Source organism: Phocoena sinus, chromosome 12 (genome assembly GCF_008692025.1).
Source record: "Phocoena sinus isolate mPhoSin1 chromosome 12, mPhoSin1.pri, whole genome shotgun sequence".
Classification (NCBI taxonomy): domain Eukaryota; kingdom Metazoa; phylum Chordata; class Mammalia; order Artiodactyla; family Phocoenidae; genus Phocoena; species Phocoena sinus.
In genome coordinates this window covers 38672527-38816705 of record NC_045774.1, presented here as the reverse complement: position 1 = coordinate 38816705, position 144179 = coordinate 38672527, and the positions used below count along the sequence as shown (strand labels likewise).

Here is a 144179-nt window from a genome sequence, read left to right as displayed (position 1 = left end):
AGATAAAGCAAAGGAATTATCATGAAATGAAACAAGGAGGTATCTTATTAATTGGTGGAAAGAAACAAAGGCACGAATTGACAGAACCAAAAGAAAAGAAGGGAATGAGACTCAGAGCAAGAATAAAGGCAGGCAGAAGTTACCCTAATGCACTGGAACCAAAGAATACGTGACTGTAAGAGGAATGTAAAATATTAGTCAGTAGTAGGAAATGTGATGGAAGAAGCAAGAGATCCCAGTGGTGTGGACAGGAAAAAAGGATGCAGGCAGCCTCTAGAAGTTAGAAGAGGCAAGGAACAGATGCTCCCCTGGAGCTTCTAGAAGAAAATCACCCTTCCAACACCTTGACTTTAACCCTGTTAAGACTTGTTTTAGATTTCTGACCTCCAGAATTCTAATAGAATACTTGTTTTCTTTTAAGTCACTGAATTTATGATAATTTGTTACAGCAGTGATAGGAAACTAACAATATTTTGTATGTTTTCTATTAATTTAACTTCTTTCTATAACTCTAGTATAAGAACATTTGTTTCTCTATCAGATATTCCCAGGGAGCTGAAAGAGGAAGGCTGATTGAGGGAGTATACATTCAACCATGCAATAGTACATGAAACTGAGTTGTATCAGTCAAGGTCTGTGAGTTGTAAGGTTCAGAAAACAACTCTGACAGATTTAAGCAGAAAATGAATTTACTTAGAGGATATTTGGAACATTACTGAGTGTAGGATTTGGAAAATAGGAACGAGGGAGCAAGGCATCAGCTAGGACCAGGCTGAGCATATGCCCCGGATGAGTGCTGTGGAGACGCTGCTGCCAGTGCCACTGACTCTGACCATCAAAGCTCACGGCAGTTCATCAAGGCACCACCTGCCTGGCTATCCCCGAGGTCTCTGGAGACCTAATGGTTTTGCTGCCAGTTGCCAATATCTGCCAAGAAAATGGAGTTTGCATGGCCCCTGCATCTTTGAATCACTGACCCTTGTTCATAGTCTAAGTTGGGTACATCTGATTGATCAATTCTGGATCACATTGGGAACACCCAAGCTGCAAAGGAAGCTGGGAAATTAGCATCTGGTGGGTTTAGCTCCATCAGGGAGAGTTTGCTCTTTTTCTCATGAGTGGTAAGATGTGAATTCCCAAAATGCAGGGAAGAGTTTCAAATGATAGGTGGCTTAAATAAGTACAGATGCTCATGACCTTAGTGTTAAGGGAGGCTGGTATAAAATACACTGATACGTGAGCAGGAAAATGAACATAACAATGTAGTAAAATACACATAATAAACATGGCATTTTGAAACTTGGAAAGACTGAGCTTAAAATTTTAAAAAACCCTCACAAATGGAAAAGTATCACTTTTCAAAGAAATAATAGTAATAGTTAATATTTATTAAGTGCTTGCTATATACTAAGCGCTCTTTTAATATTTAACCTATGTTAACTCTATTAAGTCTTGTAGGAAAGCATTTGCCTCATTTGTAGGTAAATAAATGAAGGCATCAGATGTTTAAATAACTCACCCAAGGCCACACATCTAGAAGAAGCAGATCCAGGCTATAAACCCAGCAATCTGATCCAGAGATGTAATCATTAGACTTTATTGACTCCTGAGAAAAAGACCTGCTTCTTTAAAAGAAACAAATAAGCAACAAACCTTTACTGGCTTTTTAATTTAAAAAGTCAGGCACACTTACTGTTGGAAGAGCAATCACTACAGAAGTTTATTTGGAATGGAAAGTGGTAACGTTCTTCCCCTTTTCTCCATAGATCGCACACCGCTCAGATGGACATTTATTCATGTAGTGCAAGTTCCCATGGTCTCCAAGTTTAGTGTTAGGCTGGCGCTTTTATTATATAAAATCCTGTGAAACTGAGCGTTGCTAACTTCAGGAGACGATATGAATGAGAATAAAAGGGTGGAGACACTTTAGTATTTCTAATGTGGGAAGGTTCTGTTGGGCTTTTATCCATTTTTTTCCTGAGCCCCATCTTACACACCTGCGTTTTGGATAGTCTTTACATAATATTTGAGCTCATGTAATGAGCCAGTGACAATGATACAGTGAAATTAACTTACACTCGCACAGTTTTTGTTTATAGGGGTGGGGGGCTTCAAGGTGGTCTACTGAGTTTGGTAACTCTAGCCTACGAATTAAATTACAATTGAAGACTCTCAGATAAGACTACAAATCTTACCCCCAAATCTTAGGGTAAAGGAATGGGGTTGATGAGCTCTCGGTCCACACTACCATGTTGGAACCATTAATCCTCCTCCTTCATGTAAGTCTCCTACTTCTTTGAAGATTTTGTAATAAGCTGTGCTTTTTTTTTTTTTTTTACGCCTTTATTGGAGTATAATTGCTTTACAATGGTGTGTTAGTTTCTGCTTTATAACAAAGTGAATCAGCTATACATATACATATGTTCCCATATGCTTTTTGTATTATCTGTAGCTGTTGTCAACTATCTTTCTCTTTCAACCTCTGCTTTCATCCCCTTCCAGGATCCAGGGTGAGGTCAACACCTCTTCATCTCTGGATGAAGAGCCAACATCTGGGTTGCCCCATCTTTCAGGTGCCTCACCTGTACTGACATCTACAGCTTCTCAGTAACCCATTTCCATTGCCATATTGTAGACCAGATCAGCACTCAGAACTGGTCCAATCTATCACCCCAACTTTTAATCCCTCTGCCTACCTCACTCAGTGTATCAGTCAGCATTCTTTATTGCAAACAAAATAAACTAATCTGGATTTTTTATGAAAAATAAAAGTTAGCTCAAGGAAGCCAGAGAACCATGTCTAAATAAATGTCAGAAACTAGGAAAGGGGTTTGACCCTATTAGGGACTGTTGTACTGAAAATATCCCTGCTGCCAATATTCAGTACCATTGGTGTTGCTGGTACCAGTGATGATACTGGTGTCACTGGATGCTCAAAACTCTCTACCAGTTGTCCTGAAGAGCCAGGCATCTTGGTTTTTTTTTTTTTTTTTTACGGTACGCGGGCCTCTCACTGTTGCGGCCTCTCCCGTTGCGGAGCACAGGCTCCAGACGCGCGGGCTCAGTGGCCATGGCTCACGGGCCCAGCTGCTCCGCGGCCTGTGGGATCTTTCCAGACCGGGGCACGAACCCGTGTCCCCTGCATCAGCAGGCGGACTCTCAACCACTGCACCACCAGGGAAGCCCCAAGCTAGGCATCTTTACGGATATAGTTGTTAGGAATGAAATCCCTCTTGCCCACCTCCTCACAATGCTCACTCCTTAAAATTGATGTTCTAGGACCATGAACCTGGTGGTTGTTCACATGCTATACTCTAGCAGAAAATTTGTTTAGGGAAGATTCTTGGTTTATACTTTGGCTAAACAGGACTCAGAAGGCAGAAAGTACTCAAATATTATACAGGTGTTTGAAAGGTTCCTTGAAGCCAGAAAATATTACAACTAGCCACTATATTAATTACTTCATTTTCCATTGGTTCTGCCTTATCAGGAATTCTAGTCTACATCTACATCTACTACATCTACTTTATTTATACATTTTCCATTTTCATGTCATCTCCAACCTAGGTTAGATTTCACGGTGCATAGTTTCAATCCATCCCTTACAGGTATACTGAGTTCCTTTGACCCACTATTTTGTCACACACACTAACCCCGTGTTGCACAAATCCAGCTATTTACATTTTTTGATGTCTGCAGTATTGTTGGAAGTAATTACACAATCAAGCAAATAATTGCCACTATATATTAATGGACCTGGGGACATACTGTCCATGACCATAAGGTTGTCCAAGAATTCTACTATGTTCCCCTTGTCAGTTCTCTTTCTCCACAGGTGACATTTCAAATGTTCTATTCTATTCTTAAACCTCTCATTCTACCTTTCTATTAGGCCCCCTCATATTTTGGGCAAATAGACTTGTCTGTTACTTCTCAAAGAAAATAAATCCATCAAACAGAACATTTTCAAAATGTTGCTCATGAACCTATAAGCCCAATTATGTATATTGACACCAAAATTTTCTTTTTTTCTACCTAATAAAATGAGACAATTTGGGGGGGGGTTATCTCCTTCCATCAGGGTTTAAACACACTCAAACTCCTTATTAAACTAATTTAAAACATAAAAAATCAAGTAAACAATTGTATGAACAACCAGACCCACTCTGTACCAGCAACTGTTCTACTGCTTTTACCCTTCAAAGGAAACCTTGATTTCTGGCTTAACTTTCCACCAAAACAGCTCTTTAAAAGGTTTCTATTACCTACTATCTCTTCCTCCCTCCCTTCCTTCCTTCCTTCCCTCCTTTCTCAATGCAGCATTTTCTGACCTTATCTTATTTAAGGATCCTCTAGTCCTTAAGGACTTCTTCCTACTTGAACCTCATTACCTGGGACCATGGGTAATAGTACTGTTATACTGGATTTGTTCTTGGGAAAATGATATCTGGTAGATCCAAAATTAAAACTCAAGCATGTTTGAATCCAAAAGTGTTATAGATTCTGATAAGGTTGCACTCTATTAACCTTTCTGTCATAATCTAAAGAGTCTGGTTGCAAAGAACAGGAACTCATTGAAATTAGCTTTACTAGAATTGGGAAAATATTGGAAGTATTCAGAGTTGCTTTGTGGGATTGACCCAGCTGGAAGTGCAGGTGGTCCTCAGGAGGGTCTGGAGCCAGTAGCTGAACAGCGATGACCTGGTGCTCCTCGCTCCATCTTTCAGGGCCATGAGGTCTCTCTCAGTGGTTTTTTCAAGCAGGTCAGCTTCGTCCTTGCCCCCAGTGGATTGCCTTTTTCTGCTTCTCAGTGCACGTGGACAGCTGACGTTGGATTTACATTCTACATAGATAGTGTTCTCAATACAACACTAGAAATATTTCTCAGAGATCTCATGGTTTCCAAGGAAGTACTGCCCAAGTCCTAGTATCATCCATTCATCCTAGTTAAGAACTGTTTTCAGGTCTGAAATCAGTGTTTTACTTGTATTTTACTCTGGATTTAGAAATCTTTTTCACTTGGCCCCTCTTTTTCTTCCTGCTCTAAAGTTATCATACCGTATCCTGGCTGATGAATGCATTCAGGTGTTTTTGTGACCTTGAACAAGCTATCTTATTTCCTTTCCAATTTCTTCCAGTGTTCTGCTCTTCATTTCTCTAAAACATCCTCTTCTTTACCCATCACATATTTTTCAATATAATTTTTAAACAACTCTCAAATTGTCTTTTTTTTAAAAAAAAATATCCTCCTATAATCTTCTTAATAAAATGTATAAACTCTTAACCCAGGAACCATAGTTTTAAAAACGAAACCATCATTTATATAGTCAATAAACATCTTTAAATGCATACCACGTATTGTATGATATGTATGGCTCTGAGTATGTAGAATGCATAAAATTTACTTCTAGTCCTCCATCTTCTGACATCATGACTTTTGGCTCAAATGTTAGTAATATTATCACTCTTATTTCATAAATGAAACATTGAGACTTGGAGAGCTTAAGTAATGTTTACCCAAGGTCTCATGGGTATAAATGTAGAGGCAGTATTCAAACTCATGTCTGACTCCTCAGAATCTGTGTCAAATTCTTGTGGAAATCTTCAGTGGTGGCAGATCTCCACCCCTTTTGTTTGGTGGAGAATTACGTTCAATGGAGGCTTCCAAAAGTAATAAAAAAAGGTATTTTACTAGATTGTTATGTATGATAATCACAATATGAGTGTAAAGTTATATATATATATATATATATATATATATATATATATATATATATATATATTGGTCTCAGAACTTGAATAAAGTTAATTGTAAAACAAGTTCACAAAATACTTAGACTACTGACAGCCTCTCTGGAATGAGCGAGTATATGTTAGACTCTGAAGGATAACTTTCAATTATATGTACATGTTCTTAGGTTTCAAAAAAGATATCCTATGGGCTTCCCTGGTGGCGCAGTGGTTGAGAGTCTGCCTGCCGATAAGGGGAAATGGGTTCGTGCCCCGGTCTGGGAAGATCCCACATGCCGTGGAGCGGTTGGGCCCATAAGCCATGGCCGCTGAGCCTGTGCGTCCGGAGCCTGTGCACCACAACGGTGAGAGGCCCACGTACCGCAAAAAAAAAAAAAAAAAAAAAAAAGATATCCTATTAATTTACCACTAGTCCTAGAAGGCTTTTATTTACTTTTTTTTTTTTTTGGCCGCCAGCCTGTCAGGTTCCCTGAGCAGGAATTGAACTTGCAACCCCTGCAGTGGAAGCGCCAAGTCTTAACCACTGGACTGCCAGGGAAGTACCCTGGAAGGCTTTTAAAGGAGAAATAACTTACTTCAACATCCACCATTTACCACCATAGGCCAATTACTTCGTCATATTAATTTCTGTTACTTAGGCAACCCACAGGGAATAAGAGAACAAAGACTATTCAAATACTAAGCAAAAGGTATTCTGAAACATAACAGGCTCTACCATAAAGTTGACTTAAATGTATTTATGTAGCTGGGCTAGTAAAAAGATGAAGATCTGTAGCATCTCAAAATATGTATTTCTTATATTTTGATTTAGGCTATGAGTCAACCTTCTTTGGATTATAGTGTTTTTAATTGAAAGAAAATGTGCTCTTTCCTTTCGTAGCACATGAAATCTACTTATCCTCATTGTTTGCTCATCATGTTATTCTTAAGGCAGTTTTCTGTTCTTTCATATCTTTCTGGATATCACTTCAAATAAAATAAATAAGCATCTCTTCATTCTTGTTCAAAAACACAGACAAATACCATCTGTTCCTTGAACTGTTCCAGGTACAGTGAACACCTAGTGCTCTCCATCTGTCAGATGTTCATTTATCCACCTCAGCTGTGCTGCCAATAGATTCTACGCCTTAACACAGTGAAAATAGTTTTTTACATCTCATTTTATGTTTGGTACAATGTGGAATTTTGATTTACAATAAAATATGAAACTATAAAACAGTGAATACTGTTTTCTAAGTTGACTTGGAAGGACATTTCAAAGGAGGATTTTCAAAAATGGTTGCAGCAGCATTGGAGTATGTGTTTAGCCTTTCAAGTGAATAGTTTGGATGTTAGCACTCATTTGGATGTATACCGTTCAGTAAGTTAAATTTTTAAAAGTAAATCTTTCTATTTTATCATTATAACTCATACAAGTAAATACTATAAGAGCAACTATATTAAATAAACTTAAATAAAGTAGGCATCTAAGTAGCAAAATATTAGCATTATCCACCCCCACTTTTAAGTAGCTTTTTTTTATTGTAACAAAAAATTTTAATTACATTCATATTAAAACTTTTTGCCTCAAAATTTAAATTAAATGAAGATAAAGGGGGAGAACCCCCCACATCATAGGGCATTTGACCACAATTACTAGGCTTTTAAATATATATTGAAGTAATTCTATCTATTTGTCTTTAGAGTTGAAGAAGTTAGCTAGGAATGTTAAAAAAAAAATTACAAAATACACATTCATAGAAGGAGTTCCACAAAAATGGCAGAATAAGAACTCCTGGCCCTCGTTACCCAACAGAAGCACCAATTTAAAAATAATATATGGATCAAAATAACTTTATGAGAAGTCTAGAATCTAGTTTAAAAATTGTTATACTTCAGGGCTTCCCTGGTGACACAGTGGTTGAGAGTATGCCTGCCGATGCAGGGGACACGGGTTCGTGCCCCGGTCCGGGAAGATCCCACATGCCGCGGAGCGGCTGGGCCCGTGAGCCATGGCCTCTGAGCCTGCGTGTCACAGGAGAGGCCACAACAGTGAGAGGCCCGCGTACCACAAAAAAAAAAAAAAAAAAAAAAAAAGTTATACTTCAGATGAACATAAAACCAAGAACAGCCACATTGAAATGAGTAAGAACAGCAATCTCACTTTACCTCCATCAGCCCCTCCCCAAGACAGTACCTGGGAGGAAAGAGAGAATGGAATAAGTCTTTTGGTGCACTGCCCTATGGGCCAGTTTCCTGTCTCACTTCACATGAAGGACTGATGGAATTGACATAGTTCAGAGGCCTAGATTCAGTTAAGAACAAAGCAAAAAGAGCAGGTGACTTATTGTGGCTGACATGGCTCTATGAGACGGAGGTGAGGCACAGAACCTGAGGCTTCTTCCCCAGGAGAGAGGGAGAGTCATGGAGCATGTCTCCACCATCCCAATATTTCACTTCATTGTCTGAGGGGCTCGCTTCTGTCTTGCCTCACCAAGAGCACTGACAGACCCTGCATAGTTTGGTGGAGACAGCTAAGAACAAAGGGAAAGGGACAGGAGACTGGTGACTGGGAGGATTGTGCCACTGGGTCCCTTAGGACATCTTCTACATAAGGCTACTCTTTCAAGACAGGAGACATAGCTGATATGCCTAATACATAGAAATAAATACAGAGAGTTAGGCATAATATGGACACAAAGGAATACTTTCCAAATGAAAGAACAAGGCAAAACCTCAGAAAAAGAAATAAACAGACCAACCATTAGTAATGAAATTAAATTAGTATTAAAAAACCTCCCAATAAACAAAAGTCCAGGACCAGACAGCTTTACAAGTGAATTCCACCAAAAATTTAAAGAAGAGTTAATACTTATCCTTCTCAAACTATTCCAAAAAAATCAAAAAGAAAGGAATGCTTCCAACTCATTCTACAAGGCCAACATAACCCTGATAACAATACCAAAAAAAGAACTACAAAAAAAGAAAATTACAGGCCAATATCCCTGATAAACAAGAGTTTAAAAAATCTTCAACAAAATATTAGCCAACTAAATTCAGCAATAACATTAAAAGGATCATACACTATGATCAAATGGGATTTATTCCAGGAATGCAAGTGTGGTTTAATATGTGCAAATAAAAGTGATACACCACATTAACAAAACAAAAGATGAAAATCATATAATTATTTCAACAGATGCAGAAAAAAATTTGACAAAATTCAACATCTATTTATGATAAAAACTGTCAACAAAGTGGATACAGATGAAGCATAGCTCAACTTAATGTAGGCCATATATGACAAACCCACAGCTAACGTCACACTCAACTGTGAAAACTTGTTCCCAAGATCAGGAACAACAAAGAGTACCCACTATCACCACTTCGACTCAACATAATATTGGAAGTCCTAGCCACAGTAACCAGACAAGAAAAAGAGATAAAACCATCCAAATAGGAAAGGAAGAAGCAAAACTTTCACTGTTTTCAGATGACATGACTATATATGTAAAACCCTAAAGACCCCACCAAAAAACTATTAGAACTGATAAATGAATTCAGTAACATTGCAGGATACACCATCAATGTACAAACATCTGTTCTATTTTTGTACACTAATAACAAACTATCAGAAAGAGAAACTAAAACAAAAAATATCCCATTTACAATTGCATCAAAAAGAATAAAATACTTAGGAATAAATTTAACCAAGGTGGTGAAAGACCTGTACTCTGAAAACTATAAGACACTGATGAAAGAAACTGAAGATGACACAAATATATGGAAAATTATACCATGTTCATGGATTGGAAGAATTAATATTGTTAAAATGTCCATACAACCCCAAGCCATCTACCAATTTGATGCGGTTCCTATCAAAATACCAATGGTATTTTTCACAGAACTAGAGCAAATAATCATAAATTTTGTATGGAAACACGAAAGACCCCAAATAGTCAAAATAATCTTGAGAAAGAAGCTGGAAGTATTACACTCTCTGATTACAAACTATGCTACAAATCTATACTAATCAAAATAGTATGGTTCTGGCACAAAAACAGGTACATATATCAATGGCAAAGGATAGAGAGCCCAGAAATGAACCTTCATAAACATGGTCAAGTAATTTATGACCTAAAAGCCAAGAATATACAGTGGGAGAAAAGACAGTCTTTTCAATAACCGTTGGGAAAAGTGGACAGCTACACGCAAAAGAATCAAACTGGACCACTTTCTTATACCGTATACAAAAATAAACTCAAAAAGGATAAAGACTCAAATGTAAGGCCTGAAACCATAAAACTCCTGGAAGAAAACCTAAAGAGTATTATCTTTGACATCTGTCTTAACAATAATGTTTTTGATTTGTCTCCTCAGGCACTGGCAGCAAAAGCAAAAATAAACAAATGGTACTACACCAAACTAAAAAGCTTTTGCAGAGTGAGGGAAACAAGCAACAAAATGAAAAGACAATCCATTGAATGGGAGAAGATATTTGCAAATGATGTATCTGATAAGGGGTTAATATCCAAAATATATAAAGAACTGACACAGCTCAATCTAAAAAATAAACAATCTGATTAAAATATGAGCAGAGGACCTGTAAATTGGTGAAGCCACTATGGAAAACAGTATGGAGGTTCCTCAAAAAATTGAAAATTGAACTACCATATGATCTAGCAATTCTACTTCTGGGTATTTACCTGACAAAAATGAAAACACTAATCTAAAAAGGTACATATACCCTTATGTTCATTGTAGTATTATTTACAATAGTCAAGATATAGAAGCAACATAAGTGTCCATTGATAGATGAATGGATAAAAATATATAGACTGGGGCTTCCCTGGTGGCGCAGTGGTTGAGAGTCTGCCTGCCAATGCAGGGGACACAGGTTCGTGCCCCGGTCCGGGAAGATCCCACATGCCGCGGAGCAGCTGGGCCCGTGAGCCATGGCCGCTCAGCCTGCGCGTCCAGAGCCTGTGCTCCGCAACAGGAGAGGCCACAACAGTGAGAGGCCCGCATACCGCAAAAAAAAAAAAAAAAAAAAAAAAAAAAAAAATATATATATATAGACTGGAAAGAAAAAACAAAGAAACAAACAAATGAAACAGAAACAGATTCATAGATACAGAGAACAACCTGGTGGTCACCAGAGGGGAGGGTGGCAGAGGGTTAGGCAAAATAGATGAAGAGGTTAAGAGGTACAAAATTCAAGTTCTAAATAAATGATTCACAAGGATGTAATGTACATCATAGGGAGTATAGTCAGTAATATTTTAATAATTTTGTATGGTGACAGATGATTGATAGACTTATCACGGTGATCAATTCATAATGAATTTAAATCACTAGGTTTACTCCTGAAACTAATATAATATTGTATGTAAAGTATACTTCAATAAAAAAATAAAAAGGAAATAAAAAACAGGGAAAATGACTGATAACAGAGAAGTAAGTCAGAGAAAGACAAATATCATATGATATTGCTTATATGTGGAATCTAAAACAATGGTATAAATGAGCTTACTTACAAAACAGAGTCACAGATGTAGAAAACAATCCTATGCTTACCAAGGGGGAAGGGGCAGAGGGATAAATTAGGAAACTGGTACTGACATATACACACTACTATATATAAAATAGATAACTAATAAAGACCTACTGTATAGCACAGGGAGCTCCACTCAATTCTCTGTAATGATCTATATGGGAAAAGAATCTTAAAAAGAGTGGAGATATATCTATATCTATATCTATATATCTGATTCACTCTGCTGTACACCTGAAACTAACACAACATTGTAAATCAACTATACTCCAATAAAAATTATAAAAAAGACTCAAAACTGTAAAAAGGGCAAAGGTTATTATATAATAATAAAGGGGTCAATTTACCAGGAAGATATAACAATTATAAGCACATATGCATCCAACATCAATGTACCCAAATACATGAAGCACATTGTCAGAACTGAAGGGAAAAATAGACAGCAACACAACAATAGAAGATTTCAATACCAAACTTTCGATAATGGATAGAACATCTAGACAGAAAATCAGTAAGGAAACAGAACTTGGACAACTTTCAATTAACTATTCTGTATAGATTTTGCTGGAAATTTTAAAGCTTGAAATTACTTCATTTATGTTTCTCCTTTGTTTATTGTCATATTCCACACTTCTCTCCGTGAAATCTACTTTAGTCTTATACAATAAAAGTTGTTTCTCACTATTGTTGGTGAAAGTAAATAGTATTATTAAGAACGGCAAGTCAGAGCACACATAGTTCATCAAGGAATTTTGTTCCACTAATCATGTACTCTATTCAAAGTCAAATCAAAGAATTCATATCAAACACTTCAGTGTTAGGCCACAGGTTATCCAATTTGATAGGAGACTCTATTGACCTCATAACAGCAGGAGTTGCAATATAAAAGACATTAGGAGTAAACAGACAGTAATGTTATACTGAAATATGTCAAGTCTGCCTATAATACAGAATTAAAAAGAAATTCCATTATATTTCTTTTAGGCCTAGGACGAAATTAAAACCCCAGGGAATTTCAATTTGGTTTCAATATCCTTCAAGAATTACTTTTTTTATTAAAAAAATATATATTTCCTTCAGATCTTATCTTTAAACACTGAGTGAATCCTTGTTACTTCTCCCAGAAATATTAAATTCAAATGAAACCATTATCTTTTTATTATGAAATCTACAAAACAAATTCTCTGTGGATAGGTAAGGGACAGTGATATACCTATAAACAAATGTCTTTTTCTTTAAATTTCTTGTTTTCTGTAAAGTTTAAAGTCAAGATCAACAGTAGGTCAACGTTTCAGTAGATGAGTCTGTTTCAGACTTCTGTTCTTAAGCCCTTGGAAAATGTTTTAAAGGCATAAAACATTTTATAAGGGCATTGCCTGCAGGATGATGATTTATCCAAGTATTATATTCGTTTGTCTAAGAAATGAAGTTGCTGCACCATCTTCCTCAATTTATGGTCTTCAATCTCAGCATGGGAGGACTAGGAAGACAAGTGTAAGAGGTTAAAAAAAGGGATTGAGGGGCTTCCCTGGTGGCGCAGTGGTTGAGAGTCCGCCTGCCGATGCAGGGAACATGGGTTCATGCCCCGGTCCGGAAAGATCCCACATGCCGCGGAGCGGCTGGGCCCGTGAGCCATGGCCGCTGAGCCTGCGCGTCCGGAGCCTGTTCTCTGCAATGGGAGAGGCCACAACGGTGAGAGGCCCGCGTACCGCAAAAAAAAAAAAAAAAAAAAAAATGCATTGAGGATATTAAATGTCATCACAAAGAAAACATAAGATATTATAAATATAGTCTGAAACAGTATATTTAGAAAGTTCCTATTGGACAATTAATAATGCTTTCCAAGAGGCAACTTAACCACTTTTAAATATTTTAACTATTTCTTCTCTGGTTGTCTTTATATCTCTAAATAATATCCTCACATTGACATGTTTTATGTTATCAATTTTATGCCTTATAATTTGATTTCATTTTATGCTGGCTTATTTACACTATCTCATCCCCTTCTTCGTTTATTCATTTAAGAAATAGTCACTGTGTGGATACTGTGAGCCAGGTTGTGGGGATACAACAATTAATGAGACAGATAAGGTCCCTGCTCTCAAAGAGCATATGGTCTTGTGAGGAGAGAGATCAGCATGTAAATGAATTAATGAGAACATTCAAATGTTAATGGAGTGAAATGACAATAAAGCATCGTAATGTTAGGAAAAAATGTGCTTGGAACCACGGTATCGCTTTACATGGACTGTCAGGGAATGCTCTCTGGGGAACAGATCTTGAGTTGGGACCTGGGTAGAGGGATACCCCTTATGGAAATGGGCAGTACATTCCAGATAGTAAGAAAAGCAAAAACAAAGGCCCTAAGGTGGGAATTTTCTATTGTGATTATAGTTACCTACTACATAAATTTTAACACATTTATATACTTAAGCAATTGTTTTTTTTCCATTTATATTAGACTGCATATCTTCATTTTTCAATACATAAGATAAGGATTTCATTGTTTTCAAATCTCCTTTTCATCTTTTCCATTTTAGGGTTTTTTCATCTAAATTTTTGAATTGGTAATGTTAATAATATCTAAATTATGCTCTATAATCAAAACTAGTTGTTCAATTTTTCCATAAGTTCATTTTAAAAATTCATAAGGAAAACAATGTTTACATTATTGTGAGTAGTAAAATCTTGCTCTTTAAAGAACCAGTGGTTTGCCGTGAGCTTTTTTCCTTTTGTGTACAGTTTTTTACTTTTCCTTGTTTCCCTTGCTTTTTTCTTTTCCTTGTATTATTTAGTTTATCATATTTTCATTTTTTAATGTACCAGTCAAGCATTATATTAACTTCCCTTTTTCTCTTGAGGCTCTTTTCTGAATTTTTTCTGGCCTTGTTTGCCATCTAGACCTTTTATATCAATGTAACTATTATCTTGAGACTTTCTCTATTTTTCATATTTTATCCCAAAATTTCCTGAATCCAATGCCTTTTTCTTTGTATCACTAGAATAGTTTGGACTACAAGTAACAAATCCATACCCAGATGACCTAAGTAATTACAAAAATAATCACCTCACACAAAAGAAGGCCTCAGATGGAGTGATTCTAGGGTTGTTTAATTCAGTAACTAAGTGGAAACAAGGATGTAATTACTTTCCATCTTTTTGCTCTGCCAGCCTCAGTGCATCGTTTTTGTCTAACTGTCTTGCTGCTGTCAGGATGGCAACATGGAAGCCACAATTCTAAGTGTCATACATAGGCATAGAAATATGCAGTCTCTTTTTTATTTCTCTATTTCAGGCTTAGGAAAACTTCCTTAGAAGCCATTACGTAGACTTCTGCTCTTGTCTCACTCCTAAACAAATTATTGGCAAGGATAATGGAATTAGTATGATTAGTTTAAATAATCAAAATTTACTTAGGTAGGAGCTAGGATCACCATTCCAAGATCATCTGGGAGAAAGGTAGGCACCTACCCACTCCTTTCCCCAACCTCAAAGTAAGAAGAATGGAAAGATTGGCTATTGAAATGTGTCTGTTGCACGTTGGTTTACTTTTTTTTTTTTTTTTGCGGTACGTGGGCCTCTCACTGTTGTGGCCTCTCCCATTGCGGAGCACAGGCTCCGGACGCGCAGGCTCAGCGGCCATGGCTCACGGGCCCAGCCGCTCCGCGGCATGTGGGATCTTCCCGGACCGGGGCACGAACCCGTGTTCCCTGCATTGGCAGGCGTACTCTCAACCACTGCGCCACCAGGGAAGTCCTGCCGCACGTTTTTTTGACTGAGACCTTTTATGATGGGGCCCACATTGCCTTAAAGAGTGCCCTAAGGAAAAGTGTGTGGAGGTAAATTTTTGGGATCCCTGCATGTGTGAAAAATCTTAATTTTACCTTCAAAAAGATTGGTAATTGCTTACTTTTGGACTCCTAGAATGAAAAAGTGCTTCTTCAGGACTTTGAAGGGATTGGTCTATGTCAAGCAGGTTCCAGTGATGAGACTTTTCATACAGAACTTTGTAAGTGATCAGCTTAATCCTCTGTAGGTTTTTAAGATATGCTCTTTATTCTTGGTGTGCTACAGTTTCATAATGTAGTGTTGTGTTTTTTCATTCAGTGCTGTTCATCTTTGAATCTAGGGTCTTATGACCTACTTCCACTCTGGGATATTTGGTTTTATTGTTTAAATGACAAGTTCCTCCCACTTCTTTTCTTCATTTTCTCTTTCTGGAATTTCTATTAATTACGTGTTTGATGACATGAATTGGTCTTCTAAGATTTTTTATTTTTTATCTTTGCTCTTTCATTTTTGCCTCTTTTTAATTGTTATGATTTCTGGGAGGCTATCTTCATTTTATCATCTAATTCTCAGCTGAATTTTTATTTCAGTAATCATATTCTTAATTTTCATGATCTTTTTAATTCACTCATATTATTACTTTCTTATTGCAGAGTATTCTGTTTCAGGTATAGACACAATATCTCCTCCAGGCTAAACTGCATATATACTAAAACCTACTTGTCTCATTATTTACTATTAACAGACAGATAATGTATTTTTTGCATTTCTGAATTGACAAAAGGATCAAGGGGAAACTTTAATGGCTCTGTTTCTATACAGAGATATTGACTTTATAAAGCCATTACTCCTTAGCTGACAAGACTAATTCAGGCAGAGTGGAGGATGATATACACAAGGACCAACAACATAGGACAGCTGGGATGTTGATTTCAGCAGTGTGATCTTGGGGACACCATCAAGATTTGCCACTGTCAAAATTGCAAAGATGCTGGATTTGTGTTGAGTGTTCACCTAGTTCTCTTTCTCTTTCCTATTCTGTACTGACATTTTCCCAATTTTATCCAAACACAAACTGGTCACTGCTCTCACATTGCCTACACTGAGACTCTATTCTGGCCTTTCTTTCTTCAGAGTATGTCTAGTTTACTTATACTCTTCATCTATTAAATCTGCAAATCCGTAACATTTCAAAATTAGCTGATTAATTCATGTTTAGATGTGAATGATTAATGGTCCAAAGAGAGATCTTGAAAACTCAATAACCTTTAACTGGCATAACTGAGAAGGAAGAATATTTTTGAGAGTGTTTCCAGGGCCTCTTGTTTCCTCTAGGCAGAGTCTCAGAAGCTCCATCCCAGGCACATTAAAACAGTAATCAGCAAGTTAATGTCTTAATTCTGAAGGAGCTTTATTATACCTAAAATGATTTGCAAATGTATTCACTTGATATAAATCTACATATACATATATAGATAATCATAACCATCCTCTGTTTTTAGGCAGAAGAGTATTTCTGTCTTTCCATATTTTTCAAGATCCAGGTACAAATTTTAGCCAATCTCTACACAATAAAGTCTTCAGAGACAAAAAGTTAACAGAATTGTTATACCTCATATGTTCCTTCCTTCTCAGAAACATCTAATGTCATTTTGACTGCAACTTGAAGTCCTTTCTCATACTGACTAAAGAAATTAGCTACACACAGATGAGGGTGTTGTACTTGTTATATATTGATTACTGATTTAAGAATGCACTTAGAAGCATATACCTGGTTTTTCAGTCTGATTATTGTAAACAAATTTGCAATATATGAGCCACAGCTGCAATCTGTGTCTATCAGTTCAAGGCCTCTGCTATGTTTATGCTGGACATGCTGCTTAACTTGTCATATCTTTTGCTAATTATCAGTAAAGCCTAGTATTGGATAAGACTTGTGTTTTGGGATATCTATTTAATGTTCTCAGCCTCTGTGATCATGCTGTTTAGGTACAAACATCTACTATTCATGATGTCTTTTGAAGAAAAATATGTTCAGGCAAACACACACATCCCATACTCTATTTGAATACAAGCACAGAAAAGGCGCTATTGTATAATTTAAAGAATAAGGACTTTGGAGTTGGACGTAGGCTTGAATGTTTCATTTTTGTAATTAACCAGTGTGTACATTTTAGCGAGTTTCTTACCTCTCTGAACTTCAGTTTCCTCATTAGCAAGAAGAGGGTATATTAGTAATCTTAATAGACTATGGCAATTAAATGAGATAATTTATTGATGATACTTTAGTCTTGTCAGATAGTGAGTCTTAAAATACCTAATTTTCTCCTTCTCTTCATTTCTCACAGGTCTCGCTTGGAAGTCTTTTCTGGCATAGCGGTTACACTGCTGCACAGGCATGTATACATAAATGTATGCAATTATGCACATACCCAATTATGCACTTACATTTATTGAGGGGGGTTGGTGAGTATAAATAATGATGCCTGAATAGGTAAGAAGACAGAAAAAAATTTTTTTCTTTAAAATGTTAGAATCAGTGACAAGCAGTAAAATCAAGGCTGAATATTAAATAAAAAACCAAGCTTTTCTATTACAATACAGATGTCACAGGTTTGTGCTTTGCAAAAATATCTAGGTTTTTGTCTTGGAATAATTTTTAACCTTGCACTCTATTTCCATACATAACCCATTTGTAGTTAGATGTTAATTTCATGCTTTAGTCCCTCTCTGTATAACCTGGGACAGCCCATTGCCTGTAATGGCTTTTAAATGCCTGTCATACAACTATAGCTTGGGAGGTTTTGATGAAGAAATCTGTTGGTTTTTAGTTACAAGAACCAGGAAATATCAACAAAAGGTGGAAAGAGTATTTGTTGTTAGTGTTATTGAAATAATATCAGTGTTATTGATTTTTTTTGAAAAGGTTGTCTTAATATCACTACCAGAAAGATATAAATCTAAAAATTATAATTATATATGGTATATAGTCTAGTGGTATGATATTTATAATTTTACATGTATGTGTGTATTTAAATACTTAATTATTTCCAGTTATAATTTTATCCATAATGTGTGTGTGGAACTATTTTCTGGTAACTCTTTTATTAAAAAAAAAAAACAGATTAAGTAACTTAATGAGGTATTGATTTTGACTGACATAGTGGGAATTCCAGCTTAAGTTCAAACAATACTCATATCTGGGAATCAGACATATATGGACATCTCTGGAGAACTGGTGGGACAATCATATGAAAATCTATTTTTATGGATAGTAATTCATCCTAAGAAGATGGAATAGTGCATAAAATATTTGACTTACTAAGAAAACTTAAAGTGAGAGTGAATTCTTCTTTGTGTAACAGCAGATTACTATGGAAAGTTGGCATTTTGAAGACTGCAGTGCAGCTCCTTTGGTGGAGACAAAGTGGAGATTAGATACCTTAAGACTGGAAAGGAAAGACCTTTAAAGCTCATGTCCACTTAGAAGCACTGGTGAAACAAAAACCTGCGTGGAGCACAGTGAGCGTGACATGGAGTGGACTGATAATTAGGAATGAATTTTAATTGATTCATTACGTAGATTGAATTCAGTAGGTTATAACCAGGAAACAGGGATTTTCTCCTAACACCACCACGCAAACATAGTCTCCAGGATCAATCTTTCCTACTCCTTCTTGATATTTTGTAAAGATTTCATAGTTTTCAGTCATTTTCATTTCAAAATGAAATCTAATGTAAATCAAAATTCTAATTTTACCTACGATTTAAGGTTTATCTCCTTTTCTTAACTCAAGCCTAACCCAAGGCTTAAGAACAGGGATGGAAAGGAGAACCAGAGAGAAAGAGAGAGCAAGAGAGGGAAAGAGAAAGAGAGAGAGAGAGAGAGAAAACGCCTAGGCAAGCACCTGAGGTGAGGTGACTATTTAAGAAAGAATCACAGATTAATGCAGAAAATCTTCATTTAGAATGACAATAGACTGGCATTTACAGCATACTTAAAAAAAAATGTCCAGACATTTTCTGGTTAAATCATAAAATGTAACAACCAAAGTGCATTTTATTTATTCTCAAACCATTTCTCCTGTGGCATTGTGCAAAATGATTTAAATGAGTGATAATGAGAGCAGGGGGTTTTCATCCCAGATATTTAGAATGTATGTGTGAAAACATAAATAATATACCCTCATCCCTGCAAAATTGAAGTGTGGAAACTGAGAGGTTGGAGTGTTGATATAGATTCATGTTACCCTGGAGGGAAATAAGATATGCTAATGAATATTTATGTTCTCAATAAATACGCGAAGGATTTCTACTATGGATATATAGCTAAAATTGCAGTACTGAGCTCAAGTTAGAGGCAAAAAGGAATTGAAACATCTGAATATGTTCAACATTCAGTTGGAAATAGCTGTTTTACAAGCACTCTATGAGCAGTTCCTTTAGAAAAATCTTAATGTTAAAAAAAAAGGTTAATGTTGATGTCATGATGCAAATATATTTAAACTTTTGCTGTTTATTGGTAAAACTTTGAATTAAAACTATTTATTTTTCTGCTTTTAAAAATTATACATAATGATGTACATTATATTAAATTAGAAAACATTTTTAAGAAAAAAATTTAAAAACCCTGAAATTCTACCATTTAGAAATAATAATTATTGATAAATGTTTGATGTGTTTTTAGTTTCTTTTTCTATGCAAATATAAATATATATATATATTTTATAAACATGGCATATAAAATATATTTTTAATTTGAATTTTTTTAATCAAATGATTTTTTTTTTTTTTTTTTTTTTTTTGCGGTATGCGGGCCTCTCACTCTTGTGGCCTCTCCCGTTGCAGAGCACAGGCTCCGGACATGCAGGCTCAGCGGCCATGGCTCACGGGCCCAGCCACTCCGCGGCATGTGGGATCTTCCCGGACCGGGGCACGAACCCGTGTCCCCTGCATTGGCAGGCAGACTCCCAACCACTGCGCCACCAGGGAAGCCCTGAAATGATTTTTTAATAAGAGAATGTCATAATTTTTTTGTTACTATAAAAGTGTCACAATAAAAATCCTTGCACATTTATCTTAGGTACTGCTATGATCTGAATGTTTATGTCAAATTCCCCACACCAACAGATTCATATTTTGAAATCCTAACACCCGATGTGATGGTATTAGGAGGTGGCACCTTTGGGAGGTGCTTTAGTCATGAGAGTGGAGCCCTCATGAATGGAATTTGTGCCCTTATGAAAGAGGTTCTACTAAGCTCCCTAGCTCCATCTGCCATGTGAAGATACAAGAAATCTGCAACCTGGAAGAGGGCTCTCATCCAATCACACTGGCACTCTGATCTCAGACTTCTAGCTTCCAGAACTGTGATAAATAAATGTTTGGTGTTCATAAACCACCCAGGCTATGATATTCTCTTATAACAACCTGAACAGATTAAGATAGGTACATACAAGTTCATCATTTGTATATATCTCTCTGATACAGGTGTATTTTTATTTTTATGTGTCTCTTTATCTTATAATGAATTTTTCCATAACATATTTTGTCTAAAATTAACATGCTACCTTGGCTTTCTTTTGATTAGTTTTTGCAAAATATATCTTCTCCCATCATTTTAAGTTCAATATGTGTACATATGTTTGTGTATGCGTGTGAGTGTTTTGGATGTTTTCCTTGTCAGCAGTGTAGAACTGGATTTCGTTAAAAAAATCTAACCCAACAATCTGTTTTTTGAATAGCTGGATTTAATCCATTTACCTATATTGGAGCTAATGATTATAGTTAATGATTAATACAATGGCTTTATTTTTGCAACTTATCTTGTGTTTTCTGCTTTTTTTCTTTTCTTATTTTTCTCCTTCCCTGCCTTCTGCTGGATAGTATCTTTTTATTCCTCTGTTATTTTAGAAATTTCATTCAGCTCAGTATTAATTTGGCATTTTATGTATATTAAATGAATTATATATTAACTAATTCAAACAGCTCCATGAATTATATACTGTTAGTATGTTAATTTTATGGGTAAAGGAAAATGAGCCCTAGAGAGATAAAATAATTAGACTAAAGTTACACAGTCAGTAAGTAAAAGAACCAGAATTCAACTCAAACATTTTTGCTCCAGAGTCTATGCTTTTCCCAACCACTGGGCTAAATCAGAGCCATGGAGCAAAATACAGAGTTTTGGACAAGGCTACAGGATATTTTGTGACAATACTACATACCATGGTAGTAAATAACATACTAAGAAAGGCTTTATTGTAAGGTGATATTTGAGCAAAGGCTTGAAGGGGGAGGAGAAACAATTTATACAGGTATCTGAAGAAAGAGAATTCCAGGTAGAAACGGATACTAAGCCCTGTGGTGGCAGCCACAAAGCAGGTGTCCTTGTGTCTGTGAGCAAACAAGTGTTGAATGATGACAGCAAGCAAACAAGAGGCTAGGTCATGTACAGCCTTGTAGGTTATATGAGAAGCTTTTGTTTTATTGGAACACAGGCACACCCATTCATTTGTGCACCATAGAACTGCAGAATAGAATGGTTCCAACCGAGGCTATATGGATTGCAAGGCCTAAAATATGTACTATCTGGCTTCTTACAGAAAAGTTTGCCAACCTCTATTCTACTCCAAAAATGATTGAATGAATGAAAAAAAAAAGCTCAATTTTGATACTTTATCATAAAATTATATTGTTATAGACCATGTAATGTATATTATATAATATATACTGTATGTATATTAAACACATAAATGTAATGTATATATACACACATAAAAATGTATATTGTAAATATAATATTCATTTCATGTATATTAGATGCATATTAAAATCATGTATAATATATAAATAATATATAATAGCATAACTATCTACACTATATAATTATATATAACTGTTTAACAATATATAATTATAGCTCTGTCTAGCTTTTATATAATACATGCATATACATGTGTATATTAAAAATATATATGTCTGTACAACTTTTATTCTCCTTTCTCATCTAAATTCTAAAATAGGAACTGTGCCTTATAATTGCTTTATTACTTTGTTCCCAGTTTAGCCTGGTGCTAAAGTGTTTAATAAATACTTGAGTTGGCATAAAATTGTTTTAGTTATAGTAATTCTTAACCTACTGACCTATTATAACCATTTGCTCTTAAATTGGAGGCTTATGTCAGAGATCTAGAAGAAAGATATGAAATGGAGTAACAGTGATTCAAATATAAATCAGTAAATTATTGCTGGAATTATATGTTTGCAGGATAAATAAACTATCCTTTATGAGGTGTGATTAAGCAGTCTCACAGAGTTAATGAACTTCTTAAAGTGCCTTGTTAGCAACAAAGTTACACATAGGAAGTATCTAGCTTGATGTACTATTGAGTCAGAACTTTCTGTGTTTGATCTGTATGCTTCTTTTCCACAGGGGTTTTGGTCCATTTTAAAAACTATGGACATTGATGGATTAAAAAGTACCATGGCCAATATTGCGTGAAACCATGTAGTCCCAAACTATATGCTTCACTGAAGCTGCTTAAGGAAGTGTAACTCTTGTTTAAAAAGAAAATGTAAGTGAGAGAAGTGAAAACAACTTGGAGGAAGCTAAATCCACAAGTGAAGGACAGTGATGTGTGTTGTTTGGAAAAATGTCTTTGATAATGTGTTCTGAGAGCAAAAATCTACAGTAGAGTTATTTTAGAGCTAGCTGTCTCTTCAATTATAATTTGTCACTAGCTGTGTGGACATTTTAAGGTATCATAAACATTGCCTGACAACACACAAAATTTAAAATCTCTACGTTACACAATGGACACTATTTGTATCAGTGTCACTTATCCAATGACTCCACAAACCATATAAATGATATAGTTCATAAATGCACAAATATTTCACAAGGGAACATGAAATACTAAATTTTTATTGTATCAGTTTAAATCTGTTCTAGCTTATTATGTAGCATGGTGTCCACCTGATTGATACTCCAAGGTCGCTACGAAAAAAGATGGAAGTTTAAATCACAACTTATAGGTTAGAAGTTACTGATCCAATTGTTTCCTTGAACTACAAATGGTTATATGCAGGACCTTAGGTCTCCCACTCCTTTGGCATATGCATTTATGTGTTTTGGGTTGAGTAAAACCCAGTGGTCTCCTCCAGTGCCTACAGTACTGGTACATTTTCTCCTTTGCTTTTATGTAAAAAATACTGCCTGAACATAGTCTGTACAGTTTGGTGAGAGAACACTCTTTCTGGTCTTAGACTTCAAACATGAGCTGTCAGCTCTGGATACTATGTTCCTATATTCCAATTTTTATTAACAGTGCTGTCAGGCATGTAAATTTAAAATTTTGTAGAAAAATTGGGGCTGGGAGGGTGGGAATTGACAGGGGATTTGTAATAATCTTGTTACTGGGAACAAAAGACAAAAACCATTTTTCTTGTTGAGGAATTGTACCCTTTTCTTCTGGAAACAGATGTGAGATTTATTTTTTTTTACCTTATGAAACAAAAAATAGAAAGCACTTTCCTTAATAAGTCTAGGGGTATGTGGGGAAAGAAAAGCTGAGCCTCAGTATACAAGAAAGAAGAGGGGACTAATACGTATTGAGAACTGAATGTGCATGACACTGATAGAAGCTTTAAACACATTGTCATACCTTAAAATTTTTTTTTATTGATTACAGTTGCTTTACAATGCGGTGTTAGTTTCTGCTGTACAACAAAGTGAATCAATTATATGTATATATATATCCACTCTTTTTTAGATTTCCTTCCCATTTAGGCCACCACAGATCATTGAGTAGAGTTCCCTGTGCTATATAGTAGGTTCTCACTAGTTACCTATTTTATACATAGCAGTATATATAAAACATTATCATATTTAATCATTACAAGGACTTTACAGATCCAAGACCTGAGCTTTAGCTATATTAATGACATTCTCCAATTCATCCCATTATGCTTTGGTCTGCAACTATTAGAATTTATGATTCAAACTTACACAATAAAAATTCACATTGCATGAAATTCAAAGCTAAGGGTGGGCTTCAGTGTTGACAGATTCACTGAACCAAATATGTTATCAAGGACTCAGGCTTCTTTGGTCTCTCTGTGCAGCCACACACAGTTTGGGTTTCAACCTAAGGCCAGTTCTCGCATGGTCATAAGATGCCTGCCAATAGCAATTGAACATACTTCCTTGTTCACATACAAGGGGAGTGACAGAGAACATTGTTTTTGGAGGCTCTCCCAGAAGAGGAAGGCAGACTTTCCCAGAACCTTCCAACGGGACAACAGTCCTTTCCTTGAATTACATTAACTCCAGTAAAATCTCATCATCATGGAACCCAATAAATCTCATCACTAGCCAAAGAGATGAGATGATCTTTAGTGGGGTCAGGTCCACCTCCAGGAGCTGGTGGTAGAGTCAGTTCTCTTGAAAGTCAGGGACTGAATGGGATGGAGTGCATAAAGTTAAGTTCTGTTAGAGCCAGATGGCAGAATAGGAAGCCCCAAAACTTCCTTCCCCCACAGAGACACAACATTAACAGAACAAAGGATAAAGTCACATGGTCAATAGAGGAAGAAAAAGCATTTGATGAAATTCAACACACTTTCTTAAAGACACTCAACAAGCTGTGAATAGAAAAATTTATGTCAGTATAGTAAAGGCCATAATATGAAGAACCCACAGCTAGCATAATCTCAATGGTGAAAACGTGAAAGCTTTTCCTCTAAGATCAGGAATAAGGCAATGATGCCCACTGTTACCACTTCTATTCAACATAGTACTGAAAGTCCTAGTTAGAGCAATTAGGGAAGAAAAAGAAATAAAATCATCAAAATTGGAAAGTAAGAATTCAGATTATTTCTGTTCACAGATGACATGATTTTATATGTAGAAAACCCTAAAGACTAGCAACAACAACAAAAACCTGTTAGATCCAATAAGTTAATTCAGTAAAACTGCAAGATATAAAATCAACACATAAAAATCAATTGCATTTCTATATAATAAAAATGAATAATCCCCAAAGGAAATTAAGAAAACAGTCCTATTTGTAATAGCATCTAAAAGCACAAAATAGTTAGGTATAGACTTAACCAGGAGGTGAAAGATTTGTACACTGAAAACTTCAAAAATTATAAAAGAAATTAAAGTCAAATAAATGGAAAGACATTCCATGTTCACAGATTGGAAGAATTAATATTGCTAAAATTTCCATGCTACCCAAAGTGATCTACATATTCAATGCAATCCCTATCAAAATTCTAATGGCATATTTCATAGAAAGAGAAAAAACAAGCCTAAAATTCATATGGAATGAAAAAGGATCCTGAATAACCAAAAGAATCTTGATAAAGAATAAAGCTGGAGACCTCACACTTTCTGACTTCAAAACATATGACAATACCGTAGTATTCAAAACAGTGTAGTACTGGCATAAAGACGGACAAATAAACTAATGGAATAGAATAGAGAGACTAGAAATAAATTTAGGTATATACAATCAAATAATAGTCAACAAGTGCCAAGGCTACACAATGGGGAAAAGATAATCTCTTCAACAAATTGTGCTGGGAAAGCTGGATATCCACATGCAAAAGAATAAAACTGAACTCTTATCTTATACCACACACAAAATCAACTCAGCATAGATTAAAGACTTAAAAGTAAGGCCTGAAACTATAAAAATCCTAAAAGAAAACACTGTGGCAAAGCTTCACAACATTGGTCTTGGCAATGATTTATTAGATATGACACCAAAAGTACAGGCAACAAAAGCAAAAATATATAAGTAGGACTACTTCAAACTAAAATGTTTTGCACAGCAAAGGAAACAATCAACAAAGTGAAAAGGTAACATACTGAATATCATATATATATGATAAGAGGTTAACATCCAAAATATATAAGAAACTCCTACAACTTAATAGTGTAAAAACAAATAACCCAATTAAAAATTAGGTAAAGGACTTGGATAGACATTTCTCCAAAGAGGACATACAAATGGCCAAAAGGTATATAAAAAGATGCTCAATAACACTAATTATCAGGTAAATGAAAATCAAAACCATACGGAGATACCACCTCCTAGCTGTTAGGCTGGCCATTATAAATAAAAGCAAAATAAAAAGCCATGATGTGGGGAAACTGGAACTCTTATGCACTCCTAGTGGCAACATAAAATGGTATAGCCACTATGGCAAACTGTGTGAAGTTTCTTCAAAAAATTAAAAATAAAATTACTTTTATTTTATTTAAAAATGAAATATTTAAAAATAAAATTACTTTTATTGCTTTTGAGATGCTATAGTGATTTTGTCAATCATGTAAGGCAGGCTAACTCTAACATAGATTTTTCTCATAGTGGAGCCCTCTTTGGATTTTTCTCTCATGTGTTTTTAGAGAGCGGACTCTGCAATTATGCTGCTGTGTTTGAATTCAGCCCCATATCTCATTTCTGGGTATATTCCCAAAGAAACTGAAAGAGATATTTGCCTTCTCATGTTCATTGCAGCATTATTCACAATAGCCAAGATGTGGAAACAAATTAAATATTCATTGATAGATGAGTGGATAAAGAAAATGTGGTATGCACATGCAACAGAATATTACTGATCCTCAAAAATAAGAGAATCGTGTCATATGCTACAATATAGATGAAACTTGAGGACATTATGCTAAGCGAAATAAGCCAGTCAAAGGATAAACACTGTGTTATTCCAGTTGTATGAGGTATCTAAAGTAGTCAAACTCATAGAAGCAGGAAGTAGATTGATGGTTGCTTGGGGCTAAGGGGAAGGGGAGATGGGGAATTGTGGGTTCGATGGGTATAGTTTCATTCATGCAAGATGAAAAAGTTCTAGGGATTTGCTGTACAACAATGTGTATGTAGCTAATACTGTACTGTACACTTAAAAATTTGTTAAGAGGGTAGATTTCATGTTATATGCTTTTTACCACAATAAACACAAATAAAGAAACAATTGAGTTCTGTTAAAAGGGAGAACAGAGTTAGATTCTGGGTAAGTTAAACAATCTACTCTGTTAAAACAGGATCTTTGACTCCTGAGGAAACAAGACTATTTCAGCGTCAGAGGCTGGGATGTGTTGGCCTATGAAAACTAGTTTTCATTTAAAATAGAAAACTTACTTTAGGAAAAAGGAATGTATGTTATATAGAGCATAATATTATTAACTACCATTTCTTAAGTACATGTCAAATACTTATCTAAGCTCTTTATGTGTTACCTAAAATGACCCTCACAACAATCTTATTAAAGCTGGTACAATTATGTTCATTTACTGATACGAAAATTAAGAGCAGAAAATTTAAGCAACTTGCTCCAGCTAGGGTGTGGAAGAATTCAAACACAGCAGCATAATTGCAGAGTCTGCTCTCTAAAAACACGTGAGAGAAAAATCCAAAGAGGGCTCCACTATGAGAAAAATCTATGTTAGAGTTAGCCTGCCTTACATGATTGACAAAATCACTATAGCATCTCAAAAGCAATAAAAAGGGCTTCCCTGGTGGCGCAGTGGTTGAGCGTCCGCCTGCCGATGCAGGGGACACGGGTTCGTGCCCCGGTCCGGGAAGATACCACATGCCGCGGAGCGGCTGGGCCCGTGAGCCATGGCCGCTGAGCCTGCGCGTCCGGGGCCTGTGCTCCGCAACGGGAGAGGCCACAACAGTGAGAGGCCCGTGTACCGCAAAAAACAAAACAAAACAAAACAAAACAAAAAAAAAACCCAAAAGCAATAAAAATATTAACATTGATTCACAGCATCTTGTGCTATTGCTTGAAGATAAAGGGAGCAGCTAGAATCGTTAATAATCGTTTTTTTTTTTTTCTGTACGCGTGCCTCTCACCGCCGTTCACCGCCGTGGCCTCTCCCGTTTCAGAGCACAGGCTCTGGACGCATAGGCTCAGCAGCCATGGTTCAAGGGCCCAGCCGCTCCGCGGCACGTGGGATCTTCCCGGACCGGGGCACGAACCCGTGTGCCCTGCATCGGCAGGCGGACTCTCAACCACTGCGCCACCAGGGAAGCCCAATAATGTTCATATTTTGTCTCTCCTGATGTGACTCAAACATACGCTCTTCTTCTTAACTGTTTGTGTGGTATACTCTTGACTTCCTGACAGAAAAATGTGAATTCTATTGTCCTTAGTTAATGCAGAAACAATTAGACACCTAATGTTTGCACTCTTTTCTTTTAACGTCTGCCTACTTTGACAGACACAAAGTATTATTAAATACTTGAAGAGGTGGCCATAAATCATTTAAGGTAATTAGCTACTCTCCACAGAAAGTTCAGCTCTGTATCTTTTTAGAAGAAACTGGGAAAATTGTCTTGATTGACTAGTACTAGCAGATTCTCCAGGGGACATTTAATCTCTTGGGTTAAATATTTCTTTTGTGCACTATGAGTAGCAGCAAGCCTGATGTTTTTCATCTCCATTTTTACTTGTATATTTTTACTTTATATTCCTTTCCTTCACATGTGACATGCTAAGGGCTGTCACACCTACACTGTGGTGCAATCATAAAGAATCTGTAGTCATTTTCTTGTGTCACCCTTCACCTGTATTATCAGGTAAGGGTCTCAGAGCAAAGTAGTTGTACAACATGATTTTCAAGGTCAAACTCTTCATTTTTCTCCTCAACACTATATTAAATTTTTACATATTCTTGGTTTTATTCTTGAATTATTTAAAACAATATATTCTAAGTTCCATTAAAGTCTTAAATTTCGAGTGTGCCAAGTCGTGGTGTCAAAGAATTTGAAAATAATATATTCAAATTGTATTTTCTTATCATTTCCCTTTTCCACATAGTTCTTCTTACCCATTGTCCTGAGAAGAAATTTTAATGTTTGCTTTTTTATGCATAATTTTCCCTTAGGCTCTTTTTTTTGTTAGTCCTTGGAATAATTTGAATAATCAGTGAACATTCTGAAAAGTGAAAGTTTTGTCTATGGAAAGGGGATGAATTTAAATGGACTATCCAGGTCTAAAACTCTAAGAACTGTAATCTTGGACTTTCTCCACAATTATCCTCTTGTCAGCATCGCAAGGAACCATTTACTTGACTAATTTCCAATCTATGCTCCCAAGTGTGAGTTTCAAAATCCTCTTTATTTTCTTTAACTTTTCATTATGGGGATTTTCAAACATATACAAAATTAAAGAGAATAGCAAAACAAAGTCCCTTATATCTATTACCCAGTTTCAACAATTATCAACATTATCCCAAATGTTTTTAAACTTTCCACTAATCTCCATTTTTTTCCTAGCACATGCTTTAAAGTAGATCCCAGACATTCTGTCATTTCGCCTGTAAATAATTTCATTTACATAAAGTTCTTGCTAAAAAGTAAGAATTGTGCAAGAAAAACATTCAAATGAATATGAAAATCACAGCTGGGATTTCCCTGGTGGCTCAGTGGTTAAGAATCCTCCAACGCAGGGAACAAAGGTTCGATCCCTGGTCCGGGAAGATCCCACATGCCGCGGAGCAACTAAGCCCGGGCGCCACAACTACTGAGCCCACGTGCCACAACTACTGAAACCCGCACGCCTAGAGCCCGTGCTACGCAACAAGAGAAGCCACCACAATGAGAAGTCCGTGCACTGCAACGAAGAGTAGCCCCCGTTTGCAGCAACTAGAGAAAGCCCGAGCGCAGCAACAAAGACCCAACACAACCAAAAATAAATAAAAATTAAAATAAAATCACAATTATCCCTCTAGATATGCTCGAGTAGTAGAGAGTGAAAAGGAGCCTTGGCAAACTTCTAGTTCCCTTGAGTTACAATCCTGACTCAGACACATATTAACAATGGGATTTCAGTCATGCACCTTCACCTCTGTGTCCTCAGTTCTCATTTCTTTTTTAAAAAAATTAATTAATTTTATTTTTGGCTGCATTGGGTCTTCTTTGCTGCCTGCGGGCTTTCCCTAGTTGCCGCGAACGGAGGCTACTCTTCGTTGCAGTGCATGGGCTTCTCATTTGCGGTGGCTTCTCTTGTGGCAGAGCTCGGGCTCTAGGCTCATGGGCTTCAGTAGTTGTGGCGCACGGGCTCTAGAGCGCAGGCTCAGTAGTGTGGCGCATGGGATTAGTTGCTCTGCAGCACGTGGGATCTTCCTGGACCAGGGTTCGAACCCGTGTCCCCTGCATTGGTAGGTGGATTCTTAACCACTGCGCCACCATGGAAGTCCCTTAGTTCTCATTTCTAAAGTGGAAATTTTAAAATGTCTTTTACCTCAGAGACAAATACTGGGTTGTTATAAGGATGCAACATACAGAGAATGCAAACTGACTTTGTAGACCTCAAATAGAATGGCACCTTTTATAGAAAGTTAGCATCAAAGCACTGAATAAATATGTGTCACATGGAAGAAACAGTCTGTAAAACATGAATTAAAGACATTATCTGTACAATGTCAGATTGTTGTATGAAATGTATAGAGTTGAGTCACTTCACCAAGTGTTTTGCTCAACTAATGTTGAGCAGGTAGCTATTTAGCGATAGCAATTGAATATATAGTGTACATAAAGTATACATTTAGAGCATTTGACATTTTAGTATTTTGCCAATAAAGCACCATATAATTGACAGACATTTTCTTTCTTCATTTAGAGGCTTTATCATTATGTAGTAATAGTAAGAAAAATACTCTATTTTCACACTACTGCTTAGATTAAAGGTCAGATCTTTTTTTTTGCGGTACGCGGGCCTCTCACCGTTGTGGCCTCTCCCGTTGCAGAGCACAGGCTCTGGACGCGCAGGCTCAGCGGCCATGGCTCACGGGCCCAGCCGCTCCGCGGCATGTGGGACCTTCCCGGACCGGGTCACGAACCCGTGTCCCCTGCATCGACAGGCGGACTCTCAACCACTGCGCCACCAGGGAAGCCCAATAATGTCAGATCTTTGCCTCTCATCTGCAACCTGTGTGCTTAGGCCATTTTTGCTGCCTGACATGGTGACTAAATGGATCTCCTCACATGAACTTTTGTTGATCACTTGTCGTGGTGACTGCAGTGATTTACTGTTTGCAAGAAATTATATTTTTCCCTAAATAATTTTTTTAAAGTAAGAATATTTTGGACTGGTTAAGTTAAACTTGGTTCAATTAGACACACAAAAAACTGAATTTTGTCTTTGGAGAGTACCGTATCTTGTGGCTGCGAGGGATGCAAAGATGAAAAAGCCATGGGCACTGCCCTTTACGAGCTTGAAATTCCGTCAGAGAGAAAAACATGCAAAAAAAAAAAAAAAAGATCTGCTGCTAGACAGAATAAAATATATACTTTAATAGACGAACAAATAAGCAAGGACAGAGGAAGGAGCTATTAAGACCAGAGGAAAAGAAGAGTGGGAGAGAAACAAAATGTTAGGCTAGTAGGTGGCAGTTTGTATCAAGAGCTTAAAAAAAATCAAATATCATACCCTTGACCCGAGATACCACTAAAAAAATGCACGAAATAAGTATGAAGTCTAAAAGAAATCAACATAGGTTTTTCCTTTCTTCTTTTTATCTACAACCTCAAAAGGAGGTTGATAATATGTAGCATATTTGCAATTGACAATAGAAAAAAAATCTACAAATAAAAAGAAAAAAGAGGGTTTTAATCAGCAGTTTTGCTAAATGCACTATATAACATTGTAGAATTAAACAGGTTTTGTGGGGAAAAAATGGTATAGAATTACAGTAAGCTTTTTAGTCAAAGCAGCTGCTCCCGTGGTTTGTTGTGAGGGTTCCTGAATTCACACAACCCGGAGAGCTTACACTGGCACCACAGTGGTCGCTCTTGTCTCATCACACTGCAATGTTCAATTGTCTGTACAAACCATAAAAGGTTTACAGCAACTAATAAATGGAGCTGATCAGATTTAATGCCATTGCTCTCACACTCTAGTGCTATGTAACAAACTGTGAAGAACCTCAGAATTTATTTTTTCCGTTGTAAAAATGCTTTTGGGGAATCTTTGAGTGTATCACAGCAGCATAGGGAGGATGTGTTGTGGAATTCCCATTGCTGTGAGGGCTGGTGAGAGATACATCTGCACCCAGCACTTTAAAGGTGCGTACTTTATGCTTCTGTCCTTGTAATACACACCCCTTGGCTATAATGGGAGAAGGGGCCTCCTTCGCCCTTCACTCAGATGCTCCCCTAAGTGCAGGCTTCTTCCATGGAGAAGCTCTGGATCTCCCTGGGGCCAGCACGTTAGAGTTTCCTCTATAGTACCCTCCTCAGGCCAGCTGGTACCTAAGTGGAGTGAGGCATGAATGGTGTGCTGTGTCTGTTTTTTCCTTGGCCACACATTCTTTGGGATCATCCTCAGCTTTCTGGAACTTCACTACAGTGCTGTGCGACATACAGATGAAGCACATCTCTCTCCCAGCCATCTTCATAGCTCCATTGTCCTAGACAGCAAAGGGAGGGTCATGCTTATCATACAGATAGTCAATTGATTTCCATTCAGTGTGAGTCATGTTTGCTTTAACTGGGACATAATCAATGTCCATTCTACTAAGACAGTCAGTATGCTCTTTGATGAACTGCTTTTAATTTTGCTCTGACAGTTTGTGGTAGATTCTCAAAGGTGATATTACCTTTTCATTTAAAACTGGAAATTCTATAGCCACATAACAACATACTGACATTAAATCATACTCATTTGAAAGAGTATGATACTAACTTTTTGAATTCTCCATGCCAGCTTCTATATTGCTCTAATCAAAGAAGCTAGTGTATAAAAAGTTACTAATAAAAGATACAGAGTCAGAGAAAAAAGGCCGTTCAACTGAAAAGTGAATTTCTATCTAAGATTGAATTCTGGTGATTAAAACTGAATTACTAAAGGCTGGCTTAAGAGTGGGTTTCAAGACATCATTTAGAGTTGAGACAAACTTGTTTTCCACTTCAATTTTATTTAAGAATTAAATTTTTCATTCAGTAGCAAAAACAATCCACTTTATAAAGAGAGTATGAAAGATATTTAATCAAATCATAGTGACTAATAATATAGCCATTATATATTATAGCTAATAATATATACATTATTTCATTTACTCTCATTTTACACAACTGAAAAGAAGTAAACAAACCATATTCCTAGTTAAATAATCTGGGAAACATTTGTACTTTACATAGATGCTACCTCCATTTGTTATTATCTGAGTAGAGGATTTTAAATTTGAAAGAAGTGTAAGAAATCATCTAAGTGAACACCTTTACTTTACAAGTGAAGAAAAAGTGGTTAAGAGGTCTTAAATAACCTAACCTAATAACATAGCAAGTGAGAAAGACATAATTGACATCTGGTTTCTTGACTCAGACATTACTCATCTAATTTCTACCATATAATTCACAACTCTTTTTCTTATTTGTTTTAAATTACTGTGATTATATTATTTTCTTTGATATATTTATTTGAGTTTTTTAATTCATTGAGAAACCTGGTGTATTCTTTAAACCAGAAGACCAAATGGTGTTTCATTAATTCAACATGTATTTATCACATCCCTACAAGACAAGGCCCTAACTTTACAGAACTTATGCGTACCAGGGAACAGGATAAACAAGGAAAAGGCAGGCAATTACCCTGGAGCATGATATATGATACAGTAAGGTTATCATACATTGTTATGAGTACAGAGTAGGAGCACAGCTCAATGGTGGACAGAGGTGGGTGGGTCGTATAATGAGGTTGATTTCAAACTGAGCCCTGAATGATTAGTGGTTGTTACCCCCACAGTGAAGAAGAATAGAAAAAGCATGTACCAGGATTAGGGAGCAGAGTGTGGAAAGGCTCAGAAGCGAGACTGTGCAGTACTTTTACTTTCAAGGATGTGCTAGGAGATTGATTTTACTGAAGCTGAGTGAATGACAACAGAAATGAGTAGAGAAGTATGAAAGGGTCAGATAATATTTGGACTTTAAACTGAGGGAAAAAGAGATCTGTTTAAGGGGCTTCAGGAGGAGATACAAAGTTCACTCTGATTGAAGGGCAGAGACTGGCACCACCGTGGTTAGGGCAGTCATCTTGCTATGTGACATCCTGCTTTCAATTGTGTGATGGCTTCCATTTCCTTAGGACAGAATCTAATCTCCTTACACAGTTTACAGGGATTTGCTTCTGTTTCTTCTACCTTGGTTCCAAATTTCAGCTGCACTGGAACAGAATGACTCATGCTAAGAAGTCTGGCTTCTGCGACATTGAAAATTCTCAGTATGTCAGTATGTTACAATGCGGCTTCTTACCTGGGTCACTTCTCCTCTTCTTCTTTGTGCAGGCAGCACCAACTGATAATTTAAGTGATTTTTTTTTTTTTTTTTTTTTTTGTCGGTACGCGGGCCTCTCACTGCTGTGGCCTCTCCCGCTGCGGAGCACAGGCTCTGGACGCGCAGGCTCAGTGGCCACGGCTCACGGGCCCAGCCGCTCCGCGGCATGTGGGATCCTCCCGGACCGGGGCACGAACCCGCGTCCCCCGCATCGGCAGGCGGACTCTCAACCACTGTGCCACCAGGGAAGCCCCAACTGATAATTTAAATTTCAGCCCAACTGTTACTTCCTCCAGGAAGCCTTTCCGGAAATCACACAGTCCTACTCTAAGCTGGTTTTCATCTACTCTGTGTCTTCAAGACCAACCATACTATCACTGTCATATCATTGTCATCCATAATATGATTGCATGAAAAGGCTTGTGTTCTTAAAAAAACATCAAATGTGAATAATATGTGTGTGATATCATACGAAATAAGAATAATAAAGCTGACATTGCTGGAAACAGAAGTTGTGACTGCAAATTTTCTTATCTTTTTCCTCACTGGCTATAACCTCTGCTCAGTGAATGCTTGTTGAATAAATAAATTGGTATAAAGCTGGGACAATGAGACTAACATGAGGTGGTTACATATGTGATGTAACCAAGGGAATGAGGATGGCATTGGAAGGAAATGGATGGTCCCTAGAGATACTAAAGAGATACGGGGTGGGGGGGATTCCCTGATGGCAAAGTAGTTAAGAATCTGCCTGCCAATGCAGGGCACATGGGTTCTATCCCTGGTCCGGGAAGATCCCACATGCCGTGGAGCAACTAAGCCCGTGTGCCACAATTACTGAGCCCACATGCCTAGAGCCTGTGCTTCACAACATGAGAAGCCACCACAATGAAGCCACCGCATACCGCAAAAAAAAAAAAAAAAAAGAAATGTGAGGATATTAACAGTGCAAATGTTACAGAGATTAAGTAATATTTAGCAAGAATTTGTTCGTGACAACCACTAATGCATGGTGAGCACAACTTTAATGGAGCAAGTCAGAGGGCAGGGTTGAGGGTGAGTGGAGGATGACCAAGAGGAGATGGTGACTTTAAACAGCCTTGTCAACAAGTTTAAAGGAGAGGAGATAGGGTGGTAGTCAGAGGTTTATGAGGTTGAAGAACCCCATAAACAATACTTTTTTTTTTTTTTTTTTTTTGCGGTACGTGGGCCTCTCACTGTTGTGGCCTCTCCCATTGCGGAGCACAGGCTCCGGACGCGCAGGCTCAGCGGCCATGGCTCACGGGCCCAGCCGCTCCGCTACATGTGGGATCTTCCCGGAACGGGGCACGAACCCGTGTCCCCTGCATTGGCAGGCGGACTCTCAACCACTGCGCCACCAGGGAAGCCCAACAATAACATGTTTTAAAAAAATATAAAGCCATTTTGATAGCTCATCAAAATATTTTTCTTTGATTTGTAGTTGGATGAATATGGAAACATCAGAGAAGATGCGTGATTACGTGCCTAAAAGCAAAAATCATACTAAACAAATGTGCATCACATACCTTGACCTGTATATACGAGTCACCAAAGTATGTGCCTGATTGAAGCGACTGATTTCTTCTTTCTTAAAAGCTTATTGTGAAACATTTAAGACATAGAAATAGAAAGCACATTATGAGGTAACCCTTATATCCACTGATATACTAAAAAATAAAATAGTGCCAAATTACTTAAAGACCCATGATGCCCCTCTTTGATTTAGCTCCCTGCCTTCACCTGAACAGTTACCAATGTCGTGAATTTGGTGACTCCTCTGCAGGAGATAAACTAAGAATACATTCTCATTGTGTCATTTTCATGGAAAATGATGGCTAATAGGGATTAGTATAATGTTGATCTATTATTTGACACTATGAGAAATTCTCAAGTTTGAAGAAGTTTAAAATATACTTTTATACAAACAGTAAAGTGAATTTTAGAAGGCGGTTTAAGGCATACAAGCTAAGTAAGTTTTCATGTAAACCAGACAGCCTGAGCATTATCATAAAAGATAAAGCTTATGAGCTAACCTAAGGTTCTTGCTTTGACTGATGTTCCTAATTTCATGCCATTTCCTTATTCTTATGGTGTCTAATACGGTATATTATGCTCAAAATGATTTTTTTCCGGGGTTAAGCGTCGTAGGCTGAAACACCAGTCTTCCTTGTGAATACTGCAGTTCACTTGGTGGAAAGGTGGTGCTGTTTATACAGGTGAGTCTCTCAGTAGTACAAGTCAAGGCACTGGGTAGTGGTGTGAGATGAGGAGGGGACAGGATGGTACATAATTCCAGAAGCACATCACCAGATGGTAATAAAGTTCATTGCTTCTCCACATGGCACTCCTTACGCATCCAATGACTTAAATCCTGGTCACGTTAAAATCACTCTGTCACCAGAGTATAGCTAACCATTTCCTATAGGACAGGAGTATTTGGTCTTGCAAAGATTTAGCTTCAATAGTTTTTAGTGTTCAAAGTGAAATATTTCAGCTTTATATTAATAAACAGCTGCAATTATTTTTTACCAGTTTACTTTCCCCCCTCTTTTTAAAAGTCTCAATTACATTTTGATTCATTGATTGTTTTTGAAACAAATATACAGTTCTTGAAGCTCTGAAAGTCCCATTTCGTGTCTTTGGAGAAAAATAATTTTCAGTTTCACAATCACAAAACATCAAATCAACATAAACATCCACGGCAGCTCCTTTGAGACATGATTGTATCAGAGGTTGGGACGTCAATACAAATAAGATTTAATCCTTTTCTTCAGGAAGCCCAAACATCTCACGTGGATGCAAGTGGACACAGCTGTGCCTGCTGTTTCTAGGTCCTTTAAACCACAGCACACTTCAAAGGCTGGGATTATACTCAAAAACACATTTAACTCAAACATCCACTGAGTTTCTCTGAACTTCTTTTTTTTTTTTTTTTTGCTGTACGCGGGCCTCTCACTGTTGTGGCCTCTCCCGTTGCGGAGCACAGGCTCCGGACGCGCAGGCTCAGCGGCCATGGCTCAGGGGCCCAGCCACCCCACTGCATGTGGGATCTTCCCGGACCGGGACACGATCCCGTGTCCCCCGCATCAGCAGGCGGACTCTCAACCACTGCGCCACCAGGGAAGCCCTCTCTGAATTTCTAATTCTCCAACCTCTCGATTCCGTTGCATGAGACAGAGCAATATCCTAGAGCCTCTGCCTTCCCTACAAGAGTCAAGGCAATCACAAAAGATAGACCAGATAAATCAAACGACGGGCTTCCCAGGCTGCAGACATGCATAGTGAATTCCAATGGAAAATGCCTCCTGAATCCACTGCTCCTATTACCCACACAGCTACCCCACAGTCCTGCAGCCCACTCTCCTGCAGACATTGGATCACATGACCTGACGGGTGCAGTGCCATCAGTATGAGCCTGGTCTTACCAGCTCCTTCCCTTAATTCTTCCCTGCTTCCATTTCTGGTATTGATAAAATAGGCGCTGTCTTTTACTGTTAAAGTTTCTTTCTTCCCCTCTGTAGGCAACAGATTTTTCAACTAAGCCTACCAGATAAAATATAGGCTATCTGGTTAGATTTGGATTTAATTTTTTTAGTATAAATATATATCAATTATTTCATGGGACATATTTATGCTAAAAATGTTATTTGTTATTTATCTGAAAATCAAATTTATCTGAGTGTATTTTGTTTTGTCTTTTTCTTAGTCAGGCAACCCTACTTTCAACTGGCTTTAGATAGCCCAGACCCCACGTGACCACTGTGTTTTTGGTCCCTGGATGTTAGTCAAGCTCTAGCGAGTTTGTAGCTCCCTCTGCTGGCAAGCCAGTCCACATCTTTGACTTGAGCTCCACTATGAAGTTGTGAGCAGGAAATAATGGATGGCAATGGAAGAAAGTATAAAACGATTATGGGGGATGGTGAGTAAATCTATTCATTTGAAACAGGGGGTATCTTGAAGATTTGAGCCATACATTTTTTCCCTCAGTTGTTTCATATTTTAGGAATTCTTACAACCATATGAAGTCACTTATTGTTTAATTTTGAAATCATGACATCAGTGTTTTATTTCTTCTGTTCCACAATAAATATACATCAAACTATTTTAATATTCATTTGTAACTTGGATCCTAGAAAACTTGCAACTATCTTTAGAGTCCTGTCTTGTAGCTTCTGGAGGGTTACGGGATCAGAAGTAGGATATTATTTTCGGCGATTAGTGTTCTAGCAAGACAATTTGAAAATTCTAATTGGAGAAAATTGCTACTAACAGTTTTTTTTTCTCATTATGATGTTATTTTCTTATGTTTTGCCTCATTGTGAGAGTTGTTCAAATCTTTTTGCGTAGTAACTTGACGGGCACATGCAGCAAAGTTGCTGAGGTGTGGGGAAGTATTTATAGTAAACACGTCTTTTAACCTTTGCAACCAAGTAGTATGAAAATGGACAGCTAGCAGGTTGACTGGGCCAAATCCCAGTTTTACAGAGCAGCACATCTTGGCCTGTGTATTACAGATGGCTTTCTATCTGGTGGCCAACACCAAGCTCCCCATCAGTTTCCTGAAATATGAGGAGAAACTTGCATAATCCAGTGAGTGGAAAACAGAAGGCCTATTCTGGCCTATTCAGGGTATATTTTGCCTTGAATTGTAATTTTGGTAGACTCCGGAACAATGCTGGCTGGATAAAGAAGAAAGATGGAGTCAGAAAATCTGTTCTCTGAGATGCTGCTGGGCTCCGGCTGCTTCTCCAGAAGGGCCTATATCTTTTCCACACAGTGTTGGCAGAGAGACGTGCCCTTAGGTCCTGGCGCCTGGCTGCATGTCCAGGCAGTCAAGGTGCAGCCTCCAGTGCTTAGACTGGTGGGAGAACATTCAGAAGTCAGAGAGTTCCTGGTCAACTTCTGGAGAAGTTTTTTTTTATTGAGGACTGATGCTTGGTTTCAGATACAAGGCAATGTTCTAGCCACAAGGACAGCAACCAGCAAAGCGGAATAACAGATGGCTAGTCAGCGTGGAGGTGTCTGGGGCATGCTTTGTAGTTCAATCCCATGGACTGGGTCCACCTGTGGGTCAAATATGAGGGAGTTCTGAGGTGCTGTGACTTAGGGAATGTATGGCAGTGAGCTTCCGGCACAACATGTCCCAGGGAGTTTGGCTGCTAAAGCCGAAGCGCAGGGGAGGTCAGTGGGGCAGCACAACTTGAGGGTCTGGGAGTTGCAGTGAATGGTCCACAGAATCTCAGGTTTGAAGCATGACAGAGGAATAGCTTAGGCAGAAAATATTAGCTTATGTCAAGGGATGCAAACGGGCAGCCCAGCAGATGTTCTGGTGGCTTGTATAGTGTGGAAACAAACCAGAAGGTCTGAACGTTGAGTATGCTTTCAAAATTTGCCACAGTTACCAACACTCCCTGTGGCCTTATACAGGCTGCTTCACAGTTTAAGATACCGGCTGCTGGGTCCCTAATGCCATTTGAATTTGGAAACTCTGGCTGACACTTTACTTTTGTTCTGATTGATCTGGGAGGCTGAGAAGGACCAGAATCTTCGGAAGCAGCTAACACTGGATTCAGCTGTGAGAAGCTGGGTCAACAAGAGACAGAGAAAGTAAAGTAGCTGCTGACATCGCTGAAGAGAAAACTGTCATCAAAAGTACTATCAAAGACGTCTAATTATTCAGATACAGAAACTAGCTAAACTTCACTTCAATTGATGAAGCCAAGACCAGTCACTCTTAATTACAGGGAGCCAACAGACACACTTTGTAAGGATCCCAGGTTGTATTCTTATAACTCACTCCTCTTTTATAGTATACTTATTTGAGTGGCAGTATACTAGATAAGCAAGCTTTCCAGGGAATGCACAATACCCAAAGTTCTATCTTATTTATTGGTTCATGGGACAATATCTAAAATAGCTTGAGAAAACCTGTTTTGGATGGTTGAGAAAAATTTAGCTGCTCCTAAAGAGATGCTAAAAGGATGCTTTTTAGGTTAAGGCACCAATTTGAAATACACAGTATCCCCGATAGTGGTCATTATCCCAAAGGATTCTGTTTGAATTTACAGACCTGTGTCCATCTGAAACTAGAAAAATGACCTTTGCAATATAACCCTAAAAATGACACTTTTGCAAAATAATCCTCTAATAGTTCAGATAATTTAGCTCCAGTATATTCTACAGTGGTGAGCTAAAAAGGGAGCAGAAAGTTGCCTAGCACAGGGTCTACATTGGTTCTCAATAAATATTTAGTGAAGAATAAATGAATTTGCAAAGAACTGAAACTCCACTCCCATCTTTAAACATTTTTTTTTTTCAAACTTCATGTGAGGATCGGTCCATGACTTACTAGAATGATATTTTAAAGCACTCTTTGTATCAGTAAGAGTGTCATCTTAATAAGCCATCAACATGTATCCAGCTGGACAGTTCCAAGACTTTCTTCTACTATATAAATCCTCTTTAGTAAGCCAGAAGATAAAGAGTTTGGAAAAGTCCCAGGAATGTTTGTAACTGTAGCCTGAGAGGAATTGAACCAATGGAAATCTAAGGAAAGTACTTTCAAAGGATGATTTAACCGGACTGCAGAAGAAATCCTAGAAAACCACTTTATGACATTCAGTCAAATGTCAAAGACAACTGGTTTCAAAAATCTAAAATATTTGACTTGTATACTATGTGCACTATTTCCACTTCAAAAAATTTGCCTACAGTTGGAACATGTAGGGATTTTTTTTAACTCCACAAGTTTTACTTTTCTTCCACTTGGGGCCTTTGGAGCATTTGATGTGTGCTGAGTACTGGGACTATAGGCAGGGCAAACGTACATATGGTTTCCATGTGCTTGTTGTATAAAATGTATAAAATTTACTTCAAACTTTTATGAAGTTTAGCTAATTATGTTCCATTAGAACAAACCCAGGTCCTATTAGATGATTATTAACAGATACGGTGCAATAACAGCATTCTCAATATTTTGGAGAACAAAAATGAAAGAAATCCAAGTTTGAGCAGTTGGTATGAAAATATGTTAGAACTGAAATTACATGCCTCAAAATAAGAGCGATGAAGCAGAACTGAATTTGTTCTTATCCACGGACGAGACACTAGCAGCAGGAGGACATTGAGTCACAGGCATGTTCACTGCCATTGACAAGCCTGGATACACTGCCTTTATTTAAGAAGTGACAACTCTGGGAAGTTCAGCAAAATAGTAGTTTTCCACATTTTTTAAATTGAAGTATCTTCACCCTGATAGACTCTTTAGTATTCATATTCGGGGGACTCATTTTAGGGGTGTTAGTGTTGCTTATAGTAAGCTGCTGCCCAGGGAGTGAGCGCCCAGCTGCTGATTGTATTAAAAATAGCTGAGGTTCATATACATCCAATCAGACCTTCACACACACACCCACACCCCCCCACACACACACACCCTCTTAAACCTTTTATGGAGTGTTTTTCCTTGAGGTGGTCCTTAATGATTATTTTAATCTAGTTTCACCTGCCCAGCTATATTGGAACTATTGACACATAGAATTAAGTGATCCAGGCAAATCTCTTTATGAAAGCCTTATTTAAAAGTAGAGAGCAACTTTGCAAAATAAAATAAAATAGCTAACAATTAATTTAATATAGATCTGTGATATGAAATAATTTAAATAGTTATATATAATATGTATTATAAATTTAATAAAACCTGTCAGGCTAATAAGGTTTAATGTAATCACCTCCTTGAGTACATTTACTTCTCTGAAAGAAGGGAGAGCAGTACAATCTCCCTCACTGTATCACATGGGGTCTCTGGGAAGCATTTGTATCATCAGGAGGATAGCTGGATCAATTTCCCATTACTGGTTTCTGTGAAGGTGTGATATCACTGGTAATACAACACTAAGATGAAATGAGAATTTGTCAACCATATCTGCAACACCTAGTCTATGCAATGCTATTAAAGGCCATACTCTTATCTGTAGTACTACCTATATGTGAGAAAAAGAGAGAGAGAGAAAACAACACAAGATAAACCTCTGGAGGAAAGAATCTTGCCTATTAACTACCGCAATCGAGATCATTGTGAAAATGATATTGGAATGAAGAACAACAAAAAGAATAAATATGTCTGTAAATATAAAGCAACAATTGTCAAGCTTTAGTGTAAATTATGAATGCCTGAAAGGCTGGCCAGAGGACATTTTGAGCTCCCTCACCAGGATTTCTGCTTCAGTATGTCAGGGGTGGGAATTTACATTTCTAACAAGTTCCCAGGTGATGCTAATGCTACTGGTCTGGGGCCCACACTTTAAGAACCACTGAGAAATATTAGTTGTATAAAACAATGATGTCTTGTGGGGCTTATAATTTATATAGAGTTAAAATCCATGCATATATGGACAGCTATTTTGTGACAATGGTAGCCCTTCTGCTCAGCAGGAAAAACAGATAGTCTTTTCAATAAACAGTCTCAGTAAATGGTGCTGAGTCAACTGGATATTCATATAGGAAAAAAACAATGGTTGATCCCTTTCTTACACTGTGCACTAAACCCAGTCTCAAGTGATTGCAGGTCTAAATGTGAAAGGCAAAAGCAGCAAAACTTCTAGAAGGTAGTATGAGAGAATATCTCGGTGACCTGTTTAAGATATTCTTGAACAGGACACAAAAAACACTATTCATAGGGGGAAATTTAAATTACAATAAAATTTTTAATTATGTAATCAAAAGACACTATTAAGAAAGTAAAAATGCAAGCTGCAGACTGGAAGAAGATAGTTGCAACATGTGTAACTGACAAGGAGCTCATATTCCGAATCTATAAAGATCTCCAACAATAATAAACAATCCACTATAAAAATGGGCAAAATTCTTAAAATGGCACGTCACAAAAAAGGTTATACAAATGGCCAAATATATAAAAACTAGCTAACCTCAGTAGTAATCATAGAAATGCATTTGAAAGTCACCATGCAATTCCCCTGTTCAAAATCAGATCATGGATGCAATTAAAATACAGTTAAAATGATGGACACTAGTAAGAACTTATGAGAACCGTGGCACAGTGAGAAACCTCATACCCTGCTGGGGGGAAGGTGAAATAGCGCAATCATTTGGATATAAATAATTTGGCATTGTTTACCGAATTTGAAGATGCATATCCCACAAGACCCAGCAATTTCATTCCTAGGTATGTCCATGTGCACTAAGAGACTTGTACCAACATGTTTATACATCATGAGTCCTAAGAGCCCCAAGTACAAAACAACCCAAATTTCCATCAACAGGAGAATCGGTAAGTATGTTGTTTATAAAATGAAATTCCATGCATCATCAATGACTATGGATGAACTAACTACATGCAACAAGATAGGTGAATCATAATATTGAATGAAACACAAACATAATATTGAATGAAAGTGGCCAATCACAAAATTACATATGAATGATTACATTTATTTAACTTAAAGAACAAAAAACTAATTTGTAGTGCATCGCTCCTTAGTTTGTAAATGTTTAAAGAAAAACTAGGAAGTGATTACTTTCAAAATGAAGACAGAATGGCTTTCTTTGTTGGGAAGAGAGGCCAGTAGTTATGAGGGGAGGAGATGGGGTTTTTTTGGGTACCTGCAATGTTCTGTTCCTTTACCTGGGTGGGTATTTACACAGGTGTTTGTTTTGTAATATATCATTGAACGGTACATCTTGTTTTTTTGCCCCTTTTCGTATGTATACTGTATTGAACAGCAAATGGGATAAAATGCTTTAAAGCATAAATCACTCACTCTATCCATTTTTAAATACCGCAGTAAAACAAATTGTCCTTTCAGGTTGCTTGAAAACAGCTGAAGTCCTTGATTTAATTATTTTCTGATTACAATTTAATTAATTTTTTTGTTTAACTAACTTATTTTCATATTCTAGTTTCTACATTACTTTGTATTAATTTGGCAAAGTGAGTTAATATTGAATGAGAATCAAATGCTCTGGTGTCATCTGGATAAACACCTTGTTTAATTCTTAGACGGCTTTACATATTTAATTTGATTTCAAATGTACAAGGGAGACAGAATAAAAGTAGGATCATTGCAGGACTGAATAGTTTGTAAATATAACTGACCAACTCCAACGATGCTACTGCATAACAGAAGCTATTTAGATCGTATACTGATATGTTAAAATGAACCTTATTTGAGGCAATTCTATTATTGATATATAATGAAAATATCATCACTAAATATAGGTCACACCAATGACCAACAAGTTTAATTTTATTTTATAAGCTCCTTTCTAAAGATATAGTCTAGTATTTCCATCTCAGAGAACAAAATCAAGCGACTGCATTTTAAGCACCTTGAAGGATTCGCGATTTAACCCTATTTGTAAGCTAACAAGTTAGCTGGTCACAGTTTCATGGATGCACAACTCCTGAGTTAGAGATGAAAGAGTCAGATGCAGAAAAGCACTCTGAGCATCAGCTTATTTGGGGCTGGTTTCCTGAGCCCCATTTCCCACAAGCCTAAGAGAAGTCAGGTTATATTTGCATACACCGTGGGTGGCGTTACAGGAGAGTAGCTCTGAGTTGAAGGAAACCAAATAAGCCCGCTTGCCCTTTGCTCAGGAAAGAGAGAGAGAGATACTATCTTCTAAAGCTCTAAGCAAACCTACCCTTCCTTCAGATGGAGGTACTATCTCCAGCTGCCAAGGCTCTTCCAAGGCTGTTCACTATGCATACAGCCTTGAAAGGATAGTCTCGAAAAAAGGATAGCTAGTGCCTTGCTCATAAGACATGCAGAAGCGCAAGACCCCGGGAGAACTGTCTCTCCATATTGCTGATGGCTAAAACCTCTTTATACAGTTGATATAAGACCTTTTCTTCAGTTAGAAACTGTGAATACTGGTCTAAACTGAATTTTTCCTTTTTTTTTTTTTTGAAATGGGAACCAAAAATTTTTAACAGTTCATATTGCATTCAGAATGCTTTTGAGAGTCATAATCACATGAAGTTCTAGAAGGACCTTGAATACATATAGTGCATATATATGTAATACACATACATCTATATGGTTTGTTTTCCACCTCCCCCATTTAAAATGTAAATTCCCTGAGGATAATGACTTCGTGTGTGTGTATAATTTATTTTCTTATGCTGGTTCCTACATTACTTGGCACTACTTTAATTAATAAAGTGGTATAGGTCTGCCATCCCTCTTCTTTCTCTTTGTCAACACCATCACCTTAAGAACAATAACAAAAAGTGTGTGCCTGTAATCTGAAGGTACTAATAGTCATCAAATACGACAATGTTTTTTTATCTTCAAGACCACCTATCCATAGAATCTAGGACAATGGCTCACACACAGTGGAGCTCAGTAAATATTTGTTGTTGCATTGAGTTAACCTGAACTCAGGACCCCATTCGACAGTCTGTAAGCCAAAAGTTGCTCTTGGTGACATGCTTGCTCAGTAACATGATGTCCTTTGAAAATAGAAAACATTGCTTTTTCTCAAACCCGTAGACAGTCATCTCAAGCTCAAAGACTTCTGCTCATTTATGATGATTCTTGTGTACAGATGTATAAAACGGAGGGAACCATCATATGCATCTCCAGAAATGTGTGTTTTATTATGAGATGAGAAGGAAGTCAAGAAGCGCCTGTTTTTCCTTCCTCTGAGAACTGGTCCCACCCACGCCCCCACCCTTCCCCGTGCTCATTTCCATCCTCTTCAACAGGAATTTAGCAGCCAGAGTTTATGGTCGAAATTCTATCCATATAAGTTCCTCCGGGGACTGAATCATTGGAACCACTCTGGTCTTCTTTACCAAATTCAACCTTTCTGTCAACAACAAAATGTGGAAAGGACACAATGTTTCCGTACTCCTTCCACATCAAAAAATTACCTCCTACCGGAACTAGAAAATGTATGTCACTGTGAATTACCATCTGCTACAGCTCCTCGCCGCCGGGCAGCGCCGGGGTCTCGCACACAAAGGGTGAGAGCGGGGCGTGGGGAGGCTGCAAGGCGTCGCTGCTCCGCCCGGGCAGGCCATGTCCGCCCGAGCGGCCATCCCGGCAGTGGGGACTAGGAGCCGGCTCAACTTGGGGCTCGGGATATCTGAATGCCACGGAAACTGCGATCCTACCCAAACGAGTCAGGGAGAGAGCAGCCGAGGGCGTGCGCGAGCTGAGTGAGTGCTTACGTCGCAGCGAGATCTGTGCTGGGATAATTGGAGAGGAGTTAGGCTGAGCCGCGTCCTCTTTGAGCAGCTGGCAGCCGCAGCCGCCGCCGCCGCCGCAGCAGCAGCAGCCCGGAGGGGCGCGCCCGACTGCGGCCGCTGGGCAGCGCCCAGGGTGAGGCCCGCGCCCCGCAGCCGCCGCCCCGCCGCGCCCACGGTCCCGGCGGCTCCGGGCGCACAAAGGCGGCGGCTACCCGCGTGGCCTTCTCCATCCAGGCGTTCGATTCTCGCTCCCTTCCTTCTCCTCTCCCGAAGGCGAGAATGGCAGGGCCGGGCGAGAACCTGGGGCACCGGTGGCCCTAGCTCTGCTCCCCCCACCCCTCCTGCGGGGAGAGGAAGCGGGCTGCTCGCGGACGATGTGGTCAGGGCTGCTCCCCAGAGCGTCTTCTGCCCGGGTCCCAGCTGCCGTCCCTCTTCTCTGCTCGCTCCAACCCACCGAGAGGGGCTGATGCTGCTATCGCCGCCGCCGCCTCCGAAGCCGCGGCCGATGGATGCCAGGGAGGGCCGCCTTGCTTAGCGTCCCCGCCTCCGGGTTTGCTGGTAGGAGCCGGCTGCTCTTTCTTCTCTCTCGCTTTGGGGTATTATAGAAAAGGTTTTATCCTCCACTCCTTTTTCCCACCCTCTCCTCCCCCAACCCTGCCTTTGCAATGTACCTTCCCGGCGAGATCCCTCCCCCCAACCTCTCCGCAGCAAGTCCGTTGAAATAAAGGGCTAGAGGAAGGCAGAAGTTGGGGGTGGGGTTGAGGGGGGAGCCCACGCTGGTGCCAACGCCACCAAAACCCCTTCTGGTGCCTTATGAGATCACGGTGCATCCAGGAGGGGAGGAGGGAAGGTGCGCTATCTGCAGAGCCTCCGCCTAACTGGATCACAGTCATTTTAAATGGAATCCCACAAATGTCTTAGAAATAGCATCTTTGAATAAGTAGAAGGAGAAATAAGCTCCTTCCCCCCTCTTTTTCTTTCTCTCTTTTTCCTTCTGGCAAAGACGCTCTCTCCCCCGCCCTGAGCTCCGCGCTGAAGAGCCGCCTTATTATTAATCAGAATTTCCATCGTTATCCCTGGCAGGAGCATCCTTCAGTAGGGACCGCAGAAGCATCACAGTGCTGGGACTGAGATGTGCATGGGGGCTGTTTCTGTTACATCTCGGAAGAGAAGAGGACAGCACCAAGATCAGCACCACCTGTGCGGGGTGCAGTTAGGGGTGTTTTGTTAGGAGAGAGAAAGGACAAGAAGAGGAGTGCTGGGCCCCCCGAGGTCCACATCTCTTTAAAGGAAAGGGACAAGGGAACTAAAGTGGGTCATTGTTTTTAGGGGGCGGGCAAAGAAGTTTATATCCTTCATAGAAAAGGTATGGGGAAGCAGTAGCAACAGGGTACTTGACTGGACACCAAGAAAAATCGTTTCCTGTAAAGAAGAGGAAGCAGGCAGCAGCGAGGTCTGGAGGCCGGTGTGTGGTAGTGACCAGGGCCAGCGGTGCAGTGGGACAGCCAGCAAGAGAAAGGCAGGGCTCAGGAACAAGCAGAACAATGACTCATTTACAGGCTGGTCTCTCTCCTGAGACCCTGGAGAAAGCCCGCCTGGAGCTCAATGAGAACCCAGACACACTGCACCAGGACATCCAGGAGGTGAGGGATATGGTCATCACCAGGCCGGACATTGGCTTTCTCCGCACAGATGATGCCTTCATCTTACGCTTCTTACGGGCCAGGAAGTTTCATCACTTCGAGGCTTTCCGCCTCCTGGCCCAGTACTTTGAGTACCGGCAGCAGAACCTGGACATGTTCAAAAGCTTCAAGGCCACTGATCCGGGCATCAAGCAGGCACTGAAGGATGGCTTCCCTGGGGGCCTAGCCAATCTGGACCACTATGGCAGGAAGATTCTAGTCCTTTTCGCTGCCAACTGGGATCAGAGCAGGTAAGTCCTAAATCCGAACTTGTACTAGGGCTTCTTTTACTCTCCCATTTTCCAGAATTTATCTTGAGTAGTGTCATAGCTTTACAGCTTTGACGTTACTGTTTATTTGGCTCGGGGTGGGTGGGAAGAGAAACTGGAACGAAGAAATGCATTTTTGGTGGGCACCCTGGGAGGGGGGTGGGACTTTTATCTTTACCTTTGAAACTCTTATTTCACTAGCACCCGTTTTCTACTGCAGTGTTAGGTGCTTCATGAACCATATTATTGTGCTGTATAATCTCAATCATTCAGCTTCTAAATAAAGCTGCTAATTTTTTCAACTCCTAAATAAGTTAACTGTTCTGTGGAGAAATGAGTATGAGAATGGAGACAACTTTCCCTCCTTCCTCCTAAAGAAATTCTTTTTTTTTTTTTTTTCCTAAAGAAATTCTTAAACTGGATTCATCACCATCATCGTCCTCCACCACTTCCCCCTCCTCTCTCTCTTTAGTACTGCGGTTTTATTTTTTTAAGACTACCCTGGCATTCAACCAAGATCAAGTAGTTTTATTGCTTGGAAACTTTTCTGCTTGGTGATGTGTAGATGAAGGAATAATATGGTGTGTGTCACTTCAATAAAAAGGAAGAGTTGTCCCCTCTGTTGCTAAGCATGCCGCCGACCCTGAAAATAAAGGCTGACTTGTGTGCTTGTTCTACACCTGCCACTAATCTAAAGAATGTGTTTCCTGTCTGATGTGATTTTTCATCATTTGGAAGGAAGTGAAAAATGTTCAGATCTGTCAGTTGGTAGACTTTCTGAGCTCTCTGGCTTTTTAATGGAGGAGAACTAATATTCTTACTTCATCTACATTACAAGAGAAAAAAAACAGACAATGACTCTTCTACTTCCTCAGTTGGAGGAATTATTTTCTCAGACTGAAAGATATAAGAAATTATAAAAGACCTTTGTGTAAGGTAGTTTCAATTAAGTTTGAAGTTAAATAAATGTCATGGAACTTAAAAGCGTTACCAGAATTATGAATCATAAGAAGCTTGTTGTTAAAACATTGTTGTATTTTTAGTGTGGTGAATGGTGATTTTTGATGCATCTGGTTAGTTTAAACCATCTCTGGAGCAACTTTAAAAGACTTTTACAGTTACTGAGAAATCTTATGGATCTTATAGGTCTCAAGATAGTCTTCTCAGAGTCTTGGGATTTTAGAATGCAAATTAATATTTTTAACAGGCGTTTAACCCTTCAGTTGGTCTCCTTTTCCCTGTAATTCTACGTTGAGAACTACAATTATTTTTTAGGTAAATATAAAGGTAAACTACTACCTGAAGAATCATAAAGCTAAGAAACTCATAGAGTTAGCCATTGAGGGGAATGGAGCTCTCTTTCTGTCTCTTATTTTGGTTAATTATAGAGATTTTACTGTACTCTTTATCAGGTAGCAAAGTTTAAAGGCTCATGAAATGCCATCCTTTGACCACAATTTCTCTTTAAAAAGTTTTTGTTTCATCTAAGAAGTACATTGTAGGGTTATGCAAACCAATTATTGTGTATATCAAAGCAGAAAAATTTTATTCAAGAAAGAACCTAGTACTTCATGAGTTAGACTGGAACTTAGTTTATTGAGTTGCCATGAAATGGGTGCTATGGAAATTGTATACTTAAATATGTCTCAAAGTCTGTTAAAGATATCATTAGGGAAGCAGATTGCCCTTAGGGAGACATGAACATACATCAAACCTATTTTCATTTATTTCTATAAGTGAGCTAATATTGACATTGATTTATAAACCTAATTAAGATGAAAGCCACTTGTAGTTCTCAGGTATGTGGAAAGGTGATTATTTTGGACTTACTAAAGAAACTATGTTTTAGTTGTCTATCTCATGTTTTCATGTAAAGGCTAAGTTACTAGTAATCAAAATATATCTCCCTGGAAATTTACAATGGGAGGGGACTTATTAATTGATATGTAGAACTATTTCTTTAAATCTACACAAAATCTTAAATATTAAAACTTTGTACATGTGACATTAAAAATGAAAAGCCATGTCCTGTAAAAATACCTTACAGGGCCTATAGACTAATAATTGTGAATTCAATTTCTGTGGTTTGAAATGAACAGGTATGATCAAGAAGTTTTAGTACTTCAAGATCAAAAGGTATACAATTTATTTGGAGCTTAACTAAAATTCAGTTGAGTTTCCTCCTCCTATATATTTTTTTTAAAAGTCCCTCCCTCCTTTTCCCTGCCTGCACCCCCCTATCCCATATCTACATGTACATTTACAAGGACTAGTGGATAAGCAGGTCCCCCCTCTTGGCATCCTCTGTAAACCTTTATCCTTGGGAGATGTGCCTAAGAACTGTCTCTGCCCTGCTCGGAAACCAGCAGGACAACTGCCTTTCTGACAGTGCCCAGAGTGTCACCAGCTCTTTTCCTGCCTTTGGCCTGAATCCCCTTCCTTCCTCCACTGTACATTTTCAAGGCTTATCTGACTTGACTCCTACAGAAGTCTCTGCCACCTTCCCTAGGTGTTTACCTTACGATTGCTCTGTTAGCTGGATATGCCATGTGCCAAATTCTTTTACTCCTCATCCCTCCCCTGTTCTGTGAGTGAGGTGTTCTCACCTTCCTGCTCTGATCCCACCAGTCCAAACAACCTGGGTCCCTGCAGAAGACTGCACATCTGAACATAATTCTAACCACCTTCTAGAGCTGTTCAGTGAATTACCTGGCTTTCAACAACTAAAAAAAAAAAAACACTATTAAAAGAGACAAAATAGGGCTTCCCTGGTGGCGCAGTGGTTGAGAGTCCGCCTGCCCATGCAGGGGACACAGGTTTGTGCCCCGGTCTGGGAAGATCCCACCTGCCGCGGAGCGGCTGCGCCCGTGAGCCATGGCCACTGAGCCTGCGTGTCTCCGCAATGGGAGAGGCCACACGGTGAGAGGCCCGCGTACCGCAAAAAAAAAAAATAATAAAGAGACACAATAGCATTGTTTTAAAGAAAGAATAGGTGGGAATGTCCAGGATTGCACAGGGAAATTCCAGAAATGAGGTAGAAGAAAATGTCCCCCTTTATTTGGATAACAGGTTATTTCCAACTTCCCAAAGGGAATATCAAGATTTTTTGTGAATTTTGAAAAACTTTGTAAAGAGTTTTGTATAACAAAAAAAATACTAAGCCTCATGTTATTATAACAGCACCTGAACTAGAGTTAATGTTCAGTAAATGTTTGTTGAGTTGAATTGAGTTATGCATTTTTTTTAAAAGAATTCTAAGCAGGAAGTTATCTATATATACTTTCTCCTATATTGAATTTTTAGGAGAGTTTTCTGTGCTTCTCAGGAGACTGGAAACAGTAAATGTGTGTGAGATGGTGACTATAAATAAAATAGTGTCTCTTCCTATTGCAGTATAGTGCAGGTCAGTTTCAGGTTATTGCAAGTAACCTGACCGTTTCCAAAGCCTTTACAAGAAATATGGAATCTTCAGGAGACTGAGGTATAATATTTACAGTGTACCCACCTTGTAATACAGCTAAAAAAATATTTGAAATACTGAAATGTCAAAATGACTTTCAGTGTGGTCTGTGGTTCTTTTATAAAAAAACATAGAACAGGTTTCAGATGATTTGTTACGTTTATTGAGCAGGCTATCCTTGGCAAAGATTCACACAATTTTATCTTTTTTTTTTTTTCAAATCGTCTAACATAATTTCTGAAAACAAAAGTAAATTCCACAAAATTAAAAACAAACGGATTGTTACCCTGCAGCACTGTGATGCAGTAGTCCTCCACATATTACATGCTATCTTGCTTTCCTGAGTGACAGTGCCCCGCTTAGGACTCAGCAGATACCTTCAAATTGTCCACCTGATTTCATCAACAGAGTGTGATGATAATGTACCAAGAAGCTAGAATAGATTATACTACCTTAAGAAAAGGAAGTTTGGAACGAAAGTAGATTGTGGTCTAGACCCTACGGCGTGAGAGCAGGTATGTGAGAAGTCGAAATTCACTGGCATGTAATTATTGGGAATATTCATGAGTAAACTGTGTTACCTGAAACATAACGATGACATGTATTCTGATATGTGGCCTGTAATTTGTCAGTTAGCCTGCAAGTGATATTTTACCTTCTTAGACTTATAAATGACTTCTCTATACTTAGTACCACAAACAACCAATTGTAAACGAACAATTTATCTGGAATCTGATTAACAGCCATTAGAAAACAATTAAATACAGCCAAGTTAAAATGATTCTAATATAGTGGCAATTCAGAAAGTACTGACCGTCTTGTACCATGTTTGGCTTGTCATAATGGTTATTGATTATCACTTATAGTACTGAAACTCTGAAAGGGCTCAAAGACTGATTGGTGAGACAATGCTATGATCCTCTAACTTATCCTGGAATTTGCCTAAAAAATGTACTGTTGTCAGTTTGTTCGTTCCTATTGTGTGGCTTTTTCATACAAAGGAAAATATTATACAAATGGCCAGCTACTTGAAGCTTCAGTTTTAATTATGACTATGCTCTCATTTATTAAAATAATGTGGCCAACCTTCAAATGAAAGAAGGTTATGATGATGGTAGCTTAAAATTTTTAAATAATAGCCATAGACTATACATATTTGCTTTATTCTCAGCCACAAAGCTTTACTCTTCTGTGGAAGTGCACTAAAATAAAATAAAATAAAACATAAAATAAAATAAAATGATTAGAAATAGATTAAAACAGACAAGGGCAATTAACTAGTTAATTAGGGAGAAACACTCTTACTTGATAATTTTAAAAACAAAAAACAAGCCAAAAAAGAGGCTTAATTTTTTGGACTGATTTTTCAAGTCTTCTTGGCTCTGTTTATTAAAATATTTAAATATTTCTCAACTTTTTGTTTCTTGGTGTCATATATCCTGGCAGGGTCAGGAATCCTTACCTTCTAAAGCCTAGAGGCACTGCTATGCTGTATTACGGCTGATTTTGAGATTAGGTCAATACTAGGAATGCAGGTGTGGGTTCCATGGGGTTTCTGTCCCAGCAGGGCTTCTGTATTGCTTCCTTATAGGGCTTCTCTTTAAACAAATACTCTGGGAACTGCAGCTTACTTCAAAATATGCCCTTGGTTCATACCATGGAAAATGGGAGAGAAAAAAAATTGTCCTGAGAAATGTTAGCGAAATATTGGGACAAATCTCTTAAAAAAAATAGGACAGTCTCTAAAAATTAGGGTAATTATTCAGTAATTAGTGAAATAATCCTGAAATAACAGAGATGACCAAGAGTTCCAAACTTCAGCAGGGTGTTGATTGGGTCTGGCCCAAACCAGGCTATTTTCATGTTTCAAATAAGCAACTTTAAACAAAGTTGAAAAGAAGCAACAGATTTGATGTTACTAAAGTGCTCTAAAAGGATGTCTCAAAAAATGTGTAAAGATATTTTAAAACATGAGCCAACAATTAATAAATTATTAAATTATACTTAGTAAATTACTATATTTCCTCCATTCTGGGAAAAAGATTGAATTCTTTTACATCATTGAATGCAGGTACATACATTTCATTAACATAGTAAGTGGCACTATTGACATGAGGGAAAAGATGTCCCCGTATGTTGGTTGGGTCCTTACAACATCGAGTAAAATGAGTGAGTAGAATAGTACTTGATTCAAATCAATGTTTTAAAAAGTATACTTTTTTCCAGCATTTTCTACATACGTGGACATTTAATAAGTGCTAGGTGCAAAAAAAGACACATGACACATTCTTTGTACCATCAAGGAACATACAACATCTCCGGGAAGAAAAAACACAAAAAGCTAAATAACTCCAGAGAGGTCATTAAGTGCTAAATGAGGGTATTGCTTGTCAGTGCTGGAAGTTCAGGGCAGGGGCAGCAGGCTGCTCAGTGTTGTATAGAAAGAAAATCACCTGCTCGGGTAATGTAATTCAACCTTTTATTTTTTCATTTTAATTAATTATTTAATTCATTCATTCATGTTGAAACACTTTTATAGCATATGCTATGTGTCAGGCACTATTCTAAGCACTTTATAAACATTAATTTATTAAATCTTTATCACATACATACAAGATAGGTTCTGTTAATACCCACATTTTGCAGATGCGGAAACTGAGGCACAGAGCAATTATTCCACCCATAACCTCACAGCTAGTAAGTGAATTGGTCAAACTTGTTTTGTTAACCAACACAAATCTGGGAAAAGACAATTAAATATAATTATATAAAAAGCAAGCTCTGATAATTAAAAAATTCATCTATGTTTTAGAAAATCTTGATTAAACATCAGAACGTAGACCATTAGGCACAGAAATTTAAGTTGGTAGAATAAATATTCTGAAGGCAAAGACTGTATTAAGCAGCTAAGCAGACACTTATTCTGCTCTGAGGAAGAGTTGCCTTTTCAATGTTTGTATTTTTCCAGCACAACTTTGTTTTATTTCATTTCATTTTATTTTGGCGGCAGCCCGTGCACACTTTTTAACCTTTTTTTCCCCCAAAGAATTACATTTTTCTTCTAGATGTTTCATTTACAAGAATTCTTTTGTCCTTACGCACCTACATTTCCACAGCAGTAAAATTAAAGCAAGACTGAGACAACGAATCTGTGCCTAGGGATACAAACCAGACACTTAATTATTTTGGATTTCATATTTCCTCCAAGGTTTGTAGACTTAGCCTGTTCCCATCCTGACTTTTACAAATGTCTTGTTACTTTTCTTCCGCCAAAGCCCCTTGCTGGGACCAGGTTGGAGCTAACCTGGTAACTGGCCTGGCGCCATGTTGGTATTGACTTTCTGATCCATCTTCTGACACACAGTATGCCACTGAGACATGAGAAAGCAGAACAGTTACTCATCAAACTCGGTTCTAGGTCTAGGCACCATAAGGAGTGGAGAGCACTGGGGTGTCAGAAAGACCCAGCTTCTCATCTAGGCTTCCAGTTTTACTCCCATAGTGATTTTGGACAAACTGTCTAAATTCTCTGAGACCTCATCTGTGTCCTCATCTCCAAAATAATAGGAACTAAGTCAGGTACAGAGATTTTGGGCTTATTTTGAGATTAAGACAATGCGTTTGAAATTGCTTTGGAAATCTTAAACGATTACACAGATAGAGATATTATTATAGAGATTACACAGATAGAGATATTATTATTACCACTCAGTAATATAAAATACCTTGGTGAATTCATTGACTTTAGCACTAATGATACTCTGAGGCATTAATAAAAGTAATTCTTCTCCTTTGTCTCTTCCCCTGGCACCTTTCTAACACAAAGTGCTTCAGACATTAGAAAATGTGGCATAATGAAAACTGAGGGTTGGGGGCAGCCTTAATGAAGAATTTAATAATGGCTGATTGATTTAGTGACAGAGGGGAAGCTGCTTGCTCTTGTGCTGCTCAGTGTGATGCCAAGATGCCAGGTTTTCCTTGTCAGGCTAAAAGAAAGGGCTGGAGAGTAGGAAGGAAATGGCCTGTTTGTGATTTAAGTTGCTCTTTGCACTGATTGTAAGCTCTAGTAGGGGATAAGACGTTGTGAACCCCAGGAGAGAAGCATAGGCTAGGTAGCTCCCCGAAACCTTGTAAGGCCAGAGGCAGGAGAAGAAGCTTCCCTGCTCTTGATCACACTGGTACTAAATAGGAGAATTTTTTTTTTTTTTTTACATATTATAGCAGCTTTGACTTCCTTCAAGAGCAGTGGTCTACATAGTCCCAGGTGTACTGGTGTCATTATTTCATCCTCTCCAAGTTGATTTCAGGTTCAGGCTTTACCTAATGCTGCTTTGGGAAGCACAGTCAGGAGCCAAGAGGTCCATTAATGGGCTAGTTTATTGTTTATGGCTTTCTTTCAACATAGAAGGGAAGAATAGCAATGGTACAGCTACTATAATTGGGGTGTAAACCCCAAACATGAGCTTGTGAAATACTTATTGTAGTGACGTCTAATTTGTAAAATACAACAGTTCAGAAATAGTTTCAAAGAGAATAATGAAAGTAGGATTCCTGAAGACAGAAAATTCATAAAATGCTCCATTTCTTTGGAAGATACTTTGCAGACTTTGGCAAGGTCTCATGTAATAATGTTCTGCTTAGGAATAACCTGCTGAGCTGCTAATGGTAGTAATGTTTGACAACAGAGGATTGGAGTGTCAAGAGTGGTTTTTTTGTTTGTTTGTTTGTTTTTTGCGGTACGCGGGCCTCTCACTGTTGTGGCCTCTCCCGTTGCGGAGCAACAGGCTCCGGACGCGCAGGCTCAGCGTCCGTGACTCACGGGCCTAGCCGCTCCGCGGCATGTGGGATCTTCCCGGACCGGGGCACGAACCCGTGTCCCCTGCATCGGCAGGCGGACTCTCAACCACTGAGCCACCAGGGAAGCCCTTTTTTTAAAAATTAATTAATTAATTTATTTTTGGCTGAGTTGGGTCTTCTCTAGCTTTCTGAGTTGGGCTTTCTCTAGCCGCGGCGAGCTAGGGGGCCACTTTTCGCTGCAGTGCGCGGGTTTCTCGTTGCGGTGGCTTCTCCGCTGCAGAGCACAGGCTCCAGGTGCGCGGGCTTCAGCAGTTGTGGCTTGTGGGCTCTAGAGTGCAGGCTCAGTCCTTGCGGCGCACGGGCTCAGCCGCTCCGCGGCACATGGGACCCTCCCAGACCAGGGCTCAAACCCGTGTCCTCCACACCGGCAGGTGGAATCCCAACCACTGCGCCACCAGGGAAGCCCTCAAGAGTGGTTTTGACCTGCCCTTTGAATTCAGTTAGCTAGGATGTTTTTATGTTTCTTTTATTAAACTTATACATTAGTATAATTTATATAAAAATCACTTAATTCTCTTTTTGGAAGAAGATATTAAATTAAAAAAACCATTGTTAGATTTACCCTTGAAAACTTTGCAAACCTGCTTTTCTCTATTGATGATCCTGGGATTTGCCTTATTTTCTTTCCTTTGGAATAATGATATGTATATAAGTTTCTCTCTTGATTTGACACAGTTTTGGAAAAACCAAACTTAAAAATGAACAAATTGCCTCTTGTTTTCAGCCCTACTGGTGCCATGGTTTATTCTTCACACATACAGTGCAACGTTCTTCCAAAGCCGATTTCAGATTCCACTTTTACTTAAGGCTGTTTGGTATTAATGCTATTTGTCATTCTTATAGGAAATGTAAGAATGATCATAATGGGGGAAGTTCTAAACTGGATTGTTCTAATTTTTAATTTTCTTAACTGTGATATTATTATGAACTTCAGAAATTAAAGTGAATACTTTTTTAGAGGGGGTAGCTCTAAATTTTAACCAGAACTAAAGCCTTCCTGCTCCAACTTTCCAGTCTGTGTAGGCTTATAGGCTTTCGGTCACAATACTGTGTTAGGCCATTATGTTTAAAAAGGAGATGAGCCAGCCATGAAGTGACAGATAAAGGTATTCAGTCATTCATATTTCACAGATTTAAAGACAGCTAACAGAGCTCTACAAAAAAATTTATCTCATGTGCTTATGTAGTATTTTGGGATGCCGTAGCCTTAGGCCTATAAATACCCTGTATGCTTTCCAGAGATTTAAAAATAATCTCTTGATCCTTGCCTTTCACAGTAGTAATAAGCTATCTAAAGATTATTGTTAATTTTTAAGTAAAATTTACAAGCAAATATTCTTTAGTTCTGATCATACCCTGCCTATGTCTGTGGTTACCATTACAGTAAAAAGCGTGCTATGTGTGTATTCCAACCAACGTTTACTGAACACATGCTACATACCTAGCATTGTGCAAATGGTTTCACCTGAATCATGTCTTTGACTTCCCTTCCCATACCCCCTCCTCCCACCTTGCCACTGCCAGTGAGATGCACTGAGATAATCATAGATACTCTCATTTAAGGGAACTAAACCTCAGAATGATAAATCATTGACATGTCCAGGGCCATACGGCTAATGAGGGACAGGAAGAGATTCCGTCTTGAAGTCTTCTGACACCACGCCCTTTGCTTGATTAATGCTGGGACCCTAAAGAGATTCTATTCCAAACTACTGATTTTACAGATGAGGAAATGAGGCCCAGAGAAAGTGAGAAATTGCCTGAGGTTTCACTGTTAATTATTCCTTCCTTTCTGAACTACTACACTTTCTCCATTCGCCTCCAAATGTTTTTAGAAGTCAAAATAGAACTACTCCCTCACATGTGCTCACTGTCTCATGCATCTTCCTGGTGAGCCCATCGCTTCCACTGAATCCCAATGATTTCCACTCCTAATCCACCCCCCTCCCCACACCACCTCTCCCCTGGGGTCAGGATTTCTTTCTCTCGCTTTTCCCAGATACCTCCACCTGAATGTCTGAGCAGAAAAGTAAACTTGCAATGCAGGCTGCTAAAAACGGAAAATTGCTAACATCTTCCATAAATTTACTAATCCCTCTTGAAATGCTGGGATTCCCTCTTAGAGTAATTATCTCATTTTCTTCTCAGCTCAGATTGCATTACCTCATCCACTTCCTTGAACGTAGGATTGGTGTGCTTTTGATTCTGGAATTTTCAATCTTGAGCTCTCTCCTGAGTTTGGAATTTACTTTTTCAGATGTTTACTTGATATATCTTTCTGGGTATACTACATGTTTCTCAAGTACAACGGATACTATTCCAAATTCCACATTTCCAGCCATCCTCAACTGTATCCTTCTTTTGCACTATTGATTTTGATGAAAGATTTTTACCATCTAATCAGAATGAAGCTAGAATCTGTGTGTCATACTCTTCCCTCAATCTTAGCCCGCACATTTGATTCAGTATTAAATTTTTAAAAGTTTACCTCTAAAATACTTCTCAAATTTGGCTTCTTTTCTTCTTTCTTCCGCTGCCTTCGTTGAGGCAGTGTCTTAATGCACAATTAGTGTCTTTGCGCTCTAGTCTAGTTCCATTTTAGAAGAAAGTAAAGAGCATTTATGGGGTTTTTACAGTGTGCCAGGCACTGTGCTAAGTTGCAAGGTAGAAAAAGATAGTCTTGACCCCTAAATTTGGATAGCCTGTGTAATAACAGACAGGTACATTTTCCCTTTTATTTTCATTGATCTCCCTTTCTTTCTGTCCATCCCACCTTTCCTTTTTGTCTTTTCTTTTCTTTTATCTTTATGATATAAACTCAGTACGATTAAAATCTGTTGACACTTTCAATTATAACTGTTTACGTATAGTGTTGTTTATTGATGAAACTCCTTCAAATCTCATTCTCAAATTTTCCACATGTGAAATGTCAGTACTACTGAGAGCATTCTTTGAGCTATTTAAAAATACCATGCCTAGTTTTTAGGGCTGTTGAAATGAGATTTTATAAACTCATAGCAAGGCCTGGAAGGAAAGGAAAAGGAAACAAATTGTAGTATTTTCAAAAGCATTGGAATTTGTTTTGGTAGAATGCATGTTAAATTCTACTATGCCCCTGAGTATAGCGAATAAAGTAAACTTCATCTTAAAAGAGGATTTTTAAACAAAATCATTTCCTTAAGATTCCTGATGTAGTTTAAAAGGGAATTTTTAGTATGCTTCACAACTTTCTATAGCTTCTACACAAGTGGTTGTCAGATTTAATGCAGCCCTTTTCTGTTGCCGATAGGTACACACTGGTGGATATTTTGCGTGCCATCTTACTTTCTTTAGAAGCCATGATTGAAGATCCCGAGCTTCAAGTGAATGGATTTGTTTTGATCATAGACTGGAGTAACTTCACCTTCAAGCAAGCCTCTAAACTTACACCAAGCATGCTGCGCTTGGCTATCGAAGGCCTTCAGGTAATGATTTACAAATTACCAAGTTTCTCAGTCTCCCATGTTTGGCTTATCTGTGGTAGAACAACAGAAGATCTTACTTAAGGAATAATAAAAGCACATTTAAAAAACTAGTTTTCAAGCACAAACACTAACTGGATAGAGGATCATAGAAGAAAAGCTAGAAGATGTGGGCCTTTTAATGAATGGAAGCTTGTGACACTTGGCACTAAGCCCTCACTATGTCTATAAGTGCCAGTGATGATCTGGGATTTTTAGCTTGATAATCAGAACAAGCAACATCTTCTGGAATTTAATTATTAGCTATCTAGGCTTTTGTTTGTTTGTTTTTCTTTCCTTTTCTGTGTATAGTTGTTAATTAGCTAAATGTTTGCTTCATTGTTCCATTTAGTTGCCCAACAACTGTTGGAAAGCCAATCAATCAATATGTTTTTTGGTATCTAAGATATGGAATCACTGTTTTGAATTACTTCTTTATACTTAATTGGGTTTTTTTTTGCTCTTTTTTTTTTTTTTTTTTTTAATTGTGGAAGGGCCGTGATGTGGAGTTGACAGAGGAATGGTGCATCTTCCAATGAATGACATTTAACTGGTTGGGAATTATAAAATGGAAAATCAGTTATTATTTAGTGGCATGTTATAAACCTAATATCGACGATTTCTTTTTAAGTTTTAAGGTGTCTTTTTTCTGCTCTCTGTTTGGCTTTATGCTACTTTATATATACTATTTAGGGAATAAAATTTAAATTCTTAAAAAGATTTGCAACTTAATTCTTAAGTGAGGTTATTCAGTATTTATTCTCAGTACGTTCAACATGCTTTTTAGAAGTTTGCAGCAGTTAGTTTTTTTTTTTTTTTTTTTAAAGGCAGATCTTTTTTTTTTTTTTTAAATTAATTCATTTATTTATTTATATTTTTGGCTGTGTAGGGTCTTCGTTTCTGTGCGAGGGCTTTCTCTAGTTGCAGCGAGCGGGGGCCACTCTTCATCGCCGTGCATGGGCCTCTCACTGTCGTGGCCTCTCTTGTTGCGGAGCACAGGCTCCAGACACACAGGCTCAGTAGTTGTGGCTCACGGGCCCAGTCGCTCCGTGGCATGTGGGATCTTCCCAGACCAGGGCTCGAACCCGTGTCCCCTGCATTGGCAGGCAGATTCTCAACCACTGCGCCACCAGGGAAGCCCAGCAGTTAGTTTTTATAACGTTTATCACTGAAAATATCACAAAATAACTAATTTTATCGTTGTCATTCATTAGTTCAGGATGCTAGATTTTTTTTTTTAAGTAGAACAACCAAAATTATCTAGATCTCTGCTTCACAGTAATTTCTGACTGTGTCTATAGGCACCTAAATTGAAGGATGATGGCCCCCTAAAAAAAGGTCACTTCTCCAAGCAGCAGGACATCTTAACCAAATTGAATTCACAGTTTGGGTTTTGCCCCTGGAGTGAATAAGACACACTGATCCTTTTCTCTGATAGGTTTCCCTGATGCAGGTTTCCTGAGTTGCTCTTGCTGAGTCAGCCTTGCTCCTGCCTTATCTTGAACTACACTTTCTTTTTAGCTCCGTAGAGACAGTTAATAAGAGTTGGGAGGGCATGGGGGAACACAGTGCTTGGAAATGTGTGTATCATGTAGAATCAGTCCTAATTCTGCCCTCCTGCCATCAGCGTGTAAAGTGTTCCTCACTTTATAGAGAAAATTTGTCACAACCAACCATATTACATAACACAGAATGGTAACCTAGCCTTTTATAATCGTGATCCCAATTTAACTGGCATGAGGGGTAGTCTAGGCCTTCAGCATATGAAGAACTGGAGAACTCATATTATTTCCAAAAAATTGAAAAAAACAAACAACTCAAGGATAGACTCAATATCTTGCTGTTTGCTAATTTACACACTTTATGGAGTCATTTAATAGTAATATGATAAGTCCTCGGTGGAGGAAAAAACTGACCACTTGGACACGTTTGGTAACTTCCCCATTACCCCTGGCTCCGATCAAGACTTTTTAAGTGCTGAGGGTCAGCCCAACAGGAGCTACAGTCAGATTAAACCTCTGTGCTTGTGTTAGACAGGGAAATGGTCTCCCTCTCTGCAGGGACCTCTGCTGAACTGCCTTATCTCTATTCCCCATCACTGTCCCCATCCCCTTTCCTTGCTCCCAGGACCCAGACTGAGTAAGCAGGGTTGATTCCTCCTGGTTGCCAATTGGGAAGCCACTTAAAAGGAGGGAGATCCTCCTGGGAATAAATTTGACATGTTACTAACTTTTAAACTCATTTTTTCTCTAGTTCAAATTAATTTTTAAATGCTCTATATCTATGTCTATACCTGTGTCTATGTCTATATCGATATCTATAAACAATGGTGATTCTGAATAAGAATATAAGATGTGCTAAAAATGTTCCATTGTGACATGTGTGATTTCATATTTACTTTCATACTGAAGTAACGTTTTCTGACTTTTCTAATTAAGACTCTGTTTTATTTTGTACTTACTATGTGAGAAATATTATTGTGTATTGATATGTTTCACGCAGAGCATGAATAAACTGTTTTTTTTGAGATAAGCGTGAAACCGTAAAGTGTTTGAAGTAAAGACACATATGCACAATTTTAGATTGTTAAACACAACTACCGCCATCACTAAGACCACCACCAAAACCACAATAATAAACCCCTTCCAATTAACCCAGTCAGGGAAATTAAGAGGTGAGAATATTTTTAATAACTCAGTGATAATTTGTATCATGCTATCTTTCTGCTATAATATGTTACTTTTATTTAGGCAAACTAAAAAATATCCTAGGGAATTAAACCAAAAGTAAGAAAAGCTACCAGTGGGTCTAGTGCCAAGGAGGAAACATTTAATGATGTGTATTATTAAGGGATGTAACTGTGTTTTGAAGAGGGCCCATCTCTCTTCCTTTATACAGAGGTGACTGTATAACCTCTCTACCTGCATACACCAATCCCCTTTTTCCTCAGGTATTTTGAGTGACCCAGCTAGGGATAGCACCTTATACTTTGGATAAAAACACAGAGATCATTGCTGTAAGATCCACCTGTGATCACAGTGGAAGGCCAATAGAGAGACACTGTTGAAGGATGGAAACAGGCTATAGAGGCAGACAGACCTGGGTTTGGATGGCAGCCCTGCCGCATATCAAATATTTGGGCAAATTACTTAGCTTGTTTGGATGTCAGTCTATTCATTTATACCAATTTTAAAGTATTACATTAGAAATAATACACCTCGCAGGTGATACTAATGATCAAAGTAATTGATGTGGGTAGGCTCATTTCTCAAGTGGCATATTTTCCTGGATGTGTGCTGTTTTTCTCACAATTCAGTGACTGCCTAGGCTGTGAAGACTTAAAGATGATTGACTTTGGGAATCTGAAGAATATCGTATTTTGATTTTAGTGCTCAGATTATAGATACACAGATTCCATTTTTTAAAAATCACTTATTTTGTGGTTAAATAGCATCTAGATATTTTCATGTTAGATGCCAAATAATATGTTTTTTTCTCGTTGGAAGCCAAACAAAACAAGAGATTTTTTTTTACCTGGTGAAAATTAATCTTTGTTTCTCTTGGGAGAAACTCCAGGCACAGTTGGAAAGGTGGTGATTGTGGAGATAGCTTTGGCCTTGAGGGAGGTGCAAGAGTTTGCTAAGGGAGTAAGGACAGGAAGAGCATTTGGGGCAGGGAAACTTTGGGGGAGGTGCCTTGAACAGACAGCTACAAAGCATTGAAAGTATGTGATAAATCAGTTTCGATATGGCTAGAGTGAGAAATGAATTGAAACAAATGACCAGAGGTGATCTGGGAAGGGCAGGCTGAGACCTGGCCCTATGGGCTGGAGGAAGGCATGCTGTGTGGTTTGACCTGTGTACTCCAGACATGGGGACCTTTGGGACAGGAAAGTGACCTGGTCACTCTTCTTCTTTGGAAAGATCTGTTGGGTAGAAGAATTGACTTGGATCATAGGAGAGGGCTTAGATACAGAGAACACCAAGACTACCCTAGAGGTACTTATATTGATCCCATTTTGTAGGACAGATAATGAAACTTCAGGGAGTTTAAGATGCTTACCTGAATCTTCTCAGCTGACCTCAAGGCTTGAGTCCAGGTTGTCTGATTCCAAAGAATGAATGTCTTTCCTGAATCTTGTTTTTTCTGGTTTTCTGTTAATTAAAAAAATGATACAATTTTAAAGGTTACTTTCCATTCACAGTTATTACAAAATATTGGCTATACTCCTCATGTTGTACAATACATCCTTGCGCTTATTTTACATCCAATAGTTTGTGCCTCCCATGCCCCCTTGTTTCTGTTGTTTCCAGGGCTGTGCCTAAGAAAAAATGGGTAGCCTCAGGTTAAAGTAACTTTCCTCCCCCATGCCAAAAATCCTCACATTTCAGTACAGGTGAAATTTCTTTGTTGGGATAGTACAGTACTAAAATAGTCACAAATGGCTGACCTTGCACTTTTTTGGACACCAAGTGGCAGAACCATTTTCTTCTTCCCAGTGAGTGGTCTCCTTGAGTGACTACCAACCTCCTAGTTCCCTGTGATGAAGGGCAAGGGCAAGGCACTTTTCTGCCAGCCAAAGAGAACTTTTATCCTCACAACCACAGATTGGTAAGCCACTCATTGTACCAATCCAAGGCAATTCTGTACGCTTTCTCTTTGCAGAATCTTCAAACATTTTTTTTTAAATGAAAGGCATAAAAGATTTTTTTACCAACACAATGCGGCTCCTTGATAGATAAGAGGCAACATCAGATATATTTTGTGGAAATAAAGTATTCATTCTTAGCTGGAAGGAAAAGAGAAAATTGTCTTGCATCTTACAAGAATTTAATTGATTAGGGTAGTCATAGTAACAGGAAGCATCTTAGAAAATCAATACAAGATTAAGTGGATGTGACTTGTTGACTCTAAGATATCTGCCGGGGAAGCCAATTAAACCATGAAATGTTTGGAAATACCTAGAACAGCTTAGACCGAATTTATAATGAAGCAGTATGCTTTTAATATTTTTTGGTTTCTGTTGCTCTATTTTAATATTTTTCTTATAAAATATTACCATTCTTAAAACTCTTTGGTAGTGAAAAATTCAAACTCTCTTATGAATCCAGAATCTCTTATTTGTGATGTTTTTAAACATATCCTGACCCTACCTTTGTTGTTTGTTGCCCTTCGGATGTATTTACCTGTTATTCCCCCTTAGCTCTGTTCTGCTGAGTCTCTGTGCTATTGCTTTCACAATTTCACAGGAATCCCCAAACTCCATCTGCTGAAAAGTACATAATGTAGTCAAGAGGTTGCTTGCTGACAAGGGGTTTGGCTGTAACAAAGAATTGAATAGCTCTTTGAATTGCTACCTAAGACTCAGATGTAGGGCCATCACAAAGTACCTAAATCAGTGCCAGATATTGTAAGAGCCCTTAATAAATAGGACTTGTGAAAGAATCAAGAATATGTAATCAATTCACAGTACTTAATGCTGGCCCTTTCTTTTGACTCAAGGGTCCAGTGTTACTAGCAGCCACCAATCTGCTAGCTCTGAGAGCTCTGGTCATTCATGTGGAAGGCAGAAAGTGCTGCCAACTACAAATTCCGGCTCTGACTGTTTGGAAGCCCAGTCCTACCTAGGGGATCTTGCCAAAAAGAGAGGCTATGCTAATGACTTGAAACATCCCTGTCCAGGGCTAGCGGGTGAGGAGTGCCATTAACTTCAGTCTAGCGTTAGCTTATTCAGTCTTCCCGATCTTACCCACAGCTCCTGCTAGCTTTGAAACTGCACATGTGCGTGTGTGCGTGTGTGTGTGTGTGTGTGTGTGTGTGTGTGTGTGTGTGTGTGTAGGACAGTTATGGGAGAATATTAAAAAGGAAGTCAGTGAGATATTGAGTAAATTAGGCTTTCATAATAAGACAAAAAGACTCTGCATTGCAACAGTGTTTTTTGCAATGGTTTTTAACCTGCCAATAGTTTTCAGGCTTATAATGCTTCTGACAATAGCAGAAACCTCTTGCATGCAAGCTGCCTTGTAAATTTAAGGCAGCGTGATGATGGTGCATTGATGGTAGAGGTCTGAAACAATACCTGTCTCTTTGAAAATGAACACACGGACTCATGAACTGTATTTATTCAGACAGCCTGGAGGGTGGGAGCATTTATTTCCACATTTTGTATGCACCGTCAGAACCAGGTTGAGAAACAGTGACAAGGGCAGTGTATAAAAAAAAAGTGACATTTTGTTCGTCACATGCATAGCTGTCTGAACTAAGTGTGCTTCCTTTCAGTTGTTTCTTCACCTAAAACAAAATGAGTGAAAACCCTGAAGTTGCTTGATTTCATGGTAGAATGTGGCTTGGCTGAGAGGTTTAGTCCCCAGAAGTAGGACGTTGGAAGTCTTTTAAAATCTGACAATAGACATGTAAAAGCTATATATAATATTCAGTTCAGCAAGCAGGCTGAGGATTACATAAACTTTGCTAACAGGCCAGGTTAATTCTGCATATATATGTACATATATACACATAAACATAACACACACATGTACCTACATACATGTGTATATGCATACATCTCACTATTTTTTCTTGCATTAAAATTGCTGGGTTTTTTTTTGATTAGCAGCTAAATCCATTTAAAATGTCTAGTTATAGGAAGTAGCTGTCAACCTTGAAAAAAAAATAAAGAGATGAGTGCTCTAGACTTGCTTAACATACACTTACTGAATTAAAGTAAGGAGTATCAGTAACTATCCATAAAATTTAATACCTGTACACTTTCAACCACTGAAAGGGAGACTAGCTATCATTTTTCTTCTAATAGCCAAATAATTTCAGCAACAAAAGGGAAGGAAGGGGCTTCCCTGGTGGCACAGTGGTTGAGAGTCCGCCTGCCGATGCAGGGGACACGGGTTCGTGCCCCGGTCCGGGAAGATCCCACATGCCGCGGAGCGGCTGGGCCCGTGAGCCATGGCCGCTGAGCCTGCGCGTCCGGAGCCTGTGCTCCGCAACGGGAGAGGCCACAACAGTGAGAGGCCCGCGTACCGCAAAAAAAAAAAAGGGAAGGGAGCAAATAATCTTTCTGTTTGAGTCATTGAGATAATGATAAATGGATAGAAAGTAACCACCTATAATGAAAAACTGAACAAACCATATGAGCTATTCTACATTTCATTTTATTGGCTACGTTAAGACAAGTCTTTAACTGGAGAACAAAAAAGATGAGTAACTGCAAGTTCTCTCTTATTCTTTTTATTATCAATGTAAATGCGTCTTGATATATTCTTCTCTCCCAGTAGAACTTCATTTTTTTCACTCTCTTCAAATCAAAATGGCAAAATGTGAACATTCATTTATCTTAAAAAAATTAGTTTAGATACAACCTTAAAAAAGGAAGGAATCCTGCTGTTTGCAACAATACGGGTGAACCTTGAGGACATTATGCTAAGTGAAGTAAGCCAGGCACTGAAAGACAAGTACTGCATGATCTCACTTACACGTGGGATCTACAAAGTCAAATTCATAGTAACAAGGAAGAGAATGGTGGTTACCAGGGGTCGGGAGGTTGGGGAAATGGGGAGATGCTGGTCAAAGGGTACAACATTTCAGTTATAAGATGAATAAATCCTGGAGACCTAATGGACAGAATGGTGACTATAGTTAATAATAATGGGTAGTATACTTGAAATTTGCTAAGAGAGTAGATCTCAACTGTTTTTACCACACACACACACACACACACACACACATAAAAAAAGGTAATTATGTGAGGTGATAGATATTGCCTGATTGTGGCAATTATTTTACAGTGTATGTGTATACCAAAATATCATGCTGTCTGTATACCTTAAATATATCCAATTTTTGTCAATCATGCCTTGATAAAACTGGAAAAAATTAGTTTAAGACCCCAGTGCTATCAGATTTTCCTACAGATGTTGGTAAAACTGACATGCTTATCTTTCAAATGTTTAGCCATTTCACCTTCATAAATGTACCCTCCTGGACATCTAAATCAAAATCTTTTGAAATCTCAAATTAAGGTGTCATTTTTGTTTTCTTAAGTTTTAAAATTCTGGTACCATATTGCCAGAATCTTGGAGGTAAGTGATTCTTCTGTCCCATCCATGAGTAGCACTCTTGTTATATTCTCTTAAGATTGATCTGGAAATTAAGATACTTTTTATTCTTCATTTTAACTACTCTGAGGATTTGTTTTTAATGGGCTTCATTTTCTTCATATCAGCAATTGGAGAAGTCACAATAAACTCATAAGAGGAATGCCTCCTTGTATTAATCCTGGGCTTCTATTTGATGCACAATTAAAAATAGTGTGTTTCTATGGCTTGAGGTCAACTGCATTTTGAAACGCCTCAATCAGTTGGAATTTTAAGATGTGGGGGAGTGTGAGGTAGTTATATAAGGTAATGATAGCTGCTGTAACAAACAAACGAAAATGTGTGCATTTGCTCAACCATCTCACGGTGAAATCAAATAGGGTGCTTTGTTCAAGGTATGGTGCTTCTCCTAGTGAGTCAGTAACCCATGTTCCTTCCACTTTGTTGCCCTGCCGTTTTCTATGTGTGGTTTCCTGGGTCACTTTGGTCAGTTTCATTGCATTTCCCTATAAGGTGAAAAAGCATGGAAGATCACATATGATACATGTCTATGGGCCAAACCTGAAAACAGTGTACATTGTTTATTTGAATTTGAATTCTGTTGGCTAGAAAACTCAGTCAAGTCGACACCCATAACTATAAAGGAGATGAAGAAATGTAGTCTGTGATTCTAGGAAGAAAAGGAATGGTGGACACCTCGTCCTCTTCTTCACAATGCTGATTCCCTAAAATACCTGTGATGACTCTTCTATCAGCTCTTTATAGCATGTTTGCTTATGTTCTCTGAAAGGAAGAGGTGATAATTAGACAGTGTTTCAAGAAAGTTTTATTCCAACATTTAAGCACAAAGAAATAAATGCAGTTTTCCTACAATCCATTCTGTGTACTTACTGCAATCTCTGTACCCGACTAGCTTTGCGTAGGTAGGGGTACTGGCCATTTCTATGTACGTGGGTCCCTATAGCTATATCCCCATAACAAAGGTAACACAGCTGCGATTCAGTCAGTTCAGCGCTCCTAAGATCCCGAATTTAAAAGGAGAAAAATAGTAAATCATTCTTCTAGCGTCTTAAGACTACATGTAAGACAGCTATAGTGATATTTTTGTTGCTTTACCTTGAAAGTTAGAAATCCTCTGAATTGGGGATTTAATTTTCATAAAATGAGAATATGACTTTTTAAAAAATTCGAGATTACCTACCTTGAGAAACTCCCCAAAAAAGAATACTAGCTGCTGAAACACTGAAAGGATTTCACTGTAGGGTCTTGTTGCATAGGCTTAAAAACTGAAATCAATGTCAAATTTTAGGATGCAGAGTCCAGCAGCTTTCACCATTTTGTCAATATCTATCAAGTGCTTTAAAAACCAGTTGAAGTTTTACTTATTGTTTAGTCTTCTAGTGAAAACATGCAAAAAGTCAATATAATTTTAGTACATAAATTAATAAAGTAAAAGTTATACTATCAGTACCTAGTTTTTCAATCACATTGTGTACCATAAGGAATCCAGTTTCCTCTTGAAGGTATTCTAGGAGCTCTTTATTTCCTGTTATGACTTTTTCCTCTTGTTTATTAGGTATGTATTAGAGCTGTCATTCTAGAAGACTTTCAAATTTCATTCTTGTGTAATATTTGCTGTGTCTTAGATTTCCTTTCCTCAAGTCCTTGAATTCTTTTCTCCCTTCTTTGTTTTGTTTACATACATATATATATATATTTTTTCCACCTGAAGGAGTACGAGGGAGGTAAAGTTGCAGAACACTTGCATTCTCTAAAGTGTGTTTATTTTTTCACATCGGTTAATAGTTTTGTCTAGATATATAGATTCAAAATAATTTCCCTCAAGTACTTTGAAATCATTATTTTATAGTTGTTAGGCATCCATTATTTCTGATAAGAAGCCTGGATTCAGACAAAGTTTTGATACTTTGTAGGTACCTGTAAAAGATTTTAGGATCTTTTTTCCATCTTTGGCATTTACAAGCATGCATTTGGGAACAGATCTTCTTGTGTCTACCACACCTTAATGAATCCGTCAGATAGAAACAGAAACATTTTTGTTATTCTTTCCTTTCAATTTTTCTCTGATCCCTTTTCTGGTATTACTATTGCGTGGACATTGTATCTGTGGTCTTAATCCTCTGTGTATCATAATGTTTCTGGATCACATGTTTTTTAATTAAACTTTTCATTTTTATTTTGAAATTAATGTAGACTCACATGCAGTTGTAAGAAATAGTGCAGAGAGATCTCATATATGTTTTCCTCAATGGTAACATCTTGCAAGAACATTGTGCAATCTCACAACCGGGATATTAACATCGATATAATAGGGATGAAAGTCCTGGCTACGTACTCAGTCTTCTCTTACATGACCCTGGTGGGAGCTGAGATACCTCATCACAGCTTGATGAGGGTGCTTTCATTTTTTGCTGGTGTGGGTGGGAGTGAGGTCACATGTTTCTGTTTTTGTTTTTTTCTTTTCGTCTAGTGCTTGGCTGGAGTAGAGTAGTTATTGCCTAAAAATTTTGTGTGTTGCTAGTATGCGTCTTTTCTGGTCCTTTGGCCAGTGAGAGCAAGCTTTAGTTAGGGCTTTTTTGTCTGTGCCTGTTTCCAGTTGCCAGTTTCCTGAGCTATAAATCTGGGATATCTGAGGCAAAATCAAGCCCGGGGAATGTGCTAGTATTTCATTCTTTGGGTCCCAAAGTCTCTAGCTGGTCTGCCTTTTTCTTTTCACCATTTACAGTCTTCTTATGTTTGTTTTATGGATACTGCCCAGGTTTTTTAGTTATACTTAATGAGAAGAATAGGGAAAAGTATGATTTGATTATTCTGTCTTTCTGGAAGTGGAAGTTAGAACCACATGTATTTTTCATCTTCTAAAATTTTATCAAATATCTGATTTAATAAAGTTACTTTGCCTCATTTAGTTTTCAGTGTTGTAAATTTATTATAGTTTGTACCGTTTACTGTCATTTAAATCTGTGGAAGGAGGTGAGGAAAGTGTGCTTATTCAGTCAGCCTTATTGACTTGGAAGCTTCTTAACTCCTTAAAGCAACCATTTTCTTTTCTTTTTCTTTTTTTTTTTTTTTTTTTTTTTTTTTTTTGCGGTACACGGACCTCTTACTGTTGTGGCCTCTCCCGTTGCGGAGCACAGGCTCCGGACGCACAGGCTCAGTGGCCATGGCTCACGGGCCCAGCTGCGCCGCGGCATGTGGGATCTTCCCGGACCGGGGCACGAACCCGTGTCCCCTGCATCGGCAGGCGGACTCTCAACCACTGTGCCACCAGGGAAGCCCAAAGCAACCATTTTCTAGTTTAGGATCACAAGACGATAGAAATGAAGGTCATGAGCCATCATTTTTATCTATAGATAATGATCTAAGGGAGAAATTCTTCTTCTTCTATGTAGTAATAGCTTTTATTATTATGTTAAATCCCCAGAGATATTTTTCTAGGATTAAATATGGAGTAAATTTATTTCCAAAAACCCAAAAATATTCCAAGAGATATACCCATAATTATTTGCAAATTATTATGAACTAAGACGTTAAAGCTTAGGAAACCAGGTTTATTTTCAAGTAAGATGAAATTCAGGCAGATAGGCAAGTTTATCACTTGGTTTTAAAAGAAAACCTCCAAAAGATGCTACCAGTCAGAGCATTGTCTCTCCTAAGATGGCTAAGAAAAGCACGTTCTACCCCACGCAAGACCACGATGCGCCACAACAGAACTGGTAAACAAGCTACATTTAGTGGCGTTTGAGGCCTACTGTCTCAACAGGGGGTAGATAATCAGCATCATAATGGGTTACTACTATATGCTAAACTTAGAGCTATAATTTAGTCAGTGAAAGGAGGGTAAACGCACTCTGCTCTAAATCATAACAGGCTGTTTTCTAGTTTCGTAGATATTTGGGTCTGGAAAGTGCCTTAACTCAGAAAAGAGCTAATGTGACCTCAATGCTGCATAGAAACCATCAAAGTAGGCTTAGGCCGAATTGAAATCAGCCTAAGTGCAGGTGATTAAGTAAGGTGCAGCCTTAGGCAGCACCACGGAGAGCTCCCAGAAATTCCATTGCTGCGGTTTGTCTTTTCCGCTTTGCAGTTCTGGTTTTCTCTTGTCATCACTGCCTTTAAAGTTAGCCCCTCTACCTCTTAGAATAGGTCACAGTACTCACGGAAGTAGAGGTTTCCTTCATTTTCCCTGAGTCTCATACTTTCTACGTTTGGGTCAAGGCTACATTTTTCACGTCGTCCAAGGTTTTACTTTTAAGGCTTTCCCTTTATTATTTAGCTCCTGTTTTTTTGGAATTGTTTACTGGAAACTCATGTATCGGCATTGGAATTAGAACTATCGCCTCTCTTTCCTCTATTCTTGGAATCTTCCCATAAGTTATTTATGTCCTAATTTTAAAAACACAAAAACATTCCTAAGTTGGATATAGGGTAAGAGAAATGACACTGTGATTTGTGTTTCATCATAAGGCCATGTAAGGAAGAAAGAGATTGTCTTCTTTCACCCACGAAAACTGCTAGGAAAGTCATGGTTTGATTATATGCTGTCTTCATAAAGAGGTATTTGGACAAAAATTATATAGGATATAGTTGAAAGCAGAATTGTCTCTCCCCTGACAAGTGCTAGAATAGGTCAGACTTTAGAAGCAAGCATTCCTGGGCTTAAGTCTTGTCTCAGCCACATCCAGATTTCAACTTTAGATAGACTACTTAACTGATCGCGGTCATTGTTACCACATATAAAATGGGAGTGATACCTTCCACCTGGTGTTATTTTGAGGATTAAACAAGATAACATATATGAAAGAGGTTGGCATGATACCTAGTCAGAGAAGTCACTTGGTTACAGTCAGTCCTGACCATGCACTTCTTCCCTGCCCCATGCTGGAGAAGATAATATAAATAAACTATGTAACAAGAAGATTATGTCTTTAGAACAAAATACAGTGGTTATATAATATAATTAATCAACCTAACTTGGCAGATCATGCAAAACTCACCAACTAAAATTAGGTGGGAAGAAAGTCTCCCACCCCCTTTTTCTGAAAATAATGCCTCTTTTAAGAAATTAAGTGGGTAATTTTCTCTTTGAAGTTTATAGTCACTACATTTGTTCTTCCAAGTTATAAGATAATGGTTAAATGTGATAATAAAAAGTATTGTGATTTATAACATGTGGAACTCGTTGGTTTGTTCTTAGGATGTAAGACTTTGGGGATTTTCACTCTTGGGAATATCACAAATATTTTCTGTTGAAATACATGAAGAGACTTGTATTTACATGATTAATATACATATCTCTCCTCACTGTTTTCAACTAGATGAAGACTTCCTCAATGGCAAGATAACAGTTCCGCTAAATAACTCACCAGTTGGCTGGCAAGGAGGATCATATCATTGGTCCTGGGTGGGCTAAAAGCATGTTATAGACCTGCAATTCTTAAAACTTTCATAGTGGTGAAATAGGGTAGGATACTCATGGGAGAACGTACACTGGAGAGTGCAATATCTAAGACATGTGAAAGCTGCAGGGGAATTAGTAATCAAAAGGGACTATGGTAAAGAAACTCAGTGAAAGGGTTTCCTGAACGATGGGGATGACAGGATTCAGAAATACTGCTGGCTAGGTGATGGCATTTAAACACCAGAAGCATGTTGGGTGCAGTTATTATAATGAGTGGCAAGGTTGGAGTGGCAATCATAAGGGCCTGGCCCTAAGGGAGCTATGGATATGGTTATTAAACATGGTGTTCCTATGGGAAAGAAAGATAGGAAGACAATAAATGTTGCTTAAAATCTTAAACGAGAAAAAAGAGAAAAGGAATGAAGGCAGCTATCCGAATATAAAATTAGAATATTATGCCTAGTTTCCTGACCCGAGATAGTTCTCAGACTCAGAATCCATGAGCTGAAGGAGAATATAGATCCTTGTGAGGAAGAACCCTGCAGCACCAAGATGTTTCTATGATGGATGATCTTTCAACTGCTAGGAGTAATGTTTGCAAAGAGTTTGTGATAATATGGACAATGATTATTAATCATCTTAAGTGTGTGTGATAGAAATGAATGTATGAAAATATGATCACATTTATGTTAATAATGTGTTAAACAAAGAGGAGAAGAAAATGCATTGGAATGTAAGCAGTGACTATATGAGAGTGGTAGGACTGTGGAGAAATTTTCTTTTTCCTACTTTCTGCATTTTACACATTTTACCATTGGGAACATAGTATTTTTCTCATAAAAATTCTATTTCAAGTAGTCATGATATACAGTAGAAAATAAAGCAAATTATTTAACAAATAAGTATACAATGTGCCGTGTTAAAAAGGTTAGCTCCTATTTTAAAGTGATATTAACATAGTCTGATGAGAAAATTAATAGAATCAGGCAGCTGCAGCTGCTCATCTTTAGAAAATTATGCAGCGCTAAGTCATATAGCTGTGATGGGTCACATCTGGGAACCACAAAGGAAATTTACAGCAAGACCTAGGAAAACGGAGTCAGTGGAAATGTAAATATGCTTCAGAGTTAAAGATCAGACATGCTTAAAAAAGCATGTTTTATGAAGCTACCAGGCTGATATATAAACCAAAATATTATGCTAATACACCTGATATGAACTAACCAGTGTTTGGTAGGAGAAAAGAAGGAAGTTGAATTTTTAAGCAGCCATCAATAAGCACCATTTAAAAACATTTTAATGCAAATCTGAATAAGATAGCCATCGATGAATTAAGTAAAAGACAAAAGGTGGACATAAATTACACCTTATAAAGACAATCATGCTTTTAAACAGTACATCTTATTTCTGCCTACCAGTCATATCCTTATATTATTAAAATTGGTTCTATAAATGGCAAAATAAATTGTTACAGACAGAAATTGTTTAATAGTTCAGAAGAGGGAGTTGTGGTGCGTGGACTAAAATGCTATAAATGTTTTATGTAAGAGTTAAAGATTGAGCATATCTTCAAGGATGACATGATTTGGTATATAGAGATGCATAGGGAGGGAAACAGTGCAACTAAGTATAGAGTGAAAATTCATACATTGCATTTTGGATGTGTTATAAGTCTAGGCAGTCTCATGTGACGAGTTGATGTAAGGTAGGCAAGAAAGATACACTGGAGAAATCTGATAGGTTGGGGTCAAAGTGGGATGGACTTTGAATTTAAACTGTATTTTATGAAGACTGGAGAATCAATGAGTATTTTAAGTGAGAAAACAAATCATGGAAAATGGCCAACTGAAAAACTAATGTGATATAATTCATTTGTTCATGACTTCAGCCCACCAATATCTATGGAGTGGGATAATCTTAAAGAAAGAAGTTGGAAAAGTGGGAATTTAGGAGACAATTTTATAGCAATCCAGCCCAGAGATGCTGAATATCTGCATTAGTTCAGACCAAGTGATATGAAAAAGAAGAGGAGGGTACTTTTTGTCTGTGTCCTTTCCGATTCACATTTTTTCCCTATCCTCCTTTAAATCTTTGTTACCTCTCACCGTTGTTTTCTCCAAAGATAAATCAGTGGCCCTGCCTCCAACTGGACCCTGTCCAGTTCCTCCTCAACATGGACGTGGTAATCACAGTTGTCTTTCTAAAACATGATCTAGTCACCAGACACTCTCCCTCAGCCCATGTCTTTGCTCACATTGGTCTCTTTGAACAGACGAGAAGTAAGGGTTCTGGCATGCTCCATAGACCTGGAGCTTGTCAGGCTTTCCTTAAATGAAACAAACCAGAGGTTTTGGCGAGGCAGCGGTTTGGGACCCAAATTAGAATGCCATCCAATTTGCAAGGCAGAAATAGAGACACAGATGTAGAGAACAAATGTATGGACACCAAGGGGGGAAAGTGGCAGGGGTGGGGGGGTGGGGGGATGAACGGGGAGACTGGGATTGACATGTATACACTAATATGTATAAAATGGATAACTAATAAGAACCTGCTGTATAAAAAATAAATAAAATAAAATTCAAAGAAAAGATGCTCTTAAAAATTAAATTAGTTGTTACTCATGGTAAAGCCTTTTGTGGAAAAGATTTTCTTGAAAAGATTTATACTTTCATTTGCTCAAGATCTGATGATAATTTGTATTTATGATATTGAATGTACAAAAAAGTGCATTCTGTTTTATAAGACTTTTTAATGAATTAATTTTCTTCTAAAATCTGATCAAATGTTGGTAAATTATAAACAACTATTCACATATTTTAAATATTTAAGGGTTACAGATTCATGACTAGATTCTTCTTTTTCCTGTTGACTTTCTAGACTAATACTAAGTACAAGTGAATGGAAAACCAAGTAAAAACCAAATAACAGAGAGCAAACTAATGTGATCTTTCTTATCTAATTAGGATGCTATTTCTTGGCATTTTATGTCATTCTGTATTGGGCTCTTGACCATTCTATATAGGTCTAAATTAATTTCAGCAGGTACACAACACAGGAGCACATTCTATGTCAGATGCTGTCATGAAAAGCTTAGCGTAGACGTGGCTAGAATCTTTAGAATCTTAGCATTTGAAGGAAACGTAGAAGGCACACAGGCCATCTTATGTAAGAATTACTTCTGTGGTAGTCTTAAGAGATGATTCTGCAGCTTCCGTTTATACACAGTCTGAGCCTGCTAGTGCAACACCTCAAAAGGCAGTCCTTTCCATCTCTGAGTTTGGCAACAAAGCTCTTTCTTAAATTCAGCTAAAATCTGCTTCTGAATCTTGCACCCATTGGTCCTTATACCAACTCATGAAGACAGGATCAATGCTACTGCACCTAGTACCTGGCCCTTTACATAACAATATTTCAAAAACATAGAGTGTTGTTCCTTTGAACATTTGGAGCTATCTGATATTTTTTATTTTATGATTTTCTTCTCCAAATACCAATGGCCTGTTCCTCCATCCTTTCTCTCATGACAAAGTTTCTAAATAGTGTATCATTCTAGTTTCCTTCTTCTAAATTCAAAACTTTTTTTTTCAGTTTATCCCCAAGTAAAAAAATAATTACTCCACATGTGTTTGGATCAGTGTGGCAAATATTTGCCACCATTAGTAAAGTATATTATTAAATAGCCAAAGATGATGTTAACTTAAAATCGCAAATGCTCTGTAAAAGTGCAAATAACATACTAAAGAGGGAGAAAGGAAAGGGCAGTTATATTTTTCTTAAGGAAAGGATTAAGAAAAAAGATATCCATAGAAGGCCCTGGAAGGATTTTGAGAGAAGGGAAATGCATCGTTAAAAGCATTACATGCCGAGGGACAGTTAGGGGAAAAAACAGAGATGAATATGTACATGATGTACACGATGGGTATTAGCAAGTAGATTAATTTAGTTGTATATTAGCATTCATGAAAAAGTAAAGTAGGAAATAAGGTTGCAAAAGTTAATTGATACCAATAGTGTAAGGTCATGAATGCAACGCTAGAGTTCAAATTTTTTTCTGTGGATGATCAGTCAAGTTTTTGACTTGACAGGGAAAGTGTATTTTAATAGAAAATCTGGCGGACCTGTTATAAAGGATAGGTTAAACAGAGGGAAACACTGTAACAGTTGCAACATGCTGTTGGTTCACTTAAGCATATCATCAACTGTACTTATAGCAAATACTGTCTGATGATGGAATTCACAGGTAGCAAGGAACCTGTGTATTAAAACACAGATTGATGAGGCAGTTTTTGTTAAAACCACTGTGAGAATAGTTCTCATGAATCATCTTACATGGACAAGGCTATTGGACTTGGAGATGCATCATCCTTACTTAGCGAAATGCTCATAACCTCTGTACACCAGGCCTTTAGCGAGCCGTACAGAGAGCCGAGTCAAAGCTCTATCACAGCTCTGCAATACCGACTGGAAAAAGGCAGGAAGTTACAATTTATCACCATCACACTGTTGCCTTATAATATCCCAATGTCTCCCTTTATGTCATTTTTTTCTTATTTCTTTGAAATAGTCTTTTAAATAGGCTGTTAATAAAAGTGTGTACATTTTGTTCTTTTCTTGTTCAATTCTATCTGTGTCTGATCTTTGATCTCCCTCTGGTGTTTGATCTCATCTCTGGTCTTATGGAGCTATTATAAGAGACGGATAAGAGACTGGATTCTTGAATTCTTTGCGTAATATTTAATCTCCAGTGGAGTCCCAGTTATCCAAGAACCTTATCTCAGGTTCTGTTTTAATGTTCTCAGCACTATGGGAGAGAGAAGCAGGAATGAGTCATGTTGAAGTCAAGCTTTATGCCACCTAAACTATATGTTCTTCAGACTCATATATGACTGCTCAGAGAATTGCTCACTCCCCGCTAGCTAAGCATAAAGGTCAGCCCTATCTTCAGTAACATTTTCTTTAGATCTCCTTCCCTTTGTCTTTTTTTCATAGCTCCAAACTGGACTTTGCTGTCCAGGTAGTGTTGGAGTGGAACCAAGGTGGGAAGATCCAAATGACAGCACATGCTTTCTTCTTCACATTAATATCTGAGACTAAAACTCGCTCTGCCAAGCTAGATGGAGTAAATCCTAGGGCCTTAACTGCTACTTTGCTTGCTACGCGTTAGGACGGGGTTGAAATCATTTTCTAAGGAGAATCTTAATCCTGTCTGAAAGGTTATCATTCAGCTTTTCACAGAGTAGAGGAAGGGTGAATTTCTGTTGTGTTAGGTGTCTCTATTAGGCCACCTCTAAACGTTGCTTGTTTTCACAAGCAAATGCCAATTCTAATTCCAGCTCACATGTCTACTCACAAACCTGACGAACTTCTAAGTGACTATTTCCAGAAGATTTTCAGGGATTATAACTTCAAATTCTGCTGCTAAAACACTCAGGGCTATATCTTTACTAACTAGTACTACATATACCTTACTGCATTAGTCTCATTATTGAGAATCTTGGTCTTATTTTTCCTTCTTTTATACTTAACTCCATTTAAAAATATTATATCAAGATATTTACTTCTTCATAAAAAATAAAAGAGCTTATAACTAAAAGTAGAAGACCTTTACTCACGATTCACTGCCAGTATCTTATAGTCATCTTTTCATAATATTTACTCATGAAATTCTTTTTATTACTTTAAAAATCATTTTTCTTTTAGCCCAGTCATTTTCTCTTCTAATTTGTCTAATTGCTTTCTAGTTTTTCTGCATGACTATCATTCTGTATTGTTTTTCAGTGAATTCCTGGTTTAAATCTACTGTTTCTTGTTTAAAATCTCTTTCTTCTTGTTCTCATACCCATCTGTATTGCCTCTGTTTTATTCATTAGACTTTTAAATCCTTCAACTATTCTAAAAATGCTTTGAAATAATTTATGTGATCATGTTTTTTTCTCCACTCCGCTCACTATTTATGGTTTCATTTCCTCAAAAATATTCCTTTCCCATCATTGTAATGAAGTCTCAGGAGTAAGGGAGACAAATGCACATGCTCAGTCTGTCATTTTAAATCAGAAACTACTCATTTACTTTAAAATAAAGTTTTGTATCATTGTAAGCCACCAAAATGCTCTCTGGTAAAACATAGAATATAACATTTTTATTTCAACTAAATGGCAAAATCCATGGGTGGAAGAGATGGTATCTTACACACCATCACTAAGGGAATGGCAAAAAGTGGGGCTTAATGGATGTTCCTTCAATACATATATCATCAATAAAATGTGAAGCTCTTTTTTGCTTAAACTAAGAAAATGATAAAGGTGTGTGTTGGCTGTAGAGTGACTGAAGCAGTGTCACTGCTACAGGAGTATGTGCAGTATTTTCTTAGTATGATACTTAACTCTAATATTCAAAATTTGGTCTCTTTCTCACTAATAGACAAAAAATTATAGCAGGGTGGACTAAGAAGTAGATTTGAAACTATGGTAGAGTCCATGCTCACCTTAACTAACAACAGTTTGATTAGAACTTTAATCCTTTAAATTTTAAACTTTCTGTGTCTCAGTTTTCTCAGTTATAAAATTAAGATCATGTAATGACAGACTTGTCCAAGAGGCTATGGGCATTCTGTATATCATAAACACCAGAGGTTTATTTGTTGTCTGTTTTTTCTGTATCTATGTCAGAGTTTTTTAAAAAATTAATTATTTCTTAGTTGTATATTTTTTCCTAGTAATTTTTCTCAACCTTCAGATATGTATTTTTTATTTAGGTTTGGGATTTATTTTTTTGATGTTGGCATATTAATCTTTTTTTGCTTTAACAGAAACATTTCAAACTAACATTATTTGGCTCATGAAATTGAAAGGTATAAAATGGCAAGTAAATTTTCAGCTTTTTCTAGGGATGGAATTGTTTCCTTAAAAATCAACTTTTATTTATGTTTCAGAGAACAACATAGTGATATATTTGGAAAATAGTTCTAATTTACATCTTGAGAAGAAGTAGATTTTGTTCTTTTTGTGTCAAATTTATATAGCTACAGTAATATTAGATATAAATATTAGAACGTTGAACTGGTAGAGGGATAAACACATAGAAAAATGGAGCAAAATAGAGAACCTAGAAATAGACTTACACAAATATGCCCTGGTTTTTTACAGAAATGTGAGAGCTATTCAGTGGAGGAAGTATAGCTTTTTCAACAAATGATGCAGGAAGTAACTGGACATCCATAGGCAAAAAAATGAATCCCGACTTAAACCTCAAACTTTATGCAAAAATTAAATCAAAATGGATTATGGAATTAAATGTAAGACACAAAACTATAACTTCTAAAAAATCAAAGAAAATCTTTAGGATCTAAGGCTAGGAAAAGGTTTCTTAGACTTGATGTTGAAAGCACAATCTATAAAAGAAAAAAAAAATAAATTGAACCTCATCAAAATTAAAGAAATATTTACTCTGTGAAACACCCTGTTTAAAGGATGAAAAGACAAGCTACAAGCAAGGAGAAAATATTTGCAAACCACATAACCAAGAAAGAACTTTTATCTAGGAAACAAACAACTCTTAAAAAGTCAACATTTGAAAAAAACCTCCAATAATAAAATGAGCAACGTAAATGAACAAATATTTCACTGAGGAGGATATACAGATGACAAATAAGCACATGAAAAGATGTTCAACATTTTTGCCTTTAGGGAAATGCAATTAATACCACAATGAGATATCAGTATATACCTACCAGAATAGCTAAAATAAAAACAAAATTAAAAACAGTGAAAATACTAAATGATGGTAAAGATGCAGAGAAACCAGATGTCTCATACATTGCTTGTGGGAATGTAAAATGCTGCAGCAATTCTGAAGATCAATTGGCAGTTTTCTATAAAACTAAATATGCAACCATATCACCCAGCAATTTCACTCTGGAGCACTTATCACTGATAAATGAAAACTTACGTTCACACAAAACGCTGCGCACAAATATTCTTAATAATAGCCCCAAACTGGAAACAACCCAAATGTCCTAAAATGAGTGAACGGTGGTACATCCATACCATGGCATACTAGTTAGTAATAAAAAGGGGAAAAAATGACTATTGCTACATAAAACAATTTTGAAGTATATCAAGGGCATTATGTAAATGAGAAAAGCCAGTCTCAAAAGGTTATATACTGTATGATTCTACTTGTATATAAAATTCTCAAAATAACAAAATTATAGAGATGGAAGACAGATTGATGGGGATTGGGGTCAGGTTGGGGGTGACTCTGGAGGGGTAGCAGGAGGGAGCCCTGTGGTGATAGATCATTTCGGCATCTTGAATGTGGTGAGCTACACAGATGATACAAATTGCATAGAAATACATACAAACACACTCACAAATGAGTACTTGTAAAACTGATGTCATCTGAGTAAACTTTGTGGATTGTACAAATATTCCATTGGGCGAGGAAGGGGGAGTGGTGCAGGGGGTCTCTTTCCGTTTTGCAGCTTCCTGTGAGTCTATAATTAAAAATTTAAAAATCAGCGAGTAAATAGATGAATACAAGTACCTTCTGAATGGTTAAAAAAGTGAAAATATTATAGAGTCTGGATCTCAGCATCGTACTTAAAACAATAAATCCCTGTTGAATGAGAAATAAACTTTTATTACCTCTTTTGAAGAAGACCATAGAATAACATTCAGAATAACATTTTTATTTTGCATCGTTGAAAGAAGTAGAATAGTTTTTCCTGTTTTGTTTTGTTTTTGATCAGATCTATATGGCAGAGACTATTGGAGAGATAAAAGCAACACTTTTTAAAGTAAAATCTACTCCTTTGGTAATATTTACTTGTAAAGCAATTTTTTGATGACTTTACCTAAAGGTGGGGGTTATTTTTTTAGAGTTAATACATAGAACTTCATGTGGAGCTTTCCATCAAATACATACATATGTACGTACATGAACACAGATAAGACCCATGTTAAAGGAATTGTAAGTAGATGATAGAAAAAAAGGAATATGATCAAAACCTGATCCAATGACAAACTATATGGATGGGGTGGGGAGAGTGTTGAAGTTGGAGAAAAGGTGTAGCTGTCTGTGTTTTGTCTCCAAAATCTCTGGAATCCACCTAGATTGTAACTCACGGTTGAGCCATGGACTATTCTAAAGATTAGAGAGTGAGTTTTTAAAAATTACACTGAACAAAATATCAGCCTAAATATGTCACATACTTCAACTTTTTAAATGACGTGCGTTGCCCCAGTCAGATTTACACGTTATATAAAACAGATAAAACCAGCTTTGTCACTAGTTCAGAATTGTTGTGTTCCCTTCAAGGGCAGGTGAAGGGCAAGGCATGCAATCTCTTCTACTCATGAATTGCGAAGAAGACGTTGAAGCTACGGAACTTTCTTAAACACATACATCCATGCATACAGCAATCATTGGAAATAACAGTTCTTTGTTCAGGAAATCTGTGCTTTCTTGAGGATTTTCTGCAACTTTGTGTGGCTGGGCTAGAATTTTATTTTATTTTTTATGTATATACCGTGACTGAGATTATGGAAAGAAAGACCACAGTTGTGTGTGGTCACCCTGATATGAATGCTTGGACAAATAAAGATGTTTCCATATCTTGTTCATGCAAATTGGCACACCAGGGACTAATATGAACTCTCCAGTTCTGTGCACTCAAGGAGGCCCTGAGTGCATAGGAATGCTATGGGGGGACAGTAAGTGCCAATCTTTGACATCTCCACTCCGATGAAATGCACCATGGTGCAACAGCTTGTTAAATACAACTTCCCAAGGAGCTTTATTTGTAGGAGGAGTTTGCAGCAATGTGAAGGCAAACTTCCAGGGAATAGCTTTGGATGATTATTACTGCCAATAAAGTCACAGAAGGTAAAGCAAAAGGAAGAAGAATCCTATACAGCGCACATGAATTTCCTGTAGCTTTAATTAGAATCTTCTCAAAGTAACCAAAATCGATAAGTATCTTTGATTTTGTAATAAACACAAGGAAAGCACAGTAAAATATTTGAAGCATTGAATTAGAAGTTCTTTTTTTTAGAGGTACATTCATTACGAGTTTTCAGATTTTGGAGGCGGTGGGGGGGCGGTGACCATCCCAAGCTATACCCTTGCTTTCTTCCTGTTGTAAAATTAACAGGTAAGAGAACGTAAATGTTCCCAGATTAGCTAAACTGAGGAATCATCCTCCTTACCCCTGGCCTTGCAGGAGACATTCAGAGACCAAATGGGAGCTCCTCATTAGCAGTGTCAGGCAGAGGGGCTGCCTACACCGTGAGCCTCGGCCGTGCTGCTTTTCATATGTGCTTCTTTGAAGGACACGTGCCTGAACATCTTTAGAACCTCTCAAGCTATCTTTATAATCCACTGCCTCACAATCCATATGGACACCACATAGTCTTGGAAGGAGTTGGTAGAGCTAAAAATGTCCTGGCAAATGATTGGAAAACATCACACTGGCTTCAGTGACCTCTTCACTCCAATGCCGGCAACATGATATTGGTCAAGAACTTCAATTAGGGGGACAAATGTGTATTATTATCATTTTTAAATTTACAGGTGTCTGTAGCCTTTTAAAATGTTTTTCAGTGTATTCATGAATCTCCATTTTTTGCTCTGTTTCTGCTTTTCTATATCTCTACTCCAGTCTGAGCTATCCAAACTTGGGGACATCTCCACATGGCCTACTGCCACTTGAAATTCGACAGATCACACTTCCTCTCAAATATAATCCTTTTCCTCTTTCAGTTTCTAGTACAAGTAGTGGTCTCTCAACTAACCAAGATTAAAATGTAGCAGCCTACTTTCAGCCATTCTCTTGTAGGCTCCCTCTTCTGTCTTCACCATATTTCTGACGAGTGTATCTTGTTTTCCTTTTATAGTTAACACCTTAATATGACTCGCATTCGCCTTTGTTACCTGCATAGTGCTAATAGGCTTGACCTCATGTGTCCATCCTCCCTGTCTCCCTACCTGATATCAAGTAAAGTAGGACATTTTGCAAGGCTTCACCGAACGATTGGGCAGGTGAAGACATAAAAATCAGTTTCATATTCCAAGAAATGTGCACCAGAGACACCCAGGACTCTTATTCCATCCTTATCTCCATTAGTTTCCAAGTCTTACTCCAGCCCCGTCCCATCCCTTGCCCTCACCACCTTATCTCTGCTGCAGGTGGACCTGGTTGATGGATGTGTGTGTCACACATCACTTGGTCATTAAAAAACAAAACTACAAAACTAATACTAATACAAAATAGTTGTTTTTTATTTTTAACCTGAGACAGAATGTCTCTACATTACAATGGTTGCACTAAAACATAAATATTAAAATGTCAAATTTCCATAACAAACTACACAACCCTGCTAGATTAATGTTCCCACAGCACGACTGCAACATGCCACTCTTCTCAAGGAGACCTAGTGCAAGGTACACACGGACTCTTTTGTGAGACAGCTTGGATGGTACAGTGGACTGCGAAACCATCTTGCTGACAGCCATGCTGTCAACACTTCTTCACACTTACCTTCAACTCCAGACAAACAGTCCTGGCAACGGGATCCCAAAGCTGGCCCAGTCTCCCCATGTCTAGTCCCACTCCTCCTTCTCTATGAGATGCTCTCTTCCACTCACTCTGTTGCCTCATCTACAGCGACCAGATTCTCATTGACACCCTAAGATTTATTCCAAATACTACCTCTTTTGGGAGTTCTTTCCTCATCATTCCAACTTCTGTTCAATCTGTCATCCTTTCTCTCCTTTAAACCTTATAACATTTTGTGAACATTAACTTTCCTTGGATTACATTACTTATTCTCTTTACCAGAATATAAATCCCTTCAAAGTAAGGACTCTGCTTCATTCATATTCCCCTTATGTTTCCTAGGCTTGAGCAGTTTTCAGTAAATATTTGTTAGCGTTAATCAATGCTTAGAGTTCTGTGTTGTCTTTGTATTGATTTTTAAAAAATATTTCTCTAAGTGTGTGTGTGTGTGTGTGTGTGTGTGTGTGTGTGTGTGTGTGTGTGTGTGGTGTATGGTCATTTTGGAACATTTGAAAAATATAAAATATACAAAGAATAAAATAAAAGTCACCTAGTATTCTATTACACAGAGTTAACCAGGCCAATATTTGATGTATATTTCTAATTCTTTTCTTTTGTAGTCTTTGTTAAAATAAAGTTTTTTCCTGGTTTATTGCCTAATATTATATTTTGATTGTTTTCCGTTATTAAGAATTCTTTGAAAATGCCATTTCAATGGCTCTTTAGTATTATATATTATAAATACACTATTCATTTATTCACTCTTTTGTTAAATAAATTTAAATTGTTTCCAGTGTTTTCCTCATTACAAAATATGTACAAAACATTCAAGTACAGAAAATTTTGCCCCAATTAATGATAATTTCTTTATAATTTATTTCTAGAAATGGTATTAGGAGAAATAAAGTATATGCTTTGAGGTTTCTTTCAGGAATGTTTCACCAATTTCTATTTCCTTAACAGAATATGACAGATCCTGTCTTGCCAAACCCTTGCAGCACTGAGTTTCACCATTACAAACAATCTTGGCCAGTTTCACCTGCCTGATGTAGGCAGGAGGGAGTGTCCTGAAATATTCACTTAAGGATTTCTGCCTAATTACTTTTGTAATTTGCTCTTCTGAATTCCTCTGGCTGAAGTTCTGCTGCTTCATTCCCCTTTGGCAATTTTGAATATGAGAACGTTAGCATTTCTGAATGTGTGTTACTAAAGTAGTTTAAAAGTCAAGTGGGAGACCTAATTCATTATTGATATACTGGCTGGGGGTAAAAGTAAGGCTGTCTTGCTACAGCTAACACATAGTTTGAAGCCACAAGACTCAAGGTACAGGTCATAGAAAATTACTATATATTCTATTTTGATTAGAAATGGCACAATTAACTGTGACCTTTGCTTTGTGTTCAGTTTTAATAAAAGAACCTAGTGTTTTTATAAGGTGATTTTTTGTTTGTTTTTTTGCGGTACGCGGGCCTGTCACTGTTGTGGCCTCTCGCGTTGCGGAGCACAGGCTCCGGACGCGCAGGCTCAGCGGCCATGGCGCACGGACCCAGCCGCTCCGCGGCATGTGGGATCTTCCCGGACCGGGGCACGAACCCGTGTTCCCTGCATCGGCAGGCGGACTCTCAACCACTGCGCCACCAGGGAAGCCCAAGGTGCTAGTTTTGACTTTGGGTTCTCTCCTGCTGTTATAGTTGATTGAAATTGGTACATCATGGAGGGTGAAGAGGTGTGAGAATGGCTTTGTGTCCTGTCCTCTTGGCTGTCTCACCTCCTGCATGTACCAGGCACACACCAGCAGAGACTAACTTAAGTAAGTCTTGTGTCTTCGTGTCAAGGCTCTGTTGCTGTGATTTGTTTCAATCTGTTTTCAAGCTTCTCTGACAGAAAAAATAGCTGGGGAGAATACCAACTTATTTTGCTCATGAAAGAGAAATCTTCTTGTTCATTCAGTTATGTGATGACTAAACACGCTACAAATTAATTTTCAGTGTTGGTTATACTTTAAGAAACTTTTTTTATCAAGGTAGTGCTCTTTCGAGGAGGAATATTTTATATAATATCCCACTTTAAGTTGTCTGTATTTTACTGTACTCAAGACTCAGACATACCCTTCCATGTGCAAAGTTGATGTCACTGTGTCACCAGTGTAATTTGAGAGTTTTATCTAGGCATAGGGATTTATCCACTGTTATGTACCAACATTGTGTTCCAGGGTTCCTCACAGGATGGGAAGGGTTGTACTTGAACCAAAGTTAACCAACACCAGATGATCAACTATAGGCACAAGAACACAATACTAAAACAGTGATTTGTCTGGAATTGGAATATACCTGAGATTTTGAGAACAATTAGTCAGTTCCAGCCCACAAATTTCAGAGACCCTGATCATATAGTCATAATGTACTCTCGTAGGCTTTCTCTCCATAGTAATCCCTCTGGTCTATTTAATAATTCTGATTATGTGGCTGAGAGGAAGGGACAGGAATACTTTTGCTGACAGAGACATTTACCTAATAGGTATGTGGATTTATCCCTGGAACCTAGAAGCCAAGCGTGTTATGGATTACCTCAATACATGTGTTCGAAACATAGCAGGAATAGGAAAAAATGGAATAACATTTGTGTTCTTTCCTGTGGAATTAGTGTATAACCATTATTTACAAGTGATAATTTACTGGTGAGAGAGGAAGTGAGGTTATTCTTTGTAGATTTAGGCAAGCAAACTATATTGTATTTAAGATTTTTATAACAAAATTAAAAATTGGGAAATGATGGTCTACATTAAAATTACAACAATAAGAACATTACACGATTCTCATTTTCATGTGAGCAGATGATAATCGCGTGCCGTCTTGTATGAGGAAAGGATCACTCCTTCCCTTTCTCTAGGCCTGTAGCTTTGTGAGCTGGAGCAGTCCTTGGCCACCACTGGGTTCTGAGTGACCCAGAGAAGTTTCCTCCTAGACCTCTGGAGTGGAAGTTGGAAGACTCTCTCAGTCCAAGTAATCACCGAAGCAATGCAGTCAAACGCTTCTGCCTTCAAAATGTTGGTGTGAGACCTGCTCTCCCTACAGCACATGTCCACTCACAGTTTAAAGGACATGATAATTTAATACCTTAGGATCCTATAGCAGTTTTCCTAGTTATTTGCATTGAGAAGATAGAGCCCTCCATTGAGCCCCTCTAAGTTTTCTTTTATGTTCCCCAGAAAGGAGAATATCAGGCAACATCATTGCACTTGCACTTGGGCATCATTTCAAATTAACTTAAAAACAAAAACAAAAACAGAGAACACCCTCAGACAAAACTGAAAAAGAACAAAGCTAGCATATCTCTATAATGGGAACTGAATTTTATAAAAGGAGAGTGACAGGGCAAAAGAGACATTATTAGGAGTCGTGGTGCCATAAAATCTTCTTTAGCCAAGTATCGATGCATATAGGATGAAGGAAAGTGGCTATTTTTTAAAATAGAAATGTTGTAAATGGTATGCATTTGCCTTTGGGTAGAGCACATTCTGTTGATCACCCTTAATAGAAATTCATGTTGACACACTTGTATTCATGATAGACACTTTAAACAATAGCTGACATTTTGCCAGAGGTCTTAAAACAAACAGATACTGTAAAGTTTGCAAATGCAAATCTAAGAACATCAATTTTCAAATTTAAAAATTTAACATAAAAAGTTATATTTTAGTGTGTATTTGGATTTAAGATTTTAACCTTTATAAGGGTAAAATCATTTCAAAATGTATTCATATCTCAAAACTTTTTAATTCTAAAAAGAATATCACTTATTAATGGGAAATTAATGATCCTATTCATCACTCTTTTAAATGATCCATCATAGTTAATCCATGTTTCTTAAAACACTTATTAGAATTAAGACACTGTTTTCTGAGGAATCATAAAAATTTAAGTCTGTAATTTACATGCATTTTGTTTCAGAGATTGCTCATCAAACAAAAAGCTTTGCTAAGTGCTTATTTTGGAATACCATGATATATCTTTGAAGGCTGACTTGTTTCCTGAAACAGGAATTCACTAGTCATTTTCCAACCATTCGCTTATTGTCTTCTCTTTTCTCTGATGACAAACTCTAAATGTTAAACAAACTGGTTGTAGAAAATGTTAATCATTATTGTTTCCCTACATGTCAGAGCAATTACTTCCTTTTGGTGAGATTTTGTTTCTACACAATTTTTTTCATCTAAGTTCCTTTATTTGATGCCTACCTGGATAGCATGAGGTTTTAATGGACAGTTACAAGTTAAGAGGATGGAGATGAAGCATCCTCCTGCATGTGTACGGTTTCAGTGTAAACTCTCTTATCTCCATACCAGGGTCAAGATCCTTTGTTTTCAATGTCACTTACATTCATTTACATATGGCTTATTACCAGTCGTGAGACAGGCACAGAAAAAGACATACCAATTAGCTGATAATTAAATACTTCCCTGCCTGTCTTCTTGCAGTTTGGCAGAAGGCACTAGTTAGAATGTTTTGGTAAAAATTTTTGTTTCCCTTGTGAAAGCAGTTGAATGACTTGCCTGGATCTGTCTGTCCACTATTGATGGCACTAAATATATGGGATCACAACTATAGTTCCATTCTTTTCAGTTGCAGACTCTGCGCAGGGTGCTAGTGGTAGGGAATGGGAGCAGGGCTTTGGAACTAGAACAAGCGTGATTTCATTCAGGAATCTTAAGCTTCTGAAGATGGGTACAACATGTAGACAAATAGCTAGTACAAAATTCTAGAAGACGGATGTGAGGACTTCCCTGGTGGCGCAGTGGTTGGGAGTCTGCCTCCCGATGCAGGGGACACGGTTTCGTGCCCCGGTCCGGAAGGATCCCACATGCCGCGGAGCGGCTGGGCCCGTGAGCCATGGCCGCTGAGCCTGCGCGTCCGGAGCCTGTGCTTCGCAATGGGAGAGGCCGCAACTGTGAGAGGCCCGTGTACCGCAAATAAATAAATAAATAAATAAATAAAAGACGGATATGAGATTAAAATACTATTTTACCATCTAGAAAGAATACCCTCAATATACATATTTAGCAAAACATTCTACGGTTAGCACGTCAAAGTAGACCAATCGTTTTTTTTTTTTTTTCAGATACAAGATGAAATTTTACTCATAATGAAACGAATCACTATAAACTAGACATTTTAAGAAGCTGACACATACCACAAATATCATAAAATCTATACAAATAACATAATATTCTTAATAACTACTGAACACCATCTTTTATATCTTTTTTCTCTTCACCTTTTGATTGCATATTTTTTATGCTTTCTTTTCAAAGTTTTTATTTTTATTTTTTTAACATCTTTATTGGAGTATAATTGCTTTACAATGTTGTGTTAGTTGCTGCTGTATAACAAAGCAAATCGGCTATATGTATACATATATCCCCATATCCCCTCCCTCTTGTGTTTCCCTCCCACCCTCCCTAGCCCACCCCTTTAGGTGGACACGAAGCACCGAGCTGAGCTCCCTGTGCTTTGCGGCTGCTTCCCACTAGCTATCAAAGCAGACCGATCTTAAGAAGTTTGAACATATCTGAAGGAAGCTAATGTTGATCCTCCCTAAGGAACCAGTAGTACCAACTGCTACAATAATCACCTACTTTCTATACCTACTCATACTTTTAGAGAAAGTGATATCGTGTATGTTGCACACATATGAGCCATTATAAAAGAAGTATTATCATAATTTCAGACTGTTAGAGTTTCATGTCATCTATATAAAACATAACTGAAAAGAAATGGAGACATACCCCAAGATAGTTAGAGTATTGCTTTTGTCTCTAGGTGGTAAAGTTATGAGTGACTTTTTAAAAATCATATTTTGGGCTTCCCTGGTAGCGCAGTAGTTGAGAGTCCGCCTGCCAATGCAGGGGACACGGGTTCGTGCCCCGGTCCGGGAAGGTCCCACATGCCGCGGAGCGGCTGGGCCCGTGAGCCATGGCCGCTGAGCTTGCGCGTCCGGAGCCTGTGCTCCGCAAGAGGAGAGGCCACAACAATGAGAGGCCCGCGTACCGCAAAAAAAAATTATATTTTATTTTGTGTTCAAAATTTCTACAACAAGCGTGTTTTATATTTATTCTAAAAGCTTCATAAAAGAACAGTCCAATATTTTTGATCCTAGTATAACTTCAAAGGTAGAGTTGTGGAATTAAAGGTGTAATTTCTAGGTGCTGGTGCTACAACTTATTACTAAATGCATTTTGCCATAGCGCATATAGTAGTTGAAACTAAGTGCTACAAAAAGTGCAAGAAAAGAGGAAAAGAAAAACAAACATTAAAAAAGGCCGAATAGATTTAATTCTGAATGGGTGAGTTACAAATACAATTTTTGCCTATGTTCACATTGAGGACAATTCTTAAACCCAGTTGATAAGTTTAAGAAGAAGTTGAGGAACCGTAGACAGTCTGGTTTAGGAGTCCTAGACAGTCTTACTTGTGAAACAAGACCAGAGTTGTGATGTAATAATAGAAAAGTTCATTTTCCTCATATTTATTACCTCAACCTTTAATTACACCAGAAACTATATTGATTTATGTTCTCAAATCTGACAATTTACTCATAGTAGTGTTAATCTTAATACACAATTTTTATATTTCATCAAAATCAGTTAAAAATTTGAGTTACATGCTAATAGTTCAGATTCTCTAATTGTTTTTTTCTTGAATAGCTAGATATTTAGGGCAAACATATTTTTTTTTTGCTAGAAATATGTGAATAATTCTCTTATGTATATTTGGTAGATATAAATATGTTTACCCCTCTATATGGTGCCCATGATGCCAAAGTCTCTTGTGTTCATAGTGTTTTTATGCCAATGAGGAGAAGATCAAGGCTTTGCTTTGACTGAGCTCATTTTGCAGTTGTTTGCCATGGCAGTCAACTCTTAAGAAAACCCACATATTACATGCTGGAAGTACTTCCAAATCCATCTTCTCCCAAAGAAGGATATTTATTTGAGTTTGTGGTCGGCAGAGGCTTGGAGACATGCCGAGTTCCACTACAGCTTTGGTGGGTCAAGTTTCCATTAACTGAAGAATTCAGGCCAGACAATCTGTACCTCAAGCACAAAGTGTTCTGCTCAAGGAAAAACGAATGGAATAGGTGAATTGGCAAAAGCTTTTGGAAGGTAGAAATTCTATTAACTCTTTTCAGCCCATTTTGGCTATATTCTCATTAATTGCAAAGCACTTATTTCCTTGTCTCCAGTGAAGAGCAGTGTGGCCAGAGCCAATGATCAACATACTGTATATTCTTAATATTTTGATTATTATTTTGTACTATGTAGTGTTATTTAGGGCCAAACAATTGCCCAATAAACTATATTATAAAATTACCACCGCGGTCATTTCCACGTGTGTAAAGTGGGAGTTAATATGGTAGCTCAGCACCAAGAAGGTGGGCTCAATGAGTGGCACCAATGGTGAGCCATTAGCAGTCCTGTTAAATATTGTTCCCATGTTGCAGATAAAGAAATTGTAGCTCAGAGAATGTAACTAGTTTACTTAAATAATAAATATCAGAATGTATTTCATTTAATAAATATTCATCTAGCTTACACACACATTCACATACACAGGTTTTCAAAATGCTGGGAGTAGAAGGATGAATCAGGCACAGTCTGGATCAGCATTCAGTGCGCAAAACAGAAATCTCTCTGGATAGTTCAAGGAAAAATGGATTTAAATGCAGTGAGTGAGTGCTTAAAACCTCACTGGAAGAGCAGGAGGAATGAAAATTACGGAGGACTGTGACTGCTCTCTTGGTTTTGAGGTCCCAACCCTGCAGATGTGATTCAGAGTTCAAGAAACTGATGTCTTCACCCTCTTACTGCTAATGTCCCAGCAGACTTTTACCTTCCAGAGGTGGTAACTAGAAAGTGGAAGGTGGTGTGAAGACACTACTGTAAACAATTGCTCTTCTAGAGCTTGCTTAGCAGCTGTCATTGCACAGGAAGGTGACTGCTGCCTCCCTTTAGTCCTTTAAATCTTATTCAAGTGCATCTCATTGACAGATCTCACCTGGTCAGAACCCTAGCTAACATAGATTCCTGTTTTAGCCTTCCATCCCCTGCTCTGTTAGGTGAGGCATGAAGTAGGTGGAAATGGATGCCAGGCCCAGCGCCAACAGACCATATGGAACACACAACCTCTGCACTCAGAGAGCTCACAATTTAGTAGTGGAGGCAGGTAAATAAAGAGACAATTTTAGTATCTCATGGCAAGTGCAGTGATGGACTTAGACACTGTGATGGTAGAGATGGGCTTTGATGTGAGAGCAGTGGGATAAGTCAGGAAAAGGATCAAAAGAGCTTCCTGGAAATGATGTTGCCTGAGCTAATTCTTAAGGGATTAGTAAAAGCAGATGAAACAAAAAGGGAGGGATGCGTATGGGAAGGAACAGAATCAACAAGTGATAAAACAACATGTGAACATGAACAGACATGAAGGGGATGGGGGAAAGTGACATTGTACTAAAGAGTGGAATGGAGGTAGTGAGTTTCGGATTTTACTGTGATCACACTAGCATCATATGGAAGGTGAATATGAAAATATGAAGCTACACAGAGGTAGGGTGTAGCTGCAAGACCTGAGGTGTGATCAGAAATAAAGGGGATCAGACTTCTGGTTTCCAGTTCCTAATGTAAACAGCTTGGAAGTCACCACTCTGTCCTAACAAGGAAAAATCTGAACAGACTGAAAAATCAACAACTATTCTTAGATCTATAAAAGTGGTGTGAGGACACAGGGCAATCCCCTACCCCCCAGGATTAGAGAAACAGGTGAATACAGGGAGTCTTGGCTTATTGGGGCAGAAAGTCATGATCAGAAACCTACGTGGGAACCAATCTGGGGAAGGACAGCCTGAATTGTTAATGACGAATTGCTGAAGGCTCATTGTATAAAATGCTGAGAGTTAAAAGCTCCAGGGAGAGGAGCAGGTATAGGGGGGCCTTCCACACTTTTGTGAGATTTACCTCCAGGACCTTGACCAAGTTCTCACCGTAAATATTTGAGAAAAATCTCCTTGTGTTTGCATCAGGAGGAGGGGAAAAGGGACCATTTTTACATATACCAGAGCACTCTGCTCTACTCATCAAGGCTTGCTCTCAGGAGAAACCAGGTAACCAGAACCTAACCTGCTGGGGTATTATTAGAGCTTAACTGACCTGTGGGGGAGGGAAACTCCCAACTTTAGTCTTCCACATGGGAAAAGGCAAATACCCAACTCCAGGTACTTTAGCCATCCTGCTCCACCCAAGCGGGGAGGAAAAAAAATCAAGAAACTCTTGTGAGTTAACAGTCCACAGGCACAAGATCATTAAAAGCCCAAGAGCTAATCCATTGGACTATAGAATGCTTTACCTTCCCCCACCTCTTACCATTTTATTACTGAAGGCCTTTTACAATAGTTCCTTTTACCTGGTACATCATGCCTGGCTATCAAGAAAAAATTATAAGTCATAACTGAAAAAAGATGGAAAACAAAATTTGAAGAGACAGGGTAAGCATCTGAATGAGACATGGCAGGGATATTGGAATCATTAGACTGGGAATTTTAAACTATGATTAATACGCTAAGGGCTTTAATGAATAACTAGACAGCATGCTAAAACAGCTGGACAAGGTAAGCAGAGAGGAGGAAAGCCTAAAAAAGAACCAAAAAGAAATGCTAGCAATCAAAAACTGTGACAGAAATGAAGACTTCTTTTGATAGGCTTTTCAGTAGACTGGACACAGCTAAGGAAAGAATCTCTGAGCTTGAGGATATATCAATAGAAACCTCAAAAACTGAAATGCAAAGAGAACAAAGGGAAAAAAAAACAGAACAGAATATCCAAGGACTGCAGGGCAACTACAAAAGGTGTACCATGTGTATAATGGTAATACCACAAGGAGAAGAAAAAGAGAAAGGAAATGAGTAATATCACACTGAGGAAAGGAAGGAATCAAGTATTATGTTCTTGCTTTGGACTTTGATACCTTTTTAACACAGAGGTACTGTTAAGTCAGAATTTTAACCTAGGTCTACTTGATTGCAAAGTCAGTGCTTTCCTTTCTCTTTCGCACTGCCTTAACTGTGATTTGGTACAAGTCATTCTGTATTGAAAGATGTGTCCAAGGAATCCATGGCATCATGTGTAAGTTATGTGTTTACATGTGTATATTCTTTGTTCACAGTAGAAGGCATGACCTCAAGTGGTTCTCAAAGTTTAAAAATCACTGAGCTAAGACTTCTGGCTTAAAAACCTGATAGCTGGTGTTCATTCAGTTTTGTTCTAGAGATCAAATGCTCACTCAGGAGTATATTTTAAAAGTGTACTAAGTAGTTCTGCTTTAGGTAGTGCTGTAGGTTAAAAATTCTTAAAGATCTCCCTGCCATGAAGCACCAAGGTATTGAATAAATCACAATGAAAATATGTCTAGGTGCTCTACTGAACTCTGGTGAACATAAAACAAGTCCCAACAGAGACAAACACATGGAGTCTATTGGAAAGAAACAGAATAAGGGAAGCTTGAGTGGTTCTGGAGGCCAATGTTGACTGTAGGAACCTAGAGTTTTGGAGAGTAATGATTGCTGGGGGTGCGCGGTGGGCAGGAGAAGACGTGAGGCCTGCACACACTGAGGGCAAGTTGGGGACTGGATGTGAGAACCTGCATTCCTCCAGGTGCTGCATCCTTAGGGAAAGGTTGTGCTGGGGAAATCCCTGCTGGCCAGGAAACATTTAAGGAACCTCTCTGCCTCTCCCATATCCAGGGATAGAACCTAGTGGGAGCTAATATAGGTCTTGTCGGGAGAAAAGCATCCTCAAACTAGCTCTTTCAGGATTCCCAAGGATTAATATTAGCCAAATATGATCCACCATAAGCAAGATATCATGAACAAGACCAGCAGAGATAACAAATTCAGGCCTTCAAGGACCCAGAAACAAAACACCTCTGTGTAAAATGGTTATGTTATCAAACAATGTTATTAATGATGGAATTAAAATAAGCAAAGACGAAGCAACTAACAAATTAAAGTGTCACGAGAATCTATTTTACACCCACTAGATTGGCAGAAGTTAGAAAGATGGATGATACCAAGTGTAGTATGTGGAGCAGCCAGAACTTTCCTGCATTACTGGGGGAAAGAGGAGTATAAGTTGGTGCAGTTTGCTCCTAACAATTTTGTAAAGTTGAACTGTATACACTCTATGACTCAACGTTAACACTTTTAGATAAATACCCTGCACATACACCTGAACATGCACAAGAGACACTTCTGAGAATGAAGTCTGCAGAGCAGCTGTGTTGGTGATAGCAAAACAAACCGAAAGTTTGGAAAACAATGTGCAGGGACAGAAGAAAATAAACTGTGGTGTTCCATACAATGGTATGCTATACAACAGTGACAATGAACTATAGCTATGCACAACGTGTTTGAATTTCAAATACAAGGAACCGCAAAAACACTGTTACCCGACCACATTGACTATGACATTTTTATAAAGCTTAAGTACTTAAAAAATGTAACAGTATGTTTTAAGGGATATATATATATATATATATATATATATATATATATAGCAAAAATATGCAACATAAAAATATGATATTTATAACATTTATAAAATAAAATATAAAATATTGATATAAGCAAGAGAAATCCTTATATTTGAAATACAATGTGAAATTTTAAAATGTGGGGGAAATGAAAGAATATATAAATACAGTGATCTTCAAAGTTACCAATTATATTCTATTTCTTAAGCTGAGTGGAGGGCACATATTAGTATTCTCTTTATTATATATACATTATTTATCTTCATTTTATGTATAAAAATGTCATAATTTTAAAAGACACTATGAATCATATATACATATATGATTCATATATCCCCTCTTTTCTGGATTTCCTTCCCATGTAGGTCACCACAGAGCACTGAGTAGAGTTCCCTGTGCTATACAGTAGGTTCTCATTAGTTATCTATTTTATACGTAGTATCAATAGTGTATGTATGTCAATCTCAGTGTCCCAATTCATCCCCCCCCATTTCCCCCTTGGTATCCATATGTTTGTTCTCTATGCCTGTGTACAGTAGAAACTAACACAACATTGTAAAGCAACTATACTCCAATAAAAATTTTTTAAAAAGTAACCTGCTATGTGGAAGTCAGATGTATTTTTTCATATGAAAATAAAAGCATATTTAGCTGAAAAAATAAAAAAATTAAAAGACACTATGTCTGCATTTCTACCTGATTCATTTCTGTTTTGTAATACTCTTGATGAATGAAAGCTACAAATTTATAAAAGAAGTAAGACATTGACATAAAATAAGACACAGCTTACAAATGTATTTATTATTTGAAATACTGTGGTTTTTTCATAGTATGTTATTCTCAAAGATAGAAATTTTGTTGCAGAAAAAATGTTTGTTGACTCTAAAAATCAATATATAAAATGACTAATTAATTTCTAATGCTCATAAGTGTCCCCTAAAAACAAAATAATTTAATGATGTTACACCATGCATGTTTTTAAATCTTTTGAATCTTGTTCAAGAGAAAATTTAAATTAAGAAAATAGATCTACAATTATTTCAGTTTCTTCTCTTTTGTTCCTGTTTATGTTCTCAGTAGAATCTAGATGTATGCCAATTATTATGATGCCACTCAAGAGACACTTCTAGTGGTACAGTTTTTTAAAGGAGACTTTTGTAGTCAGTTCAGCGTGGAATGGTGAACCAGTAGCGAAATCTATGTCCATTTACGTAGAATCCGTAGCTCTGTCAAATGTTGTAACTTATTTGGCTTAAGGATTCTCTTCAGATTTGGGGGTGGACTTGAGATGCACCTATTTAGTCACAGAAAGGAGGAAAACAACTCTACATCACTTCAAATGCAAACCTTACATGGTTGAGTTCTTGCTGAAGGAGAGGCTGGTGTTGTGATAGCCCCATTTTACTCCTGTTGGGTGAGCTCAGAGGGTTTAACTTTCATTTAACTTGGCAAAATGCATGTGCAAATTTCTTACACTATAATTCCAGGTTTTTATTTTGCTTAAGCGTGTTTCCTTTTTTTGTAGTTGGAATAAGGAAAGGAGTAAAGTAAAAGTAAAGTTGGTAATAAAATAAAGAGAATAAAGTGAGTTTTGATATCTGACCGTCCTCACATTATAGATAACTACATTGAAATTTAATAAAACATTTTAATTTAAATACATTTTAATAGACACTTATCTAACATAGATTCATTATTTGACAAATTTCTATAGTCATTTACTTATATTTCTTGGTCTATAATGACTGTTAGCAGTTTGCAGGCTTAAAACGTGGCACTCCTAAAAATGCTGAAATTCCTATCAACAACCTATTCTTGAGAAAGATGTGCTTTATTACATATTGCTTCAGTTTCTGTATGAAAGTTACAATGATTAATTGCAGTAAGGTTCTTCCTAAGGTTCTTCCTTCTTTCTTCTCCTTAGCTATACACATAATCATTTAAGTATACGGAATAACAAATTTATATACCATATGGCCTTCCCTAAACCTTCTCAGTGTTTTAAAGCGTGTCTTGATTTTTTTTCCCCGCCATGTTACTCTAGGATAGTTTCCCAGCACGATTTGGAGGAATTCATTTTGTCAACCAGCCATGGTATATCCATGCCCTGTATACCGTGATCCGGCCTTTCCTGAAGGAGAAGACTCGGAAAAGGGTATTTGTTTGCTTCTTTGTTTTTTTATTTCCTTTCTGCTCCCCCATTCAATAAATTATGATGCATACTGTATGTATAACATGTGCTGTGGTAAAATGTGTTTCTGTATTGAATATAACTCTAAAAGATAACATAAAAGATATTTTACAAAATGTAAAAACTTGTGCTTAATTCTGAACAGTGTATCTGTGAAAGAAATACTTAAAAACTAGCTCTCTTGTTTTTCCACAAATGGGGAGAACATTTTAGCACATTCATTATACATTAAAGCCTCAGTTTAAGAGTAAAAAAAATTATACCATGTTACTATATTGTTATTGGTACACTTAATTTCAAGTAATATGCAGGCAAAAGTTATAATTTTTTATGTTATAAATAGGCGTTAGTTATTTCACAATATGTATTACATTGAATATAGTGAATTTTGTGATCTCTAATATAATTTTGTAGTGATTGTCTTGATCAATCACACATTTCAGAAAGAATACTAATGTGTAGAAATTTTAATATCTCTTTAAATTACAAGTTACTTGAATTCCAAGACTCAATTTTATCCAACAATGAGGATATTCAAAGTAGGTTCCAAAATAATCATTTTTCTGAGAATAAGAATATTTATATAAATTATTTAATGCAGTGCATGGCACATTGTAAATACCGAACACATTTATCACTACTGATAATATTTTAAAATGCATTTTAATGTACATTATTTCATTTTATCCTCCAAACATCTCTGAAAAGTAAGCTTAGTAAGCAACATCTCCTATTGAAAAGCTGAGGAAAGTAAGTCTTAGGATGGATAAATAACTTGCTTATTCATTTACACAGCTGTAAAGTTGTAGAGTTAACATTTGAATACAAATAGCTCTGCATTTAGAGATATTTTTACCACTGTGCTGTGACCAATTTTCAAATGATTAGTTCCACAGGAAAATATAGTTACTTCTAAATCCATAGGGAAGATAATTTTCCATGTTTCTCATGAATGAGAAGGCACTTCAGGTATCTCAGTGCCATAGAAGACTTACTGTGAGTGTAAAGTGAAATCATTGTTAGTATGTGTCGGTGTCAAACATTTGTGAACAGAGAGTTTTCTGTTTATGAATTTGTTGAATATGTTTTAGCAATTTAGGAGGAAGAATTCTGTAAACAATTATAATTTATATTAGGAATTATTTCTACCACCAAGATTCATATTAATTTACATTTTATAATTTGGAAAAATGTATTGATGTGCCTCAGAAAAAACACTTTCAGCATTGTTTTATGAAGGGATGATCAGGTGATCCAAAATACCTGCTGGGGCTTTTAGCACAAGTTGTACTAATGAATGCTTTTGTAGTGTTCACGCTTTGCCGCGTGCTGTTCTAAGTACTCTTGGCATGTTAACTCATTTAGTCCCTCCAACAAAGCTTTAGGGTAAGCATTGTTATTTTCCTCCTTTTATAGATGGGAAAATGAGGCATAGAAGGTGAAACCATTTGCTCTAAATCACAGCTAGGAGGTAGTAGAGCTGAAAATGTGGATGTATTGGGAAGACTGTTCCAGGTAGAGGGACTAGCAAAGGCAATGGTCCTTAGGTAGAAACAGGCCTGGAATATTTGACAAATAGCAAGGAGGCCAGAAAAGCTGGAGACGAATAAGCTACTGGGGAGGATATTAGGGGACTGGATGGGCAGGAACATAGTGTGCCCGCTCATAGAGGGTCTTGTACACTGTTGTAAAGATCTGGGCTTTCAGTCAGAGTGAAATGAGGAGCACTTGAAAGACTTTGAGTGCAGGAGTGACTTGTTGTGACATGATTTTGACATGATTTTGCTCTGTTGAAAAGACTGAAGAGTTTCAAGTCTACAAAACAAGGAAAGTTCTAGGTTTGGGGGTTATTTGATGGAATTTGATGATTTTGATAATGCCTACAAGAATGCATTGCTAGCACTATTCCAGATGGAATTGAGGTATTTGAATTTTACCATTTTAATTAAAACTATATGACTTGGAAATTTTTGTATGAGAAAATAATTGTAGATTGAAACACCTTTAATTTTTAAGTATATAATCAATGCACAATGCAACGTTATTATATTTCCTTACTGGAATCCCAAGTGATTCAGCATTACAGTATTACTCAAACAACTTACAACACAGATGCTGTAAATCTATGTTCTGAAAAACTGGTAAAAGGAAACCTAGGAAAGAGTCGTGAATCCTCTTTCACAGTAGACATTTAGCTCTTCATTTTCTTAAATTAAATCAGACTTTGAGTTTCCAACACACTGGGCTGATGGGAATGTCAACCTTAGGGGTTGACAGGGGTCCCTTCTTCTCAAAATTTCACCAGTGTCTAGAATCTTTCATGTAGAGCCTAACTTCCCATCCGTCATGGCCACTTTTGACATGCCCACTGTTCAAGCTAGTATTAGTTCCTTGAATTAAGGTCTCCTTCTGCTCCAGCAGAAGGAGATGCTTCAGCATCTTTACTGAAGCCAGAACCCAATGGCGAGGTTTCAATCCACTACCCTAGTACACTCTTCAGCTGGTCCACGGATGTGGTCCTGCCACACCCCAAGAGCTGACAGGAAACAGGTTTTCCTGCTAGTTGTCACAAATTTCCACTTCTTCCTCAATCGTGGGCTTGCTATTCTATTCCTTGCTAATTCTTAAAAATATTCTACCCTCTTTCTACCATAATTATGGTCAGCTACCATAATCTCTTCAATGGCATGGTTTAGGAAAATAAAATGTAAAAGTTTTTTAAATTTAAAAGTTCAGCCTAAGTATAATTGTAAGGTAATCTGAGGCAAAGGAGACCCAAAGAACCAGCCTTCTTGCATGAAATGGAGGAAGAAAAAATATACACGGGGAGAATATAGTAAAACTTCAATAAATGATGAGACAAATGTGTGCATGGTATATTCCAGCAGGGTGTGAGTAGTAGGAGATGTGCTCACAGAAAGAGTTCATAGAGGATCTTATAGGACTTACTCTGAGAGAAAGAAGAAGCCAATGGGGGATTATGAGCAGACTAATGTGACCTGACGGATGTTTTAACATTGTCATTCTGTTGCTGTGTTGAGAATAGAGTATTGGTGGCGAGAGTGGAAGTCAGGAGGGCAGTTAGGAGGCAGTAACACAGTGTGAAGGATGATGGGAGTTGAGTTAGGGTTGTAAGGGTGGAGTTGTTCAGATGTTTGAATTCAGGATAGATTTTGGGGGTAGTACCAAAAGAATTTACTGACAACTTAGATTATGAGAGAAGTAAAAGATGAGTCAAATGTTTTGGCCTGAGAAACTAGAAGCATATTTGTACGATTAACTGACATTGAAAATAGGGAGGAGTTGATTTGGGGGAGAGAATTATAAGTTCAATCTTGGATATGTTAAGTTCCAGGTGCCCATTTACCATTTAAGTGGAGGTGTGACATAGAGAGTAGAAATACAATATGGAGTTCAAAAGAGAAGTCTGGATTCAAAATATAAATTTTCAGTGTATGGACAATACTTAAAGCCACTAGACTGAATGACATCACCAAGGAGTGAGTATAGTTAGAGAAGAGAATAAATCTGAGAACCGAAGCCTGGAGCTCTCTGATGTTAAGATGCTGGGGAGGTGAGGAATAACCAGCAAAAGAGTCTGAAAAAAGCATCTATCAAATAGAAGGAAACCAAGAGATCCTGGGAGAAAGTGTTTCAATGAGGAGAGCCATCTACTATATCCAGTGCTGCTGAGAGTTTAAGAAAAATAAGGACAGAGAATTATTGGACACTGAATTTAGCAGTGAGAAGGATCTTGACAAGAGCTATTTTCATGCAATGGTGGGAGGCAAAGCCTATTTGGATTCGATTCAGGAAAAATGGGACAAAAGTACTTGGACAATGAATATAGATGACTCCTTTGATGAATTTTGCAGTGAAAGGAAGGAGAAAAATAGGATAATAACTGGAGGTAAGGTCAAGAGAGGTTTTATGCATCTGTATGGGGGGGAGGGAAGAGTAGAGTTGGCATGTTTGTTCTTTGATGGGAAAGATAGAGAAGAGGAGGAAATCTGATGATGTGAGAGAGACGAGAGAGAATTGTTTGGGAAATATAACTGAGTGGAAGAGAGAATGAATTCTAGTGCACAGGTGGAGGGGTTGGCCTTTGTAGAGTTTATTCTTCCATTGTGCTGGGAGCAAAGGCAAAGCATATGGACACAGATGCTAGTGGGTGGGTCTCATCTGGTTGCCCTATTTTTTCAGGGAAAGAGGAAACAAGGCCAAAGCTGAAAGTGATGTTGAGGGAGGAGGGAACAGAATGTTAGTGAAAAGAGAAGTAGTGTGAATTACATTTACTTTTCTAAGGATTTATTACCTAACTCTTGCATGACTTGAAAGATAAGGTTTCTGACATGAAGTAGTACATCTGATGAAATAAAGGTTGTATACCTAATAAAGTAGGGATTTCAGGTGCTAGAACTTAATTTTCCCAGGAAAATTATAGGAGAGAGAGAGAGACAGAGACAGAGACAGAGAGACAGAGTGTGTGTGTGTGTGTGTGTGTGTTTTCCTGTTGTGCTCTGTACGTAGGAAGGGGAAGGTGTAAAATTTGCAATTAACCTGATTTAACTTGGGGCAGACAGTATCTTCCACCTCTGTAAGCCCCACATTATGTATTCCACCAGCCACTTGCTGTGATCATTTTGGCCAGTGACCTGATCTCAGGTGCTTTTATACTCTTGCACAATTTGTTGAAATTCTTTGTTGACTGGTGACTCCCATTCCTCTCATTTTATTTGATATAGACTAGTCTTTGTTTCCCAGTATATTTACTTCCGTGGATTCTAAAAGTATGGAAAGCAAGATAAACCTCTTAGCCTGTTCATCTTGAACCTGAAGTATGAGATTTCTAAGCCAATTATAAATTATAATCTTTAAATAAATATATAAGTTTATATGAGGTGACAAGAGTACTTTATCAGAGAAGACTGATCTGAAGTCCTGAGATTGAAATGAAAGAAGAGGAAAGAGGTGGCAATTTACGGAGAAACAAATCTTGAGTATGTAGCTTAAATAATTCTCCAGTTTAACAAAAAGCTCTATGTAGACAGTGATAAGAATAATTAACAGATGTACACAGCTTTACAGTTTCAACTCATTCCATTTCTGATTTGAATGATAACCATGGAAATCCTTAGCAGAGAAGATGCTGGCAACATTATAGAACATTGGTCCTTTGGGATGTGAAACTTCAGTCAACCTTTCATTGTGATGATGCTAATCTACTTTTATTTACATCACATACTTTGTATTATAAAGCGGTAATTTAGTGGTTACAGTATTCTTATTTTTACCGAAGATAAAGAGAAAGCCATACTGGTGACAGCTTTTGGGTTTAATAACTTGAATGGGCTCAGCAGTTGTTGAGTCCTTATGAGAAGAGTCTTTTAACAGCGTTCATTATGCACATCATCAGCTTTGTACAGCTAACACGAGGATAATGTGCAGATCAACGCGCACGTTAGATTCTGCTCATGTTCCCAGCTATGAAGCAGGAAACTAAATTTCTTGTTCCAGTTCTTTAAACCAATAACGATCTGACCTTCTAGAAGCTACCTAAAATCCCTGAGCCTCAGGATTTTTATATGAAGTACTAGGATTACAGAACCAGCCTTCCTGTTTCAGAGTAGATGAGGGGCTTAAATATTTTAACAGACATGGAAAACTCTTGCTTTGGCATTCCTATCCTCAATCTTCCGTCCCCCCCTCCCCGCCACCCGCCCAGTTCCCCAAATCTGGGTGATATTTATTCTCCTCTGTGTGTTTTCTCCCACCCTCTTCTTGCATTTGTAGATATTTTTGCACGGTAACAACCTGAACAGTCTACACCAACTAATTCATCCTGAGATTTTGCCCTCTGAGTTTGGAGGGATGCTCCCCCCTTACGATATGGGAACCTGGGCGAGAACACTGCTAGACCACGAGTATGATGACGACACTGAATACAGTGTGGACTCCTACAGCATGCCTGTGAAGGAGGTAGAGAAGGAACTCTCCCCCAAGTCCATGAAGAGGTATGCTGGAGGTTGCTGGGAAGCGGGCTGGGCCAGGTGGGGACACCTGATACAACTCCAGATTTTATATTTTTCTGAAGTAGATATTTGGTGACATTTTAAAGCCTTTCATGCTTCTATGATTGGATGTCTAAGGAGCTTCAAGTCAAAGATAAATTCATTCAAGGTAACCTCAACTCAATGTTGCTCCAAATTCACAATCCAGCTGGCCCCTTAGAAGTCAGCCAATCCAGTGGCTTTTCAAACTGTTCTTTAAGGTTCTGGTTGAGTGCCTCAGGGCAAGCAGGTAGGGGATGGGGACAGTGCCCATCTCCACTGCGGTGAGACTGACTATCTAAACAAATTTTTGGACTTCTGTATAAGATTTCATTTGAAGGAAGGGATCCATAGACTGAACACACACACACACTTCAAACACTAACATTCAAAGCTTACGTTCTTTTTTCAGCATCTCTGCCAAGTTTCTGTTTAAAAGTTTCTGTCTAGCCATTCCTGGGGCAAAACACTGTCTTTCCCTACAGCTTTAATCTTTACAGAATTCATTGTTGAGTCAGAATCTGATTTCCTGCTTTGACTCTCATAGTGTTATTCGGCCTGTTTTCTTTCAGTCAATGGGTATTTATTCAACACATGCTCCGTAATAAAAATTTTCCTAGGCGTTTGGTATCCAATATGGGTAAAACATATGTCCAGCCATAATCTACTGATGATCGAGGGCAAAGGGGTTGCCAGATACACACAAATGCATAACTGCCTCTGAGTTTGCATTCTGTAGCAATTAGATGAAGACATCTAATTCTTATGCTACCCCAGGCCACACCAGCCCACGGTTCATTTGGATCACAAATATTATTTCTTGGTTCATTTCCTATCCTAGAAATATAGGAACCACAGCTCCCACAAGACTCTCTTCACCTAATTCAGGGAGGACACAAGGGCATCTCCCATGTCATTGCAAACACTACCTTGCATCCTTCTCTGAGGAAAGCCTTAGGGTCATTTGGTCACCACTGACTCATGCAGTGGCATCTTTGAGACTGGCCTCTTTTATTTGCTGCTGCAGCTGCTGCTGTTCTTGGGGGGCGGGCTGCTCCCCAGGCTGCTCCACAACTCCTTGGAGAGAACGGAAAGGCCAGGAACATCTTCAGCTTTAATTTCTCCACTAATTGACAAGCTTATCTTTAAATCATGTTTGGGTTTTTCAACTCCCTCCTCTTAAAACAAGGCTTCCTAATTTGAGTTATATGCTCTTCTCACCAAAGGGGTTCATTGATGGACTCTCAAAGTGGTATGTAAAGTGATAAAAGTTGTATTCAAAACTGTGTGTGTATATGTTTGAATGTAAGTATGTATATATAGATACATAAATGTATATATGGTGCATTTTTTTTCTGGAGAGAAGGCATATTTCATCAAATTCTCAAAGTTGTCTAAGACAAAAATGGTTAAAAGCCATTGCCTAAGAATAGGTTCCTGCTGATAAAAATTAAAATTCTAACAGTGATAATTGTTACAATCTACCATTTTTAATAAACTTCTCATGAGTTAGGCCCTTACTAGGTACCTTTTTTGGTAACATTCACTTATTTAATTCTCACAGCAACCTTGTTAAACAGATATTCGTATCCCCAAAGTCACATGGTCTATATGTAATGGAACAAGGTTCCAATCCATGAGGTACAGAGTCTTTCATGTTGTTGATATAAATCTTGTCTACTCTTCTGTGACAGCATGACACAGAGTGCCCTCACTGTAGAACTGAGCTACAGGAGGATTTGGAGACAGCTCTCATAGGTGTCCCTTAGTCTTTTCCTTTGCCAGCTAGCAATGCTCATTTCCTTTAGCCCCTCCTTCTGTGACTTGTTAACTAATGTGGTCCCCTCCTCTGAGCACACCTCTCTCCATATCCTCTACAGCCTTAGCTGCATCCCCATCACCCACACTTCCTCCAAAACTTCCTACCTGCTCTCTTTGCCTCCACCTTTACCCTGCTCCCCTACCTTCCATTTATTATATTATCCATGTGGCAATCAAAATAATATTTTAAAAATGTAAATCAGATCCTTTCACTTCTCTGCTTTGAATTTCTAAGTGACTGCTGATTATACAATGAATACAATCACTCCATATCGAGACTTACAATATGCCACATGATCTGATCCTGCCTACCTCTCTCCTCTAAGTTTATTTACCTTTTCTCTCTTCCCCTACATTTCAGACACAACATCCTTCTTTATTCTACTTCAGCCTCCCCAGCTTGTTCCTATCCAAGGGTCTTTATTGTTGTCATCTCTGGCTGGAATATTCTTTTCCTCTGTCTTCCAATGGCTGGCCCCAATCAAAGGTCATCTCCTCAAGAGGGTCTTTTGGTCTTTCTCAGTCATCAGGTCTTAATCAGCTCCACTTCCTACTCATTCTAGACACTTCCTATCAATCACCTTCTTTATTTTCTTCATAGTTCATTATTAGTCAGTGAAATGATTGATTTTATTTAGTTATTTATCCCCCTGTCCTGCAATGTAAGCTTCAGGGAGACTTTAGTGGCTTTGTCTGTCCTGTTCTCTTCTGAATCCTCAGTGCCTGGAGTGGAGCCTGGCACACAAACCATGCTCACTAGGCACCAGTTAAATGAATGAAGGAGTCCTCTGCTGTCTGTCAGTGGCCCCTTTTAGGTGCAGTGTTTAGAATTGTAGAGGTGACATCTGACGTTATCATTACTTGCATAGAGGTTCCAGAATTCTGGCTTTGCAGTGAGGACCTCATTGGCTTCCTTTAGTTGCTGTTGCTGTCACTGTTGCTGCCATTCAGGCAGCCAAGGCACATTGCTGACTCATACTGAACCCCTTAAAACTGGTCTCTTTACTTATAGATCCTTATCCTCATAATTCTTTATTTCTGTGTTTAGCTTTTTCCTCCAAGCACATTATTTTAATTGACATCATCTTGTTAGATTTGGTTCAGGCGATCCACATTTTGAAGTTTTTTTGGATCCTGATTTTCTTCTCCAATTAATTTGGACATTTTGTCCCCTGAAGACTTGGCTTACAGCACAATGACCTCCCCAGCCCTGAGTTTCTTGCTTCTGACATGGGCTGATTGGAATTTCAGACATCCTTTGTTTGGTGTAGCTTTTGTATCATATGAAGCTTATATGGTTCTATTTGAAAACTCCTGAAGAATGAGATCAAGAAAGTTGTTTCACTTTATTTTTATCTTCTCTGTGGCAGGGAATGGCAGTTCCCCATCAAGGACGGGAGAAAATTGTTTTTAGGTTCCACCCTTCCTCCATCTCCTTTTCCAGTTTTATATCATTCTTAGATTGAGAGGGGAAAAGTCATTCCTTCACCAAAGAGTTGTAGATAACTGTTCCTTTGGGTGAATTTAGCTACGTGTATAGCTATAAGATTATGTTCCTCCGTGTAAATTTGTGGAGAGATAGTATAATCATGTGAAAGAATACAAACTTCACTAGAGAATGGGTTCCTTGAACTCGGGGAATGTCTTTTACCTTATGCCTCTAGGACCCAGGGTAGTGCCTGGCACACAACAGTTGCAGTGAGCATCAACACTGATGTTGTTATGGCAATATGCACTTCCATTTGATTAAATAATATTCAACACCTATTGTTACTACATGCCAAACCCTATCTAATGCTTTGTATACATCAACTCCTTTGCTTTTCTAAACAACTAATAAGGTAATACTATACCCATCTTATTGATGAGGAGACCCAGATACAGAGAAGGTAAGAAACTTCTACACTTCACATACCTCCAAAGCTACAATGCTAATGCTGGAACACAGGTAATAGTATTCTCTAAGTTATTTCCTTAACCACTACCATATGCTATCTGCCGGAATTAATGCCGGGGGTTATGCATGCATTATTGCACTTGATCCTCAATACATCTGTATGATGTAGGTATTATTTTCCCCATTTTTCAGATAAGGGAACAAAATCTTAGGAAGTTTAAATAGCCTTCCCTTGGTCACAGAACTAATAAATAGTAGAAGGTGGAATTGGAATCCATTTCTGTCTAAAATCTAGTCTCTTAAACACTAAGGTATAGCACAATATTGTAGATACATAATAAATGAATAAATGATACCTGGATAATTAAAGTTAAACAATAGGTTTTCATGAGGAAAAAAAGTTATTCATTGAAAGACAGTAGAGGCTGGAGACTGCTAAGATGTACTGTGAGTTAATGTTAGGTAACTTCCTCTATTGCAATTGAAACAGACCAATTTATTAACAGTTATGATCCTGCACAAATAACCCTGTTTTTTTGTATAAGAGAGCACAAAAGAAAATCTAGACTAAAACAACAGTACACTTGGGGCAATTAAATATCAAAAAAATCTTAATCAGAAATTGTTTCTGCCTGGCTTGTTTTATTGAGGAATAGTTCTGCGTATTGAGCCAGGAGCGTTCATCATCCAACAATTCTGACATCTGTAGTGCATGATAAAAGCAAACTAGGACATATATACACTACCAAACATAAAATAGATAGCTAGTGGGCAGCAGCCGCATAGCACAGGGAGATCAGCTCGGTGCTTTGTGACCACACTAGAGGGGTGGGATAGGGAGGGTGGGAGGGAGGGAGACACAAGAGGGAAGAGATATGGGGACATATGTATATGTATAACTGATTCACTTTGTTATAAAGCAGAAACTAACACACCATCGTAAAGCAATTATACTCCAATAAAGATGTTTTTTAAAAAAGCAAACTAGGAACTTAATCCCAGGTTGGATAGAGCACTGTAATTTAAACTATTTTATTAAAATTGCCGTATCCTCTAATACTTTTTTATTTAAAAAAAATTTTTAACATATCTATTGGAGCATAATTGCTTTACAATGGTGCATTAGTTTCTGCTTTATAACAAAGTGAATCAGTTATGCATATACATATGTCCCCATATCTCTTCCCTCTTGCGTCTCCCTCCCTCCCACCCTCCCTATCCCACCCCTCTAGGTGGTCACAAAGCACCGAGCTGATCTCCCTGTGCTATGCGGCTGCTGCCCACCAGCTATCTATTTTACATTTGGTAGTAAAAGTAGTCAAGGAACGTAAGGATTTAAAAGATGCGTGTGCATGTGTATGTGTATTTGTATGATGTGTGTTTTAATAGAACATTATGGCAAATGATTATATTGTAGACTCTGTGCTGTCTGAAGAGCTGTGGTGTGTACTTAATGAATATTATTAGGATATGCCTCAACATTTATATATTTAACTTTGTGAGAATTTTAAAATAACTGTTTTTGTTAAGAATTTCTTTCTCCACAGGATAAATTGCTTTATCTTCATCACTCTTCGCTTTGAATGCTTGATAGCCATCTTCTTTCAGTATGGAAATTATTTATTGGATAAAAGTTAAGACATCGAAATCCTACTGTGTAACAGACTCTGTGACACGCATTGTGTTCACAGCAAGGAGAGAAACTGATAAAGTCCCTGCTCATGGAATTTATAGTCTAGTGGGTACTCGTTGTCAAGTAACCCTCTAGTGCAGGACATTAAATGAACCCCTGTATATTTTAGCGTGGATTCATCTTGGGAAACCAATTATTTCAGTTGAGTCTAAGAAAAACAATGTTGCAAGTCTAATTATTAAGTGCTTTGTGCAATTGTCAATTGTGTTAAAATGTATTTTATTCATGTACTTTTTTCTAAGATAAATTATCATTTCTCCTTCTCCTTCTCTCTCTCTCTGTCTCTTTCTCTCTCCTGCACACACACAGATACACACACACACACACCCCACATTCAACTGCAGCCAGTCCCCATTCTGACATATGCATCTAATACCTATTATTGAGGTAAAATAGTGAAAGTGACTTAGGAAATAAACCTCCTTATTTTAAAGTTCTCACCTTCCTTTTCATTCTCTCTTTAGAAATGAATTTAAGTTTATTTAAATGAAGGAGTCAATTTATCAGTTATTTCTGTAATTATTTTTGCTTTGATAATTAGTTCCATTGCTGTTCTTTTTCATTAGCATGTGTGGTTGTATTTTAGCTTATAGTCTTTCTTTTTGAAAATTAATGAGGTCTGTGAAGAGGCATATTGCCACAGCAATAGCCAAATGGTTGGAATGCAGCAGCAGGGGAAAAATTCATTATGGAGGAGAATTTAAAAGGGCAGCTGCTTCTTTAATGCCATAGCCATGAAGATGACAGCTTCCTGCCACCACAGTAGCACTTTTCATTGACTTTCCTCCTTCCCAGTTTTATGTTGTTTCCTAGTGAGGAACTGAGATATAATTCCCACCTGCTATCAAAGGCAGGTGCAAGGGGCTTTCACATTATTTGCTTTCCTAATCATAAAGTGCTCCTGACTAAACAAGAGGGGTTTCTACTTTTCTTAAAGTTTTCAAGAGTAAGATTGATTTTATTCAGATGCCCTAGTGGAAAATTGAACAAAACTCATATTGAAATATTGATTGTTTTCCTAAAGTTCTCATTAAATATAAAAAAAGATGGTTAAAAATGCACATTCCTGTTGAAGTCGTTTCATAGAGCCCTTTCAGGCAGGAATCAAGGCTCCTTCTATTTCTACTTCTTTTCTTTTTTTTTTTTTTTTTTTTTTTTTTTTTTTTTTTTTTTGCGGTACGCGGGCCTCTCACTGTTGTGGCCTCTCCCGTTGCGGAGCACAGGCTCCAGACGCGCAGGCTCAGCGGCCATGGCTCACGGGCCCAGCCACTCCTGCGGCATGTGGGATCTTCCCGGACCGGGGCACGAACCCCTGTCCCCTGCATCAGCAGGTGGACTCTCAACCACTGCGCCATCAGGGAAGCCCTCTACTTCTTTTCTTATAACAATAAGTTGACTGTAATAGTTCCCCCATTTGGTGATCTCTTGGAATACATCAGTCCTGTACTAGAAATTCTCAGACTCAAAGAAGTCTCTTGCTTGACTGTAAAGAAGAGAACTTAAGCCTATTATTATGTATTTAAAATCCTCTGCTGTGCATTATTCTATTCAGAGGCCAGAGGGGATTGTTTCCTTTGATGCAAAACATCACCCTAAATGTATCTCTTTAAATGTGCAGCATTCTCAGTTCATAAGTCTCTTGTTGTAGAAAAAGTTAATCCACGTCCATGAGAGAAGTAATAAAGGAGAAAAGACAGAGAACAGAAGGTGATTGTTTGGCAGTAACGCACTGACATTGGCTTTATCATTTCTAGATCCCAATCAGTTGTGGATCCTACAGTGTTAAAACGCATGGATAAAAATGAGGAAGAAAACATGCAACCTTTGCTCTCTCTGGACTGATAACTTCTCTACTCTCCCCATGGATTAGAAATGGAAGGTACTTGTTTTCAGCACCAGGGCCAGCGCTGCGGAGGAATTACCAGCTGGAAATTTATTTATTCACGTTAATGTAGCATAATATATAAGACATCAGGCTTTCCCGTTTGCCTGAACCATGGGTGCCCTGGTCTGAATTTTTTTTAAAAGGTCAATAATTTATTCTGTAAGTGCCAAGTTCTTTGTAAATACAATGTACTCTTCACGTCCAGTTTGTAAATTTTGGTAGTAACTTAAATTGGAAGATTGGCTTATGAGTCTATGCCAGTGATATGAACTATAACAAGAACAGAAAAGACACATAAGCAATTAAAGCTAATTAAATGTAGCCCTGTTTCCTATGAAGCCATATTTCAGCTATCATAGTGATTGTTTCATTGTTTTTCTCTGAAACTGTCGTACTCAAATGTACATTTAATGGGCACAGGGAACTAGATGATTCTATGAAATTATTATGATAAATGTATTAACTGTCTAGTGATTTTCAGTTCACAGAAAATGTACCCTGGTGACTATCACTGGCCTTGCATTTGGGAGACAAGAAATGGCAAATGACCTGGTAAACTCAACACTTGAACTCTTCTATGTTGTTTAATTCCTGGAGTCTTGTGAAAAAATATGTTCCCCAAATTAAGATGTGGAATTCTGAAAGAGAGTGGATTCTTTTTAAACTGCTGTCTTCACAATGTGTCCTTTATTCCAGACCCCATTTTATCCCTGTCTGATGTACTTTAAGAAACTTTTTCCCCCAAAACTCTTTGATCAAGAGAAAGAGAACTCATACATGAATAGTATTTGACAGCTAATTTTGAACATAAAAGTTGCCAAGTACCAATAAGGGGCTAATTTCTAATTCTTGTGCACTGGTTGAAAAAATATATATATTCTCACACACGTATATATTTTTACTGAGCTCTAATAAATCCTCAATATGACAGGCTTACAAAGTAAATCACACATATTCAATGGTCTTAGAGATGTTATAGATTACTGTATGCAATGCTAACTCTGGAAAACCACTTCCATTAAAGTTAATGAAAATGAGGTATAGTAAAACAGACTTTCAGTGAACTTATTTAAGGGAATTCAATTTAATTTGTAATGCAATCTTGACTCTGCCATTTTAGTGCAATATATTTTGTCTTCAAAAAAACAACAGGCATCAACAAAGGCAGTAGGCAGTATCAGGTGATGGAGAGTAATATTGCTTTCCCCAAATTCAAGTTAATTTTCCTAATGATCCAGTAAGTATGCATTTTCTTCTCAGAAAAGATTTTAAGAGCATATTGCATCCAGGAGAGATAATGAAATCTTCTGAGGGCATCTGAGATACTATATTATAGTATAAATCTAGATTTGGAATCCTTATGTTAAAGTTTTCACTTCATAAAAATTCTGCAAAGATAGCACATTTTAAAAATTTAACTTTAAATTTCAAATTCTAGTGTGAAAAAGCAAGATTTTTACCACCTTTTCAGAGTGGTAATTTTTGAGACTGAGGATTTAACGTTAAAATATTCTTTTGAAAGAAAAATATCTCAAGGAACTTTTGGAAACCTACAGAAATAAAGGCATGTAGCAGCTTTCATATACTTCTTAGTAAAAAGCTTTAAAAAGTCAAGTTCTAATTCTATAGCTAAGAATCTTAAAATCAAGATCAGTACACAATTCTGCAGTGTCACCAATGGACTGTCTAGTATTTGTAAAAATACATAAATATACATTAAAAATATGAATGCAAGATACCTTAAAAATGCTGACCTCCAATCAAATGCAGAAGAATAATGACTGTCGGTCCTCTGCTCCACCCATAAATATTACAGAGATTGGAATGCATTGGAATAAAAAGCCACAGCAACTCTTAATCTAAGAACCTAACCAATGTTGTTCTTACATTTTTGCCAACTTGACATACATTTTTTAGCATTGGGCTTTATATACTATACAAGCAAGTGTTAGACAATATGATGCACTGGAATAAAATGGAAAGGAAGTAAGTACAGGAGGCCAGTCAACCTTGCATTTTCATGAGTTTCATTTGATATGCACCATTTATTGCCAATTTTCAGAATTCTACCAGCTTCAGATGTCAACCAGCATAGCCAGCTTTTTTTTCCCCCTGTCATAGGCTAGTGTCATATACAAAAATAACTTGGAAGGCATATTCTATGTGTATACCTACCCACTTATAAGTATCATTCACACTCTCTCCCTACCCCACATTTGGAAACTGCATTGGCATTGCTGCTTGACAGCTCTTTTTCAAATGAGCAATTGAGAGTTGGCTGGATTGTGTAAAATATTTTTAAATGAATGAACAAATTACAACAATGATGTGTTTTGAAATTGCTGTATCTAGTTCGGTCTGCCTATGTCTTTTCAGTCTGGAAAAAAATTTCCAGTAATGTTTTTGAAGCTGCTTAGAGAACATTTGATCAACTTTATGAATTTCCCCCTCAGCACCAGCTAACTAACACTGTTTAGGAATTTTCTTTTTCCTCATGTGATTTTCTGTGTTATGTTGCTATGTCTCCTGTTACATACATAGTAAATAAGCACCCTTATATTCTTTCGATTTCATTGAGATAGTACATCCCCACTCACACATACACACGAACACTAGACTGTTTGCTCTAATGATTTGCCTCTCTATTTTGAGAGCTATGCTTTTCTTTTTCAGTTATCTTGTTACTTAAGATTTGTAGGCATCAAAGAATTACCACGTTTGATTTGGAATAGGCCCATAATTCATTTACTTCCCTCACTTAGCCTGCCTAACCTTCTATTTCTTGTATCATTTCTTTTCTCCAGTGTTTCAGGGGCAGCTGCTTCCAAAGCTGGTTTAAAAATAAGTAACTTCCTTATGTTGTCCGTGATATTTGCACACATTTTTGACTGATATTTTAAAAGGAAGAGATTATCATAAAATATATTCTAAGAAATATGAAGAAGTGCCTCTTTAAAAATGGAATAAAGCAGTGATACTAGAATATGGATTCTATTTGTTCTCTCTTCCAAAAAGTAAATACATGCATCTATTATATTATGAGGGTGAAATATAGCTATAATTTGAAGAAGGATATTTGAGGTCTTGCTTTGAGTATTCTCGTATAGTATTGTCTTTATTGTGTAAGTTCAATACAGTAACTTCAACATGTTACTGACAAACATGGCACTATGCTAAAACAATATACAAATATTAAATTGAGTGTTGCAAGCAAGTTTTTAAAGTGCATGCATGATTACTTTTATTTCATTAATAGTTTGCGTAAGTGTAGGCAGAGACATTCCTTAAGTGTTTTCATATAAAATGCTTGTTTACTTTACAGTACTGAAAATTCATACATTCATAAGCAAGAAAGCCAAGCAGCTGGGTTCTCTTTAATATTAACTAGGTCACATTGTTAAATTAAACATTTGAAGTTTCCGTAATATTTCTGAGGGAACAGAGGTCCCTCTGATGCATCAAGATAATGCAGAATTGTTTTAAACATCAAGAAACATGTTTACTACTCTTCACAAAAGAAACTTTTAGAGCTATGGCAGTGTGTCTTCAGGAACAGACTTCCTTTTCATCTACAAATAACCCAAAAGCGTATGGACATGCTTATGGTCCTTTAAAGAAGTTATATCAAGAAAACCTGCTGAAAGGTTGTACAATCTTATGTTATTTTATCTAAGCGTCTGGCTGGTTTGGTTGGTTAATAATTTCTTTTGCTTCTTATTTGGTGTGTATTTATTAATGATTACTTGAAAAATTGCCGCCAGTTATGAGGACATTTCAGAATGACTTTCAGCACAAAATAAAAGGAGCAGAGCTCTGGCACGATGTGTGAACTTTCAGATATGGTATTTACATTTTTTGCATCAATCGGCTAATAGGCAAATGTTCCATTTTATATGTGCTATATAGCTATATACCCTAAGAAATAGTGATACATTTTAAATTTATGACGTTGTTAGATCGTGTAAGAATCAGCAGATTATCTAAAGTATATTGGAACAAACGTGGAGGATTGGCTAAATATCCAGTGTGTGTGTAATTATCTTTAGGAGTGAAAAGGATTTTGTTTTGTTTTAGTTGAAAAAAATGTTTTCCAATATGCTCTTGGAACTAGTTAGCACTATTACTATTTGAAAGGGAGAAAATAATAAATACATAAGGAGGCTTGGCTTTGAAACATTATTATATCGCTTTAATGGCTTAAAGCATATCATTTTTTTCATGAATTGAAGTTTTTATTTAGTAAATATCCATAGATTAGCCCGGCACATGGCCATAATACTATGGAACCTATTCTGCGCTAAGCATGGGAATTTATTCCCCTATACTGTAGGAGAAAAACATGAAATAGCAATGCACTGGACCAAGACACTCAAGTTGTACTATTTTTTTAAAGGAGTGCAAATGATACTGTTGAAATAAAAAAAAATTAGAAAACAAATAAGCATGGGTCTTAAATACAATAAATGCACTTTTATAGTAAATAGTGGACATTGTTACAATTCAGAAGGTGTTTGGTCAGTCAGTATTTGACTTAGTTTCAAATTTCATGCAAATATTTTTTTCTTAATGATATCAATGCATTTATTCTGTCAAAATTAGTTCTTGTGGTGAATGAGAGGGACCTAGATAAGAAGTGAACAAACCCTAAACCATATTAAAAAATTGCAATGCATTATAATTTGTTATATATAACAGAGGTTCAAAGCTCTGTCTTGTTCTTAATTCAGTTTTTCAGTTTTCATACTTGTGTAAAAGATAAATAAAACTCCCCAAACTAAGTAGTGTTTGTTTTCAAAACAGATTAAATAAGATGTCTAAGAGGTAATTATAAGAATACTGAGCACACTGTTTACTATTTGGCTCAACTACCTTTGACCTTTTGAGGGAATTATTTATTCCAATACAATATTACAAATGGTGTAATGTAATTTTGAATAAATATACATTTTTGCTTTAAAAAAGCCTTTATTTTGCATATAGTAGATGTTGAATTTTGTAGTATGGATCTCTGCATCTGTGAAATGGAGATTTCTAAAATGTCATCTAAAAATGGGCAACAGTAACTTTATTTTGAGAGAAATTGTAGTTAGCTATTTTGCTTAGGACACCTGAAATTTTCTGATACTTGTAGGTTTGGGGCTAAAGGGGAAAACACAATTCATTTCATTAAAATTACATTTTCAATAGTCTATAACTTCTAGACAAGACTTCAAAGGAGAGCTTGAATGAAGAAGTAAGTTAACTTTTAAGTTGCATGGAGCAATGGGAATGATCAATAAGTAAAATAACTAACATTTTCACATTTTCATGTATTTTATTGGATTAGACAAGGAACTAAATTCAGAAATTTGAATTATAAAAAACATTGATTTAAATTCTATAAAAATAATTAAGTAAAATTAAAAAAAAGTTCATTCTGACTTGAAAAAAATGCTTATTTAATAAATACACCTTTGTATCTTCTGCGAGTTTTCCTCGTTTATCTTACCTGTGGATGAAAAACCATCTATGGAGGGGCAAGAAACACCTAACTAGAATCCTTTATAATTGATTTCATGACTTTCTTTAGCTCAAACGCAGATGATTTTCCTGTGCACAGCTTTTGAGGTTATCAAGTCTCGTTATTGCCGCCTCTTTCTAAATCTCTGTTAGGAGGAGCCCAAGTTTCTAGCAGCTACTGCAGAAGCATCCTGAGTAGGAATAAAACAAGGGCAACCAGACAATACACAAAAAGCCAGAGATATGGTCTGCACTCCTTGTCACTTAAAAGTGCATTAAACTGTATTACTAATTCTAAATACAGAAAATGATTTCAAAATGTCAAGACTTTCTGATATCAAGTGTTAAACATTCTTAGCCCAAGAACAGAGGCCAATGGCGACATGATGGGCAGGGCTCTGGTGTGTAGTCTGTCTGCACACAGCAGCACCACCAAAACCCTTATCTCTAAGTATCACTTTTCTCTAAAAATAAAATATGCTCTTATTCCCTTTTTTCTAACTGGAAGCATAAAAGTATCAGTTGGAAACCGTAAATACTTAGTTGTCTTTTAAGAAAAAAATGCTACGTTATACCCATATAAACACAACTCACTCAGTTGCATAGGACTGAAATATTTGCATCCTGATTTATAAATCCTTCCTAAAAATTTAAAAACATATATAATAAGACTTTATTGCTAGAAAATTGTTAAATGTTCTTTGTACCTGGGATTCGTGGGGAAGACTGGTAATATCCTTTCTGTTGAATTCATATATCTAAACATTTTATTTGGATGTTTAATGGACATCTCACATTTAACATTTACAAAACCAAACTTCTCTATACTGAACCTGTTTCCTTTTTATAACCTTACCATCTCACTAAGAGTCAACCCTAACCTTCTAGTTTCTAGGGCTTAAAACTTTATAGTCATCCTATCCCTCCTCTCTTGATCTCAAAACCACATCCAATCTGCTAGCTCATACTTTTAGCTCCTTTTCAAAGTATAGTATCCACACTCTGACCACTTCTCTAACCTTCATCATCAGTGCCTTGCTCCAAGATTTCATTTTCCACCTGGAATAGTTTAATAATCTGAAAACTAGTGTCCTTGTTTCTGCCCTTGCCCCCTAGAATCAATTTATAACACAACATGTTAGTGAGCTCAGATGATTTCATTCTTCTCAAAACTCTCTGCAAGAGTAAAAACCACAGTCCTTATAACGATGTTTGAGGAGGATTGATACGAGATTTGTAAGCACCAGTATAGAAGAAGAGCATATTTTCTGATTGGGCTGGCATCTTTACCTGTACGATGCAAATGTAATTGTTAAGTAATTTCTTGCTTCTAAAGTTCTAGACACTATACCCTCTCACCCCTGACCTTGACTTTTCTTAGATCATCTCTTAAGTTTTCATCTACTCTTTAATTGTCTTGCTAAACGGTCATCCTTGCACTCCCAGGAAATTGCCAAGCATTCCTCCACCTCAGAACTTTTACTCTCTGTTCCTTCTACCTCTTTCCCCCAGATATCCCCGTAGCTTATTCCCTCATCTCCTTCAGATCTTTGCTTAAATGACACCTTCTTAGAGCTCTCTGGATTTCCCTATTTAAAATCACATGGCCCTGTGGTTCTTCACGTATTTTTTTCTGCTCTATTTCTTCTCCATAGCTTTTATCACCTTCTAACACAGCATAAAGCTTATTTATTTTGTTCACTTTGCATTTTCCCCTAATGGAATATGAACTCCACACAGGCAGATATTTGTGTCTGTCTTGTTTACTGTTGTATTACCAGTGCCTTGAATAGTGACTGGAATTTAGTAGCAAATCCAAAAAGACTGCATGAATATCTTAAGTTGTTTCAGTAAGTTATGTATTAGCCAGTAGTATACATTTAAGGAGAGTCCTTTTTTTCTTAATAAGAAATATTTTTTTAAAACCTCATCAAAGTGGGAATTTATCATGAGCCGAGAATTCTCTTCCCTTTTCTCCCAAATCTGGTCTCGACTCCAGGGCCTAAATTTTACATAACTGTTTGAGCTTTATCTTTGGAAGTCACCCTAAGATCATTAGATGTGTCTATGTATTCATGGCTTATATTTATACCTAGAGAGACTACAAGATACCTCAGATGAAAAGCCATTTTGAGCTCAAAACCATAGTAAATTGTTCTTTGTTGATTATCCTAGTTAATTCCAATTTTTAAAAATTGCAGGAAGTTAAAAGACCATAGTTCTTCCACTATGGAAGACAGATCAAAAGAATATGCCTATATACTTACTTTTACTGGAAAGGAGAGGGAAAAGAGCAGGAAGAAGGAAAGAGATTATGATCACCCTTTCTCTGAAACAATTATAAATGACGAAGTTTTTTGGTGTCTCTAAGAGCTTCCCATGATCTAGGAATCTATATATTACAACTACTTAGTCCATGAGCCCTCTTAACAGAAGTCTTATATCAAATGAGTTTTATATTTGATATCTTTACATATTTCTTATAGTCCTGACACCACATGACAGGAATTGATCAAACTCATATAGTCTAACTGGCTTTCCAACTTTCTCCCTTCTCTGTACTTTACTTGCAGGTATCATTTTCTGAACTTTACAATCACATTTTTTTTTGTCCTTAACTATCCCCATATTATTTTTTTTACAATTTGGACACACCCATAATTTTAGTAACCGAATATCTTAGATATTGATTCTTGGTGTGACAAGTTTCTGATTTGTATCCTTTGCAGTTTATCCTTTTGTTCTTGCTAAACCTATGCTATTCCTTTTCCCCCACTACACTTTTGTGCCTTTCCTTACATTGTAATAATTCAATCCTCCAGTTTTATAATTTCCTACCAGGACTTCTATTAAGAACACACTGAAAATAAAGGATTGACAGGTGGTACTGAAGAAGGAACTATAACTTGAAAAATAAAGATAGATGTTTGAAAGTGTTTTCAGGAGACAACCAGTCTTTAGTGACTTTGTGATGTATAGTATGTACATTGGTACTCAGCAATGATCATGTTTCTTGTCAGTTACATAAATATATTGCAATCAGGGTTAATGGATAGTTTGGAAAACCTTCTTCTATAGAGACGAGATTAAATGGCTCTTGCTCAGAAACAAGGCAGGATTTTCTTGTATTTCTATCCTTGACAGTCTGTACAGTAGAAGCCATTTGCCTCTGTGGCAACATTTTTTGCCAATCTTCAAGAATGTGTTTAGCATCACTTCAGAAATAAAGGATTCAAGCTCAAGTATGCACAGTACATGGAAGATACTGTAATTCATGTTATCTTTTACTGAATTTTTTTTCATGAATTATTTTTATGATTGAATCCTAACAATATGTTCTTTGATAAATTTATTCATTATATCCACTTTTTAATGGACTTAGAAATTTTACAAAATAGGTCACTTTATTATATTCTTAAACCCATAGTATTCATGTTTCATTTAATGTCTAGATTATTCAAGTCTGTTGATTTCTGAGGACAAATGGATTTCTGTTCAATAAAGTGTCGCTAAATTAAATTTCAGATTCTAAAATGTGGATGTGCGTATATGCCCTTTCAATCTTTTCGTCATAAGCTAAATTCCTGTAAATTTAGAAGACATCGTGTCAAATAGCTATGAGTAACTTTGTCATTAAAAATGGAGACATATAAAAATGGTGTTAGTATTTAGAAGTATAAAATATTTTTAAAGGGACTGTAAACATTTGTGGGCATATTGTAATGTTATTTTGAATTTATTGTTGACTTGATACAATATATTTGATGAGATTGTTATAAACAGCAAATCACTGGAAAGAACTTAGTGACTTCTGGAATGACAGAATGGTGATCCAAACCAGTGTCAGCTGTAAAGTTCTCCCCTTGAAGCAGTGGAATGGACTGGATGATGATTTCAGTTTATTTCATTTTTAACATTAACAGACATTAATTGAGCACTTTATCTGTCCCAGGTACTGTTCTAAGCTCCAGAGGTACAGGAGTAAACAAAACCAAGCCTTTGTCTTTATGAAAGTCTTATTCTGGTGGAGAAGACATGCAAAAAGTAGATAAGAAAAATTATATACTGTCAGGTAGTAGTGTAAGTACAATGAAGACTTACTAGTTTAATTTGTGTGACCTCTGGCACTCTGTTTCCTCGCCTGTGAAATGGGACAATACTTGTACCAAAAACATGAGCTAGATCTTGTTATAAATCCTCTTGTTAATCTGGCCCCTTACCTTTCATGGAAAAATACAATATAATCTATCATTCTCCTTGCTATTTTGGGGATGGCTATCAGGATTCTTCAGTTCCTTCATTTCTGCTCAGCACTGCCAGTGGTTGCCAGGGCTGCAGATGCTCACAGAAAATGAATCTTACAAGCTGCGTTTCAGGGTCATCCAGAGGTGCCAGCTCCTGCCCAGTTTTGTCCCTTTTAAGATAAATTCCATACTGCTTTAATTCATTATATGTGAAAAACATCAATTTTCATCAGAAAAGAAGACAAAGAACGAAAGATAAATGAGCCCTGATAGACTGCACAATTTAATCTTTCCATTTAATCTGTTATTTTCCCTCATCCACAGGGAGAACCACAAACCCATGGTTTTCCTGAAAAGGTTTGGGTGTATTCTATGTATCAGTATCACAGTTAAAGGGAGCTCCGACCATTGTAGATCCAGAGGTGTTAATTTAGGTAGAATTAAAAGGATTACTTCCTGCTGGTACGTGAAACTTAGAAGTTTTTCTTTTTATAAAGTAGTCATATTATAAAATACTCAGAGAAACTTGTGAGAAAGTTTGGACAAACTACAAGACACCATGAATATAGATTATAACTCATCTAGGAGGAGCCGTGAGCAAATAAAATTTTCACTTATGAAATAGAGAGAAAAACAGCAAATGACTTCCATCTTAGGGAAACATAGGGCTTCTCTATTTCTGTTCATACAGAAAAATCACTAAAAGAAAGTGTCTATATTAGAGCAGGCTAGATGCCATGTTAGTTAACTAATAGAAAAATTGAGTCTTCTTTCACATACTGACTTTCATAAAGGAATATTTCAGACCACCAACAATTGATTCATTAAATTTATGGGAAAAAAACCCAGATAATCTATTATGATCATAATAAAACATCCTGTTTTTGAGAGCAGGAAAGTATTACCTATTTTTGTGAGCTGATGTGTTTCTGAAGTCTTTATAAATTTATTTCCCTCATTGATTATATACTAAAGATTTTAGTCAGTCTCTAGAAAAAAATAGTGGGTTTTTTTTTTTTTTTTTTTTTTTGCGGTATGCGGGCCTCTCACTGTTGTGGCCTCTCCCGTTGCAGAGCGCAGGCTCAGCGGCCATGGCTCACGGGCCCAGCCGCTCCGCGGCATGTGGGATCCTCCTGGATCGGGTCACGAGCCCGTGTCCCCTGCATCGGCAGGCAGACTCTTAACCACTGTGCCACCAGGGAAGCCCAAATAGTGTTTTTTATACAACTTACATACTAAAAGGTATTTGAAAGCAATTTTTCTAGCGCAAAGAATTTTTTTTTTTTTTTTTTTTTTTTTTGCGGTACGCGGGCCTCTCACTGTTGTGGCCTCTCCCGTTGCGGAGCACAGGCTCTGGACGCACAGGCTCAGCGGCCACGGCCCACGGGCCCAGCCGCTCCGCGGCACGTGGGATCCTCCCGGACCGGGGCACGAACCCGTGCCCCCTGCATCGGCAGGCGGACTCTCAACCACTGCGCCACCAGGGAAGCCCTAGCGCAAAGAATTTTAAACCTTATTTTGCCACAGTTGCTCTTTTGTCATTTAATGGATATTATAAACATGTTTTAACAAACTTTTCTCAAAAATAGTAAAACAAATTATGGATATAATTCAAGACTTTAAAAAAATCTAAGAATCTGTAGCATACATATTTTTAACTTGGAACGATTATGAGGATATTTGGTAATTATTCAATATATTTGATTAATGAAGACTGCCAAAGAGACAGTTGTTAACACCTAAGGAAAAAAGCAAAAAAAAGCTTTCTTATTATCCCTCAGGAATGGCCTTCCTCACCACAATCAAAAACTACCTCTCTTTTTGTTTTCCTTGAGAATAATAGATGCTACTGCTAGAAGATCCTTCAGAGATTAAGTAATCCAAATTGCTCATTTTATTAGTATATAAATGGAAACCTATAAAGTCTGTCTTGCTAGAAGTCACACAATTAATTAAGGGAAATGCTGGTACTAGAATGAAGATTCAACCAATTTGGTAATACTTTTGTTGCTTTTAATAACTTCTTCCTTGCTCTCCTAACCCTTTTCTATTAAACTCTCTTCTCCTGCATATGTCCCCATTTCATTTTTTTCATTTTATTCCCCATACCATTTACTGTGCTTGGAATTCTCCTCCAGTATTATATTAGGTAAACATCTACTAACGCTAAGAGCACAATATTCAGGGATATTAAAATTAGAAACAGACTGTACATATCCACTATGCCCAGCCTTTGAAAGGATCTTAACAATCAGTAGATGTGGCATAAGCCCAGTCCTGCAGGAAGATGAAACTTTATCAGGCCTATGACTAAGAAAACAATAGTCACCGAATGAAGCCAACTATCTTGTGTTTAGAAGCATGTGTTCCTTGATTTCAAGAAGAAAATGGGATGGGGAGAAGCTCAGCACAACTACTCAACTTAACTCTTGACTATCGTCTCTACATTTGTCAACGATTAAAGGCAAATCAAAGGCCAGGAGGTTGGTGACTTTTTCTATCATGATGGCTGCCAATCAACTATGTGTTCCGTGGGAGAGCTGTGGTACTGTTTGGGAGAGAGCTTCCCACAAGCATTTCCCCTACTGTGTTACCTTATTGTGAGCTTTTCTCATAGGATTTGCTATATATAGGAATTTTATGGGCTGATATCTTTCACAGATTGGATTTTCTGAAATCTTAAGAAAAAAATTGGAGAGAACTATAGATCTTAATAAATTGGTTAATCTAAGTGTACAGAAATATTTAATTCAGTTCACTAAAAAGGAGTAAAAAGGTTCTGTATCAGATTTTATCAGAGATTATCTCAGCATTGCTATTGTTGAGTTTGGAAAATGGTGGCTTTGTAGTTACTTGGCCATTATCATTTTATCTGACTTTTAAACTGCATTTTTATGTTTTTTTAAATAATGTGGGAAAATATGGTATTAGACCCATACTGAGAACATAATGTTACAGAGTCAACTATCTTAAAGTAATGCACTTAAAAAAACCCATAGTACTTATAATACTATTGTATTCTAAGTCGGGAGTAATCTAATTTAAATATATTTCTCTTTGGGAAACAGAATTATAATTAAAAACATCATAGCTTCATACTTCATACCATGTATTATGATAAATTTCAAATGCAAGCCCTTTAAAAGTCAAAAGACAAAGGACAAATTGGGAAAATTTTTCAACTCATATCACAGATATAGAGCTAAGTTCTCATGTATTAAAAGGTTTCTAGAAATTGATGAGAAAAAGAAAAACCCAATAGAAACATGGGCAGCTGATATAAACATATGGTTCACAGAAAAGAAACCATAGCATCTCTAAAAATATGAAAAGACGCTGTACCATGCTCAAAATGAGAGAAATAAAAATTCAGTGGAGCAGTTTCAGGGCACACTCTTTTTTGAGGAGGCTATGGGGAAATAAGTTCTTCCTCACATTGCTTTTATGATGGATGACAATTTGGCAATATCTATCAAAACTACAAAAAGAAGTGCACTTTGACTCAGCCATTCCACTTTTGGGAATTTATCCTTCAAATATACTTGCATACATGAGAAATATTTCATAGGATATATTCAAATGTATTTCCAAGGATATTCATAGGATAATTGTTTGCAAGAACAAAAAATTGGAAGAAAAAATGTTTAAAAATATATGCTATATCCATAGAAAGGATACTATACAGATCTGATATAATCTGCTTAAATAAACCAGAATACTATACAAACCTTAAAAAAATGAGGAAACACTTTATGTACTAAAATAGAAAGATCTCTAAGATACATTGTTCAGAAAAACAGCAAGGTACGGAATATTGTACAGAATATGTTATAGTTAATGTAAAAAAGTGGGGAAGGGAATAAAATAAATATACATATATGCTTGTATATTAAGGAAATGCAGAAAAATACAAAGGAATTAATAACATTTATTGTCTGTTAGGGGGAGTTGGAAATTGGGTAGATTGAGTAAGGGTGGGAAGGAAATTTGCACTTTTCACCTTTCCATGTTTTTTTAATTGAACTTTGTGCATGTATTATTTATTGAAAAATCAAATAAAAACTTAAGAAATTGTTATTGTCTTAAGCCATTCTGACATTGCTAAAGTTTGTAGTATATATACGGAATAACAGAAGGAGTACCCATATATCCATACCTCGGCTTAAGATATAGACCATTACCAATAGTTTTAAATCCTCCTTCACGTCTCTACATGATGCCATCTGATTCCACTTAAAGATAACTATCCCAAATTATGTTGATGATTAATTTTATTTTCTCTATAGTTTTCCCACTTATGAGTAGATCTCTGAAAAATATAACATTGCAAAGAGCAAGATTGGATTTTCTCTTCTCTGAATGGCAAGCTCAAAGTTATCTGGGTCTGGTATTTTCCTTATGTAAACATTTATACCCTTAATAGCACATCCTCAATGGTTTCAGGACTAATTCAATTTTCAGTTTCTCGTTGAGCTGGTTTAGGCTATTGTACAGGCATACCTCCTCTTATTGTGCTTTTCTTTATTATGCTTTGCAGATATTGGGTTTTCTTACAAATTGAAGGTTTGTGTCAGTTGTGCCTGGAGCAAGTCTATTGGCTGCATTTTTCCAACAACATTGTCTTACTTTGTATCTCTGTGTTACATTTTGGTAATTCTTGCAATATTTCAAACATATTATTATTATATGTGTTATAGTGATCTGTGATCAGTGATCTTTGATGTTACTACTGTGACCCACTGAAGGCTCAGATGATGGTTAGCATTTTTTAGCAATAAAATCTTTTTAATTAAGGTACATACATTGTTTTTTAGACATAATGCTATTGCATACTTCATAGACTATAGTATAGTGTGAACATAACTTTTATATGCACTGAGAAAGCAGAAAATTTGTATGACAGGCTGTATGGCAATATTCACTTTACCTCAGTGGTCTGGAACCCAACCTACAATATCTCCGAGGCATGCCTACCTGTATTTCTTTTTCTAGAAATTTGATCATTTTCAATAAACTTTTCAAATTTTTTTGCATAAATTTTATATTAATCTCTGTTATTTTAAGTACCTATGCTGTATTTGTATTCACCTCCCCTTCCTACTCCTCATATTATTAATATATGTCTTCTTTATTTGCATTGCCATAGGCCTTTGTATATCAATAGTTTAGTTGAAACTGTATTGTACTTTTGCTTCTTATTTCACTAACTCCACTGTATTATATTTTATTTGCCTTTTTCTTTGTGTTAAATTTTGTGAATCTTTTTTTAAAACATGAATTCTTAATTTGGGTTCTAAACTATTAAGTCTTTCTTATTTTCTAATATTAAAATTTTTGAAAGCTATGCATTTTTTTCTTTAAAAAATATATTTTTTCTCTTTTTTTCCAAAACATTTTGCATTTTTGCCTCTCACATTTAGTCCTTGACCTCTGTGGAACTGATATTTGTACACAGTGAATGATAGACATCAAATATTGCCCTGTCCCCATCAAGCATCTAACCTTAGTCTTAAATAGCCCTGACTTCATTTACTGTTGTGTGTTTCAAATGTTCCAGCCCCGTACAGGGCCCCTGCTTTATCGTCTATACTTTCAGTAACTATTCAAGACAAAACTTCAGATGAAACGGGAATGGCAAAAGATCCCAAGTCAATGGCCGTCTTCAGTCTTTGAAATCCTTCCTCAGATTCTCACACCTGTCTTGTATTTATCATATGAGGATTTCCCTTATTTTCTTGTCAGTTTAGCATTATTTAAATAATTTTTTTAAATATAGCATTTCTTTTTATCTTACAAAGGGAGGAATTGTCACAGTACCTACATATCAATAGTAAAAGAAGTCTTTCAAATTGATTTCCATTTTAAGAACTTTTAACTCCAGCAGAATAAAAGCACTGGAATAATAAACCTAATTTAGTTTTTAAGAAATATATATTCTAGGAACTTTGCTACTCCCTTTGTGATGCGTTTTTTATCACCAATACTCTCAGCATGTGCCTCAATGCAATGTGTTTCAATATTGTACCTTAAAAGAAAGAAAAGAAAATATCAGTGTAAGAGGCTGAAAACTCACTGATTTAAGAATAAATGTCTAGACATTGTAGATGAACATTAAGTCAGGTATTCTGTTTTGGTTGGAATTGACAACTTTCCTTGGAATTGTAACTTTCCTTGGAATCACAATTGCTTAGTCATTTATTCTTCTCTTGCATATAATTTATGTATTGGTCTAGGCAAAAATCTCTCAGACTTTACCTGCTGCCTAAGCACTTTTCCATAAGTTTAGACAGGATTTTCTGAGGTCATGTATATACAGAAATTATTCAACAAGGAGTCTGTCATTTCCCATGGATTCCTTCTGTTTAAATAATCACCTAGCAAAGATGAAATCCTCTCTGGATTATAGGAGGCAATGTTATGGAAAGCAAAATACTCTAGTGGGATTCTTTTGCCTCTAATTTTTCTAGGGTTCAGACCTCCAGGTTGTTTCTAAAATAGTTTCTTAGTAAAATCATTTTATACCTTTTAGAATGGGTGTTCCAGAGTCAGAGGTGATCTCTTATAAGATTTGTCATTTGTGGACCAACAAGAAATCCATCACAATTTACTCAGAACCTAAAGTAACTTTTAGATTATTAAATAGCTCTCTACAATTGCATGGATAAAAAGGTTCAAAGTAGGTATTAATAACATAGATAGATTAAAACAACTCGTACATATTAAAAAATCAGGGACAAACAAAAATGACCATGTCTGCCATCATGCCCTAGAATAATGGTTGGCACTGTAGCCCCTCAGGTCAGACACTGAGTTTAAGTCTTTAATGTAAGTTTTCTAGAACTGCCTTACCAAAATACCAGAGACTGGGTGGCTTAACCAGCAGAAATGTATTTCTCACCCTCACGGAGGCTACAAGTCCAAGATCAAGGTGTCTGCATGTTTGGTTTCTTCTGAAGCTTCTCTCCTTGACTTGGAGGTGGCTGCCTTCTCAGTGTGTCCTTACATGGTCTTTCCTCTATGCACCTGCACCCCTGGTGTTTCTCCATGTCCAAATTTCTTCTTCTTATCAGAGTACCAGTTAGAATGGATTCAAACCTACCCTAACAGCCTCACTTTAATTTAATTACTTCTTTATTAAAGGCCCTATCTCCAAATGCAATCACGTTCTCAGGTACTGGGGTTTAGGGCTTCAGTATATGAATTTGGCAGGGTGGAGAGCAGGGGGGGATACAATTCAGACCACAATACCCTTGTTTGTCGTTCACCAGCTGTGAGACATCAGGCCAGTTTTTTTTTTTTACATCTTCTTTGTACCATTAGGATTGTTGTGATTATTAAAGAGTAAGAAACCTGCAAACACTTAGGATAATGCCTGGTAAATAGCAAATGTTAACTATTAGTGTTAATTGTTACAGAATGGAAACTATAACTTTTACATTTAGGTAAAAAATTATGAAATACAAACTGCTCTGAAGATATCAAGTACGTCTAGTGGGTTTACAGTGTACATGTATTCTATTTCCTTGTTGATCTTCTGTCTAGTCATTCTATCCATTATTGAAAATGGAATTTTGAAAACACCAACTACTACTGTTGAATTGTCTATTTCTTCCTTCAATTCTGTCAGTTTTTCTTTCATGTATTTTGGGCCTCTACTATTACGTACCCGAAGGTTTATAACTGGTATGTTGTCAATGGGTTGACCCTTTTATCATTATAAACTGATCTTAGTGTTAAGGAAAACATCTATAACTGAAAGTCAAACATTATTTGCCTCTTTTGCTCCAGATTTCTTCATCTTTTATATTTATATGTGTAGTAGCCTTTTCCTGAACTTGGAGCCCCATTTGAAGAGAGAGAAAACTACTATGGTGCTTTGACCAATGTCTCCTGCTACATCCATCCTTATGTGCTCTTGCCATTAATAACTCATGCCCATCAATTGAGGATGCAGCTTACCAAGGCAAATGAGGAATTGGAAAATAGCAAGTATCATGAAACTGAACTAGAAGCCAAAGGAGACCAAGGCTTCTCAGTGTGCGTTGATTGTTATTAAGCAAAACTGAAAATTATGACAAAGAAGAGTCTCAAAATATTGATGAATATTGAAATAATATTGGTCATTATGTTTGCTGTCAATGTTGTCAGTAGTACAGACAGTAAAATGATTATTGATTGATTGCTAAAATTACTAAAGACACTGAATTATATTGCTTTACCTTATTTATTACTTAATACATAGCTTATTCTACTTTTTAAATGTTCTTAATAAACATGGAAGAAGAGAGAACATATTATGTACCAAGTACTTTTTTAATGTAAAGAAGCTATTTTAACTCATACTTCAGTTTGATGAAAGTAAGGACATTGTGAAGATGAGTTCAGAGTAATAAATGGAAGAAGCAGGATTTTAAAACTTGGGTATCTAATGCTCAGGTTATTTCTACTACAACTGCCTGCTACTTAAAAATATCTTGACATTACCCCAAATTAATTTTATCAGGATATTCTGCTTTTTAGAGTTCTCATTAATAAAAATGTTGTAACTTAACATATGTTATAAAGTGAAGCATATCAGTCATGTCATATATAACATGTATTGTGCAATCCAAACAGATTGTTTAAGTGCTATTGAAATAGATTTTGTCATTTATAGTAATAAAAAAAACCCTCTCTATTATGTTTATTTAGTGCAATGTGGTCTTCAGCATTGACACATTTGCAAAATGTGTCAGTAAAAGGAAGATAGAAGACACAGAAGATCTCATAAAACAGAACTATCTGCAAAGTTGACATACTCTTAGTTCAAGGTAGTGACTAATGGTGTGAAAGTTCTGGTGGACGTATGTCACTATTTCTATGTCAAAGGCAAAGCTAAGTGAAAAATAGGAGTGGACATTCTCATAAAGGAGATTCATGTATATTATCTCAACATGTATGCATATTATCTCAAGCTACTTGGAAATGATAATCAGGAAATGACTTCCAATGTTCCTGATAACTGAGAAGAAATGTGGCATGTGTTAGATGTGTTAGAGCTTTTTGAAGATTGGGTTTTAAGAAAAAGTATTTTATAAAAGAAGAAAAATGTGAGAAACCTATGCTCTGATGACTCACTATTCATGAATGTGTGAGTTTACTTAAGATACATATGATCTCCATAGAGCAGAGAATGGGGACACTGGAAGGGTCTCCGGCTGTCTTCTTTCACATGACAGGTTTGTTGAATGAAAAGAAAGTCATAATCAAGTGCTTACTCTTATCCTTATCTCTTTTATTTTATTTTATTTTATATTTATTTATTCTTTGACCTCACCATGCAGCGTCCAGGACCTTCATTCCCCGACCAAGGATCAAACCCACATCCCCTGCAGTGGAAACACAGAGTCTTAACCACTGGACCGCCAGGGAAGTCCTCTTCTAATTTTAGAAAATCCCTTACACTGATTCCATTTATCTAATCCTGTTATGTTGCTTTTTCCTTGAGATGACATAGTAAAAAAAAAAAAAAAAAAAGATGTTTAACAGATTTCTGGGAACACAAACAATTGAAACAAACCTTTACTTGGTTGATTATATTAACCATATGGCATCTACCAGTTTCCCAAGAGCAAATGAGAACAGAGATTTTGAAAAGAAAAAGAAATGAAAGTAGAGACATGAGATATATAAAAAACATTTTGGTTGATTTTTAAAAAATTTTCCTGGATGGTCTCTCTGGAATAAGAAGTGAGAAATTACATAGACTGAATCATTTGATTCTGTCTGTAGCTAGATAAGTGATATTAGGAGTAGATCAGCTGGGAAACTGCCTAGAAAGATGTTCCATATGGGACACAAAAATATTATTGACATAAAATGGAAAAATTTAAATTGTTCCTGTTCTCACTCCCAAGTGGTAGAGATGTGGAACATTTCTTTGTAGCACAATATCTCAGTTGGGTAATTGTTGGGTTTTTTGTTTGTTTGTTTGTTTTAATTTACATGACAGCAGAAATTTGGCAGCCTGCCACAGTAAGTTGAAATTCTGAAAATAGATAATTCATGATGCAGTGTTGTTTATGGGAAATTAATCTGAATTTTAAAGACTTTGCTATACTTCTCAAGTGATTTCTGAATAAAAAATAAATGCATAATAATGCTGAAAAGAAAATAGAAACTATGAAACAGAGTTATTTATTAATTTTTTAGACTGTAAATCTTGCTTTATCCAATTAAAGTGAATCAGTAAGTGAATCAATTTGATATACAATACTTAGAAAAGCAGGTCATTCATTTATAGCAATATTTATAAGCAACAAAATAACTAGAATGATCACAATATTTTTTAATCCTTTTAAGTACATAGCTGGGCAAGCAAGGAAATAAGGGAAATACTCGAGATAAGAAAGTAAAAGTATTGAAATACTTGAATTATACTGGGTGGTGGGTTTGTGGAATGGAGGTGTGGGAAGAATGTGGAGAAGGCTACTATTCTACTTTTCTTGGGGTTGTAAAATTTTAATGAAGATTTGGGTCCAGGGAAAGGGCGGTGAATCGGAAATAAGATCCTGCACTAAGCTAACCCCCTCCCAAAGGGCTATATTCTCATTAAAATAGAAGGAATAACTACTCCATCAGGAAACCCACCTTCATAAGGAAACTTAATAGGTAGTAGTCTGGGCCATGGTGGGGAAAAATAAGTGTTTCCCCTGATAATTCATAACTATGTGGATTTGTGGTTCCAATTTATTCTATATGAGTGGTCCAGAAAACCATAATCAGAAATAACATTTAAATAGTAGTCTTAGATAGGGGTACCCCAAGAGTACCTGGCAGAAGCAAAAGCACAACCACTCATAAGTCAAACTCACATTTCCTAGTACTTCAAAGGAATCTTGAAGATAATTCATAATACAAAATTTAATAAGGAAAATCCATAAGGAAAAAATTTACCATGAGCAAGAATCATCAGATACAATAAACAGTAGAAAAGATATCAATTTGCTTACAATTTCAGGTATTAGAACTATCAGATAAAGATCATAAAATTAGTAAGCATGCCTACAAGTTTATTTATTCAGTAATCGTAGTAGATTAACACCTTTATTTTTTTGGCATTCAATATGTTAAAAATTTGAATGTGAAAATAAAACTTAAAATTTCAGAATAAAATATAGATGAATATCTTGATGCCAGGATAGGGAAGAATTTCTAAACCGCCTCTCCCAAAAACTGTAAAGGAAAAGAGAGATTTGATTATATTAAAATTAAAATTCTCTGTACAGCAAAACATAGACATATTTAACTATAAACTGTAAACAAATTTATTTATGATGAGTGAGAGATTAGTAAAACCTATTTGCAATGATTTAAATCTAGAATATATAAATAACTCCTAAAAATCAATAAGGTAGATAATGCCATATAAAAATGAGCAAAGGTTTTAAGAGAAAAAGCTGAATTGCCAATAAACACATACAAGATGCTCACCAGAGAGCAGGAAATGTGAGTTAAAATAACATGACGCTAACATCACCGACCCAAAGACTGAAAAAACTGAAAATATTTTATAATAACAAATTTTGGTGAAGTTGTTGGGGGAACTATAATAAGTGCCACCATTTTGGAGGGCAATTGGGCAATGTTTCACAAAGTTGGAGAAATGAGATACCTTCACTCTTAGGGGCATATTCTTGATGGGGTTCAGGACACGCTACTCCAAAATATGGCACCTTAGCATATTGACTATTTTAAGCTGAAAGAGTTTGAGAAAACAGAAAAATAAGGGAGGTCGCTGTGATCTTCCCCCTGCTCTCTCCTGGAACAGGTCAAAAAGCCGTCATGTGTGAGGTGACTGACCTATACCCAGAGGAAAGGAGCATCCTTATCTCTGAAGACAAAGGAACACCAAGAAAAATCCTAATACAGTCCTTTCTAAGTTTTCCCCATTTTACTACACTTCCCTCATACTCTTTGACCTATCATATTTCTCCACACTGTCCACCTAGAATAAAATACTCAGGTTTAACCATTTCTTTGGGTCTTCATTTCCTTATGAAGGCTCTCGTGTCACATAAAACTTATATTAAATAAATTTGTGTGCTTTTTTTCTTGTTAATCTGTCTTGGTCAGTTTACTTTTTAGACTGTTCCAGGAGCCCTAAGGGGATCGAGGAAAACTTTTTCCTTCCCTGCCTTTGGTAGAGAAATTTTGAACATTCACACAATGAGATAGGTACAGAAATCCTCGATCAGTGTTGTTTGTACTAGTCAACAAATTGAAAACAATTTAAACATCCATCAAGAGAAAAATGAATATTTACATTTGATATAGTCAACCCTAGAATATTATACAACAGTTAAAATAAAATAGCTGGAGCTAAATGTATAAAAGGAAATTTGGAATTGATAGCTATATTACAATGCCACTTATGTGGAATTTAATAATAAGAAAAGCAATAGTCTATTTGTATGAAACAAAAGTATAAAAACATCATGTGTGGTGGTGGAAAAAAACCAAAAAAATAATTACCTGTGGGAAAGGAAAGAAGGCACTATGATCAAGCAAAGATTGACAGGGGCTTCAAATATATCTGTAATATTATACTTCTTTTAAAAGAACAATATTTCTTTCAAAAGAATTATATTAAAAGAATTTGTTTTAATTAATTTGGGTTAATACCTGAGTATTCATTTTATTATTCATTAAATTTTCCTGTATATTTGAAATATTTCACTATAAAAAAGAAAACAAAATGTTTTATCCTACTCACTAAATCAATTATTGGTCTGATAATTAAATAATTTTGATGAAAAACTTCCATTTTGTTTACTTGCCTAAATGGCTGATACATCTCAGTGTTTTTCAGGCCCTGTAAAATTTGATTACATTAGTCCCTGGCCCCACCTATGGGGAACATCACACTCCTTGGAAGCTGCCTGTAGAATAATATTCACTCTTCCAGTGTTCCACTCAACAGGGTCAGGGAGGTCAAGCCTCATCAAATGATTAGTCTGCAAGGCTGTTGTTATGGACTGAATTGTGTTCCCCCAAATTTCATATGTTGAATCCTAACCTCCAATATTACACTATTTGGAGGTAGGACATTTAAGGAAGTAATTAAGGTTAATAAATGAAGTCATAACCTCGGGCCCTGATCCAATAAGACTGGTGTCCTTATCAAAGAGGAAAGGATGCCAGAGAAAAGAGCATGTGAGGACATGGTAAGAAAGAGTCTTTTTACAAGCCAAGGAGAGGTGCCTTGGGACAAACCAAACCTACCAACACCTTGATCTTGGACTGCCAGCCTCCAGAACTCTGAGAAGATACATTTCTGTTAAGTCAACCAGCCTATGATATTTTTTTCATGGTAGCCCTTGCAAACTAATACAGCTGTTGTAGCATGGGAAGACATGAGATTGGAAGCCCAGAAATAGATAGAAGACCAGAAGCAGAAAAGTTAGTTCATCTATTTACTAAAGGAGCCAAAAGAACAGCAAATGGCCACTCCAGCAAAGTTGTGAGTAGTATTGGGCTAGTTAAGATAGAGATCACTCAGAGTGTGCCATGGCCTTATTCAAACATCAGGTGATTGCCAACCTGGCTGAAAACTCAAGTGTAAACCCCATTTGAATGTAAAAATAAATTTTGTTTTGGCTATTATATGAATGCGGGCTTTTTTTGCTTTGAGTTTTGCACTGTATTTGTATAATTCTAACACAATGCACTATGGACTGCAGCATACTAGTAAATACTCTATGGTTTAGTCCCCAAATACCTAATTTTAAGTCTATTCATAATTTTAGAAATCACACACAATGACAAAAAGGACAAATAAACAAAAACAAACACCACAGCCAGGTTGTAAATAGGCCTTGAGTTCAATCAATTTCAAATAAGTTAGTGTTTGAGTTTTTAAAGTAACATTAAAGCAATTAAAATGTACTGCCTTTTCTCAGACATGAGTAAATTTTTATCTTTATTTCTTTTGGATGATTAGATTGTATTGAACTGCAAGCTAAGATATGATATCAAGGGTTAGCCTAAGGAGAGTTAAGCCAATAGAATGACTAAAATAAAAAGAAATGAATGATGGCAGTGACAGCTAAAAGAACATTGGATTATTATGGAAACAGACAATGACTATAATATCCTTATTAATATGTCCCAGTTATTGAACCATTATCCTGCACCTTGTTCTATGGTCTGCCTTTTATATACCAGATTCCATTTAATCATTAAAACCACCCTATGGGGTAGATACTAAGATTGGCCCAAATTCTCAGATGAGTAACCTGGGATTTAGGGACACCAATTAATCTACCCAAGGACACACAGCTAGTAAGTGTTAGGATCTGAATCCAGTTCTGTCTGATTCATTAACCTATGTCTTTAACCACCACAACATACAAGGACAGACATTACTTTTAAGGAATTATAAAAGTCAATGTGAATGATCTCTTGCACATTGTCAACAATCAGAGGCCAACAAAGCTCTAGACTGACTCAGTTTTGCCCGGCATCATTTCAGGACACTTTGTTCTCCAACTCATGTCTGCTGATGATTCAGGGTGGCTGACATCGCCATAACACACCAATCAGAACAGAGCAGCAGGGCTTTCTCGGAGCTGAAGTTGACCCTCAAGGTAGCGTAGACCAGACCTATCCTCGGAGGACTCCATAATCAGACTTGGGAAGTCTGGAAGGAGGCCAGGCCTTATATTCAGCAGGAGTGGGCTGGGATTCACATGAAATAGAAGAGAAAGTCTGCTGTGGCTGTGGAAAATAACTATGTAGCCCTGGATTGCCGATTTTGCATAAATGCAGCAATGATTCATCTCTGAGTTGATAAACATGTTTTCCAAAGTGAAAGGCAGTCAGGATGCTGTTTCCAGCTTGGAGGGCTTCATTACTGAAAGGCTTCTGGAGAGAAGGCACTCAGCCCCTGCCTCCATAATATTGGAGATGGATCAGCGCTAGGGGCACAGTTTTTCCTTTCGATGAAATACAGACAGGAGGGAACTCTAGCAGTTTAACACAGCATGGTTTGAGGTGGGTCTTTAGCCTTACTTTTCTTATAGCTCACATAGTGACGCAGTCCCAGTGTCATATTCAGGACTCGCACTGACAATAGGCATGCTGGAAATGCTCACTGACTCATTGATATGGTCACCAATATGTTCCCAATCCTGGGAGAAAATAAAAAGGACGAAAGACTCAGAATTTCAAAATCTGTCTGGCATTGTTTACTCTGGATCTACATGTGGAAAGAAATACAAAACATAGAGCATAACTCTGTGAGGAAGGCTTGTAAATAAGAATCTTCAGTATCAAATCAAATATTGTCATTGGTTTCTCCTATTTAAACTTTTTTTGGGGGGGGCGGAAATAGTGGACTTAACAGGAAAATCTTCTTTTCCTCTTGATGCTTCTCTGGGATAAAGCATTAAGGATGCCAAAAAAAAAAAAAGTGATAGTGACACTAAAGCAGGATTCTAGGGTAATGAGGTGAGAGAGAAATGACTGAGATTTTAGGAGAGAATTTAATATATAACAAAATAATTGTATTAACATTTTTCAAGGTATTTTAAAAAGATAACTATTTTGATACTGGGGGAAAAAAGGAAGTTCTCTTTTAAAAAAATTAACTATGAGATCTATGTACAATTTTAATAAAAGCTCATCCGTGAAACATGCAAAAAAAAAAAAAAAGAAATGAAACACATAGCTACCAGGTAGGCATAAGGAAACTACCGCACCTCAGTTATTAACATCAAGTTTACTTTACAGGTTCTCTTTTATGTGTTAGTTCAACCCAAGTTCACCACCACTACCACCCCAGTCTTTAAAGAATTGCTTTATAATTCACAGAGGAGAAAGAGCCTTGTACTCACAAGTAAACAAACTTCCAAAGTCTGTTTGAAAGGGGAAACTGGTAATGAGCATTTGAAAGGAGTTCAGTTACATTTGAAAATAATGAAAAAGCAGAGTGTTTTTCAGAAGAAGAGAGTACAGTACACATCAGGGGTCCCCAACCCCTGGGCCGCGGACTGATAGCAGTCCGCAGCCTGTTAGGATCCGGGCCGCACAGTAGGAGGTGATCGGAGAGTGAGGGAAGCTTCATCTGCCCCTCCCCATCGCTTGTATTACCGCCCGAACCAACCCCCACCCCGTTCGTGGAAAAAATGTTTTCCATGAAACCAGTGCCTGGTGCCAAAAAGTTTGGGGACCGCTGTTATAAATTGAAGAACTACAAGGGGCTGATGGTGGTTCAGGGAAATAAGCTGAGTGTTAAAAATATTTTGTTCATGGAGTTTTTCACTTTTAGAATTTGTGACAGGAAATTCAAATGATTACGCACGAGCTAATTGCCTTTTTTATTATCTAACAGTTTCAGGCAGATTGAAGGTAAATCATTAAGTTAATTAAATACACAATTTAACTGTGAAATATCCAAGTGGTATATCATTAGGCATTTGGCTATAGGTCTAGGGCTTGGAAGAGAAGTTGTGATAGAAATATAAATCTGATTTATATTCATGATTTTAAAGGAATAGGAGAAAATATAAACACTTAAGGAAAGACGATAAATTCAAATATGTAGATAGCTTAGACCTGAGCTCTACAAAATTCCAGTATTTAAAGGTCTGGTAGTTGGCAAGTATCACTAGAAGGGGCTGCCTGAGAAGCAAGAAGAAAAATAGGAAAATGTTCTGTTAAAGAAAAAAAGAAAAGGAGGTGTTTCAAGAATAGGAAACTTTTGGTTGGCTTGTTGAATCTGCCTGAAAATTAAACAAGTTTTCCTGTAACTTAACTATCTGGGTGTCATTGATTTCATTTACAAGAGCAATTTTTTCAGAGTGTTAGGGTCAGAATGCAGATTGGAGTAAACTGCAGAGTGAGGTGAATGTGAAGAAAAAAACTGTAGAAAGCTCTTTTAAGAGAGGTTCTATAGTTTCATCTAGAGCTGTGATTTTCTCATTTGGCTATAATGATAAAGGCAGGACAGGGAAATTAGTTACATCTGCAACATGGTAACAGAAATAAATCTCTGTAGAATTGAACCTGTGTAGGGAAAGACTTTAAGCCTGAAAGTCTGCTAGATATAGTAAAAATGATAGTGATAATGGACTGGTGATCTCAATGAGTTATATGAATAACTGCTTCGGGGACGGAGGCAGGTACCCGGCAAGTGGCTAGAAGATTGGGATGTCGTGGTCAGAGTGGGATATCTGAAATGGGTACTTTGGGAGTGGTTGAGTTTCCTGAGATGGCAGAGTTCAAGTTATGATTGAGGGGGCAGGTGGCTTAGGTGAAGTGGAGGAGATCATTAGGAAGTTCAGAGAACACAGAGTCAAGATTGTTGGATGGTTTGTCCATGTGGCCATTGTATTCACCTGGATAATTAAAGCAGCCAAGGTGAAGATGAAGATTGCGCTGAAGTCTTCAAGGAGGACTTGGAGGGTGGAGGAGGGGAGAGTGCTGAAGCTGGATGATATGAATCTGAAAGTTCCAGAATAGGGGGATTCACATACAGCTATTGGAAACCAGGAGGAAACAAATCCCACTGCCTAGCCCAATGCTTAAACATTGGAGGTGTGGGAGGGAAAACAAACAAACAGACAACAAAATAAAAACAACTTGCCTGAGTAGGATAAAGGGGAAATTGTGTTTTTTGGGGGCATCTAGGTTTCAGTTAAGGTCATTTTTGAATAACAGATAATTTAGGGGAATATCAGTGGTCATTGTGGAAGATTTGAGAGAGAAGATTAGAGTGAGACATTGGGTCAAGAGAAAATGTGTTTACAGCATTGTGGGGATAAGAGTTGAAGAGCTGATTGAATGATCTGAAAGGCTTGGACTCTGGGCAGTGACTATATAAACAGGGAAGAGAGATATCATATCCTTGGTTCTGATCGTGTCCTTAAGGCAGGTGATATGAACGGATGGAATCAGCTGCAATCTGGAAGCAAGGCCTAGCAATTGCAATGTAGGACCAGGGTTCTAGTGGCTGAGTGTTGTCCGCTGCGGTGGGGATAACAATGCCAGCAGCAGCTGTCAATGGCGCTTTACTGAGAGTCAAGTGATTCTTACTGGGGGACAGCTTGGGGTTATATGTTGGCAGCAAGTGTAAGTGGGTTCAGATAAATTTCTGCATTGTGTGGACATCCCAAAGGATTGATCAGAACTCTCCATGGCTTTCAAATGGCTGGGGCCAAATACTTCTTGAGACATCCTGTGGGGTCCACCACAACCACCTGTAGTGGTTGTCTCCTGGGATCTCCAGCAGCACGGGAGGAAGGTTTCAGCAAACACAGGCTTAGCACTATGATAAAATATCCATTTAATTTTACATAGTGCAAAACATGATTTTTGTTATATACCGAACATAAATTGGAGAGATATTGTTAATACCTAGAGCATAAGTTTTGAGTTTGAAATGTAGTTGCATCACTTACTTAGAGAGTGACACAGAGACACTATCTTTTCTCAGGTTCAGGCTTCCTATCTTAAAATGGGAAAAAATTAACCTGTAGGAATGATCTAAGGAATAAATATAAATATTGAACATATACAAGATATATACCTATATATGTTTCATGGATATACTATTTGTATATGTACAAATTTTATATAAATGCATGTACATATATATATATACACACATATATATACATGTATAGCCTTGTACAGTTTCTGATAAATATGAAACAAATATGCCTTATTTTAATAGGATGTTATTCAGAGGTGATAGTCAAATTATTTAACAATAAGTGAGGCAGGGGTAGAGAGGCTGCCTAACTAATGAGAACGCATTTTGGCTAGTTTGTGGTATCAAACTTGTAAAAAGTTAATAAACAGAAACTTCAATTAAATAGAGTTGGGAGGCCAGAAGAAGAGCTTTCACACCTGAAAAGATAGAACACAAAAGGAAGAAGAAAGACTCTTTTTCTTTCCTGGCAACAGCTCAGCCAATGAAAAGCATGAACTCTTCATTTACTATAGCCCTCCCAACTTCCTTTTCCCATCTTCCCTCGCCATGGGGTCCTTGCACGTGGCTCACCATGGTTGCAGACCCCACAATGCAATTCTTTGCTTATTCGGTAATAAACCTATTTTTGCTGGAGAAATGGCTGGCAGTCTGGTTTTTTTTTTAGATCAATGAAGCATGCCATGATGAGTATTGGTTCTGAAGCTAAGTACATTGAAATAGCAAGAACAGCTGGACAGCAGTCCATTCTATCATGGCCTCGTGGTCTTGCGACTTTACTCACAATGGTCTAGCTTCTCATTTTTACCCACTGAATTAGTAATACCATAAAATGCAACAAGCAGTTTCCTCTACTGAAAATTAGGGTCATTATTTCAAATGTATCTCATTGTAGTATTTAAACAGATTTCTAAACTAGTCTTTATGAGTGTAGAAACAGTATTTCACCTTCTACTAACAAGTTAGAATTGCTGAAAACAAGTACATGTGTCCCTCAATATCCATAGGGGATTGGTGCCAGGACCACCAACAGATACGAAAATCCACTGATGCTCAAGTCCCTTATGGCTAGTACAATTGGCCCTCTGTGAAACCCACAGGTTTCACATCGCAGATACAAAGAGCTGACTGTAATAGCTAAAAGCAATTGCTTCTTGATGTCTGCTTTGGGGAGGTCAGTGTTTTGAGGAGTTGGTAGCATTTAATTTCTTAAGACCTCTCACAAATATGCTTGTTTCATTTTATAACAACTTACTTTTTTTGATGTGTGAGTCAGTATTTAAACATTTGTTCCGTCAAACTACTGTGTTATTAAACTAAGAAGAAAAGGGTAGGAAGATAGTCCTTTTTTCAAAAATCGAAATGTTATTGAATTATGTTGTATTTATGTTATATGTTAAAATAAGGAATTTAGGCAATTAAAAAAAATCCAGGTCTTCCTTCTCTCCCAAACCCTAAAACATCCAAGGAAAAATACCTAGAAAATTGAATCCAATGTTAAGATCTAGACTGAATTAATAGTAGTTCTCCATAGCATTTGAGGTATGGAAACAATATATATCTATATCATCCCTGGAAATATTGGAAAGCTTTAAAAGAATTCTCTCCAAGCTTTGATTAAAATTTGTTGAGATTTATCCAGGGCATTATTTAATGATGGCTCAATTTTCATTTACATTGTCCAAATAGGTATTTTTCAGGAATGTCATAGAGGGATATGTTGATTTATCCATTTCTATATGAATCTTTAGAGTTTATAATCCTTGACCTTGAAAAATAGGAAATTTTTATTTCTTCATCTCACTCTAAGAAAGTATTTATTTCTCCTGGAGTTTAGGATGGCATTCTAAGTTTTGATTTAAAAAAACATTTTTATTTTATATAATAATTCTAAATAATTTTTGCATGTAGCATTATAATAAAATTGGTTCTTTGCTGATATCTATCAAGTTATTTAAAATAATTTATTGCCCTGATTTAAATGATTTGGTCCATGAGAAATTAAAGAGCTCAAGGCCAGTGCCTCAGCTAAGTCTGTATTGAATAAATATTTATTAAATGAAAAAAATAGGTTTTAATAACAATTACATTATTATTATTATTTTAAAATTTGCTCTTTAATTGTAAGTACCTTTTTAAAAAGTTATTTTATCAAATAACACAATACTAAATCACAATACTAAATACATACAACAAAACCAATCTAGGTAACTTGCATATCCACTCCTGCTCATTTCTGTAAAATAATAAGATTACTGTAGGGCTAAACTCCTTTGGCTTCCTTTGTGATTCTTCTTTTTTTTATTTTTATTTTTTTTTGCAGTGCGCGGGCCTCTCACTGTTGTGGCCTCTCCCGTTGCGGAGCACAGACTCCGGACGCGCAGGCTCAGCGGCCATGGCTCATGGGCCCAGTCGCTCCGCGGCACGTGGGATCTTCCCGGACCGGGGCACGAACCCGTGTTCCCTGCATCGGCAGGCGGACTCTCAACCACTGCGCCACCAGGGAAGCCCCCTTTGTGATTCTTACAAATTGTTGCATGATTGATTTCTCCGTAGGTTATCAAAATAAATAAAACCCACGGGCATAGAGAACTCACTGTTTGCGACAAGCTTTCGTTTCAGTTCAACTCAGCAGGTACTCATTGGGCATCTAAAAATTAGTGGGTGTTGCTAGGATATGAATATGAATAAGAGACAGTTTTTATCTTTGAGGGCCTTATGATCCGTGAGGGAGACAGAAGCACAAGTACCAGTGAGTGTCATGCAGCATGAAAAGTGGTAGAGTCATACAATGGGAGGACTGATGAGGAAGCAATTTTTTCTGAATAAGATTAGAGGGTTGGGATTTAAAAGAGAATTACAGAAAGCTGCAGATATGAGGTAATGTTTGTGCCAGCTCTTGAAGCCTGAGAAAATCATTTTCCAGGTAGACTAATGGAGAAAGACATTCTATGCCCAGGGAAAATTATGGTTAAAGTCATGAAGAGAGGACCTGTGTGTGATATATTTCTTGCTGGGCAATAGTGACCCACCAAGAATGGTTATAAAATGAAGTTTGGTGGGGACAGTGTGGAGGCAAGACAAGGAAAAGCAAACTGTAATGAGCTTGCAGGGGTAAATGGGTCAGATGGTGGGTGGGGTTAGGGAGGTGGGGAGCCGTGGAGGTACCCTTCCTGCTCTGGAAGGTGGAAAGCAAGCAGAGGCTTTTAAACAAGAAGCAGATAGGATCTGAGTTCAGATACAAATAAATCATCTCAATCTGTTTGTTCTTCCTTTCATTGAATTCTTTTGCATTTTCCTCTTAGAGAAAACCTGCTTTCATACGGCTATATTTTACTCAGAAGAGCAATTACGTGGCAGTACTCTCAAAGTAGAAGACTAAAC

The 144179-nt window shown here is 37.2% G+C and overlaps 1 protein-coding gene across 3 annotated transcripts; it reads left to right on the top strand.

Annotated features, from left to right (window-relative positions):
* Positions 1-46407: 46407 nt before the first annotated feature.
* CLVS2 (clavesin 2) lies at positions 46408-113244 on the top strand. 3 transcript variants are annotated; one of them, XM_032651595.1, is made up of 6 exons: positions 46408-47167; positions 47693-48542; positions 60167-60341; positions 99088-99198; positions 105028-105248; positions 112450-113244. In XM_032651595.1, exons 2-6 carry the CDS (start codon positions 48154-48156, stop codon positions 112535-112537), a joined length of 984 nt encoding a protein of 327 aa, XP_032507486.1. In that variant the 5' UTR covers positions 46408-47167; positions 47693-48153; the 3' UTR covers positions 112538-113244. The 3 variants fall into 3 exon arrangements, with proteins under 3 accessions (XP_032507486.1, XP_032507487.1, XP_032507488.1); XM_032651596.1 differs by having other exon boundaries at positions 47613-48542; XM_032651597.1 differs by having other exon boundaries at positions 46408-48542; positions 112450-112574; positions 113062-113244.
* The last annotated feature ends 30935 nt before the right edge of the window (positions 113245-144179 follow it).

Excerpts from the sequence above, each read along its gene's own strand:
- CLVS2 (XM_032651595.1), top strand. The coding sequence starts at position 48,154 with ATGACTCATTTACAGGCTGGTCTCTCTCCTGAGACCCTGGAGAAAGCC. Across the intron at positions 60,342-99,087 it reads TGGCTATCGAAGGCCTTCAG|GATAGTTTCCCAGCACGATT; the intron begins GTAATGATTTAC and ends ATGTTACTCTAG. Across the intron at positions 105,249-112,449 it reads TCCCCCAAGTCCATGAAGAG|ATCCCAATCAGTTGTGGATC; the intron begins GTATGCTGGAGG and ends TATCATTTCTAG.